Source organism: Mya arenaria, chromosome 11 (genome assembly GCF_026914265.1).
Source record: "Mya arenaria isolate MELC-2E11 chromosome 11, ASM2691426v1".
Taxonomy (NCBI): domain Eukaryota; kingdom Metazoa; phylum Mollusca; class Bivalvia; order Myida; family Myidae; genus Mya; species Mya arenaria.
Window position 1 is genome coordinate 6092916 of NC_069132.1, and position 144179 is coordinate 6237094.

The window sequence follows — 144179 nt, forward strand, 5'->3', positions numbered from 1 at the left end:
TCTGTTTGAATACCTGTCAAGTGCTAAGATTCATTTTTATGTCACCTGCATATCATGGCAGCCATATAGGGATCTTGTTGCCTGCTGTCACTGTCATCTTCAACGTCGTCTGCGCCATCATTCTTTCATGTTCACTCTCAAACTTAAGCGCATTTGTTATCCAATCTTTAACAAACATGGTATCAATGTTAAATGGATTAACATCTTGACTGAATTTGATCTATAGTAAGATCATACTATTCGTTTCAGAGTTATGGCCCTTGAATTCTCACAATTTGACCAAATTAAATTTGTATGCTCTCTTAACTTAAGCACTTCTTATCCCATTCTCAGCACCCCAACGTATCATAACCTATATGATACTTTGGGCAAATTGGCTAGGGAAACTTCATAAATCTTATTAAATATTCATAAGCAGTTTCCTACCAATGAAATAGCCGATAACAAAAAGAAAAGAATCTCCTTTGTGATGAGCTATCGGCATATTTAACAATATCCTGCCTAAAACGATTAAGCTGTGATCTCATTGGATTATTTCAAACCGAGATTACATCCGTCATTTCTCAGCCATTTCCACACCGCATGAGGTGTGTCTCATGCGACCAATCAAGCGGCTGGATTTCACCTTATTAATTATTCACGAGTACGAGATTTTTACAGCTGATTGGCCCAGGGTATCATATAGGTTATGATATGCTGTGGTGCCGAGGATAATCTTATCCAATCTTTGCCAAACTTGTTAACAATGTTTATGGGCAGAAATCTCAACTAATTTCAGTCAAGACAGATCGCCTTATTAACTCGAAAAGTTATTTCAAAATTTGTACAATTGCACTTTGTTCTCTCTCTATCTCTCTTTTTCTCATCCTATCCAATCATGCCTTTAAAGATTCTTCAAAATTGGTAGGATGGTTGACCAAGACCAGCAGACGAAACCCTTGAACACAAATAGCTTATCTGATTGACAACTAGAGTATGTTTGGGCCTACCATCCTCAAATTTGTAGGTTGTCCTCTTGACCTGCAGATGACCCCTAATGATTTTGAGGTCATCAGGTTTCAGTTGTGGTGACCATGATATAAAAAGCTTGTCCAATTGATGAGAAGAAAAGACCTAACCTATAGTTCTCGAAGTTAGTGGGAAGGTTAGTCAGGACCTTTAGATCCCTATTATAGACCTTATTGATGTCTAGTTCAAAGTCACCAGAAAGACTACAGTAAAACATTTTTCAAAACAGTTGTATTGAAAATATGGAATGTCACATTGATGAATGCCGCATAAGTGCCATCGTGTTCAACTGAATATGCAGTTACTGAATACCTCTACAGTTATGTTGTTGGTATTGCATGCGACACATTGCCTTTACGTAAAACACAATCTTGGGTCAATTTTTCTTTAATCTCTGGGTGTCAAATTTAAAGCCCGGTCACAACCAACTAATCTCTATCTGCATATATGCAGCATTCCATTATGGTTAACCCAAGTGACCTTGACCTTTGATGCAGGGAAGTGGGTCTTGCATGCAAATATTAGTCCTTATGTATCGAGCGCATGAGTCAAGTCCCTCACTGCATGGCAAAGTTACAGCCTAGACACAGAAAATCAGACAGACAGTAACAGGGGTATACGATTACAATTATCAATACTGTAATGGTTTTGTACCATTGTGTTACTATTATAAACATGTTGATTACCACTTTCATTAACCATTAAGTAGCTATCTGTAGAACTTGAATTGCCCATCCTCTTAATTTATTCATCCATTTAACTTATTCAATACTGTCAAAACACATACATGTTTAACTCATGAAGATTCTAGAAGAGCATTTAGAACTGGTCAATTACCATAACTACTATCCTCTAACTTGGAAGGGATGTTGGTCATAACCTTAAATTACACTACGGACATTTAATTCAAAATGACTAATTAGCAGCCACAAGGGGCCATATACGTTTTACAAACATCTCTTGTTAACTCTGAATTTAATGTATATTGTGTGCATGTATGGCATTGGACTTTTAAATAAGTGTGACCATATGATAACAACATTGCAACAGGCAATACATAAAATAGCTAAACCGTAATGATAACACACAATGCACAATTATACACTTTATTCAAGTTATATGAATATTTGTAATGATAGCAGTACTTAGTTCATTAATGTTCATGCTATAATTCTCTTAACAAGTATCGGTCAAACACAAAAATAATCTACATTTAAAGGCCTCATTGTTTTATAAACACAAGTTCATATTGTGCAATAGTTCATGCTCCATGCTAAAATAATTATTTTTTGGAAAAAGAACCCAGAAAAATTGTTGACAGAAACTTTTTTTAAGTAATACATGTCAAATCTTCTACTTTAAAACATCTTTCAGAATGTAGCTAAAAAATACACAAGATTCTAGGCAATTGAGCACTTATTTACCATTCAAATTCAACAAATGTAGACCAGTCATGAATAATTAAACAGAGATTATACAATCCTTTTTGATAACTACATTTATTTCGAAAACATTTTTCTTGTAGACTTATGTATAAACATAATCTTCAAATTATCATTACATGAACAGTCTGCTCAAGACACCATGTAACGCAGGAATAATTGGACTGCTTGGAAAAAAGGTGATAAATTGTTAGTATGCAGTACTTTTGTAGTGCTGTCATCTTTACTTAGACTTATCTTATTGTAAACACCTGTTGATGTTGCATGTATTTGGAATGTTTAAAACAATAAAAAGGATTATTAGATGGTCCATAGAAGTTTATTTTTGTGCAATAATTTGAAAAAAAGCACTTGAATAGAGCAATATTTTTTCATCTTTGAAATTTGATTATACATGTATTGATATATATATACATGATGGACATCACAATCTGTCTTCAAAATTCAAACGTTCTGTTTACATCATGAACAATATTACAATAACAATGGCAAATATTTACACTACATATATCAATACAAATGATACTAGATTTGACAATTGGTGTATTTAAATCAACAGGCCCCAATATCTGAAGAGTTTTCTCCCTTAGCACAGTTTTAAGCTCAGCACAACATTAAGTTAGGTTCAGTTTTTTAGATTAATAAAGACAGGAAAGAACACTTTTAATGTTCGTTATAAATGATGCTCACATACAAAAGAAAAATATCAATATCTTTAAATTAAAAAATAAATTGATCAAAATAGGTTGATTTAGTGTTAAAATGTGTTGTTTTTATGAAAGTTTGGCAAAGCCTATATTGATCTATCTTAATTTTCAAACATGTATAAAGCTATGGAGAAATCATAAACCGCATCAGATTCATTGCCTGCTTAGTGTTTATGTTTAAAATAAATTAAAGTTTTGTATGGAAAACTTAAATATACTTATAATGAAGCTCAGACTATGGATGACATTATCATTGGAAGTTGAGGCAACGGTGTTTAACACTGGCTGCACAGTAGTCTGTTGAGCAACCTACTCGCAAATGTTTGGAGTCCAAGTCAAAAACAAGGAATTCAGCCTTTTTATATGAAATTCAATGTTAAAGAAGAACTGAAGTATTACTTTTTAAAGCTACAGGTATATTGTTTCAAATCAAAATTATTGAGTTTAGATTTGAATGAAGATTCCAGAAACTGGCAAGAATAATAATATATTTGAAATAGCATTTGTAATTACTGTTTTTCTTTGGTTACACTAGTTTGATGGGCTGCCAACCTAAACAAAAGAAGGAGTCCTGTTCTAAATTAAGGATTCAGACTATCTTTAGTGTCAAACCCTTAATTGTCATGTCCGTTTGTAATAGATTAATTGAGATTTTGTGAACATCAAAATCTGCCGCTGCATGTTTGCAATTATTTCTATACTGTTTATGTAAAATTGTATTTTTTTCCTTTTTTAATAAGCATTGTTTAAAATGTTAGACCTTCAAAGTATGATAAATATTATTGAACATAATTGGGCCATTAAGTATGTTTTCCTGTCTTTAAAGGAAACTTTTCAAAAAATCATGATTAAACTATTTTGTGTTATGTAAAAACAGTTTAAAGCAAATATTTAAGCAAATATAAAATGAAACAAGTTTAATCAACAAGCTTTTTTTGTTTTGAGAAACTGGGTCCAGAAATTAGATCAGATCTAAGAAATAATGTCCAAGATAAAAGTAGCTCATTGCATACTTGAATTACAAAAGTAATGTTTGCAGGCCAGCTGCTGGTTTGCAAAAAATCTAACTGCAAATAAATGCAACATTTAACGGAAATTATCAATAAATTCATATATGAGGTGTACATCAAAAATGTGTAGCTAACACAAATCAAACAAATCAATCTAAAAAAAATCAACAAGACTTAACAAATTAGATCTGCACCATAGGTTAACAATCACATGTGTATGCAATCTACTTTTTTTACTTCTGACATATTTAGAATAGAAAACAATATGATTTACAAAGTAACCTCCTGATTGTCATTTAAGTATGTTCTTAATTTTACAGCTCTAAACAATGCAAAGTAAATGCCTATCCAGGCAAGACAAATTTACTGCCAACATCAAGCACTATTTCAATTATCATATACATTTCATTCACAAATATAAACAAGTCATGTGAAATTGTCAAAGGAATCCAATGGATGTGTAAAATAATGCCTCTTATTGACAAAACTAAATTTACAAATGTCAATCAACTGTACAAATCAAAACAATGCAACATGCTTGCATGTTATATAATCAAGTCAGCAAGTTTCACTCATAAACATGTGCTGGTTCACAAATATTCTAGATGGCACTGGCTCTGAGCCTGTGAAAGTGTTTATCTGAGCAGCCCCATCCATTCCCTCAACTGGTTCCCGTTTAACCTGCTGGGCCCTACTGATGTCTCCAGGCTCCTCACAGTTCTGGGATAGAGCCTCCAGGATTGTGCTCAATTCCGGATCTGAGTCATTCTCTGCTCCAACCTCTTTTTTGATGTCTGCTTTCAGTTCTTCCAAAATCATCATTCTGTCATCAGCACTGTTATCAACTTTTTTTGACTTTGCCTTTTTCACACTTTCTTTCTGAACACTTTTTTTCTTATTTTCAACTGGTAACGATGGTTCTTTAATAACATGTTCATGTATTTCCTCAGTAGTCTGTCCTTGCTCATCTGGTTGTCGAACATTATATTTCTTAGTCCTAACCTTTTCAAACTCCTCTAAAGACAAGCTGTATATCCCGGTTGCTGTCAGCACTTTGCCATGACGAGTCCTCAGATGCCGCTTGTATGTGTTTCTGGTCTTGAACTTCTGCCAGCAGTCAGTACATGAAAATGGTGTCTCGCCTGTATGTCTTCGAAGGTGCTCCTACAAAGAAGAAAGAAACAGTGTATTTTATTATACATATACACATAAAGCAAGATATTTTATTCAGACTTTATCACATACAATTGTATTTCACACTCAAAAAGTTCTAAACCATTTTCATCTACAACCAAACATACATCTTTCATGTAGGTTTTTTAAGTTACAGAATAGCATAAACTAAACAATAGAGCTCAGAACGATATTCTATTGCACATGCTATAGAGCATACTGAATCAGAAAAGTGCTACTACAGGAGACTGACACATAGGAAAAGCTTTCCTGGAATAACTTATACAATGATCTTCAGATCTTATCAGATTCAATTCATACAACTTTCTTTTAAAGCAGATAACGTCTTAAAAAACCTAAAGTGTTTATTATATTATGAACATCTGTTGTTACCTTGAAGTGGCTTGGATGCCTGAACTTCCTGCCACAGTCCTTGCAAGTGAAGCGACTCTGGTTGTTGTGTATAAGCATGTGGTAGTTGAGACTGTGTTGCCGGGTGAATGTTGTGTTACAGATCAGGCACACAAATGGCTTGAAACCTAGAACATAGCATACAACTGAAGAGTAAACAGATCTCTCAAGTTTGGTAAACTAATGTGCACTAGTCTAAAGGCTTTAAACACTACCCGGTTATCAAATGATTTACATTTTGTTCAAATTTTCTTTTGTTTACTGAAGACAAAAGTGTTAGCAAATCCCACTAAAACTGTCTGAAGTTTACCAATGATATAACATCTTAATATACCAATTAAAGGCAAAGCCCTTACATTGATTTTTATATCATTCTGTATTAAAATCACTATTTCAGTCTGCAGCATTCATGAGAAGGTTTTCTTATTCTGACCTTACAGAAATCCGTAACCTCTTTCGCAAAGGAATACTAGTTCTTTTTCTACTAGTAGACATACTGGCATGACCAGCAAAGGAATATTGGTATCTTTTTCTACTAGTTAACATACCAGCATGACTACGGTAATGATACAGGAGTGTAGCAGCTGCTGTGAACGTCTTATCCATGCAGATCTTACAGCGTAAAGCTATGTTCTCGCCCTTCTTTCGCCCACGTAGCTCTCTAATGTACTTCATCGCTAAAGCCTATGGAAAATACATTTGTTAATAAACATGTACTTACAAGTAACAAGTTATTACATTATCAGTCATTAAAATTAGACTTTTGACCAAATTTGGTGATGATTGGACAAAAGGCCTCTTACATTAATAATCAGACAAGACTGGTTTTAGGTAATACCTATCATTAAAAGGCGGTCATTCTATAGCAACTCGAGCATATATGGCATGTTAACAAACTTGCCTCAGATATTATGCCCATACACATTCTGACTAAATTTGTTGATGATTGGACAGCTGCTTAAGATATTGATCAGGAGAGACCTATTTGAGGTAATTTCTATAATAAAGGGTGATAACTCTATATGGACTTACAGTTACATAATTAAATTATATAAATAACCGTCTGAAAAGTTCTGTACTGGTTGAATATAAACACATCAATTTGTTTAGTTGGACTCAAGATGTATTAAAATACTTAAGAAACTAAATACCATAACATAACTATCAAGTTGCCTTTTTAATTTTGATGAATGATAGATCTCAAATTAGTAAATATTCACCTGTTTGTTCTTACTTTTCTTTTAAATATACATCACATTTAACCCTTTACTTCATGTAAACCTAAGCCATTTCAGGCTGCCAGTGTATGGCTTATCAGTTCATATCAGTACCCCTACTTCATAGGAGATTATTGATATTATTGGAATTTTAACCCTCATGTATTACAAACCTATTTTCTTAGTATTTCTTTTGGTTTAATCAATAAGTCATCAATGTAAAGTTTATAGAGAATTAAATTTCCAATCCAGTCATATAAATTTTATTTTGTTATCTAAATTATTTACGCATGATATTCATAAATAAACAGAAAAATATGTCAAATTTGATGAAAATTAATTTTTATTACACTTTTATTTATCAAACATAACACAAAATATTATATAAACAACATATTTTTATAATTCATTTAATGCAACCTGAATTGAAACAAAGATGGACAGAATTAAAAAATAATTCACAACAAAGAAGCACGGTATATTTATATATATGAAACAGAAGAAAAAAAAAAGTTGATCAAAAGTCACAGTACGTATAACTTTCGGTTATTAAACAATACAATGAACAGATAAAGTTATTATTCAACTACTAAATGAGGCCTGCATGTTGTTGTTTTCTAAATTTATATCGTTTATTGCATGTCCAGGTATTGTCATTTGGGTTTGATTTTAAAAATCCTCATTTCTCGTATCCTTGTGTGCGTGACGCCGAGGTCCGAATTCGCCATCTCGACGTCGTACTCAAACTAATTTTAATCGAAGCCAGAATGTTCCGATTCGTCAGACAAACACTGAAATATAAATGACATTATTCAGGAATGTTGTTTTAAACTGAAGTTAACAAGGGCAGAAATTAGCTCTACATTGCATTCTTGTGTATTCGAAAACACGTGTTTCAACAGCTGATCGATGTTAAATTGGGTCATGTCAAAGTTTAACAATAGGGATAGTCATTGTTTTAGAACACATTTGTACTTACTTTCAATTTGTAGAAGCAGATGCGCATTTTTATGACCGGATTAGCGAAACAGAAGTGACACATATGTCCCATATAATGATTTATGGCCTTTGTTTATACAAGCCAGATGATTTTTTGTTTATCCAACATGGCCGACATTTTGACACGTTTTCGAACCATGACCTGTGACGTAAGGCGCGTGATCAATAAAATATAGTTGTATTATTGGTAGTTAATTATAACTTGCAGTATTCTGTAAATTTCCACGAGGAAAACGAGAAAGGAATGCCCACAAACCTGCGCAGTCAACGTTTTACGCATCTTTGATACCATTGACCTTATTTCGCGATTTTCCGAAATTCTTTAAATAGTAACATAGTGTTTTTTTTAGTGCATTATATTTATCGATGTTTATACTTCATGAATATGAATTTATAGCGAATAAACAAGCATCAGGTATGAAAATAAATGCCCCTACATTGCGAATACGTAGGATTACGTATCTATGAAGCTATGGATAAAACGTTAAGATCCGTATCTATGAAGCTATGGATAGATAAGTAAAATTGCGTATCTATGAAGTAAAGGGTTAACTTGAAACATTAAAATAAACATTACAAATAAACTCATTCAACAACTGGTTATGGTATGCTCTGCCAAAAAAAAGGAACAAGAAAATACATAACAACTAAATGAACTTCAGTCCTAAAACATATAACCATACTTATATCCCAATTCATCCTGCCCTGTAAGACATATATTGGAATATTAATCTACAATTATATTCGAAGTCTAAATGTTTGTCCAAATTAAGAACTTTAAATCAAACAAGGTACAGTGCTACAGATGTGTAGTAGCATATATATATCTGTTTCAAACTGAGTAGAACTGGAAATTTAATAGAATATACGCAAACATTGTTAGTTTAATAAAACAAGCGATGCACTTTGAACTATTAACCACTCATTATTTAACATCATTAAACATCAATGCAGATTCCCCAATAGTCAAATGATTCTGAAATGCATGAATTTCAGTTATTTAGTATACTTCGGTACATACCGGTTCCCATCCGAGATTACCCTCCCTGCCCTCTCGTGAAAGAGGGTTAAACTTTGGCCCCTTAAGCACATCATCACTCATGTCCTCCATGTCGACAATATCAAAGCCCAGGCGACCCTTCTTAGCAAGCCCACTCTTAGGCATTGGTGGGTAAGGCTCTGTATGTAAAGAAAAAATACAGGCAATGTACAATTACAATCTTAATGAACAATAATAGATCATGTAAACCAAATGTATTGACCTACAATACAACTACTTTTGCAAACAGCATTATAGTAAAATTCAAAACTTTCAACAAGTTGATATCTAGAACACGAGTGCTGCTGAGCAAACCCAAATGCTTTTTCTATGCTTCTTATATTAAAACAAGGGGCAGAACTCAAACATTTCATTTAAATAACAACAGATTTAGAGTATGGCAAAGGTTAAGGTTATTGCACACCAACAACAACAATCACCAACGATGACACAAAAGCCTCACTATTTTTCTTAAAAAAACAAGGCCCTGTATCGCTTACCTGATCCAGATTTGAACTTGGCCTAGAGCTAATCAATATAAACATTCTGACTAAGTTTTATGAACATACAGTCATAAATGTGACCTCTAGAGTGCTAACAAGCTTTTCCTATGATTTGACCTAATGACCTAGTTTTTGACCACACATGACCCAGATTTAAACTTCGACTAAGAGATTATCAACATCAGTCTGTACGAAAGTCATGATCACATTGCAGGACACGAGGTCCTGCAATACAGTCTAGATTGCAGGACCGGACCAGTTTTTGCAGGACCAAACATTTTATGTACATTTTTGAGAAAGTCAGGGCTTTCAACAGTGTCTAAACCCAATGGTCAATGACTCTTAAAATCTGATTTTCAAGAGTCAAAATCAGATCTTCAAGTGTCATTGTCCGTGTTTTTCTAAATACATGGTCTTCTTAATTATAGTTTTCATCTGTCGTATGATGGCATTGCAAGGTACATGATTATCTATAAAAAACTAATACATATATACATTTTTTAAACTGATATAGACATGGTTTAAAAAACTAATACAAAATATATTTAAGCATTGTTGTTTTTTAAACCATCGTACTAAGTGAAAAAGCAGAAGGTATCCGTTAATTTGCATAATGGGCGGAGTTATCACATCATTGAGTTTGGGTGCTGCTAATTAACATGGAAACCGATTAGATTCCAGATGGATAATCAGTTTTCATCGTGGATGTTAATTGCTCTTGACTTAAATTGATAAAAAGACATTTAAATCATGTCTTGCAAATGATTAATAATACAAATTTATGATGCTTCATTTACGATTTTGAATGTGTCAAAACCCGGGGAGCTCAGGTCGATAAACGCCCTGATTAAGTTGGTTTGATAAAGTAAACATAGGTTAGTTAATAAAATTAACAAGATACACATATTTATTAAATCATTTTGCCCCAAAAATTATTGAAGGACAAGGGGGCCTACAATATAGCTGTGATTGTACAGACTGCAATATAAACATTCTGACCAACTTTCATGAAGAAACATTTATAAATGGGACCTCTAGATTGTTAACAAGCTTTTCCTTAAATTTGACCTGGTGAATTAGTTTTTGACCCCACATGACCAAGATTCAAATTTGACTTCGAGATTATTAATATAAAAATTCTGACCAACTTTCATGAAGACACAGTCTTAAATGTGACCTCTAGAGTGTAAACAAGCTTTTCCTTAAATTTGACCTAGTGACCTAGTTTTTGACCGCACATGACCCAGATTCGAACTTGGCCTAGAGCTAATCAATATAAACATTCTGACTAACTTTCATGAACATACAGTCATAAATGTGACCTCTAGAGTGTTAACAAGCTTTTCCTATGATTTGACCGAATGACCTAGTTTTTGACCGCACATTACCCAAATTTAAACTTGACCTAGAGATTATTAATATAAACATTCCGACCAACTTTCATGAAGAAACATTTATAAATGTAACCTTTAGATTGTTAACAAGCTTTTCCTTAAATTTGACCTAGTAACCTAGTTTTTAACCGCACATGACCAAGATTCGAACTTGGCCTAAAGCTAATCAATATATACATTCTGACTAAGTTTCAAGAAAATACAGTCATAAATGTGACCTCTCGAGTGCTAACAAGCTTTTCCTACGATTTGACCTGGTGACCTAGTTTTTGACCGCACATGACCCAGATTCGAACTTGACCTAGAGATTATTAATATTAACATTCTGACCAAGTTTCCTGAAGATACAGTCATAAATGTGACCTCTAGAGTGCTAACAAGCTTTTCCTATAATTTGACCTGGTGACCTAGTTTTTAACCCCAGATGACCCAATATCCAACTCGTCCAAGATTTGATTGAGGGTAACATTCTGACCAAGTTCCATTAATTGTTGACGACGGACGACGGACACAGGGCGATCACAATTGCTAAAAAAGACAAGCTGAAATAAAGATATCTTTATTCGTACCTGCATGAACGAAATAAACTTACTTTCCCCGTGGCTGAGATTGACATCTTGTGTGAAGTAAGTTTTATTAAATGTAATTGGAACCCCGGACTGAATGACAATCTTTTCGGATTTTTCATCGTCAGACTCAATATCAATAATTTCCTCCCTGCTCACCATAGGGACATTCTCATCAGGGGACCGGTGTCGCAGGAAGAGTATTGGAGTCGGCTTCTTGCCTTTATTAACAGCATCTGGCAACAGTGTGATTGACTTTGAAACAAATGGATAATCATAAATAGACCAAGCTTTTTCCCTTCTTTCATCATCTATATCTGCATATTCAAGAACTTTCAACTTGTTAATGACTTCCAGACTGTTAATTCGCTTCCCTAACACTGTTGTATAGCAATGGTCTTTCAGCTCTGGATGATTCAGATAGTCCACATCCATCACATCTATGTCCTCTTCCGGAATATTTTCTTCTTCCTCCTTCCCCTGTTCTGGACTTGGCACTTTAGCATTCACCATTCCTAAGTTCTTCAAAATATCTTTTGAAACAAAATGGTCTTTTAACTTTTTTTTCATAGGAATAAAACCAATGGATGAAACAGCTGTTTCATCTTTTTCAAGATTATTCACATAATTTTCTTTGAGTTTTTTTAACTTTTCAGAACGTGGAACTGTGATCATGAAGCTTTCTGGTGCCTGTTTACCACTTTTCTTTTGCGTAGTCTTTTTTGTAACCTCTTCTGAAACAAGTTAAAGGGCAAGGTCAGGTGATTATACAATGCTAGGTTTTAAGTACATATTTTTGTAATAATTGCCAGAAAGCTAGTTTATTGATAAAATGAGAATATTTTAACATAAGGTATATTGTCATAGTGTTTTAGCTAATGTGGAATGGAAGGGTTGTCCGCCCTGCCCTTTTTTACCCCGCCCCATTGCCCCTTTTTTCATTGGTCATTGTCGTTGTCTTTTTATCCGTCACAGATCAGCGCATGCTAAAGCACATGACCGTAATCACTGCAGGTTTGATTAACAATAATTCAAGCTTACCAGGGTGCTAAATGCTGTTCACTGTGACAATTATTCCTGGGCCCCCTTGCGTGAGACATGAAAGTTGAACCCCTAAATGTCGACCTTTGATACCATTACAAACTATATAATTGACACACATTTCATAAATTGGTTCGTAGGTCTTTTCTATGAAGCGGAAAAAAATAACATAGCAATGCTGACAGTTTTTAGCAGACTGTTAATCTGTAAATCAGACAGTATTTGGAAACTGTTCCAGAAATCAAAACATCGCAATTAGCCATTTATAATCGGTAATCTCCTTATCCTATAATTGGGTCATCTATCATCCAATAATCGAAACATCGCCAGAAGGCAGATGTGAACTGATCAGAATGTACATAAAGAAGACACTGGTCAAACAATAAAAGTTGTTAAAATGTGATAGAAAAAGCAAACAAATAATAAACAAGAGATGTTTGTCAAACATTATGCCCCCCCCCCCCCCCCTGAGCGCCATGTTGTCAGGGTTATATGGACAATTGAATGAAATATGCATGGACCGAAATGACAGCTGATTTGTCACTGACATTGGATGCCGTTGAGGCAGATTTAAGATTATGACCATTCAAAGTGTGAGGATAGAGTGTGTTATGACCATGACCTTTGACTCTATGACCTCAAAATCCATAGGAGTCATCAGCTGGTCACCAAAAATCTAAATGTCAAGTTTGAGGGCCAAAGGTGCAGGCATTGACAAGTTATCACACAGACAAGCTTTTTTTGTTCAAGATCACCTTGACCTTTGACCCAATGACCCCTAAAATCATAAGGGGTCATCTACAGGTCAGACACAACTCCAAGTCAGGTTTGAGTGCCATGGGTGCAGGCATTGTCGAGTTATCACTCATTTTCGCATTCAAGGTCACTGTGAACTTGACCTTTGACCCAATGACTCCTAAAATCAATAAGGGTCATCTCCTGGTCAGGCCCAACTTCCATGTCAAGATTGATGATCATAAGTTCAGGCATTGTTGAGATATCACTGGGAGAAGATATGTTATCTTTTTTGCGTTAAAGGTTACAGTGACCTTGACCTTGGCCCGATGACCCTCAAAGTCAAGAGGGTTCATCTACTGGTCAGGCCCAACCTTCATGTCAAGTTTAATGACCATAGGACCAGGAATTGTTTGCTTTCAAAATCACTGTGATCTTGACCTTTGACCCCTAAAAGCAAAGGGGGTCATCTACTGGTCAGACCCAACCTCCAAGTCAAGATTGAGGGCCATGGGTGCAGGCATTGTCGAGTTATCACTCGGACATCCTTTTACCATTTAAGGTCACTGTGACCTTGACCTTTGGACCGATGACACCCAAAAACAATAGGGGTCATCTACTGGTTGGGTCAGTGGGTCAGGCCCAACCTCCAAGTCAAGTTTGAGGGCCATGGGTGCAGACATTGTCGGGTTATCACTCCGACAAACTTTTACCATTCAAGATCACTGTGACCTTGACCTTTGGCCCGATGACCCCAACCTCCAAGTCAAGTATGAGGGCCATGGGTGCAGGCATTGTCGAGTTATCACTCGGACAACCTTTTACCATTCAAGGTCACTGTGACCTTGACCTTTGGCTCAATGATCCCCAAAAACAAAAGGGGTCATCTACTGGTCAGGCCCAACTTCCATATCAAGTTTGATGACCATAGGTCTAGGCATTGTTGAGTTATCACTCGGACAAGCTTTAAAATTATTTTACCATTAAAGGTCACTGTGACCTTGACCTTTGACCTGATGAGCCCTAAAATCAATAAGGGTCATCTACTTGTTAGGCCCAACCTTCATGTCAAGTTTAATGACCATACGTCCAGGAATTGTTGAGTTATCACTCAGACAAGGTTTGGTCTACCAACAGACCAACCGACCGACCGAGCTTCCGACCGACATGTGCAAAGCAATATACCCCTCTTCTTTGAAGGGGGGAGATTTAGAATGTCATTTTGTTTTATAATGTCAGCATATTAAAAATGATTAAAACCAAGGCAAGTAAATAACAGCAAAGCTGAATGTGACATTCGTACCCAATCCTGATTGCACCAAAGTTAGCTTCGCCCCATGCACTTAAATGTTTTTAACAGCTGATATATAAGGCCATTCGGATTGTTTCAAAATATTCAAATGTCTTTGTTAAAAAAGTATTTTCATTTTAAATGCTTTTTATGGATATACTATGTAACATTGCAAATAGGAGACTCTAGACAAGTACACTTTTGCTAGGCCAAATAAACACCATTTTTTATGAACATCCATCTAGTAAAAGCAATCAAAGTAAATGCGAATTTTAAGTTTTGTGGTATGGCACAGTATTTGAATTAAGTTTTACGATAAGTAACACTTCTTAAAGTCTCCCCACTTCTTCCTAATTTGACTGGAGGGAGAAGTGACTTCTCCCCCAAAAAATCAGCCTCGTGAGAGCCATGGTGACAACAACCTGCGATGGTTAAAAACTGCCTCAAGTGAAAATGAACAAGGATTTAGTAAGAAGAATTAAGAGTATTCTGAAGGGATATTACTACAATGTGTGCATGAACATGCCATAAAGTGAACTGATAAGGTACCAGTCATTGAAATCAGACTTGTGGATGAACAAGCACACTGCCCCTTTTATGGCCAACCTGCCGTTTTTAATTTCTGGCTAAAACACTGTCAATTTAAATATAACAGGAACCACTGTAACTTATGGTGTACACTTTTACCAAGTTCTTCTTTGTCTTAAATCATGAATGGTTCTGTCAATTATGGTGTACACTTTGCCAAGTTCTCTTAGTCTTCAATCATTAATGCTCTTGCCAAGAGCTATAAACCAAAACACAAGTTAATAATTCAAGCATTACATAACCTGGTATAATACATATATACAGTCATCGGAATTAAGACTTCTTAACAAAATAAAAGCCTCTGAAGGCATTTTACAAGTGCTTGTGCTAATTCAACCACCCCATATATGTTTTCAAGTTGGTCGATTTAAAAAATATTTTTAGATAATTATTAAAGAATCCCTAACTGAAACTAAATATCTGATTAACAAACCTTTGCATAGTCTTTTGTGTCTTGCTTGAACCGGCTCAGCATAAAACTTTGGTTGACCCAGCATCTCTGGAAATTAACAATTCCAGTAATGACGTCATTTAGCCAACTTCCTTTTATTTAAAGTTACATGTAACTTGGTATTCAATATGTCTACAGCTGCACTTACATGTCTCACTATTGAGATACCTTTAAAAGTAAAACTGAAGAGTGGGACAATACCCAGTTGCACATACCAATCCCATTTCCATTGGGCAAGCCTAACCAGCTATTCAGTATGTATATTTATTACCATCCATTAATTGTGCTAGCTTTCATAGCAATGCTACAGTGTCCACCTGCAGTGGGGTTGATTCTCACCAAATGCACATATATATCAATTTTTGCAGTTCGTAATGTACATGTACCTTCTACAATTTTATGAGTATCAATATTGATTTTTTTATAAGCCATCTTTGAAAATTTATCCTTACTGACTAAATTCTAATGTCCCATTATTTTAGACAATTTTGGCACCATTTCACTTTTTATTTACTTCTCAACAAGATCAATTAACTATTTAAGAAATATAACACACCACTAAGGGTCATTTGACATTATATGGATCGGCCAGTCAGCCACCGAAGGTGTATATGGACCGAGGCGATAGCCGAGGTCCATTCACCTTCGGGGGCTGACTGACCAGTCCTTATAATGCCATATGGTCCAAAGTGGTGTGTTATATTTCTTATATTATACTGAACACTTTTCAATACAATTCAATATTTTTAAAGCGATTTAAATGTGATTTATTGAACAAAGCTAATAATGTTTACTTGCGCCAAGATTTCGCCGTAGTGAAAATCGCAAGCCGTACTTACCAATTGTATGACGTCAGCACCATATTGTATTTTTGGCGAGGTCTGGACCGGCCAAAAATTTAATATGAACCGCTGACGTCATAAAAATAGATTTTCATCAAAATACAGTGACATACGGACCGATCAAGTTAAAATATACAAAGAAGGGAAAAATTTATGTGAAGTATAATATTTTAAATTCTTCAATTTGTTATTAATTCCAAAGAATTAAAACAAAACAGGCAAGGCAGAAAATGCACAAGAAATTTTTAGTTGTAAAAATGCAAAATCTGACATGGAATATTATATATATGTATATATATATATATTTTGTCCTTTTGTCTTATCATGTACAAATAGCAGTTCTACAATCAGTTTACCTTCTCTTTCAAGCTCACTCAGGTGTTGATACAAATGCTTCTTCACCTCATTTTTGGCTTTCATGTCACTGCCATAGCTGGTAAATTCTTTGATGCATTGCTTTGGCATAAGCATGCATCTAAAGGTGAATGTTCGAGAATACTCATTTTCTGATGTGTCAGTAAACAAATTCACAATAGTCTTCTCTGTCAAGCCCTGGATCTGTCCCAAAGACAATAAGGGCACTCGTTTCGAATTTTTCTTATAAGCAGGAACATTTGCCTGAAAAAAAATCACAACATCTGAAAAAGAGAAAAGGGGGTGGGGGGGGGGGGGGGGGGGGGGTTATACTCTTAAATGTTTGACCGAACACCACAGACTGAGGTGACATAAGTGCTGCATGAAGCTTTTTTCAGCCCTGATGTCAAAAGGCCTCAAAACCAATTTCAGGCCTAACATAATGTTACAAGACAAAAATCTTCACTAGAATGATGTCGGCAAACAAGGGGCTAAAAGAAATATGAATTTACTAAAAGCAGTAGGGCTGTAACGATTCATCGATGCATCGTGAAATCGCGACTCGGTACCCGACGATATACTGTATCGTATCGCATTGTAAAAAATCGTGTGTGTCGCGTATCGTTTGATTCGTTATTTCGCATTAAGATTTGTATGCTTAAAACACTTTCCAAACATATTTGCATGATCCGGTCAATTTGTTAACTTTCATTTTTTACTGTCAACACAGCGAAAGCCACTTCAGCCGCATTTTCGCAAACAGCAGGTAGAGCTAGCAAAATACGTTACAACTTATCTACACCATGTTTATTTTTCAAACTAAAATGAAAAATGAAAATAAAATTATTAAAAAATGTGCAATTTAATTTTCTTTTTTAAATTTGAATGACAAAGATATGAAACAAAAAAGGAATCTGCAAACTAGCTGAAGTGGCTTTCGCTGTTTTGACAGTTTTCAGTTGTCTAAAAAGTCAAGATTGGCGGAAGGAAATACTATCAGTAGTAAAGAGAATCCCTATAGAAATGCGCCGGCAAAATACAAGTCCAAAGCTTGGGAGAACTTTTTGGTTTTGCAAAGTCAGACAATAAACTAGTTATTTGTAAATTGTGTCTGGCCGAATTAAGATATAATGGAAACACTACAAACATGACCACGCATCTTCGCCGATGCAAAATAATTAAAAACATTAAAAATATAGTTTTGGTAAGGATATGCCCAACAATTTACAAAATAGGCAAATATTTAAGTCCTACATAAAAAATTTTTTATATAAACTATATATATATCGTGATGTATCGTGAATCGCGTACTCCGTATCGTGATACGCATCGCATCGTGAGTTGAGAGACGATACACAGCCCTAAAAAGCAGTAGAATCTTAATTTCCTGTTACAAATAAAAATCTTGCAAAAAAAACAAAACTTTATTTAACTTAAATCATTCACCTGTAATACTGATGGCGAAACTGTCTCTGATGATCTAGGCTCCTGTTTGAGTGTTTCAGTTGCAACATGAGCGAGAACATCTAATGATATAATAGGTGGTATAGGTGGATTTTCTTCATATTCATTAAGACGTCTTTTGGACCTGAGGCGCTCACTCCTCTTTGGACTTGAACCTGAAACATCCATCAAAATAATCATGTGGCAAAATATTGCTTCATGTACATGAGAGGCCAGAAAAATTAATGCCAGCAGTTTTTAAAAATGTATTTTGGTCCAATTAGGTCTTGCACAGTTTCAGCCGACACAGATACTGGTGTAGATCTTAAGATCTGTGAGCCAGGTATTTAGTTAGTATTCGACAAACAAGTTACAAAATTGAATATGAATTGGTTTTTGATCACATTTTCAATATGCGAAAAATTCCTCACTTACTCTTGTAACTAAACAGAAAAGGGCATATTTCAAGTTTGTCACATCACATTTTATGTTTATGGATATGCATTGAGATGTGTTAATGTGTTAAAAAAGGGGGGAAATTGGACTGGATTGACTATTTCGTTTCATGAATAAGGCGTAAAAAAAAAAATTGTGTTTCCGGTTACCCGGCCGTGTCTGTTCCGCGCCCGCCGACCGTAATTTTTTATCCTACCCAAATATTCCTCAATGTCGTCAGACACTTTAAACGTGTATTTTATTCATCCTGGAAAAATCGATAGAGCGTCTGAGCGCACTGAGTAGGAGTAAGCAGGCGACAGATAATGGCGTCTGCTATTCTGTCACTCAACAAAAAGAAATGTCCCCATTACGAGGGCATTCGATGCTTAAGAAGTGTAAACCAAAGCCACCAAATAGGGCAGATTTGGCGAGAGTACCACCCCATTGGAAAGATCGTCAAAGCACTCGGCATGACGAAAAGGTAAAATAAAAACTGTACTGGTCGGCGTTCCAGTGGCGGCTGTTGGCATTCTATATGTAAACGAATTATTTTTTCATGATATTTTATGCGGCAATTCTGAACTTCTGTACGTTTTTCTGCAAAACAAAAACAAAAACCTAACAAAAACCGAGTTGTTATTGACAAGAAAAATGCCAACGGCCGCAACTGGTACGCGGATCTCACTGGTCGCCGACCAGTAGACATCATTTGAAATTCAGTTGACAGCTGGATTTTTTTTTATGACATGCACCAGAAAGAAAAACTTAATAGATGTGTGACACAGAGGTGAGTGTTTTTATGTATCATCTATCGAATAGAGAGGGGGAGGGGTTTTCATTAGGATAAATGAACCACCTATCCCCACCCCCTCACAAAACTTCTGCCTTATCCCCAACTTTCAATTGGTCTGTTTAAAAAAAAAAGAGAAAAACACTTAAATATAGGGAGACCCATGCCCAATTTTTTTTTAGGTGAGAACTTGTGTTTTTTTCTGCTGTAATTTTCAGAGAAGTAGAATCTATATACATACTTTAACATATTGGTTTCCTAAATCCATGCTGTTATTTCTTTAATGCTTAATGCATGGCAAACAGTGTAGACCCATTTTTAACGTCTATTCTGTTTTTAGCTAGGCAGAATTTTATTTTCTACCCCTGGAAATTAGAAGGACCTGATCAAATGTAATTGAGAGATATTCATTGGTTTAGATTTTCAATGCAATAAGTGTTTTCTCATGACACAGCTTTATATATAAATATATTCTGCTCAGGAACTTATGAGTATCAATGTGCATTGTATTTTTAAGAGACTTGAAAAATACCACAGTTATTTTCATGGAAAAATGTATGTTCCACAAATATTTTAAAAGTCCACAATTGGTTCAATATATGGATGTCAATGTTATGATCGTTTTTCAGGGCGAGGCTGAAATGGAGCTAGAAGAATCTTTATTGTTTTTTAAATGTATGAAAGCAACACATACCCTTTTTGTTTGAATTAATAACATATACTTGTGTTGGAATTGTGAAGTGTGAAATACTGTGCACAGCCTTATCAAGTAACTGGAGTTAGGGCTATATATCTTTGACAAAGCTGCATGAAAGCTAAATGTATATTTTACTGACTCTACATTTAATCCTTTAATAATAATATTTAACATTAAAAACACAATACAAAACATTCATAATTGGCATTTTATTTTTTCCCATAAAATTCCAATTAATTATTATGAATGTTTTGTATTTAATAATATGGGAAATGGAGCATTTGCTCCTCAGGAGCAAATGCTCAGTTTTCGATAATATTTGCAAGAGTGATCAAAATTAGAATACAATGCATTTTTTTTTAAATGTAGCATACATGGAGTCAAGGGTTGATGGATAAAATAAGCCTTTCTGATTTCACAGTGTTGGTTTATTGATAGTAATAAAGAAACAAAGAAATAAAAATACAAGTTGTTTGTTTTTAATATTGATCTTTTAGCAAGCAAAATGACAGGATAATAGTACTAATTTGGTGTTTCCACAGACGTCCTAACAGAAACTGACAAACATAAACATGTGCAGCATCTTGTTTCCTTTGGTTTGCTGTAATTGGTTGTATGGGTCTTCATTTAAATATTGTACATGTATGGTCCTGAAAGTGCACCAATTAAATTATTATAATGTTATAAAATATTCAAAACATCGAAAAATGGCATCTTTAATGGCATCATATAGTAGTTGTCAAAGATACCAAATATGTGACGGTATAATAAAAAAAAAAAAAAAAAAAAAAAAAAAAGCCTGCCTACCGTCCCTATTTTTTTTTATCATGTAACCTGAAACACACATTTTTTTTTTGGCCTAAAGCTCCTCTCATCAAGCCAATGTGGGTCCATTAGGTGGTGTAATTGTAAACAGTCGAAAAGAGTTGTGGAAGTCATTTCTGTGATATTTTTCGCAACCATTCGGTAAACATTTATTCTGAAATTGATGGATTATATAAACGGAAGTAAATAAAATAATTTATAGTTGTGCTACATGTATGTTGTAGAACAAATTATTTCTGGATTAGTAGATAAAGGTATGTTTTTTCAATATTAGTTTGATTAGTCCAAATTTTTACGATTTTTGATATGGCAAATCCTTCACGTACAAATTGTTTTCTACCAAAAGCAGGGGTGTAGAAATGTTTTGAAGTAGCAGGGAAGATCCCAAAAGTAGGCGGGGGGGGGGGGGGGGGGGGGTTAGTCTGGGTGTCCTTCCCCAGTTAGGGTCAAGGGGCCAATGCCCCTTGTGGGATTGAATTTAAGCCCTTTTTAACCAAAATTTCTAGTGTTGAACTGTACTGATGCATGTTTATTTTGTAACAAGGAAACAGGGAAACTTCTGTACTTGAATATGATACTGAATCTGAGAACTACCCCACTGATCTGAGTTTTACCCCACCCCCATCCCCGACCCCACCTCCGACCAGTGAGGGCCAACTAATAAACCAAATAACTGTCAAATTCAGATTCAGGATACTATTATAACATTCCAGACCCCATGCCTTGCCATTTGCTAGCAATTCCCTCCTAATTGTATGTGTACCTTCTTCTCTACCACTTATATACTTTCAGCCACTGAATCTCTGTGATCCTCTGAAAATTAAACATCTAACTTCATTTTCTGTGGTTCTAGATATCTCACCTACAGCTAGCTAATTCCGTTTTAATAACAACCAAAAGAAATATCTGGACACTTTGTGACGTTTATTAAAAGCGTACGAAATTTCGCCAAAGGTACATGTAAAATTCATCAAAATAATGGATTATTTTTAGCAGTGACATCACCGCAAGCTTGTTTCATTTTGTTACAACATCCGGATAACACGCGTATACAAAAAGGAATGTTGCGTAAATGGTAATAGGACTAACAGAAGGACAGACACGCTCATGTTGCAAACTTACTACGCTTTTTGGTGTCTGGAAAAAAAATATTCTTTTTTTCACCCTCCATTGCTTCGCTAATCATAAACTTCAAAACATCCCCATGGAGGATGCGACTAATGAGGTCATGTATCGAGCCAATGTTATTGTATTCGAAACGCTGGGAAACCCAAACCTAGAACTTGAAAACATCCCAGAGGGGGATGCGACTAATGATGTCACGAATCGAGCTAATGGTGCATTGTAGTCCGAACGCGCGGAAACCAAAATAAACAATACCATCAATCAGGGTTTTAAACTTATGTAAACATAAAAACATGACAAAAAATAACAGATTTTATTTTTGATGATGCGGGGATAAATAGCCAGGTGAAGATGCTTAAGTAACCGGGTTATTTTACCGGCTTCCGGCCCATATCTAGACCCCTGAAAAGTGGGTAGTTATTCCGATCGGGAATTCGGGTTAAAGCATATTGCGTCCATAAAATATCATAAAAACAAAAAAATATGACTAGATAATGCTATCTTATATTAGTTCCGTACACATAAAATAAATATCAGACGAAAATTTACGAGTTTGATGTATTTTTCTTCATTTCATTCTGTCAGAACATAACGATATATACATGAAGGGCACATGCAAGGCTGCAGTTCACAGTTATAGCAGAGTTATTACCAGGGCTCGACATTAACCACTGCCCGATTGCCCGGGGCAAGTTAATTTTGCAGACGGGCAGTAGTTTTTAGAATCTACCTGCCCGATCGGGCAGTAACAAAAAAACTTGTCATAGTGGCGACATTTCGGGTAAAAAATAGTAGTCCGTACTCTCCTTCTTGGAGAGTATTTATCAAACCGAAACTAATGCACTCATTGGTTGTTGACTCGAAAAATCGGGTCAAACGGAGCTCCTCTGACATTTTCATTCGAAACTACGATGGCGAAGACTGCCGAATATTTTCCGATAGAGCTCGAGTAATTCCGTCTAGATCCGTTGGCCAATCGCATGAGCTGCACCAAATCCATATAGCTAGCATTCCAGTTAATGCCCTCAAAATGTACACAAATGGTGTTTTGACAGTCGACACTGTCAAGTTTTTTTAATGTTTCAAACGAAAAAAGGCCAAGTCATCCGAAAAAAAGACCAGCTATGAAAATAAACCAAAACGACGCTGGGTCGAGTCTTGGGGGAACAATTTTCCTGGACTCAGACACAGCGATTTTTGGCTATTTTTCAGACTGCTCCAATTTTCGGATGCTCGGTTTTTGGAACTTTACGATTTCACTTTACATTGCGATAAATTGTAATTTACTTCTAAATAAATGTAAGATTACAAGGCTAAGATAATAAGAGGTTGACTGTTCGTTCTTATAATTCAATTTTATTTCATCCTTAATAATTTGAATGTATGTGCTATTAGCTACAAATTTCATGACAACTGATTTATTTCAAATACAGCAAGCCCTGATGTGCTTGCCTGAATGGATTTTTTACTCGCCCAATTTTTTTGGGCTCATTTTGTTGTTATATGGAAATGGGTTTTGATGTGAAGTATAACAACAAAATTAGCCCAAAAAAATTGGGCAAGTAAAAAATCCATTCGGGCAAGTGAAAATGGCTAGGTGGTTGCCGGAACGGCAACCAAGTATTAGAATAAGCGTCAAGCCCTGATTACGATTGTATTTAAAAAGGTCTATTACGATTGAGTTGAGTTGTTTCACTTAGCATTATTGTTGTCTGTGTCATTCAAGTTTCATTTTATTGGAAAGGTAAATCATGGGTTTTAATGAATTTAATGCTTGTTTTGTGCAAAATAGCTTTGCACAAACATGTTTAGACGTTAGGGATTGGAAGAATCCCGTATAACATGTCTATATTTTAGACTATAGTTTGGTTTGCCGAATTCTGTGTTAAAACAAAATGCTTTCTACCGTATACGTCTTGGAATGGCTGGTTTCTTTACTTCTGTATTTCATATACCACTATCAGGTTCACATTTATATTTTGCATTATTAATTATTTGTTGTGTAAGAGACCATGAACAATGACTTGAGCATTGTCACAACACATTTTTTGTCAACAATACGTAATATTTCCAACTTTGTTCAATTTTAAGTTAACTATATAAATTAACACAATAAGATTCTACTAAGTTGACTTTTGATTCACAACAAAAATGAAACTACATAAACTGAGCGTCTGCAATGTGTAGCAGATGACACCCGCCATATTGAAAATTCGTCTGTCGTTTATAGCTTGTAAACATCGAAGATTTTTTAAAAAATATAACAACTTACAATTGATTTTTTTTTGTTAAACATGTGAAATAGTTCACAAAGATTTGAAAGAAATGCATTTATGTTCTTACAATAAATTTAAAGTGCAATGATTCTACTTTATTTAGCTTCGACATTCAAAAACATGAAAAATGCAGCCGATGCCACACAAAGTTTTCGAGGACTGCTTTTGACACCTAAGCGTTGTCAGTGAGCTTATCAAATGCAACCTAAGAAAGAAAATGGTTCGGACATTTGACAAATATGAAATTAGTGCAATGTTAGAGGTTACAACCTTCTATTTCTTGTTTTGAAGACATGTTTTCATTGTCAACTCGTCTGCTATGGCGCAGATAAAGCCTCGTTATAAACCGAACTGCTTTTCTGCGCATGCGCCGTACATTACAGTACCCAAATGTTCTTGGTTATATACCACTATTTCTTTTCACAATACATTAGTGGTGTGTCAGCTCTGTGATTTTTACATTCATTCTTAAAGGAACAATCCAACCCCTGGTTATAACACACACATAGCGAGACATACATTAATGTGTAGGTCCGTTTCATATGGTGGGGGTCCACGGGAATTGAGATGTTAAGATGAGTTTTTATACATGTTATAAACGACGAGCGAAGCAAGAGAGTGAGATATCTTAGTTAACGCCCCAATATATTATGTACAGTGATTTGCATTTTGAAGATATTTCACATCGGGCTAAACACTTTCGTAGACAACATTAAGGCGATCCGGGTTTCGATTACCGGTCTGGGCACATGTGAGTTTGGTTTGTTGTCACCAAGCCAGACAACGGTGGGTTTCAACAGAATGCCAAACTCTCGCGTAACATCGTGCCAACTAGTGTGATTGATATAATGTTGTAATAACTTTTTTTAACAATCGTTGTTAAACAAATTAAGTTAAACTAAAATTCTTTTAAGGCCACGTAAATTCCGACGCGTTTCTTTTCTTTTTGTTGTGTTTACACTGAAATCATAAACCAATTTGCTATATTAGCGGCATACCTTACCTCGGCATCCAGACTAAATTCCAAAATCCGGCTTCTCATAAGGGGAGTTACACCCCAATATTCTGTCATTATTATTTTTCTATGATTTAAAAATAAAATATATATATATATATAGAATATCTATAGAGTTGACGTTCATTAAACATGTTGGAACATCACCAGAAACCATATCTGCTTGATGCACGGCGCACACCTCTGGCACCGACAGTGCTACCGTTTCATTTCTATGATTAAGGCATCTGTATGCATGTGTTTAAACACTTAGGTGTTGTCAGGTTTTTTTTTATAAATTTAAATCTAACAACTTTATTTTGGTGTTATTAAACGCTAGCAAAACGCTCAATGTCAACACACTGCTGAAGTCGTGCTTTTTTATTGTCATTTTAAAGACAGGGACTCTTACATTGCCAGTTTCAGCAGATTTTGAAGCTTTGACACGGAGGTACGGCAGATTAATTCAGGGCTACGAGTTTATGTGATATCGTTATATAATAATATGTGATGATATTACATTGATTCATGAAAGTATTTTTAACTGTAAGCATATTTTAGAATTCTTTATTTTCAACGTGCGCCTTGAAACGCAACATGAGTGTCATAGTAATAAATCTTCGTTACTATGCATGAATCGTTTTAAAGACCAGTAATTTAAGTCATTTATCTACGGCACGATATACTTGATAATTGTCAGTTACTATTAGTAGAGACGCATGCTGCCTGAGCGCATTATGAACAACCCTCGTAATTACAGTGAACACTTGATTTTTTGCGATGTCAATAAGTTTCGGGAATGGAAAGCAATAAATCAATTATTACCTATGAGGACTAGTGTATTTAGAAGAAAATATTAAACCATTGAAGCTGAGTAAGTTAGTTCAAAACATATAATGTATATATGTAATATGATATGGAGTTTCATTTTCAAACTTTGGAGGGTGGGAATGGTCTAGTGGTATCGTTGTTAGCCTCTCACCCAAGACGTTATGGGTTCGATCCTCACAAACAGTTCTTTCTCACAGCCTCTCAAAATGGACGCCAGTACTGGTTTCTACCCAGGAAACGGACTCGAGAGTGATTCTATTTAAGCTATTAGCGTTCGTCCAAAAAGGAATGTTGCAATCAGACAGGATATCAACTTACCAAGATTGTAGAACATAGCGTACACGTTTGGTAAGTTTTGGATAAAACATAATTGAGTAAGGCAGCATACACAGTTAATTTGGTTAAACTTTGAGGGCAGAGTTTTGGAACACCTGGATGTAATGTAATGTGGTTGTTCATAAGCAGTTGGGATATTATTAGATGCGATATGCTGAAGTAAAAGATCAGACAAAGTGATTTTGGAAAAAATGACATTTCAAACCAGGTATGGAGCGAAATAAATTCAGATAGTATGCCAATAAACATTGTGACCACATTACGGTAAGTAAAAGTTGGATACAAAATTGATACAGTTCGGGAGCTGTGATGCATCGGACAATGATTTGGCCGCAGCCGCTGGACAGCATGTTTCCTTAATGTCCGCACTGCTACGCACGTGAAGATCAATAAAAGCGACGCTGATAAAGAAAACGAAATATTGCAAGATGGTAAACATCTTGTGTTGGAATTAACTGAACAACAAATGGTAGAAGTGTGTTTTGAAACTGTTTAATAATTAAAACAAAATTCTCTGAGTAGCAGAACACAATCAAACTATATTGCAAATATACCAGTAACATCAAGAACCATGTCATGTTAAGACTATTTATGTAATTATCAACAATGACAAGTGTTTAATAAATAATTAATAAGATTAATAAAAATAAGATAATGAAAAAATATATATGTTTTCAAAAGTTGATCATGAAATGCATATTGATTACTTTGATACAGGGTAAAAAGCAATGCAGGAATGTTTTTTTTGTATAGCAAATTAATATCTGCATGTTTTAATGAATGAGACGAGTTATATGTTATGCTGAAACTTGAAATATGTTAAGCCAAATTTATAGTACATAGGAACCTTATAATGCTCTGAAATATTATGCAAGACTTATAATTATAATTATGATCACAGAATATCACATGCATGATAAATTGCATGTGCAACGCGGGATTATTTTGATTAAACCATGAATACAAATGGTATTGCCCACAAATTACTCCAGAAATTGCCAATTGGCATACATTTTTCATACACTATAATACTTTCAATGAGATTGTGCCAACTTCTTGGAATGTTATCTACTGTAAAATTAGTTGTAAATAATGGTGTAAAGTAAATTCTTAAATTATACCGTAAACGTCCAGAAACAAGCAAAATATAACCAAATAAAACAGTGTATATAACTAAAGTTTATGCAATAGGCCCAAATATCTTCCATGTCAAATGTCAATAACAATCTCAACTCATTTTAAAACATTACAACAAAGATTAAATAATGAAAATTGTATTTTTTTTACCCCTTTGAAAGCATTTTTCTCAAAGAATATGTTATTAAAAAAAGCTTAGGCAAGATTTCAAAGAAACCCGCTTTAAAAGCACATTTTCTCATAGAATATGTTATTCAAAACTTGGTGAGATTTCAAAGTTATTAAATATAACTAGTTGTTATAAAACAATGACTCAAGTACTTTTTTTACTCTAGAATTAGTTTTCTTAAAAATATAGATTTTAATCGACACATTCAATGAAAAAAAATGGTAAAAGCATAAAAGTATTTTAGATTAAACCATTCTCTTATGATCATGAGGTAAATAACAGTTGCGAATGAGCTTAATATATGACTCGAGTGTTTGTATGTGACTGTAGATAAGTAAATAGGTAAGCCAAAAATCTGCTAAATTTAACAAATGATGAGTACAGATGGACTCGGCTACTCTTATGCACTATGATTTTATATGCTCAAGCTCCGTCAGCAAAAATTCAACTATGTCAAGAAATTAAATAGAAATCAGGAAACAGTTCTGTGAAAATACCCGTATAAACAGCTTTGTTTAGGCTGCATGCAAGCTACTCCTGGTGAACACTTGTGCCAAGATATTTCAAAAGTACCCTACGCATGCCTGGACAAGCCAACATACAAGGTATTTTGACTGATGACCCTAAGGTGTGACTTTAACTTTAATGTACAAACATCTGGATTTCATACCAAAATCTTATAACCTTTGTTTCCAAAGGAAAAACCTGTTTAATTATCCCACTTTGATTGAATGCAAGGGGCATTCAGTGTTGAATGAAGTGAAGATATTCTTGCTGATAAGAAAAGTTTAAAAAATGTTAGACATTCCATTATAGCTGCGTATTGGTGACACATTGGTCAACAATTTTAAGAATTTTGCAAGATGTACAGAACTGACAGGTTTACAGACAGGTATACTAGTTCCCTTAGGGTAAGACCACTCAAGATTGTGTATTTTGTAGTCAAATAAAAGCTTATTTCAAATGTACTTTTTTCACTTTACTAAATGGTTATTAGAAACCTTCACTAGAAATGTTTTCATCGGATTTAGTATGTTAACTTAGAAACTTGTCGTTGTATTTTTCAGTGGTTTATTCTAATAGTCTGTAATGTGGACCAGGTTTTGACATTATGAAAATCGGTGCTTAATTTCCAGTGCTTGTTAACACAGCAAAAAGTCCATGACTGTAAAAAGGAATGTGATTGTGATTTATTGTTAAATTAAAAATTATTTTTATAAAAGTTTTCTCATGAAGTTTTTTTGTTTTGTTTATGTTTGAATCTTACGCTTTTCAAAGTTTACAAAAGTTGTTTGAATTTCACTGGTAAAATGGCCTAATTTTTCAGAGAACAAAGTCCAAAACTGCAACATGAAGAGCTTTTTTTTAATTACATTTGACTGTTTGAACATAAAATTCAATTAATTTACGACCATTAAAATATACCCTGGTATGTTACTAAAATGTTGCAGTGGCTTTAACTTAAACTTAATTTTTTCATGACGTTGTATATATACGAGTATATAATAGAAATATGAATCTTTAACATATACAATTTTGGAGTCACTACCTCAGTAATCCTTAATGAACTTCAGTTGTATTACATAATGTCTGTCGTTATGTTATAAAAATCATTGCCCTGTACATAATAATGTGTAGATATATGAAATGTTGGAACTAACACGGAAATACAAACAAATGCACTAAACACTTTGAACAAATCTTAGCACCATACAGAGTCAATAACAAAACAACAGTCAAATAATGTACTTGATAAAAGATACAACAAAAATCAACAATGCAACATTTGCTGACCTACCGGTATTAAAATAACATAAGATAATAATATATAATAAAATAATAATAAGAAAAGGCCATTTTTAGCAGTCAGACTAGCTCAATGTGTGTTACTTAAAGCACCATTTTGAACACAAAAATCATGGCAAGTTAATGGTAAACAAAAACTCTTTTGGAGGTTTATGCAAATTCTGCAGAGAAGTGTACAATCCTATATGTCGAACAAGGTTTGGTTCTAGAAGGTAGCCTGGAATTTGCTGTTTCTCAATAAAATCATAGATGGCTAGGTCTTTGTTCATTTGTGAGATGTCAATGAGATGGCTTATAAGCCCAGGTATGATATGTGACGAGTACAGCATAGCAGGCGTGCAGCAGGCCGGAGACGGACTCATTCGGAACAACTGCGGGGAAATGCGTCGGAATTCCATCACCTGCTGTCTGTCCAGCAAAATCACAGTATAAATGGTCAAGGCACAACCAATAGTGTAGTATAACATTTTTGTTTTGTAAGTAAAGTTGAACTTGTGTGAAAAAATTGCACTGAATATCCCTAACACAATGGCACCACCAACAAGTCCATAACAAACTAGCTCTAATATTCTGTCAACCTCATTTGCAAAGCCTTGCCACCGTTCTGGATAGTAAAGCTTCAAATAGGAAAATTCCCTCTTCATCAAAGGATTGCTTTCTGAATGACTGCTGTGTAAAAAGTGATGTTTTCGTAAAACATAGTGTAAAACTTCCAGTATGTTTGTATATGGTATCACATCATCTTCTAATATAAAAACAAACTCTGAATTAAACTGTTTTGAAACATTTAAACAAAATAAATAATCCTTTGTTTCCTGTCCTCTTTTATAGTCATTGTTTTCAGATATATAAGTATAAGGCTGGAATGATTGATTAAAGCTGTTGTTCCCCATCATTTGAACATATGGAATGTACTCTTGTAAAAGTACTGCATCTTCATGATTCTGAGGACTTTGGTCCACATTACAAATAAAAAGGAATGTATTTGCAAATAAAGTGTCTGATTTTAATATATGGTCCATCACTGCAACTGTTTGAACAAGGTAGTGAGTAGACATTTTCTTTCTTTGTGTAGTTATAATAGCTATAACAATGTCAGGATGGGCTTTTTCTTTCCCTTCATAGAAAAGCCTGGATGATCTGCTGTCTAGACCACTGAAGTATCTAAATGCCTTCTGGTATCTTTGTTCATTCAACACTTGAGCTTGGTCCATGGCAGAATCATCGGAGTGGAATTTGCCATAGAGTCGTGATAATGGAATATCCCATGATATTGTTGGCACAGTGACCAGAATAAAGATTGTCAGAAATAATAGCAACAGGCATTGACCCTTCTGACAACCCTTCAAACTACACATACATGTTCTATATACAACAGAGAATTTGATCTTGCAGATTCCACTTGACATTTTTGTTTGTTCTAAATCATGAATACAATAAAGATATTAAAAACTGGCAAAAAACAATGTCATAACAAAATTATGAATTAAACATACGGAAACAATGTATTTTTATGTGTTAACATTATAAAAAATAATTTTAATTCTGGGTAAAACACAAATTTTAACCTTTATAAATGGTAGTAATTTTAAAATGCTGTGGGTAAAATTTCTTTTACAATGACCAGTATTCTTTATAATGGGTACACATGTTATCAATTCAACATGTACCATTACTAACAATATGATTGAATAATTTCATGCAAAGCTACGATGTATGTCAAGAGATTTTTTTTTGAGCACTTGCTACTAAGACACATTATTAATCATTGATTGAACGATTTAAATCACAAAAAGTGCACAATCTGTGTTATTATACTATGACAGCATTGATATTGATAATTCTGAACAATATTTACTAATAACAAATATCTATCAACAACAAATTATTAAAAATGTAATTCCTTCAGATGAGTGTAAAATCGTAGTCCACAATCCTTAAAAATTCTTCAGATTTGTGGATAAGCAGTCCATCTTCTACCTATGTAGGGAATCCAAGTCTTCTCCTGCATTATGCAGATTTTTTCCAAAGCAGCATTCCAAAGTTCATCTACTCCCTATGCCGGAATTCGAAGTCATCTTCTGCATTTTACAGACTCATTGCTAAGCAGTCTGAACAGTTCATCTTCTCCCCATGTAGGGAGTCAAAGTTGTCTCCTGTAGTGCCTAGGTACACTTCATGTATTGCTATGCTTCAACCGTTACTGCTCAGGTTCACTTCATGTATTGCTATTCTCCAGCCGTTACTGCTCAGGTACACTTACTCTTTTCAGAATAAGTAAATTATTTCTTACCAAAATTCCATCAGGTATAGCTGTAAAAGTTTGTGTGTTTAGCAAGCGTCTGAACTCCACACAAATTGCATTTAAATATCTCCCTTCCACAGAAAAAAACAGCTTATTCATTCACACTTTCATCTGCAGTGTTTCGAAAAAACATTATTTTATAATTTTACATTAATTTCTGAAGAACAGCATGATTGACTGTTGTTCCATTGCCATACTGAACACAGACCTGCAATAAAAATAATATATAATGTACAAGTACCAGTTTTAGAAATCAGCAAATATGTAATGAAACACAATCATAATCTTTTTTAACTATTTCAGTCAAGGAAAATGAAATCTTTTTAAAAATTAGAAGATAAGAGAATTATTCTATCTATTTGCATATTGCTTACTATTATAATAGATAGATTTGTTATGTAATGCTCCACATTTTATACAGCACAAGGTATTTGACATCAATTTAAAAAAAAAAAATGTTACAGTATCAGTCTTTAATTGCAAATAATTATGTTGAAAGATCTTAATGATACCCCATGTGTAATCATAAATCGGCCACAAAATCAGCACACACTCCGTGAATTAAGATACTGCAGTAGGATGCAAACATAATGAAATAGGTTTTCAACCAATCTCACCAAGAAGCATGACCATAATCCACCAGTAAATACATGCTAAATGAACTGAACTTAAACAAATAAGACCATTCAGTCATGAATGTTTTCATTCAAGTCAGAATTATGTATTTTTCCTAAATGCAGACAGCATGAATCATCAGATATGTATGTGCTTGATAGACTAGTTTTCAAAAAAGTGCAATATTGAATCAATGATTATGTCATTGACTGAGTCAGTGAATGGTATGGTCAGTGAGCATGAGATCAGTTACCTATAATTTGGATATTTGACCCGACCTGTGAAGCTATCCCAGTTGAGAGATTGGGTCCTAAGTGGATCCCGTGGCCTGAGAAGTTAAACCAGCGGAATTTAATAAACAGTGGTTTTACACTTGTGATGCAAAAAAAATAAACCAGTTTAATAATAATTTTACTATTTGTACTTTAATGTTCTGAATGACTGTCATTGACCCAAATCTTACATATCTCAACAACTTTTCAGCAAAAAAATATATATATTTTTACAGGTGAAGTATACTGTACTGTAGTGTATACAGTATTTTAATAATTATATACATGTATTTTAATATAAAAAGTTGTTGAAAGACAAATATGTCAGGTTTGCCATTTGGTTCATTGACAGTCATTCAGAAATATTTGACTAGGGAGTAGGGAATTGGGAGTTTCATGAATACTACGTATGCATCACAGTGATCTATTGGGTCTGTTTATAAATACTCAACCCAAGAGATCAAGCCAGTCTCTCGACCGGCCGGAACCAGGTGAGGAACATCATATTATAAGAAACAAAAATAATTCAAACGTAAGTATAACAAATCACAATGTTAGCCAAAAACGCTGCGTTAAAATGAATCAAAATGACAAATAAATCTACCTGTACTTGTCTGCGGCTGTGTTGACATCTGACTCATTTGATTGACGGATACCTTGTAACCGATTTTGAAGCTGGAACGGATCAAGTCAAAACGGACCAAGACTGATACGGTCTAGCAATAGCAACATCACACTTATGAATTTAATCATCATCATCATCATCATCATCATCATCATCATCATCATCATCATCATCATCATCATCATCATCATCATCATAGCATCATCATAATAGCATCATCATCATCATCATCATCATCATCGTCATCGTCGTCGTCGTCGTCGTCATCATCATCATCATCATCATCATCATCATCATCATCATCATCATCATCATCATCATCATCATCATCATCATCAACAACACCACAACCACCATCACAATCATCATTTAATCATCATCATCATCATCAGCAGCAGCAGCAGCAGCAGCATCAGCATCAGCATCATCATCATTTTTTTACCTTAATCTTATTTATTATTCACAACTAGACTCAACTAGAGCTGTCACAGGAGTGAGGAATACCCCCACATGATGCCTGCACACAGGAATGGTTCATTATTTCTTAGAAATGTGGCGCTAGCTCCTACAAACATTGGTGGATCGTAACCAAAGTCAAATTTGACCCCAATTTATAGAGTATTATTATAATATAGTGTTGTATGTTTGTATTTCTTTAGACCTTGCGGTCAAGGATAACCCGTGAAAGTGCAAGCACTTATTTCCAATGGGGTCCTTTGTTTTTGCTGAAGGATAGCCCGCTGAAGAGACAGTGGTGGATACAAGGAAGTCCGGGTGCGAGACCCTAGCTCTTTTTCGAAGAAACCCCTTGGTTCTTTTACGTGCTCGGTGTAAAGCACCGATACACGGGGTACAACTTTCCTGGGTTAAACCAGTACTGAGTACACCACTTTTCCAAGCACTACCCTTTAAATGCCGAGCGCAAGGCAAGGGAGCTACTTGTACAGACTTTTAACGTCTTTTGATATGACGCGGCCAGGGATCAAACCCACGACCTCCCGCTCCGTAGGCGGACGCTTATCCACTAGGCCACGGAGATGGTTCAAACAAGTGTACCAAAAACTATTTAAATCCATTGTAATTCACCAGAGTTATCTTGAGCTGCCACTTATTGGTCTTAAACATGTTTCAATCTGTCAACCCTTTCATGAATTAATGTCTGTGACAAAAAAAAATTATTAATAGTTCAACTAACCGACTGGCAAGCTCACTCCTAAATACCCTCACCCCACCCCGCTTTCATCCCGAAAAGCTAAACATGTATGTTTTCTGTAGGAAATAATAAGTAATGCTTTTTACCCTCTTAAAATAAAGAAGTTACATTACAAGTAAAACTGAAAATTATTTTTATTAACATTTAATTATAAATTACATCTAAATGAATTCTGCGCACAAATATCACAATAATGCATAAATTGTAATGAAAATGTTAGCTAGATGTACATATACATTCGCGTAAGTATCACAGTCTTATGAAGTTATCACATAAATAACAATTATGTGTCATCAGGATATGAGCACTCATAAATTCCATTAAATATGAAAGCAAAGAATACATGTTCACAAAAAATGTAATGTCAACAAATATGCTAAAATGAAATCTCAATATTGAACAATTTACTATAAATAATCTTAAAATTCTACATTTTGTGCACACCTCAGTTCACTTGTTAAAATAATTTATCTGAAAAAAAAAATATTTCAACATATACAATTAATATAATAAACTCTTAACAACCTTGCTTTCAAAATTAGATTAGCTGGATGATGAACAAATTCTTGTTGGTAATAATTTACTTTTAAAATTGCATAAAATCAGGTCTTTTGAATTTTTAAGAAAAAAAAATAACCATTAACATTTATTTTTTTATATATCTAAAAAAAAAATTTAAAGTAATATCAGTATATTTCTTAAACCAGCTTGCTTACAATAGCTAAACTAAGCCTCTTTTATCTCTCAACAAAAATACTTTTCTAGCCAAGTTCACATCTATGACATATAAAAAACACATTGTCATCCAAAACAATACAACTGATTAAGTTGGTGCTCAAATAGTCAAGTTTTTAAACTTTGACGCTAAAAATTATCCACACAATTTTAAAATTTCAATTCAAAATGTTTTATTCATCGTTTAATTACCTCTAACATAAAAAATCAACATAACAATTTTAAAATCTGTATTCAATGTAACTCAAGATAAGTGTTAATCTTCATAATAATTTTAACATTTGTATTCAATGTAACTGAAGACAAATGTCTATTTCTAAACAATGACTGAAAGGGATTGTCCAGAAGACGAAAACAAATACCGTCCTATATATTATCATCACCGTATATACAAGTTGATTGAAGCACTTATTTACCGTAAAAAATATAATCATGCATTGAACAAGCTTTCTGATAATGGCAAAAACCAAAACAAGATGAAATATTAAACATGAAAGGCAGCAACACAATAATACACAAAATACTTAAAGCAATAAAAAATGCACATTCTAATGTTTTCCGAGCATTGATTTTTGCTGTAAAAATGATGCAAAATTCAAATATCATCCAGTCTATACAAAGGTATTCACTTTTTCCCACATTATGCATGAAATAAAAGTTGTTCAAATCTAAATCAATATTCACATAAAAGATCAGGAGAGGTAAGAGTCGGCAGCCGTTCCATGACCATTCGGCACACTCCCGGAGGTACCGGATGCTAGATGTTGTCGTACCTCGCTCGATATCTGTTGTTTAGCCTCCTTCTCTTCCTTAACTAGATCATCATACACGTGTGGCTCTACAAATACGAGCCCTGTCCTTGGTCGTATGCTGCCGTCGTACTTTCGACTCCAATTCGCTGAAGAAGAAACGAGACGTGGTCATGATATAAGCAGGGAAACAATCTAAAGAAATCATAACTGAACATAATGAATTGAATTTTACTATAAATAAAACAATATTACATTACATTGTTTTCAACAAATCTCACAGTTATAATTAAACTTTGAAATGGATAAACATTACCATTATAATAGAATATTAGTCACACTGCAGTCACAATGTTAGCTTTTCATGCATTAGCAATAATGGAATGTACAGTTGTTAATGTGAAAAACATATACTAGTGAAATACATGTATCTGTCTTTAAATTCTCCTGAAATATTTTTTCAAAGCTTTTGAACGATATAAATGACATTAAGCTGAAACACTCTCATATAAATAATCATAACTGTTCATGCAGCGATTGACAAGTCACAAGGTAATCTTAGACAAACAAATGCATGTGGACTTGGATTCAATATATTCCTTAGTTAAACAAAGAAACCAATTATGGATCCAATTTAGTTTCATGTCAATTCTTGAGTGGATTTTCATGTATTTTTGATAGCTTATCTACTCAAAATCTGCATTTGTCATTTTTTTATGAAATTAAATGATGAATAATGAGAATCTGAAGACAGCGTGTGATGCTATTTAAACATAACTCAGTCACTTATTATAATACATATTTTTATTTGCCAATATATGTAACAAAGGTGACAGTGAAATGGCATCATTCCAGGGATCAGACATACGACTACTGTCTTTGCCATTGAAAATACTGGACCTCCCAAACATTTCGCTCATTGTCTGAAATATTAAATTGCTTCAGATGAAATGATTGTGTTTTTTTTCTTATTCTTCTTTCATTCTATTATAAAAGAATAAATGCCACAATGTGATGAAACCATGCAGGTTTTAATTGCATAAAAAATTATGCCAGTAGATAATTTGGAAAAATAAATGTCTTTGGTGCTTAAATGCAAACAAAGTTCATGATAAATAAAATAAATTCAATTGGCACTGAAACCAACAATTCAAAGTACAAATATTTTTTTACGTAACTGTGAAGTTATAAATATCAACCAATGAAATTATAAGTCAATTATATAAACTTGGAAAACCACTTTAACATAATCACCTTGTTCATGTCTTCACATAAGTTACCTACACACCATGTTGCATCACAATCAATCAATGCTCACTTGAATTATAGAGTGGAGAGCATTTTCCTATTTTTAATAACTTTGACCTTGACCTTTACCCAACTTGCCCCACAGGGGATCCCAAGCTAATTCTTCACATCTGTTATCTGTACAACAAGCTTCATTACTATCCATCTATGCTAAATATAGTTATTAAGTGGAAACCATTTTACTATTTTTAATAACAGTGACCTTGACCCCATAAACTCAAAAAGCAATCCTGAAAAACGTCTTTACATAAGCTACCTTCACTACAAGTTTCTTCTATATCAATCAATGCTAACCAACTGTTTGATGAAATTCCGCCCACCCACCAGCAACAACCAATCTAATAACCAGGATTTTCTTCAAAAAACCTGATTCCCAAACAGTCTTTTCAAAACAATACATCTCTATCCTGTGCACATAAAATTATATAATGATGTTTAAAATATAAATACTGAATCTATGGAAGCATGATAATTATTAGATTTTAGTTCAGCATACATGTCCGCGTGCTAGTATTGTGGGTTAATTAATTTCGATAAAACTGCATGCACATGTTACAAAAGAAATGAAGCAAGCAAACAGCAGTCAAGTTTTTCCTAATTATTAGGGACATTGCAAAACACAATGTGTATTTGAACATGGACGTGTAGCTACAATGATCTGTAGGATCGCTGACACTCACATAAATCATTTTCCATGTGCTTTGGAAATTGACATTTTAAACCCGTACAATGTTAAAATACCTTGATGACATTGTGCAGAAAGAGAACTGGTAGTTAACACATACATATACTCGTACAAGTAGTGTTTCCAAACCTCTGTGTTATCATATAATTAAAAAAATAAAAATGAAGATGGAGACCTAGGATTCTTGAAGTTTGTATGAAACCTCTGATACACTTACGACAGTTGGTTTGAAATAAAGTAGATTATGGCAACAATTGAATGAATAACGAGGCTGATGATGCCAGCAAAGATGTATTAATTAGAAACTGGTCATCCACAAGATTAAGACGAGATGAAAAAAGTTGCATTACAACAGGACATTCTTTAGTACCCTGTCACTTCCACAAAACTTTCAGACTCATTTGGCATAACTGTGCTTAATGCAATGCATTCTAAATCCAAAAGGTAATGCATGAGTACTATAATTATGTAACTGTCTAACTGTGTTTATAATCTAAGGAAAGAGAGCATGAAGGGATTTGTCATATGATACTGCTTGTTTCCTGTGTAATACAACCACTAAATATTTTCTTATATAAAACTAGTGTAAAATATTAACTTGACATTGATGACTTTTCCCCCATACTAATTTTAATAGCATAGACAGTTTTACAGAAAAATGAAAAAAACCTTATGGTGACAAAATTGCCTTGTGATAAAAGAATCTTCACCAGTACATTTAATGTACACTGTTATGAGTCATTACAGATAATCTATAAATTAAAGCTAAGTGCCAAAAGTTCACTTTGATCCTATATAAGAATTAAAGTTCTAGAAATGGTTCATGCAAGAAATGTGAATACGTAGCAGATAAAAGTATATTTCAAAGCTTTGTATATAATCACTCTTAAATATTTTTGTATTTAATCATGTTATACCGTATTGTATATAATATTTTCTCTGCATTATAATGCTCTTGGCAGAACTTAGACATTTCCAAGTCTGGATGAACAATGAAAACTCGGGCCCTTCGATCTGCGAATGGATGGAAATGAATGTTTTCAAATGACTTGCATTAGAACATTAGCTAGGCTCACAACATGCAGTAAAAGCCCCCTTTTTTCACATATTTTTATTTATAAAACAATCAATCTATCAAGACTATGTTTTCAATACAGTATTAGAAATCTAAAATAACCTGAATTGTCTAATGCAAAAAGGGAGCTTTATTGTAAAGAGGGGAAAAATGTTGTTTGATAAATGATTTACCATCATCAGTTGCGGATGAATATTCAGAAGCTAAACAAACAGTTTCAAATAAGTTAATACTTGCAAATAAAGAACACAACAATGATACATGTGAGCTTCTTCATAACAAAAACCTCAGTGGCAACATGTACATGTATTATAAACAAACTTAAGCATGTAAGTTTACATAAAATGTTACATAACAACTTGACAAAGGCTTTAGGAAACAATTCTTACACAAGGTTCCACAACCACAGTAAGTTAAGTTATTTTTTACAGCTGACAAACGCCGAGATGAGCTGTACTCAAGCAGAACAAAACATCTGGAAAAAACTCAGCTTACAAGCACTGACATTTATATACCTGACAGATCAGCTGACCGTGTGCATCGGTCAGCGTTAAAGAAAATTGCATCTGCTAATTCACATTCTACTTCATCTGACAGAAATAAACAAAACAACACGTAACCATGTTATAAAAACTATCACATGATGAATGTCAATCTACAGATTGACCTCAACAAATGATGATACATAATTATTCTTGTTCAAAGCCATGGAACCTGATAATTCATTTAAAATAAAAGATTGGGAGAGACGGTAAACTAAGAAACTTTAAATGGTGAACATGGGAGAGAAATTTAAAGATTGAAATATGATCAAAGTATAATGTACATGATTAAAAAAAGAAGACAATACAATATTAAACATTTGCTGTAGTTCAATTACTATGACCAATTTATTGATGCTTTATTTTGCCTTATTCAACCAAATTAATAGCAAGTCCTGAAACAATTTTACATCATTTGTAAAACAGAATAGAAATGTTATATACAATCTGCTGTTACAATAGGTCTTACCCCAAAATATGGGGAATGTCAGGTTAGAGTGATTTAACTACAGCAATTATAGCAGAATTTGTGCATATATAGGGAGTCATATTGAAATTGCTTCTATTGAGAAATTGTTGTACTGAAGAATAGTGGGTGTTGATTGTTATAAGGGTGCAGGTGTAAAGATCTTTTGATGACAAAGACTAGAAAAGATTATACATAAAAATCTCCATTTCTATACTACTGGTACTTTATACAAGTATTCTTGTAAATTGACCATACCATATGTAGGTCTGTCATTATTTCGAACTCTCCGCAGTCCATACGGAGTCATCTGCACCTGGCGTTTTTCATCTTTCACTCTGTATTGGGCCACAGAGTAGTTGCTGTTGTGGTCTGACTTGCTGGCGTGTGAAGCGGGGCGCGGTGTGGTAGTTTTTCCACGTCTAGGGCGGGGTGAGGGTGTGGGGTCAACACGCAATCTACCTGCTGACTTTATTCTACCTCCTGATACGCACACTACAAAAATAAATGAAATGTAGATTTTCCACATCTATAATGAAAGAAACACATTTCACTATTCTTGAAATGTAAGCCAAGTAGACACTATACAGGTGAAGGCCAAGCACATAACAAGACTCTATTTTAGGCCATAATTAAGGCATTTTGTAATATAATTTGGAAGTCTAAGATACATGTACTTGGTATTTAATTTTGATTCTACATGCTTGCATGGTATTTATTGAGTATTACAGACATCTTAAGTTAAAATTGTATTTTTTCCTTAAATTCCACAATTTCCTTAACTGTTTTATTTCACTGTTAGAAAGTGTTATGTTTAGTGTATATTCAACGATTGAAATATTGAAACTTAAGTTGATTTTTTTCATGAAATATAACAATTCTAAATTTGTAAAAATAATCCTCCGATGCTTCTGTAAATACGAACCATTCCCCATCTAGACATAATGACATTAAAGTTCTTAAACTTTTTTTGTACTCATTGTAATACATGTATTAAGATTTTAATGTTAAAATGCATGAATTTTAATGACGCAAACCAAACCATACTGGATATTATGCTTACACACATGCATTTAAACATTATGTACCTGACTTCTTGCTAAACACATCGTTGGGAAAGTACGGCTTGTAAGCTTGCAAGAGGCGACGTCTCATATCCTCGTCTTTACGTCGGTGCCAGTTCTTCAGGCGCTCCTTCCTCTCAGCATCCAACTCGGCCTGCTCCTCAATTAGCTGTTCCTCCCTGAATGTAGATAACGAATTTAGTGGGAAGAAACCCACGGTACAAAATCCTTGTCTGACGTATCATCAACCTTTTTCAGTGACAGTTCTTCACACATGATATTCAAGACTAGTGCTCCTTTCTCTCAGCATCTGACCTAGCCTGCTCCTATGCTAGCAGATAAAATATTAAAACAATTCTCTTTCTCTTGCTATAAGATATTAATTTGGAAATAATTGAGCAAGAAAACTCTTGTCAATCAATAATGTGCCGGCACCCTCACTCCCAGCAAAACTTTGATAAATACTTTATTATGTCCCACTTTAAATATATTCATGGAAAAACAGACAAGCCAAAAAAGGAAAGAAAGAAAAGGCCACTCTTAACACTCTGATTGGTCAATGTCCTTTATACTTATTTCAGTGACTCACAACTGATGTCGTTCCAGTAGATCCCGCTCCTGTGGGTCTGTGGTTTGCACCAAGCGTTCCTCGCGAGACTTCACCATATCATCCCTCAGCTTGGTGTTACGGAACTTGGCACTCTGTACGCTGTTCTTAGCCACATGTGAGACACCATCAAACATTTCCGCAGTGCGTGCGGCCAGGTTGTCTATCTCCTTGTCAATATCCTGGTTCCGCTTCCTTTGGAACTCCTGCAAGAGGAATATATGTTATGTTCCTTCACTTCAAATTCACAGTGTGTCCACTAAAACAATTTAAGCATTTATTTATCTGTACATTGGGTTATTAACAAAACTCATTACAAAATATATTTCTAAATTTTGAATTATCTTGCACATTAAATACATTGACATGGAAATGACATAAACAATTGAAGAATATGATAATAAAGTTTTACTTTATATATAGCATTTAATACAACATTTATTACATTTAATTGCCTGAAACAGTTCCTTTTGGGCTACAACTTTAAACTAGGATTTTTTCTCTGACACATAAGTAAACATACCATCTTTAAGAACTAAATGTAAGCCATGTCCAAGCTCACACAAAAGACGACAGAAACCTTCATCACGGAATACACATTCAGTTCCATAAATATACAACATTGTTATGCTATGTTATGTCCATAGTTCAAGCAAGATGTTGCGAAAGGATTACAATGAGACATTTTTGATGATAAAACCTATACAAACCAATAGAAACCAATAATTATAGCCATTCATGGAAACAACAATATCTTCAGATCAAGATTATAATATTTGTAATTATGTTAAAAGTAATTGCTAATATCGCCTACCAAAACTCTCCATGTCTTTCTGTTGTTTTTCTCTGTTAAATGCCTTAAAAAAGATAATTCCGCCATTTCCAACTAGCATTTAACTATTTCAACCCTATCCACTCAATAGGACACACTATAAAGGCATAATTTAAGGAGACTTAATCATTGTCTTTAGAATCAGGATTTTTGTTTCTTATCAAGGCTTAATTGTGTTAAGATCATGTTCTTTATTAATAATTGGCACACAGTTCAATTATCTGCAATTATTCAAATGATCATGAGTCTACGGTCTAACAACTGATTTACATCGTCTATATTACAAAATCATTTAAACTAACCTTTGAACCCCTTTGTATATTTCTGTATTTCCTTTTTGTATTTAAACTCATAATTGGTAATAAACAAATCAAATTTAGAGCAAAAACACAGGATCATTGATTTTCAGTTTAATCTTTAAAATCAATCAATCATTTATTATCATATAATGAATACATTTTATATGGGCAATTTCACTGTCATTTCTTTCAGTGATAAAAGGCTCATGGGATTGAATTTGATACTGAAAGATTATGCCTTCATTTAAACCATATTGAATTCTGTTGCTGTTATAAAGCCAATTTGACAGCAAAAAAGGTCAAGAAAACAATAGGTGAAGGAAGATTTAACTTTAAAGTAGGAATTTCACCTGAAGTTCAACCGCGGATCCACTGACTTAAAGTTAAAACTTACATAGTTAAATAAATTACATAATAATTATATTAGGCTAATGGAAACAAAATATTTATATTTATGTTTCATCATATTAGCCATGTGCAGGTGTCTATGGAAATCTTGAAAGGGCACCCCCTTCTTCATATTATAACCTGCATTGTGTTGTGAAACATTATGAACTGAAATACAGGAGGAGTTTGTGCTGATTTGCAGTGTCATAGTTGCCTCCCTTACCTTGTGCAAAGGTTGAAATGTGTTCCCAATTGTCTATCAAAACTGTTGTTACATATCAACTCTTACTATTAAATTATCCAGCTATAAGATCTGAACGTTAGTACACATTTTCCTCCCCCTGTTTCTGTTGTTTCATTTAGAATTGCAAACTGGACACATAATTTAAATAAGCCAACACCTTCAGCTTCAAGGTATATACTTTTAAGTCTTGTCATACAAAGCAAGGCCATGCAAACCTCCTGTTGTTCCATATCTTCACAGTGTTTGACCGTCTCCTGCTTGAGGGTTTTTGCCTCCATTTCCAGGATTGTGTGCTGCTCCTAGACCACGTGCAAAAACACCAAGTAGAGCACACGTCAGGTTACCACTACTAGAGTTCTACATCACACTTAATTAGCAGTTCAAAACATGCAATTAACTTATTATTGAGTACACTACATTTTTTCTGACAACCAACATAATTCCATATGTATTTTATTCAGTGTAAAATTATTTCTCTTCCATTATTACAAATATGTTCATCAATACAATGATTTCAAACTACTGTGATATTTGAAGCCAGGTCTTATATAAGTATTCATTTTCCCAATTCAAACTTGATAAATTGATGTAACTGAACCAATTATAATTAGTATCAAATTAAAGATCAATAATCAAGCCCACAAAATATATTCATCATAAAGTACATTTAAATTCATATCGATTGTCAGACATTTAGAAACAGTTTTTAATAAATTCTATTTTCAGCACTCACATTCTGAATGAAAATGCCTTAGTTCTGTAATGTATGGATTTTAAATATTTGATATCATATCACAGTTAGATTTAAAAGCCAATTTCCAAAATGTTTTCTAAAAGTAAAAGCATTTTCATTCCATATAATTAGTTATTCTATATAAATTCTTAAAGACACATCATGACTTTTGCGACTTGGAAATAATAATGGCTGATAATAGAAGAAAGAACATGAGCATGACTGTGCATTGAAAAATGACCTGACAACAATCTGCCAGTGTAATGTCAGCCTGACACAAGATGTTTCAAACAAATTTTAAAGTCAAGGGCCATAACTTTTTTCCAGATCATTTTTTACCATGTCAAGGGCCAAAACTCTTGTTATACAAAGTGAAATGTCACACAAATCACAGATGCATGATATCCCATGCTGACCAACATTTCAAATATAATTTCCTGAGTGTAGGTGTTATACTTTTGGAGCTACATGTGGCACAATATTTTACAGACCAGAGTTGGCTAAGTCAAGGGCCATAACTATTGTAATACGAAGTGAAATGTCACACAAACTAATGACCAACATTCCTTTGAGATTCATGCGGACACTAGATTTTGTGACGTTATGTGATGTGATGTGACATACACAACACCTATATATCTATCTCGGGGTATTATTATCTATCATATTATATGGTGACAGTCAAGAAACTGCATACCTGAAGGCTTTAACATCACCTCAAACCTGTTTCTTTCAAACATTTGTTTTCAACTGAGAACCATGAATTTTATTACTTAATGTCATTCAGTAATAATATATTAGGTTAATAATTATAGGATTATCATAGAGTATGAACAAGAGCTGTCACAGAGACAGCTAGCTCAACTATTACACCGCTGTAAAATTAGATTACATGCAAAATCATAACCAGAATCTATAGCAAAGGGGCAAAATTTGCAAGATGGAGTCATCATACTTGATTGCATATAGTTTCAATCCAATGCATGAAGTAGTTAATGAGTTATTGAATTATATTTGCTTACATGCAAAACCTTTACCAGATTTTTTCAAGTTGAATAATAAAGGGGCAAAATATGCAAGATAGAGTTATCTTACTTGATTAATTCAGACGTTTTGATGGTTGGGGACCCTTGTATAAGATTTCAATGCAAAACATGATGTATTAGCTATGATATTGACTATCTACCTTGGTTAATGAAGTAGGCTGGATGGTTGAGTACAGTTGTATGGAGTCTTCATACAATACATCATGTACCTAGTTGCTGAGAAATAAACTATATGTGCTTACATGCAAAACCTTAACCAGAATTTGCAAGTCGAATAATAAAGGGCCATTATTTGCATTTTATGCATTGTAGAGTAATCTAACTTGGTTATTTCTGTATGTTGGATGATTGAGTACAGTTGTATGGAGTCTTAATACAATACATCATGTAGTTGCTGAGAAATTAACCTATATGTGCTTACATGAAAAACCTAAACCAGAATTTGCAAGTCGAATAATAAAATGTCATTTAATGCATTGTAGAGTTATCTTACTTGTTTTTTAATAAGGTTTAATGGTTGAGTACTGTTGTATGAAGTCTGAGTGCTATACATCAAGTAGTTGCTGAGAAATTAACCAAAAGTCACATAATAAATTCCAATGATTACATTTCATTCTAAAAAGTGTCATCTAACACCATTTATTGAGTAGATTGGATAGGTGATAACATATACCTAAAGTTTCAATGCAATAAATGATGAATTTGCTGAGATAATGACTTAATGGTGCTAACATGCAAAATCTTAACCAAGGTGTGACGCTGGCTGATGCCTACCCTAGGGTGAGTAGTATAGCTCTCTTTAAATATTCTTCAAATAGTCGAACAAACAATGATAAGCCATGTATATGGTGAATTGGATATGTTGCACTACACTCCTGTATGTATTCTGTATATATAAATATATATATATATTAGATCAGTTTAGAGGAGCCTGACTTTAATGTTTAAGAAAAAGCCTGTGAAAAGGTGTACAAATGCTGTGCAAATCCCTTCAAATGCAAGATACAACACTACCCGACCACCAGTTGCATATATAGGAGACTATGTGTCATGTGATCGTACCTTAGACCTCGCATTGGGTACAATACGCGGGAGCAGAGCCTTGCTGGATGATGTTTCTTTAAGTACAAGACAAAAACATGAACATGCTGTTTTACTGATAAGTGTTTATGTTAATGACAAAGATGACAAACACACTGTAATGGCAGTCTTCTCCTCTTATCTGTCCATTAAGTTATTCTATACATTTATAAAACCAAACAGCACTAAGGCATCAAAGCACTGTTAACACTGTAGAATTTGACATCCACATGGGCTAAGTAATTGAATCAACAATTTTGTCTATATTCGATTCAGAAGTGATAATGGACAATTAAGGGGAAGTAACTGCCAGTACAGTTGCTGGTTGTAGCCAGGCCAGAGTTGTCTACCTTAGCTGCTTCTTTAACTTCTCTGGGTGACTTGCTTTCATCACCATAGAGATGAGAAACAAACCGTAGTTGTTCTGAAATACACATTTTATTATTGCTTTCAATGATGTATTACTGAAAATTCCTAGTTTATTGCTCCACTTTTAACAATACATGTAGTTAAACCTCTAATTGCAAGCCCCCCTACTCAAAGACAGACATAAATTATATTTGAGTAACCCACCATTATTATCAATACGTAAAACTCACAACTTATTAAATATAATTACTGGTAAGCTATAAATATTGTAAAAAAAGGGAAATGAATTGCAGTATTCATATACCAATAGTGTACTACTTTAGTTTAATACAAAACAATCATCTGATCAAAATGTACACAAAACTGCACAGTCATCTATGATATTCATACATATATTCCATGCATTTCTATTTGATAAAAAATGTAAATGATAAAATAAGATTTCAACTAAATATTTGGGATTATTAATTGTGAAACAGCAGACTCCAACATTCTGTGCATCTATACAAGTATGAGCATTATATTATACAACATCAATATATAGTGGTTAATTGATTCTGCACACCTTTTTTGGACGGTGCCCCTCAGGGCCCGTCCTAAGTAGGCACATCAGCCGATTAAACTACAAGCCAAAGCACGCCAGTGCGCTCAGTAAATAGTTCGCATCATTGTTTTGAATACACAGCTGATTTAATTGTCTTATGCTAGTACATTAAAATATCTGGCATATCTAAAAGGAACCAGAAAGAAAGACATATTTAAATGATTTCCATACCATATTGGAACCATTGCTCAACAGTAACAGGGAATTTAGTTTCTTAAATGTGTCACCACTAAACAAAGTTAATTAAAATATTGCAATATTCCTCGAAATTTATTTCCCTTACAGGATTTTATGCATTTATAATGTCCTTAAAAATAGAAAGCTTCATTCAACCTCATTCCCATTTTAATCCCATGATTTTACTCGATCTAACTAGATGTGCAAAAACAATGTAAATTATATTCTGGAAGTTATCTGGAATGAAAAAAATCAAAATGTCATAAATAATGTGTCTTAGAAGTATTGGGAGCATTGCCTTATTTGTCATCAAAATCATCATTCATATAAATCAGGATCATTAAATTATTGGACTATGAGAAATAATATTCACATATTTTGTTTTAAATAAATAAGGAATTTATTAGGAAAGGACAACTGGTTAAATATAATTAATTAATTTTAAAAAAAACACAAAATAATTATAATTATGACACATTCTATTGATCGTATTTTGTTCATAAACATAAAAAATCTAAGACACAATAATATGATATAGTGAGTATATTAGACAACATTAATACAACAACCCAATCAGCAAATCCTGACAAATTGTTCAAATTTGTATCACATTCACTAATCCCTCCTATCTGTAATGTTAATGCATCCCTCTCATCTTGAATGAGAATGCATCCCTCCTATCTGTAATGAGAATGCATCCCTCCTATCTGTAATGATAATGCATCCCTCCTATCTGTTAATGCATCCCTCCTATCTGTTAATGCATCTCTCCCAACTGTAATGATAATGCATCCCTCCATTCTGTAATGATAATGCATCCCTCCTATCTGTTAATGCATCCCTCCCATCTGTAATGATTATGCATCCCTCCCAACTGTAATGATAATGCATCCCTCCTATCTGTTATGTTAATGCATCCCTCCTATCTGTAATGAGAATGCATCCCTCCATTCTGTAATGATAATACATCCCTCCTATCTGTTAATGCATCCCTCCTATTTGTAATGATAATGCATCCCTCCCGTCTGTAATGATAATGCATCCCTCCTATCTGTAATGTTAATGCATCCCTCCCATCTGTAATGATAATGCATCCCTCCCATCTGTAATGATAATGCATCCCTCCCATCTGTAATGATAATGCATCCCTCCTATCTGCAATGGTAATGCATCCCTCCCATCTGTAATGATAATGCATCCCTCCCATCTGCAATAATAATGCATCCCTCCCATCTGTAATGATAATGCATCCCTCCTATCTGTAATGATAATGCATCCCTCCTATCTGTAATGATAATGCATCCCTCCCATCTGTAATGATAATGCATCCCTCCTATCTGTTTTAAAAAAATGACATCAAACAACTTTTTTTAAAAACAATACATTGAACAAAGTGTCGGACGCGCTGCATGGTACATGTATCATCAGGGAAAGGGAACATATAGAACTGTAAATGGTAAATGCCTAGCTGGTAGTTGAACATTTCTTTCCGTCTGCCGGGGGTGGACATTGGCCTGGGCTTCATATGCCGACAGTGAGCACATACTGCATGCAAAACCAAACAATGGTAAACATTAACCGTAACATTACAAGTAGTCCTGATTACTAGTCTGTACTTTTTGTAATTAAAGTTTACAACAGAGAAATTATATACAGTCATAGGAAACAAGAGTGCTGCAAAACAAGGGCATTGCGAAACGAACGCTGTTTTTTTTATTTTGTCAAAAGGGGCAGAACTCAAGATGGCTTTGCTATACATGTGCACATTGTCTCTTGCAACATGTGCTTCAGGTTTCATGGGAATATGCTGAGTTTTGGCCTAGCTTAACTAGTTTGCACAATGAAGCAGACGGCTATGACAGCACCTTAACTTTTTTCCTTGAAAAACAGACAAAACTAGAGCTGTCACAGAAGTGACGAATACCCCCAAATGCCGCATGGACACAGGAATGGCAAACCATTCCTTTGAAAAGAGGCCATAATTCCAAGGTTACTGCACACTGTATCTTCTTTTATCATGCATGTATTGTTTTATTTAAATCTGTTGAGTAATTTAGAAGTTACACTGCTGACAAGAAAAACTAGCCTTTCATGAGTTATCGTCCGGAAACCGTTTTTCTATTTTTAGTAACAGTGACCTTGACCTTGGCCCCACCAGCCCCAATATCGAAGATGACCTGTATCTTCTGATGTTACACCTGTGTACCAAAAATTGTTCAAATCTGTCAAGCCTTTCATGATTTATCGTCCGGAAACCGTTTTTCTATTTTTAGTAACAGTGACCTTGACTTTGGCCCCACCAGCCCCAATATCGAACTTGACCTGTATCTTCTGATGTTACACCTGTGTACCAAAAAAATTTCAAATCTGTCTAGCCTTTTATGAGTTATCGTCCGGAAACCGTTTTCTATTTTTAGTAACAGTGACCTTGACCTTGGCCCCACCAGCCCCAATATCGAACTTGACCTATATCTTCTGATGTTACACCTGTGTACCAAACTGTATCTTCTGATGTTACACCTGTGTACCAAAAATTGTTCAAATCTGTCTAGCCTTTCATGAGTTATCGTCCGGAAACCGTTTTTCTATTTTTAGTAACAGTGACCTTGACCTTGGCCCCACCAGCCCCAATATCGAACTTGACCTGTATCTTCTGATGTTACACCTGTGTACCAAAAATTGTTCAAATCTGTCTAGCCTTTCATGAGTTATCTTATGGAAACCGTTTTTCTATTTTTAGTAACAGTGACCTTGATTGGCCCCACCAGCCCCAATATTGAACTTGACCTGTATCTTCTGATGTTACACCTGTGTACCAAAAATTGTTCAAATTTGTCAAGCCTTTCATGAGTTATCTTCCGGAAACCGTTTTTCTATTTTTAGTGACAGTGACCTTGACCTTGGCCCCACCAGCCCCAATATCGAACTTGACCTGTATCTTCTGATGTTACACCTGTGTACCAAATATTTTTCAAATCTGTCTAGCCTTTCATGAGTTATCGTCCGGTAACTTTGAAAACCGACAGACCGACCGACCAACCGACAGACAGACCGACCGACCGACAAGCTCACTCCTATATACCCCCTCAAACTTCGTTTGTGGGGGTATAATAAATATACTACGTAACAGGCTCTCAAATATTCCATACTCCCATGGAAACGTAGAATGGGAGCTCCTATGACAGAATAGTAGGAAAAGGTAGGAGTTTTTGCAACAAAATCAAACATGTAATGAGAATGATCCCTGAACGACAGTTTCTAGTTTATAGCCATGAGGCCATAGATCTCAGATAGGCAAAGTTTCAATAAACTAATATGTCTGCTGCTTCAGACACACAAAGAAATTTGTGGACAAAATTACAAATACTGATAAAAACTGATCTTAAATTAGCATTTTTCACAATAAAGTAGGAATATAGGTTGAAACCAGAAGAAAAAAGTTGGCCTTTTCAAATCATAGGAAAAAAGCAGGAAAAGTAGTAAAAGTAGGAGTGCTGCAGTGAGACTGAGGTTACCCAATTCTATCATGATTTGTACAAAACGAAATATATCTAATATGAAACAGAGAAATATATTTTTCAAAACCATACTTGTTATCATACTCCTAAGACTGAAATCTGAACTATATGATTATGTTGTTGGCAAGAAGTTTTTAGTATATCATAACAGACCATCAGTGGGGACGTATACAGCTTCTCAATATTCAATAATCACACACACAAAATGAAAAGCCATGAATAAATTTCTTTTAAGACTCTCACAAACAATTACCATAAGCACAAACAACTATCAACCAAAGGAATATTAAATAAGTTGTACTTTTTTAACTAACCTCTTAAAATCATGGCATTTCTGTTTATTCATTTATGTCTTAGCAATATTTGCAGTAATGCAACTACGGATAAAGTCATTGATTAGATACGAATACTGAAAAAGAAGCATTTATTTGAATGAAAATTCTTGTTCCCATAAGTTACGTCCAATTAAAAAGCTTGGACATATAAAAACATCACATCAAATCAATTGTGATATATGAAGGTACCAATTTATACAAACAAGTCAAATTATGTAGCTCATACAAATCTTCAGCTTGATTGACAAGACATCTTTAATTTGATATAATATTAATAATTTCTTAGTAGATACCCGTGCCTGTGTCCATCATCAGAGGCTCCGCCTTGAACCTCAGACCCCTTTCGATGGTAGATGTACAATTATTCCAGCAGACCATCTTGCCCTTATTTATTTATAATATATTTAAAACTTTAAACCTTTACAAACTCACATTTTCAAAATTATTTTTTTCTTTACGACCAAACAGAAATAAAGGCTTAAGTTAAAACCAACACCCCATCCTTACCATTGAGGTATCCGTCCCAGTTGGCATAGTTCCGCAGATCCATCTCCTCCTCCTCCCCCATGAGGCCCTTGCGGTAATTATCCATCATTTTGCTGAACATCACAATATCATGCATTGGTCCAGTGTGAATCTGGGCTCTCTTTAATTGCTGCATGCCGCGTGAGGTGCTGCGTTTAGTCTGATAACTCATCACACTTCTTCTGACTGAGTCAATGTATGGCTTACCACTAGATTTTATTGAATGTATTGTATGTCGCGACTTTGACCTTGAATGATCAGTCTCATTACCACTATCTTCATACTCCTTATGACTAAATCCAACCTTACTCCTCCTACCATCCCGTTGTCCCTCCCGTGTGGATGTTCTTGGCAGTGTTTCACTTCCAGTTGGAATGATCTCCTCTGATTTCGGATCTATTCTGTCCAAGGAGATGTATTTCCCCTCATCTGACTTCCTCTGTTTGGAAGCCGAACCCCCCATTCTAATAGGAGAAGTCACAGAATCCCACTCCTCTGTGTCCGCATCTCTGATTGGTGAATCCTCAGACCTTAATGACACACGGGATGTCCTTATGCCATCTTCCCTGTCCAACACGGAGTCAGCATTTGGTTTTTTAGGAAGCACTCTAGCTTTAGTCCTTTCATCATCCCTGTTTATATCAGCTGGTGACTTGGCAGGACTCCTTCCCCTAGACCCACTTCTACTTCTGTCCCTCCTAACTGAGGCACTTCTCTTTCTGTCTGGTGATGCACTTTTCTCTCTTTTTCTCTCAGGAGATGCACTTTTTTTTCTAGGTTTCTCTTCTACTTTGTCACCTCCCTCGTTTTGATCTACTACAACAAGTTCTGTTATTTCTTTACCAATATTTTCCTTATCTTCCTCTCTACTTACAACAACATCAGAATCTTTCTTTTCATCACTTTTTTCCTTCTTACTTTTGTTATCTCCTTTAACCTTTTTCTTTTCCTTCTTTGCTGGTGTTTTTTTTACTGGAGTTTTACTTGGACTCTTCTTGTTGTTTTTCTCCTCTACCTTTTCTTCCTCAATCACAGGCTCAACTTTCGACTGTTTGCGGGACCGTGCAGACTTTGACTGTCGTTTTTCCACATTTGAGAGATCGGCATACGGAAGAGCGCCCTTTGATCGCAGGTACTCAGCAGCCTCTTTGTATTCTTTGATCACAGCAATGTCATAAGGTGTGAACTCCTTGCCCTGGAAAATATAAACAAGGTACTTTAGAAAGCGATCCTTCAGCTCTTATATCAGATATTCAGGATCCACAGAAGTGATATTGTCAAGAGAAGAAGATTTTTCTCACAGATATATGTTCCTTAAGAGTTCAAATCATACATTTTTGTTTGCATACAAAAATTAGAATTGCAAATTTCTGTTTTACTCAAACAAAGTGACTTAAAGAGAATCTTGTTTTTCTTTTTGCGATAAAGAAATCACTGAAAAATGAGTTGTGTATTAAGTCCCTATCAAGATCACTTTACAAAAGTTGTTCATATCAATCAATAGTTATCATTAATATTTCACAAGGGCTTGTTCTAATTTTGAAAATATAATGTTACTAAGACTCAGATAGATCTGAGAGATGATTATGATGAAAATTCTAAGAAAAAAAGAGCAGCAATCTCTAAATACAATTTTTTATTATCAAAAGGAGCGATACAAATAAAAAACCTCAACAACTTGCAATATTAATTATTAATACAAAATGCCCTGCTTCAATAGCTGAAAAGTTACAGACGTTTTCTAAACAGTGAAAGTCTTACTATTTTGTAGCATTCAATCTTAAAGCAAGGAATTCCCATCCTGGTTTTATTGCATAATAATAAGTACAATTATGTTTCATGTATAAGTTTACTATACATTGTTTACGTTCACATTTTTCAATTAAAATACTGGAGCGATAAATTTGAATTCAAAACATGAAGCCTATAGAATATATATTTCATTAATAACAAATGTATCTTTTTGTCAATAAACAAAAATAAAGGACTCATCAATGTTTAAAATATTTGATTAAGTTTTTGTTTAAAAAAAGTTATCACCTTTGAAATCAATCCACAAATATATATAGGAAACCAAACACTTATTCAAGATTTAAAGTTCATGTATACAGTACCGGTACTCGCATCTTAAAACTATAACATAACCAATAGACAATGTAAAGAACTTGAGGAGATTAAAGCAACTTGAACATAGACTTACAGAATATGGAACAATCTTTGTATTTTTAATATCTTAAAATTTTGTTTAAAAGGATAACAATTTAATCCTATTTCAAAACATCTCATTCTACAGCTTACTTTTATTCAATACATGAACATTCATTAGCACTCTTGCTAGACTTTTTAATATACTTATAAGAACTGCTATTTGTAATATTTCTGCCTCTTCTGTAATTAACTTTTAAACTGTTTTGGATGAACAAATGGTACGAGTATTATAACCCATATCTATCTTATTCTTCAATCTGATTTTTATTGCTCATACTGCTTTAAGGCACCATAATGCCATGATACTAGTTTACAATAAAGTATCAAATTACAATACTACAAATACTCCAGCGTTGGCAGGAGGAAGGAAATATTTAAACAATAAGACCCACTATGTGTCCAAGTGACGACAAAGACTGATCATGTCCTTAAAACCTTCTGATTAAACACTGTATGAATAGAAGAAACCACAAGTACAAATTCAAAGCCATTAGCACTAGTCTATTAGAAGCAAATCTCTGAGTAAATATTGCTACCACATTTGTATTATGAAGTTATGGCGACATGTATTTGATTAAAAAATGTGTTCCTTTAAGAGTTCAAAAACAAAAATCACATTCAACACATGTCAAATGTACTTATCAAATGTACTGAAAAAACTTTCCTAGCAGTTTTATAAACTGACATTCAAATGAGCTTACCTACTAGAATGAAGTCCATACAAAGGCAGAAAGCAATGCAATATAACAACCACTTTAATAAGACTTCACCATAGTCTATATTTAAATGCTAAAAAGTAAGATCTTCTCAAAGAATTTTCAAAGTTGATAGTATCGATATAGAGACGTAAGTAGGGCTCATGGTTAATTCTCTCCCTCGGTTTTGAAAGGGTGTCTAAAATTTAATAGGAGCAGACAAAGAAATAAACTCTCTTTAAAGGACAATATTTTGGTAAGTTATTTGGCTTGATATAATAGCATTTGAAAGTGGTACAATAAGTTAAAGTACATTTTGTATTTGTATGTCCAAAGAAATGAAAAGAGCGCTCATAATATTAATTTGTATCCACTTGACAGCGAAAGCCTGAATGATAAGAACACATGGATGCTGGTCATTTGATTGTAAAATGCATATATATGTTAAGCTGTTAGAAATAAACAACATGATTATAATGTCTATGAAGTTAGAAGCCAGCGTCAACACTTACTCCTGATCCTTTCACCTAAATGAATTTTTATACGGTTGAAAAATAGTTAAACAAGAGTCAAGAAAAACAACAATTACTGCTAAAAACATAGATTGAACCAGTAAAACTGAAACAATTCACTTCTAATGGTCTTAAAATAAGTAATTTTGCCAATCTTGGAAAATAATGACAATAACATTCTATGCAAGGTGTAGAAATGATGTCATGCAAATCTTACAAACAAAGAGTCTTGGGAAAAGTCTGGGTCCAATCTTCATTTACATTTTGAATCTGAATTTTAAACTCAGAATTGCAAACCTTAGTTATAATGGTAAAGCTATTGATTTAAACATATATATATATTAACAGTCGAAGTACACATTAAATACAATTTAAATAGTGTACAGCATTGGTGATGAAACTGCTGCTTTAACTACAGTTATTATTACTGACAAGTTATATACACCTTGTACAGCATAATTATGTAACACAGATTTATAAGTAAACATGCTAAGTTTTCAATCATATAAAAAATGCTTTTTTATGTCTGATTCTAACATTTGGATTCAAGATGTAAAAGAATCTAAGCAGGCCCTATGTTAACAGAAGTCAGGAACTTACAGCGTGCTTCATGAGTGCGTTCTTGTCACAGTCCTGGTTAATGAGAAGCTTGCAGAGCGGGAGATTGTTGGTGGCGGCAGCGATGTGTAACAACGTTTTGCCTAGATTGTTTGTAACATTCACTGCATCTTTATCATTCTTCTGTCGCAACAAGAACTTGACCACCTCTGAAATGAATAAATATCACATTTCATACTATATAATTGGCAAATTACTTGTATTTAAAAGAAGTGGTCGTATTTTCTTCAGCTATGAAAACAACAACTTCTACAGTACTTTTTTGCAATTGTAATTAACTAATAATCTATAGTAAAAGGGATGATTTTGGTCTATATTTAAGCAGTATATTGTATATTACTAGTATTTTGTACCAAATTGGAAGGACATGCATGATACTGTTTAAAAACAATCATGAAATCTTATATGAACTTTTCAACAAAAGGTCTTATTGCGGATTAATTTGTCAAGAATAAATTCCTGCCTTATATACTATTGACAATTTTAATACCTCAGAGCTACAAAGACTATATCTTTAACTCCTCACTGTAGTTATATAACTGATAAGAATTGTCTCTGGTTGGTTGCAAGACCTGTACTATTCATGTCTGCCAAGTGTCTTAGTTGGAAGTCAAAAACGTTTTCAGTGGTTTTGATACAAAGGGGAGCAACTACTCCTGTGAACAAGAGCTGCAACTATAAGTGATGAATGCCCCAGAAGTGGAACTCAAGTGTGATTCAAAGGTCTTTAATAAAGGGATAAATATCAAATGTGTGGATAAAGAAAGGAATGTTTATGAACAAGGGGAAAAATACAAAAACTCTTAATTACTTTGCATTGATGTTTTAAAACACCACATGATACCCATGCATGGTCACTGTAATATGACCTTGATCTTAAGAGTTAGGGACACTGGTCATGCATGCTATACATCATCTTGATATGTCAAATACATGTGGCAAGTTATTTTAAATTCTGTCCATAAAAGAGAAAGTAACAGCCCTGACATAACCACCTATACTCTTTGTCCTTATCTGCAGCATTCCATAATAAACAAACACTAAGTGTGACCTTGAACTTAGAGGTAGGAACACATCATCTTTGTATGTTAAACACATGTGGCAATTTATTTTAAAATATGTCCATACAAGAGAAATTTACAGCCCGGGCATGACCTCCTATACTCTGTCCTTATAATTTATGCAACATGCCTTGGTAAAGAATCTCTAATTGTGACCTTGACCTTAGAGGTAGGGACACAGGTGGTGCACACAACTCGTTGTCTTGGTATGTTGAGCACACGTGGTTAGTGTTTTTTTTTTAAATCTGTCCAAAAGTTACAGTCCGAACACAAATTGAGCAGGAAGCACTGCAGAAAGGACAGTGTGATTTTGATATGCCCACTTTAAGGACACTGCATCATAATGGAAACAGACATCAATATCATCACCAAACATATGCAAAACCCTTACCAATGTGTCCTTTGAGAGCAGCCTCATGTACAGGGTAGTCTCCCTTCTTGTTCTGGTGCCAGAGGTCAGACTTCTCCTTCTCCAGTAGTTTCACTGTGTCTGCACAACCCTTGATGGCAGCACAGTGGACAGGGCTGAAACATAATGTGGAAAACATTCAAATTGGATAACATTACACAACAGAATGACTTGACCCCTCTTTCGTGGTTGGCTTGTTCTTTTTCTGGTAGTTTCACTGTGTCTGTACACACATGACTGCACAATACGTGCTGCAGTATTAGTAACTAAGATTACAATGCACAGAATGTCTTTTGGTGCCATGTAAGCTTATACTCTCCACAGAAGTTCCCCCATGTTGACTGTGCATCAAAAGTGGCTGGAAAATAGTGATCCAAATTCTGTTGTGGTAAAAGTTACCATTCTTTGACATTGTTCTTCTGTATCACTTCCTTGATGTCCACATAAGAAGATTAATAAATTTAAAATATATATATTAAAATATGAAGTGAAAATTAACTTAAATGGAAACTAGAGCTGTCACAGGAATACTAGTAATAGTAATATTAATGTGTCCTGAATGGACACAAGAATGAATTTCCATCACATTTTCATTTTGTAAAAAAGTTTGAAAGGGGCCATAACTCCATCAAACATTGGTGGATTGTAACCAAAGTCAAACCTGTATTTTATAGTGTTTAACCCACCAACCAAAACTTTTTTTTAAATCCATTGTACCTGTCATAGTTACTGTGGTCTTGCAAACACCTTTTGCTAATGATAACAATATACGTTAATGATAATCATGTTCCACTGTATGTCATCTTTTTCTACCGTGATTCCTTTTAAAACAAAGAATTATTCTAATAAAAAGGAAATTAAATTGCCAACAAATCGCTAATTGCTAATTGCTTTAACCTGATGTAATCATCCCTTATATTACTATCATGACCATAGCAACAACACTGTAACTAATTCATCAAAAATATACTTCCTGTAAATCCAATAACAAGAATCTGAAACGATTTTTTCTTAACTTATGATGAAAAAACCTAATCTTACCTCAAACCTTTAGCCACTCTTGTCTCATTTAAAAACTGGATACAATATGAAAGATCAACAAACCTTATGCCTAATTTGTAAACAGAATAACAATAAAATGGAAGACTGAGTGTTGACAATAATATTGTTGAACTACAGCAATTGTATTTTTATTGCCAATTCAACAATGGGTCAACATAAACTGACCATAACACTTGTCAAATTGATCTGTTGATTTTGAGACATATCAATTGCTAAATGTGTTTTCAAATCACTGATTACACAAGCTTTATTCTGGGTTAATAAGTAGAAAAGGATTATATGGCTTTTGCATAAGAATATCAAAACTATTTCATTTTTCATTAGAAGGTATCAAAACATTTTACATGAAAACTAAAATACTTTTAACATAATCCAAGTGTATTTGTATGCCGATGTGACGACTCCATATTTAGGGTTCAACAACATACATGTACCATTATTATGATTATTACAAATAATATCACTATATAAATCATCTTAATTAGCCCATCTGTATTGTTTCTTTGCTGTGGCCAACCCATATTAACACAAAATGCCATGACTCACATCTTTCCACCTTGAATAGGCAAACAGATTTTATAGCATTTACTAAAGCTCTTCATTATTGTCTAAGTATTGAAGCACTGCAGAAATTCAGTGTCAGGCCAATGCTTTCTTAAATGAGGGCTTATTCAAAACGAGTAAAATGGTAAAAATGTCTTGATTTTGAATGCACTCACTTCCTGCCTCTCTCATCAATGTGGTTGACATCCGCCTTGGCTGCGATGAGGGCCTTGGTACACTGCAGGTTGCCGAGAGTGATGGCATAGAACAGGGGCGTGCACTTGTTGCTATCCTCCAGATTAACATCCGCACCTGCCTTACGCAGGACCTCAATACACTGGTGGTGTCCACGGCTGGCTGCACAGTGAAGGGCTGGGGAAACATGAACATAGCACATTTATATTTCCACGCCCTAACAGGAATCTTGGCTTGATACATTGGTGGTTCCCTCTATCAGCTCAGTGCAGGGTTGAGTAAGGGAGTAGGATATGGATCATTTATGTGCGTATATTCAATTTCATCAGTGAGATGTACTAACAAAGACTACTTAGAATATCTAAATTATTAAACACATTTTGATGAAGTCCTAAAACGAGTCTAAAAGAGTTATGTTTGTTACTTTGATGCCTTATTTAGAACTTTCTATAACTCTACATAGTACATTAACAATTCAAATATGGATCATCCCATGCTGTATCACTTGCTTTACAAGGGAAGAAACTACATTTAGAATACTGCCCCTGAATCAAACTAGAAGTGTGCTTAATGCTTCAGCAGCTTTGTGTTGACTATTGATACTTGAAATTGATACTAAAGAAGTAACTAATACTATACAATTACCTAGGAATTCGTTCTTCCCAATATTTTGGCTTGCAACGGCAAAGGGGTCGCAAGCATATTTGCTTCCTTCCCCCCCTCCCCCCCCCTTTTTTTTTGTGGCCTAAAAATCATTTTAACTTTCCTACACACCTGCAATATTTTATTTATTCTGATGTCAGCTTGTTAATTCTGATGTCAGCTTGTTAATTATGATTGCAAGTTTTAAAGTTTAAAACAGGGTATACCTGTAAGTTGGTCTCTGTCCCGGGAGTTTATATCAGCACCAGCCTTCAGAAGAAGCTTGCAAGACTCAGCATTTCCTGACAATAAAATACATGAACTACTGTCATTTACATTCATGGATCATACAATGAGCCTGTGATGTGAGGATGAAATATGCCTGGTTTCCATCATAATAATTTTCCTTGAAATGGCATATTTCTGTACATTAAAATAATGATAACCCTAAGCTTTCATAACTTATGAATGTGCGTTCAATTGATTAAACTGTCACTCTTATCTTATCTTGTTTTATTAAACTTCGTGCTAACTTTACAAAAACCTACCTGAGCAGGCAGCCCATAGCAAGGGTTGCCTTTCCGCATCATCCACGACATCCAGAGCCACCTTACAGGCAATCAGCTTCTTGAGTACTTTCTCTGATATCCGAGAATCAGAGTTTCCCGAGTTGCTGGGGTTCATCTGTGCCGCATAGTGAATTGGGTAGGCATGATGGTGATCCGCAGAGGATAGATCCGCGCCATGCTGCACTAGGATGTCCAGAACCTTCAACTGACCACAGACTGGGAACAGAGGTTGAAACTTGTGTATGAAATTGAATCTTAGCACTTTAAAGTTTCAGTAAGATACTAATTTTGTTACTTATAGCATTGAATAATACTCATTGTGCTTTTTTCTAGATTCTTTTCTTACACTAGGTTTCTTTCATGCCTTTTTGGTTCAGGCCAGTTTCAAGCGGTTTTAAAGTTGTGACACCATTAATAAAATATTTAAAACAATCTTAAAATATTAAAAACAATCTAGATGGAATAATTCACCAGGTTTTTAATTTGATTCCTAGATAATCTACAGTGTGTACAGTTATGACAAAAGAAAAAAGAGGTAATACTGTGGTGGATTAGCCACAAAGCTCAGTTTAGAGAACAAGAGCGGGCTATCCAATGCTAATGCTTGTACTATACGTCAGACCTGATTTCTGAAAGCATAAATATATGTCTTTAAAATAGGGATGCAAACGAATGGCAAAATTGATATTCGAATATTCGGTAATTCTTTCGATAAAAATTACAATAGTCGGGGCAATTTGACCCTATATGTCGTAGCGGCGGACTCCGATTTTCCCCAAATAAGCCTTTGAAATTCGCAATTTCAGGAAGAAAAACAACAATACATTAGAAACAGACAAACAACAAAATCGAATAATTTGTTACAATGTAAAATTAGATGGATTCCTAATCAAATAGCGTTTTGCGCCAACGGATGGTCTTTCGGTAGGACAAGCAGCCTCGTTCTGAGATTGACCTCTAAATTGACTAAATATAACTATCGAAAACCCAAACCAACTCGGGAACTAGTAAAATAATAAAACGAAAACATATCTGGATTTGACTCATCCAGTGTTCAACAATAAAGGAAATATTTCCTAAAACGCTATACATTTCAACATTGTATTGAAACATGGAAAACAATTTAAAGCACATATATGATAAACAACATTAATGTAGCACATGGCATTCATATCATCACGGCGATTTTAGCTATGTTGCAAAGTTTAATTTGCAGCCAAGACAGAAAATTGGTGTTAAAGCCGATTCCTAGTCAGTTATTGTAAAAGTAGGGGGACTTTTTACAGTACCCGACGATATGTCCCTAAATGACATATGACACATGTTTAGTGTATTGTCATCACATTCGCACCTCTGGCATTAGGGGCCATCATTGTAAAAACAAAACAAACGAACTTTATGAACAACAACAGTGTTGTAGGCAAAAGGTTTGTTATTCTCTTTATTGAGAATTAGTATCATTACTCTATTTTTCCGAATATTTGAATACCGATTTTGACATTCAAATACCAAACGTTTGATCGAATATTCGAATATTCGTTTGCATACCTACTTTAAAAAGACATAGTTCCCTACCTGCTGCCCAGTGAGTAAGCAGGTGCCCCTCGTTGTCTGTCACTTGAAGATTAGCCTTTCTGTCCAGCAGCAGTGTCATCAGCTTATCATTCCCTACGAGCACTGCAAGGGTGAGCACAGTGTACCCCTGTTCATCCTTTTCCTCAAGCACGGAGGGGTCCTTATCTAGAAGCATCTCGGCACACTGCGTCTCCAGGTTGTCTGCACAGTGGTGCAGGGCAGTCTTCCCGGAGTGGTCCTTTGTGCACACCGATGTCTGTATATAGGTTTGAAATCACACATTGCACTGTACCATACCACTGTTAGAAAATGGTCAAATTGGGATTCAAGTCAAGTTAGTGTTAGAGTATTTTTGTTCGTAATTAACCTGACATTTTTTCACGCTAACAACAACAAAGATCCTATCTAGATAACATTTCCGACAGCAATTCTTCAGTCTCTTGTATTTATTTTTTTAAATGACTATCTGAGTTGTTACAATGTGTGAACTATCCCTTTTATCGACAAAATGTTACATGGATGTGGTGTATTGTTCGCTTAACAACATATATTGAAATACGAGGTGGGACTTTTATATATATTATTCAGACTGCTTCTTATGATGCCTACCCCTTCCTCCAGCAGATGTTTGACCTGCTCAGCATTCCCGTTCTTACACGCCACTATCAGTGGTGTCTGACCATCATCGTCCGTCTTCTCCATAATCTCTGGTGGAAAGTGTGGGCACTGGCTTATCACCTTGTGAAAGTAGCGCACGTCCGACGTCTCACACAGGAGGTAGAGTATAGATCGACCCTCACAATCAAGAGTTGTTAAGTTAGGCTTGTATCTGTATAACAAAAACAAAAATGTGGGCACAGGCTGGTCAACTTGTGAAAGCAGTGCGTCCCTGATGTTCCACCTACAAGGTAAGGTATACATCAACCATCGCAAATTACTGCTGTCAGGCACTGTAAAATGTCACAAGGAGGGTGCAATTGGAAAGTTAAAGGACTGATCGATCTTCTTTTGAAGGAAGCAAGTGCAAGACTGACATCTAGCAGAGTAGGTTGTGAATAAATAAATCAGCCCTTGTATTAAACAAGGTATTTTGGGTCATGTATCTCAAAATCTAGACATCATCATCTATGGACCAATTGTTTTTGATAATTAACTAAAACAAGAGTTGTCCCTGTTATATGTGCCTGTTGAAAACAATCAAGAAAATAAAAGTTAAAAAAGTCAAGTGCATTAATTTGTTTTAGGTTCATATGGAAACTTACATCACATAATTGTGTGATGGCCTTGACCAACAGTTACGGTGTGAAGTCTATTGAATGATCATTACCGGTATTTGAGATCTGGGTTAAGACACTAAGTTGCCCTTAAAACTTCAACCAAACTTTCTTAGTTGATTAAAGGTAATAAATTGTGTTTAGGATAATATGGAGTTATGTAACCTTCTTGTGTTATGGCCATGAACAATTATGCACTGAATTGAATGAAGGGTTTAGAAGTTATAAGTAAAAATCACAACTTGCCCTTAAACTTACTCCAACTCTCTCAGTTGATCAAGGGCTATAATTTGTATTAAGGATAATATGGAGTTATATTACCTTATTGTGTGCTGGCCTTGGACAACAATGTCAAGTATGAATTCCATTGAATTAATGGTACTGGAGTTATAAGTGAAATGCCAAGTTACCCTCAAACTTTAACCAAAGTTGATCAACTAATAATTTGAATTAAGCATAGCATGGAGTTATGTTACTTAATTGAATGATGGCCATCAACAATTGCGTGAAGAATAAGGTAAATTGAATGAAGGGTATAGAAGTTAGTAGTATAATTTCAAACATGCCCTAAAACCCTGAGCAGCTGTGTGAAGTATGAAGTGAAATGAATGTACAGCAATGGAGTTATAAGTGAAAATGCATACTTGCCCTAAAACTTTAAACAACGCAGATGCTGACTCTGGGGCAAGTACTAAAGCATCCTTATTCTTAAAAAAAAAGAAGAAAAAATCTGATGTTTTTACCATGAAATTATTATATAGTTATACAAATAGATCCTTAAGCTCTTAGTAATTAAATTTTAAGTTGTAGAATATATAGATTCATATTTATTGAATTCTGAATAAATTGCTTTATTGATCAAACTCAATATGACAGAGAATGTATTATTCAAAGGACATTTGAGAAATTATTTATGAAAGCTTCATAAAAAGTTCACATCATTGTGTTAACAGTTAATGAACTGATTGTCTTGTTTACAATTTCAATGAATAAAAGACATATCAAATTACAACATCAATAAAATATCTGCATTAAATTTCACTTAAAATACTTCACTCAATTTAACCCTTTACAAATTAAACAAATATTTTCGCTCAACAATAAGCTTTTTTGTTTCATTCTTACTTCAGGTTATGTACAAAAGTTGTCATAACAAAAAAAACTACCATTATTGGGACTAGGGCATAAATAATAGATAAGATAATATTAAATTATTCATTAAAAAGCATGTCCAAAACTATGATAAAAGTACATGTATGCGTTTTAAAGTAATTCCTAATGCCACACCATTTTTTGTTCAACGGATTTTGGCAGCAAAAAACTGGAGCAAGTGCTTGCAATGATATAAAAGAACATGTTTTTCATTTCATTCTAAAAGAGGAACAGGCAAAGGGGAAATCATTTAAGTCTAACATAATTAAAATTTATATTGATAATACTAGTTGATTAAAACATGATTCATTGTGTAAGTTCTAGAAAATCCCTGACTTATAAAATTTATATAACCGTTTCACTATTTCAAAGTTGTTAGACATAGTGTAACACCTTAATGCAATTCCTTTTCAGAGACAGCTTCACAAGAAAGTGTTGTCTGGCATGTTTTTATTTTTTGGGGTGAATAATAGGAGCAGTCGCAAAAAAAATAATAATAAAAAGTGAAATAATAAGTATGGTAAAGCACATAGCACATTTCCTCTGGTCTGATTTGTCCATACATACAAAATACACTGAAAACATACAAAAGATACTAAATATAATCTATTAAATGCTTATTTAATTTCAGTTGACAAATAACAGTACAGAAAAGAAAGGCATGCCATAGTTTTGACTTCATAAAAATTAAAACTGTCACACCGTTCAATTAACATGACTTTTTCTGAATTTTGCTAGAAAATGAATCCATTTAACTAAACATCAAAATCAGTTGAACATTTAACAAAATGTATGGTTTCAACTGGAAATACATGAATGTTTTTGGACATATTAGAATTAAATGAGCTTTAAACTAAATACGGTATCTCTAGAAAGACTTAAGTACAAATGTATTTAGAAATTCCTTAATTAAAGAATAACACATTCCCATATTGCTATATGCAAAACATGTTTTAAATATGATTGTAAAATAGTTACTAATAACACTATTAATCAAATGACATATACAGTCCAATACTCCAACAACTTCCTTAGCTTTACTGGAACAGAGCACTCATTTTTACTCACCAAATCCAAAAAAACAGTTTCACAAGTAACTTAGATTATGGTTTTGTTATTAATTAGATTATTTTTGTCACATTAAAACAATGGAATAAACACTGTTATCTATATATCAAGTCTACTTACAGTAAAACTTGTAGGTATAAACAATCAGTCCTTTTATAATAATATAGATTTTTGAAATATTATACTCTATATTTTCACTTGGAAAGGATATCACATGTTAGAAAATGTAACTTTACCCTCCACAGAAATATCAAACCTTGGTAACTATTTGAAATTCATAAAAAACAAGCACATGAACTAATTAACTATTCCAACTCTTTACAATGGAAGTAGAAATTTAATCCAACTAATCAAGTGAAACTTAATTATGTGCATTTTGAATTGAATGACCTCTAGTGAAAGGCAACTCTTTTAATTTGAATTCTAACGTCTAGCATAGTTTTAAATCAATCTAAATGTAAGACCGCTTTAACTTGGATTATATTTTCGTTTTAATAGTTTAATCTAAAATTTTCCTCTTCTTCAAATGGTTCATAAAATTAATGCAATAAAAGTCAAAATATGTTCAGAATATATTTTTATAATTAATTGGGACTCATGATTTGCAACCAAAATGATGGACAGGCTGGGCTGATAATGCTTCAAGTCCTTGCTTAGAAAAAATCAACGTTTAGCTCAATCACTGAAGAAATAAGTTTATTATTATTTAAGTTAAGGAAAAACAATATTAAAGGGAACCTTTTGACCCAGACACCTGTGCCAGCTCCCTAAAATATGGCAGAGCAATCATATAATTTTGTATACGTTTCACCAAGGCCAAATACTTGGCAGGACTAAAAACTTACCTTTCATTTTTAAAATCCTGGTATTCTTCACTGTGTTCATTTTATTTAAGTTTCTTCTATCTATGTTTCATTTGAATGCACATCTTTATATTTTAATGAAAAATAATGTCCAGTTTTCCTTGCCTTTAAGCATAATTCATTTAATGAAAAAATTCAAATTTGAACAACACTAATATGAATGCCACATCAGGAATGCTCTATGTCTGATTTAAAAATCATGTTCAATGAAAAAAACATTCATTTTCAAAAGTTATTGATAGTGAAATTTTATATGCTCTTTTATATGGTCTTAAATATCAACCACAAAAGACATTGTGTTTTGTATAACTAGCATAGGCACACAACTGTAAATCTTTGAATTCTATACCTATTAATCCCGAAACATGAAGACCGACTTTTCCTATTTCAAGAATCAATACAATTCTTTGCTCAACCTATGTCATGAAGAAAATTTTATTTCATAAATGAAAATACATGTTAAATATGCTACAAGTATACATGTGTTTTTTACTAAAACAATGATCTGTAGATTTAAAGAATGCCACTTTTAAAAACTAGTCATAGGAGTTATAAATAATTTTACACCATACCGGTACTTTCTTCGATTTCAAATACAATAACCATTATTTCACTACAGCAATTCCTTACTTGAGTAGAATATCAAGGACATCAAGTCGCTTGTTGCGTATGGCATGGTAAACTGGTGTTCGCTTGTTCTTGTCCTCCGCGGCATTCACATCTGCCCCGTACTGCAGCAGTAGTCGACACATTTCTTGATGCCCCTGCTTTACAGCAATGACTAGAGGGGGCACACCTTGACCGTTCTTCACATCGGCAATCTGCAAACAGAAACATATAGGTTAATCAGTTCACCACCAGAAGACTTTGTGTCCACTGCTCTTGTAACTGGTATTAATCTGATGATCGAAAATTGTTCTTGGTGTTCGCACATACTTGTGGACCAATGACAATCGAGGATTAGTCCTATTTACTGCAGCTTCATATCATGTAGAGCAGATCTGAAAGTGAATCTATACATTTATTTTTGTATAGAGTATTTTGTCAATCTACATGATTTAGTAAAGTCGTCTATTTTCCATAGATTGCTCTATCTTTTGCGCTTGCGCAAAGTAACTTTGATTGACAGTTAAGGGTGCCGTTCTCTGGAGGAAGTTCAATGAAGCTTACGTCATGAACCCAAATTTGAAAATAGATGTGTCAGCAGCTATCAACTCTATTGACAATTGAAATAATTATTTATAAGACAATATTCAAATACAAATCTCATTTACGTTTCTTCCTTTAGAATGCTCTCTATAATATACAAGCAAACAAATAATTTCAGTACCAAAGTGTGCAATCTTTAGTTGATCATTACGAATAAAATATATAACGAGGTCATCCCAGTAAAGTTATGTACTATGCAAACATACTAAGTTCATCAACGCGACTATCAATAGTAATTATATCATACACCCTTTGGACTGTGTTCATGATCTTAGACCATTAAGGCCGCATTTCTTTTCCTTTTTCAAAACAGAATCTTCTCTTCAAAATTAATCCTCCATTTAAATTCTTAATTTCAATTTGTCATCAATTTAATTAATCAAAATCAAATGAAAATGACAAAACAGGCAAGTAAGAAAATGCATTATATTAAGTGATTTGTAGTTGTAAAATAATGATCTGAAGTGTTTCTAAAAGCATGAAAAAATCTTTATTTTTTTATTTTTTTCAATCTCTGATAATCAAAGGTAAAATCCCATGTCCCAATGCAAGTTTAAACAAGAACAATTTTAGGCAATTTCTATGAATAAAGGGCAATAACTCTCGAGTAACTCAAGCAGCATGGCTGGTAATCAAACCGGTCTGAGATATTATGCCCATACATTCTGACCAAATTTGGTAATGATTGGGCAAAGGTTTCTTAGGTTATTGATTGGATATGACAGATTTTAGGTAATACTATAATCAAAGTTTGATAACTCTCAAGTGACTGGAGCGATATGGCTAGTTACCAAACTTATCTGAGATATTATGCTATGGTAACATACATTCTGACCAAATTCGGTGATGATTGGACAAAGACTTCTAAAGTTAATGATCTGACAACATACTGAGCACCATACACCCAGCACAGGTGAAACTATATTATGTCACAACAGTCCCATTCTAGAAAAACAAAAATGAAATGAATTTAAGTAGTTTAACATCAACAGTATTTCTGCAATTAAATGCCAGTGCTAATTCATTTTCATCAGTTGATTAATTGAAGACATGTAAATTTTAGCAATTATAAAAGCTGGCATTTTGGGTCTTGTAAAAACATGGCTGTAAAAAAAGGGGTAGCCGGAAGAGTGGAAAAGAGTGATTTTGATTGTAAAATAGTTTGAAACCAAAAGGCTAAAAGTGAAATATTGGATACTTTTGAAAGCATTAAATCCAGGCTGAAAGAAAAATATAAGATGTAAATCTAGCAGCCTTACTCGCATTACAGTCATTTACCTTTTCACATTGCTTACGTTTAGTACTTTCTTGTAAAACAACTGAAATTACTACAAATATGATATATGGTTTATTTGAGCAGTTTGCATTTGAAAAAATATGCTCATGTCTTAATTATATACATATTGTTGTACATATTGCGGTATATTGCTAACAAATTTTTGTATTGCAATATACTGCATAATGCTATTGGTGTATGTTGACGCCCCTAGCTTTACATATATATATATGCATAATTGTCACTAGTAACATGTGTACTATAGTAAGGGCCCTCACTCCCCTTTGGGGGAAGGGACCACACTTCAAAGCTCTCTCATGGAAAATTTTCAAACAAATTAGGTAATTTTAAGAAATAATTTTTATTTTCAATTTAAATGTCATAGCTGTTTGGCGAAATCAAACTTTATAGAAGAGCTTGATGGGGACATTTTGGTCCTCATGGGCGAATAGAAGATACTTCTGCAGCCTTTATTTGGCAATGTTTGATATGGAAACACCTCATAAGGAATATTAGAACCATAAAAATTAGTGTGCATGCTCATGCAACATTCAATGGGATCACTGATAAGATTCGCATTTAATCATTAAAACAGTCTACCACAAAAACTATGGGCAAATTTCCATTTAAACATTGAACTGATTTCATTAAGTAAGCTATTTAAAAGCTAGCTCATCATCCCGGCACTGGATAGTATAGAGACATTTGTGATTCATTTCACACTGAACACTCAGAAAGCCAGCATTAATCTAGTATGGTCTGCTATACAATTAAGTCAACGCCAAGCTGCACTCCCGCCTCCTACGCCCCACCAATGGAATGCTAATCATTGGAACAATTTCAATTTCAAACTTAACCCAAGATTTCATTGAGGCAAATTTTGAATAAGTTTCATAAAGATACAAGCAGATATATTGCCTCTGTTCAGAAGTTTTCTTTTAGGTTCTGGACATAATGTTTGAAAGATTTGACCTAGTGACCTAGTTTCTGACCTCATGTGACCCAGTTTCAAACTAGTCATTGATTTCATCAAGGAAGATATATTGCCTCTAGAATTCCCAAGATTTGACCTAATTACATAGTTTTTGATCCATGTGATCCACTTTTAAAATACTGTGAGATTTCATCAAGGGAAGCATTCCGTACAAGTTTGAACATAATCTTAGCAATAAATACCATGATATGGTTCCAGACAAAAACATCTAAAACTTGATCAAGTGACATTATTTTTTATCACATGTGAACCAGTTTTAAATTGATCCAAGAGTTTATCAAGGAGGCCAATTCTAATGCCTCTAGTGTTATTCATAATCATATGACCCAATTTTACAAGCAGTTGGATCTTGATCATGGGGAACATTCTGACCAAGCTTAAACAAAATCAAAGCAATTCCTATCAAGATATCGTTCAAATGATATGGTACTAGACCAAAGAAAGGTTTGACACAGTGACCTATTATTTGACACCCCATGACCTAGTTTCAAATTAAGCTAAGAATTCATCAAGGAAAATATTCTGATAGTGTTTCATGAATATTGTACCAAATAATTTTATTATATCTCTAGTGTGTTCCAAAGATTTTTCTTAGATTTGACCTGGTGTCCAAGGTTTTGACCCCATGTGACCCTCATTTACAAGCAGTGGAGAGAGGGGGACATTCTGACCAAATTTGGACAGCATCTGACCAATCTGTAGCACGACAGATGGACAGACGCACCGAATGACGGATGGACAAACAATGCAAAACAATACACCCCTGCGATAAACCTTTGATTCGATGGGGTATACAAAAACGACTATCAATTCTTAATAGATGTAATTTTTTGTCACTGGGTTGAAATGTTATCAGCTTGTTTGCGGTAATGCCCTGGAAATCATTTTTATTGGTGGTGTTTATACACATAAGCATTTTTGCCTGAAAATCCTACGATAGAAATGTATGTTTTGAAAATAAGTGCCGTAACTGTGTGTTGTTTAAATTAGGTTACGCACAACTGATATTAACTGAGATTTGTTTATCATTATTTTTGCTTAGTAGTAGTAGTGGTAGTTTTATTCGTGCATTATGTCAATAACAGTACATTTTACATCAATATAAGATATATCACATATTGTATTTGCATGATATTTAGAGTCCTAATAAGCTATATCACAGAAAGTTTAACATGAAATACATAATACTAGATCTACTAAAACAAGTATTACTTAGTTCTGGTGTTAATGATAAAGCTATCTAATTTATTACCAAATAAAGTTTTACCAAATAAAGTTTAACATAATAAATGACATTGCACATTGCATCCCGTAAAGATTTGCACAAGTACAAAGGCTTATTTCCAACGGGGTCCATGTCTAAGGTATTAAAGTTGGCATTTATGATTTAGTGAACAGTATTATATGTTATTATATCATATACTCAGATGAATTAAATTAATATATGATTTTCATCACAAATAAACTACTATCCGTATCACATAATTATATAATATACCACACAATTATACAAATAGTTAGGAATATTTAAAAATTACCAAAGCAACTATATAAAAATTGTGCGTATTCTTAGAAAGCGCACTTATATTTATTTAATACATAAAAATTATGAATACAAAAAGACAGACTTTTCAAATTTCTCCATCTCATTTAAGAGGTGAGTTTTGACTAATTTCTTAAAAACATACTTCTTTGATGTTATTTGGAAGCATGTTCCAATCCCGTATACCATTAAAATAAAAAGAAGCTGCTGTAAAACCACCATTATGTGGGACATAAAATTTTAAGTTTGATCTACTGCCATATGAGTGAACTTCGTTACATTTGGCAAAATTATCCTTCATATAACTTGGACACTTGTCATAAAATATTTTGTGTACATGATTTAGCCTAAGTTGTATACATCTTTGTTCGCTTAACGCTTAACTTGCTTCCAAATTATTTTTTTAATTATTAAACTAAAAGACGCATAGATCGACTGGTATTTTCTATGCATATTTACCATGTCCTCTTTAAATGTTCATTTTTTGAAACTTTCAGAATGTGTATTTGACTCGGGTACTGCTCGGATAAATTAAGTGTGTTGGAAACATATGCAGATCAATATACATTTAGACCGGCTTGAAGCCGTCCAGCTTCGCGCAGGTCGACTACAGAATCCTTTCCACAACAGCGAGATGATCAGTGAACTAGGCTTCAGATCGCTTCTGGAGCGCTGATCAAAAACCAATCAGGGAACTGATCGATCTTTCCCCATCATCTATCTCCATTCTCACACCCTTCTTCCGTAGTGAAAAAGAGCAAGGCAGACAGATACCTCGCCCACTCTACAGAACAATCACGTACCGACATTCGTTATTTCACTATGGTCAGCCAATTAAGGAATGAATTGCGGGGTTGATGTCATTATCGGGGATATGAACGCAATTAGGCTGATCAAAGAACCCGTGGAGTCCTTCGGACACACTTTGACCAGGCCAATTGCTTTCATATCCCGACAATGACATCAACTCCGCAATTCATTCCTTATATTTACACCAATAATTCATTATTTCATTCAAAAAATGTTTAAAAAAAAATACTTCATTTCATTTATGAAAAAATCTTTCAGCATTCCTTTTTTTACCCCTCCTATAAATAGAACGATCCGACTGCAACCGGAAACATTTTTTCTAATGACGTCACAATAACGCGGAAAAAAGCAACCACTTGAAATCACTTTTAAACGTAAATTTGAAACACTTATGACAGCAATACATTTAAAATATAATAAATTATCACTTTCTTAAATGTTGATTTATATCTAACGGGATCTGCTGACACAATACAAACAATAACAAGATCAATAGTTTTCATGTATATCGTTATGCAATGAATTGCGATCCGAACATATCCGAAGATGTTGCGTTCATCGATTGATAAACGCAATTGCCGAAAGGCAGTTCATTTAAGGAATGGAATTTGAGGTGTAAATATACAGTAGTGACGTCTAAGTGACGTTAATGACGTCAACATAATTTTTTCTTGTTAAGTGCAGTATTTAGTATTATGAATGCAACCCTGGAGACCATTTTATATACTTTCATATTTTGGTCCGCACGTCAATGAGTAGAAAAAAATCAACTACAATTGTACATGTATATCAATTTTAAGCCGCAATACATAGCATAAAGGTAAAGACTATTGCAACGTTAGCAAAATTTTATATGCATGGGAGCAGTGCACAACTAATACTTTTGTAATAATTCAATATAGTCCATAAAGTAAAATGTGTTCACTGGCAAAATAAAATCATAGACAATGCTTATTTATATTATGGAAAGCTTATATTAAAATGACTTACTTGGCATATATACATAATACTTGTATGGCTTCATTCACTTAAATCTAAGGTCAGGTTATTAAATATTTGCTGTAATTTTGATGTAAATATTTACTATGATTTTGAACAGAAAAAAACGCTGAGGGAGAGATTGATTCCTTGTATAAATATGTAGCAATTCTACAGCGAATAGTTGAAACTAGATTATAGTTTTTCTCTCTAAAATGAAAGAAATAGTCTTAACACAGAGTGGCAGATGTCTTGAGAGCGGCTATTAAATTACCATTTTGTGAACGTTGCTCGTTGAAATACCAGAATTTAATACTTTTGGTCAATTTAAGGACATAGAAAACTAGCAAATACCTTTCTTGAATTGCCCCTATTGAGATAAAAAAAAATCTGTGCAAACTCACTTCAAAAAATTAATTCCATTCTTATGTTTTATGGGCGTTATATTATTTTGTGTCATAAAATCAACGCCTTATATGTTTTTGTTTTGGATTTGATAAAAATCACGGTTTTCGTGTACATGAACATATTAAAGGATTATAACTAAAAGTAAATCTATAAGCAAAACTTATTCTTTTAATCATATTTCGTTAACATATCTTTCAAAAATAGTCCAGATATTGTTCCCGAAAGTCGAACCACGGGCACTAACGGCAGCATTTCAAAACTTTCTTGCTCAACGTCCAAGATAGTGTGTGTCTTTTTAAAATAGTCAACAAAGATGTTCATTTCAATCTGGGACCAAAGATATATATTTTTGTTTATGCAATATTGCTTGTGTATGATAATAGTTTGAGCTCAGAAGTAGAATGTGTGTGTGTGTGTGCGTGCGTGCGTGCGTGCGTGCGTGCGTGCGTGCGTGCGTGAGAGAGAGAGAGAGAGAAGAGAGGGGAGGGGGTGCTTATGCCTAGCACTCACTTGTGTGTTGCCAGGCACCAAACATGACTAAATACCACTGTGCCTCCTAGCCCAAAACTGTTTATATAAAAACAAAAATGCACGCTCAATAATTGTCAATTCATCGTCTTAAACCGCTTACTCTAGTTATTATTCCGATTACTAGAGATACACTATACCGCAGTGCATGCACGGGTACCGCGGATCATTATAATGTGGACGTATCACAGTAGCTTGCTGGCTTGGTGTCATACTACCGTTTGAGAATTTCTGACATAGTAATTTTTAATTTAAAATAAATAAATAAATGAGTCTTGGTTTATTAACCAAGGCAGTCACAGATTATATTTGATATAAAATGATCTTCTTAACTTAAACTCCAGTTATGAAAGGTTGTAAAATATCCAACATATCTTTTTTAACGCAACGGTCTGTAAAAGAACCGTGGACCAATTAATAATGGCATCTATATATTTAGAAAACCTCAAAATATTATTTAAATGCGCTTAAAGATGCATTTATTCATATTCTAATGATGCAACACAAACGGTTTCCTACCGATTACCTCCACAATAAAAAGGCTTACAGAAGGAAATGAACCATGCCAAGCGTTCACTGACTTATTATGTTTGATGTTATTAAAGGCATCATACGGCTTTAAGACTCTTGGGTAATAAAATTATAATATATCAACCATGTATTCGAAAAAATCAAACCTTAAGGTTCGTTTGTTTGAATACCTTTTTGAAGTATATACAACAAAGAGTTAACACTGAAAAGGACATGAAAAATCAATTAAATACCATTTAGACCAGCAGTCCTATTAATCGTTCGATCTTTGTAAGCTTCTATTATGTTCAATACGGTGAGGATTAATCTTTTTATCGATGTGCGAATACAGTGTCATGAGCTTCAATGTAAGATCACTCCCCCAACTAATCTGTGCCTCTTTCTTGCTTCAACATCGGTCTGCCTGTCATAACGACAACTTCAACTTAAAGTTCACCGAGAACATCTACATTTGTTCAACATATAACGATATTAATTAACTACACCATTGAATTTAAATCCGGCAGTCTAACTTCTCAAAATAATATTCGAATGTTTAACGTGTGCATTCAACTTTGTCCACTAAGACCGACAGAACATCGTGGTTAGTGACATGATTGAAAGACTAGAAAAGATGCAAGCCTTAAAAGCGACCTGTTAGTAATGTAATAAAGACGAAAATACCTCTGGATCTTTATCTAGCATGGCACTGGCGATTTCTTTGAGACCTTTATGGACGGCAATGTGAAAGGGCGACAGGCCGTCCTGGTCCACAAGGGCTATGTCCGCCCCCAACTTCAGCAGCCGCCCCACGTAGTTCGTGTACTTGAGCGTTACCGCCCATGACAGAGCCGTCTTGCCGCCCTTATCCTTGAAGTCAATGTCAACCCCGTGTTCCACGAGCGTGGATATACACTGGCCATAGTCCTTCCCCCCGAACACAGACCCCTTGTCCCGGCCCTCCCGGACACAGTAGATGAGCACGTTACCTCCATCCTCGTCGTAATCGTCCTCCGTAACGTTGATGATTTCTGGTAAGCGAGGGTGGCCCTTTTGTTCCTGGAAGAATTTGAGCAGTTCACGGGGCCTCCCCGTAACAACCGCTCGCCAGAGGGCGTTCTGCAGCTGCGGCCCCGACAGCTCCGTACGCTTCTGGGGCTCGGATACATCCAGCTTGTTCGGGGAGGCTGTGTCACCGACGTCAGTCATCTGGCCGCACGGGCCAGCACATCAACACATCTTCATTATTCACAAAGATCATAAACACAAGATCAATGAATCTACTGTTATTTAGTCCGTAATCATAACACAGAGGTATACTTCTTTGCCCTTAATTAGCTCCAAGATCACGAAAGGTATTGCACTAATACCGGACGTACGAATGTACGGTATTTCAAATATCCTGTATCATCTTTATTGTATGGAATATCAGGCTGAAAGCGTTGCTATCTGTATAGTTTAGTCACAAAATTAATTTTGAACTACTTGTATTTGTAAGTCATTAAAACACTACAAACAATTGATCTCCTTTTCTGAGCATACATTTAATAGGTATTGGAAGTTTATGTGCAAATGTAAACAATAAAACACAATTTAAACCATACGAGTAACTTAATCACACGAAATGAACGGTTCATACAGTAGTCATTATAAATAACAAGGAGCTAAATTGCCAATATTAAATGTAGTTGGAAATGTACCCGGTTGAGTTATAATGATTATCAATAATTCCTGAAATGAAGCTAGCAACGGTGTGTATGTTGACAGATCATAGAAACTTCGATCCATTTCACGGTGAGCTGTCAAGTGACAGACAAATACCTGGCTACTTATTGTAATGCTGAAATATCCATCCCAGGTCAGGCTCTAGTCCGAGAATCGAAAAAACAACAACAGTAAACACCACTTTCAGAGTCAAACGTGCATGCAGTTATCTAGGATCTGAAATCTACCATCAAAGAGTTTAAAGAATCAGTTCCAACACCAGAACGAATATTGTGGTATCGGTCTTTCTGTTGTTCATTGCGAAATTTATAGAACATAAAATGATTAATGTTTAGATTTTCTATTCTGTACAAATATTTAACAGTAAAAGAGACCAGCTATAAAATGAAAATAATGGTGTTAAAATTTGTAATAATATCCGCGATGAATTCGACAAAGTTCAATGGTTAACATAACACGTTTCTATACTAGTAGTACGCCTCAAGTGGATGGGTAATTAACGCCAGGGGCAATGTATTGTAGGGACTGAATTGTGTACAAAGGTAAAGTAGTAATTAACATAACATTAGTTTCAACCGCTGAGAGAACAATATGTGTAAGCTCCTAGAGTCAGGATCATCAAACAAGGACTGAGAGGTCAGCGAAGAAAGCAAACATTGTTCAAGCTAAATTCATGGCCTTGTCTTATTGATTTGCATTCAACAACCATTACAACAACGTACATTATAAAGCTACTAACATCAACATACACGTTAAATGTACTTTACTTGGATTTAATGACCTCTAATGAAATCCAATTTCAATTCATATCGCTATGCTATCATATATACATATACATTCGCTGTTTAATAAATATTTATGACATATTCAAGTCATCAAGAATCATAGTCAGGAAAAATTCAAAATGCTGTTTAATAAATCCTCATCTGTATACTTAAGTCCGTCATCTAAGTTGTGCCCCTGTCATAGTACGCGCTAGCCATCAGGTACCACGTGACATGCATAAGCTAGGTACCTTTTGCAGTATAATTTATGGTATTGTTTAGTTACGTCATTGACGATAAAGGCTGTCAAGTATTTCCATCTTGTACCAGGTGATTTGTACTCTGTATATTTGCATGTGAAGTAACAAATTCAATATTTATTGTAGTCATTGCTGGTCATAAAGTGTAATTACAAGCATGCTTTACCATTAATTATGCATGGATACAATGTTAGCTTTTGCTTTGGAAAAGTAATCAAAGGAAAACAAACCATCCAACTTGTTGAAAATCGTACCTTTGCTCATTTGTGATCAATAGTGAAAACAGAATGGATGAGGGTAGATCGGACTCTTTGCTCAAAGAAATTCTTGTACAAAATTGCATTTTTCATAAGACAGAAAACAGTTTTACAAATAGTATAGTATGATTTATAAGAAGTATGTGAATGAAAAAGAATTACAGAAACTTAAGCTTTTTTTACTTGTGCAAATGTAAAATGTAACCAGAAAACGTTAAATATGCGGGAAAATGATGTTTCCTTTTCATCTATTTAATATCTCCAGATGTATCAAATTTAATAAAACAACAAAACACAAATCACAGTCTTTTTAGGCTATTACTATTCAAATTTGGAATCAAGAGCTGTCACAGTCATGTGACAAATGCCCCCGATTGAGCCATGTCAGACGAATATCAATTATTACAGCACAAAAGATGTTTGTAAGACATGTATGCTCCAATAATGGCAGCCAATTAGTCCTTTTGCATGAAATGTCTGTGGGGTAATTTAAGGTTAAGATCAACATTCCTATAGGTTATACATGCTGGTATAGGAGTTGATGCATTATAGTTTACATTGAAACATGTATGCCTAATTCCAGCAGCCATAAATAAGTTCAATGGGTGATTTAAAGTTTATAGGCAATGGATTTTATACAGATTTACAGGTAGCTGCTTCTAGGTCAATGAAGTGGTAACCAATATGTTTACAAGTTTGAGGAATGTAGGTCCAAGGGATATCTTGATCAGACAAGGTTTTTGTGTTCAAGGTGCTGCTAACCTAAAAATCAATAGAGTCAACTTCCCTACCAAATTTGAAGACAATAAGCCCAAACATATTCCAATTTTCATTCAACTTTTTATGTTCAAGGTCACCAAAAATGTGACATTTGACCTACTGGCCTCAAAATTAATTATAGCCATATGCTTGTCATGACCAACTATCTAAGCTGGTTTGAAGTCTACTCAATTAAAACAGGCAAGGTTTGGTCTGCCAACGGACAGATGGACCAACAAGTGCAAAGCAACAAACAGCTGATTCTTCGAAGGAAGGCCCATAAAGCCATTGACTAGTTGTTGTTTTCTGTTTGATTCTCTAGCTTTTCTGTCTCAAGTTCATGTACATTCAAGTCAAACAAAACCAGCATATGAAGATCCCAAAGGTCATTTGTTTTCACCAGATGTTTAAGGTATATGGAAGGGACATATCTCAACAAATCATAAGCATCATGATTTTTACTGACCTATGCCACCTATAATTCCCATTTTCTGTTAGTTTGCTCTAAAGCCGGGTTTTAAAGCCGTTTCAAATTATTGACCTTGAACAAAATACATATGTACTTTAATCAACAGAAAATGTTTTTTCTAAGTGTTTTTTTTCACTATGCCACTTTTAATTTCAACATCAAGCTTTGGCCAATACAATAATTATAATGTAGTTTGCAAAATTATAACATAAAATGGACTTGACTTACATTGAAGGTAGAGAGATATTGTATTATTTAAAACACTATAAAAAAAAAGAGGCCCAAAAGGGCCTATGTTCTACTGGCATAGCTTTTGTGGTCATATCAATCCAGAGCATGTATGTATGGGTAAAAGGCAACAGACATATACTTTATGTTTTGTGTTTGGGTTACCTGAAAACGTAGCACGTTCAACATCTGAGCCCAGAAAGTATTGTAAGCAGATTAGTTGCATGAACTATTTTAATATGTGCCAAGTAAAAGTCATCTGACAAAAAAAATGCTTTCAAAACTGTACTCATAGTAAAAATTTCTGTAGTTTTAAAAGTTAAAAAAAGTTGGTCAAAAGGTCAAAGTCAAGGGCATCCTAGGACAACATTGACCAATTTGAACAAACATTCACAATCAATTGTGCTGAGATGGATGCACAAACACACAAAATGATTTTCAAACCTTTCCAGATTTATGTTTAACAAACCTGTGAACCCTGGGTGTGGCCAGTAATGACACCAGGTGCATAACTTAAACATTCACAACCAATTTTGTTAAGATGAATGTGCAAACTACAGAACTTAAAGCTAAAAAATGGCCTTTGGGCTTTCAACAAAAACAAGGCATAGTATTTCACAAAATCAACTGCAGAAGCAAAAAGCAAATTGTCTCTCAAAATCCTAGACTTGCAAATTGTCTCCCTTAACTCTAGACTTGAATTTACATGTACATGTAAACTTAGCTAAAAATAGAATTCGCTCATGCAGACCTGGCTAAAAATAGAAAGCATTTCTTTAAAACTTTCATGGCCCATAATCTAGGCATTTATGGACAGATCTGGCTGGTTTTCGAAAGGAACCGAGCACTAATGGATATCTATATACTGTACAAGTTTCTTCGAGATAGAATCAAAACTGAAGACTGTATCGTGTTCACAAGCAATTGTTTACAGACGCACGAACGCACGGATGCACATACTACGTACACATTACCATCGCATAAGCTCTTCTGGCCTTTGGCCAGTAGAGCTAAAAAATTATACTACTTTACGAGTTTCTGGTATCCATGACAACACTCACTTGTACTCTTGATGCAGGGCAAAAATAGCTCAACATTTGCTAAAAAAAGATGCAATTTCTACAGAATGACAGAACCATAATCTGGTAGGTTGATTTGGTGCAAATATGTAAAGTATGTGTCACATTTTGACATCATTTTTTAAAAGATTGCAGACATAATCTTAAGCAACAACTAGTAACCATCAGTTGTCTTAGATACTACAAATCCAGATGTACTGTTTGTGAAATACATAGTTCTAATCTATTATCAATGTGGATTTCACTGAACTTCATTTGTACTGATTTTCAAAAACTATAAATAAATGTGATCATTTTTTTGTGAAAATTCCCGAATAATCATTATACTTTTTGCTTTGAAACACAAACCAGTGAAACAAATGCTTTTATCATAGTTACACACCTTAAAGAGTTCCAACCATTTATGCATGAATTTACTTATATACTTAACAAAATAAACAACAGTTTATAGTGTGTACAAAAATGTACATTAGTTGATTGCTAGTCTTTTGGAAGGAAGAATAGACTGTTTAAAGGTTCAAAAACAACATGCTCGCTCTGTTGTATCATGTATGTAAATGGCTTCAAAACAGCATCTACTTTTGACAGTAAAAAGGATACCTTAATTCAACGTGATATTGACACCATTAAACAGTTTACATTATGGCAGATACATGTACACTATTGTTAGCACATATGAAGTGTTGTGTTCATTATGTTCATAAGAAAATAGTATTACGGTAATTGCAGAAATGCAAACAGTTTAAAGATTTTGAAAAATAATTATACATCACCAATAAATCATCAAGCTTAGCAATTTTTTTTTCAAAAGAAATAAGACATAACAAAACTGCAAATATTCTTGTGTATCATAAAGCTTTGAGACTCTGTAAAGCATCTGCAGATGTCTTCAACAGCTGACACAGGTGGATGGAATACTCAACACTTTTGGATTCCCTCAGTTCATCGGTGGCCCATTTTATCTTGTCACACAGAACATTGACAGATGGACTAAAGTTCAAGCCCAATGCCTGGGTGTGTGATTGGCTAGTGCCTGCTGTAGAAGATGCCGTTGCTATGGTGACTGGACTGGTTTGTTGTGCGGGCAGGACAGGTGGATGACTGGTTGTGTGTTGCTGTGTGGATAATGGAACCATTCTGGCCATGAAAGAGAGGTCATCCCTATCTTCATCGTCAGCAACAGAACCTTCCAGTATCTGTGAGCGAGCTGCAGCTTGGCACAGAACTGAAAAATAAAACAGAAGATAATCTTATCTTAGGGTATTCTAGGATTTACATATCACAGCATTTTTTTTACATATCACAGCATTTTTTTCTGGGAAACTAACATTTGTGCAGTAATGCTTTGCAATTGCATGATACTATTTCTCTGTGTTATTTGGTTTGTCAAGCCAAGGGGCATAACTCCACAGTTATTTAAACCAGCCAAACTAAGAGTTAATACTGCTATTATGAGTTTTGTCATATGAATGTATATATGTGTCAACATATCCTAAATCTTCCAAGGTTTCTGAGTTTAAATGGTCAAAAGCTGCACTGCTGCTGTTTCCAACTCAACTTTCGAGACAATACCTCCACTTATTTTCCCTCAAATAACACACTTGCTCATAAAAGCTTGACAGTCAGGAAAAATACAAATAAAGCCTGAACAAGGACAATAATGTTATCTTATATCATAATGAGAGACAGGATACCTGGATCGTCCTTGTCAATGTCGGTGTCCAGTTCTTGACAGGCCACGCAGTAGTTCACGCCCTGCTTGTCCTGAAGCAGGATTGTCTGAAATAGTGAGAACCAATACAGGATACAGTTCCATTATAGGGTAATACTTTTTTTTTTTTACTGGTTTTGAAATTGGCTTGATGATCACTAACGCATTGTTTTTCTGGATAGACTAACAGTTCTGCTTTATATCACAAATTTAAAACATTAACACATGAATATTCAATCAGAATTCAATTCAAGTTTCCCATGTAAATAACAATTAATATTAACTTTAGTTACATGTCCAATGTGGTGTAAACACATATAGATGGATTTGTCTACAAAATCAGTTAGAATTCTAATGATTAAGCAGAAAACTCCTTGTTTCATCGAATTATGGCCTCATAGACAGCATATCCCTTGGGAGTAATAAATGTAACTTTTTGTAATAGTTAATGTTAGTTTTGGTATCTTCACAATAAAGTCTAGGTGACCTGACGCCAACTAATTGTTTGGAAAAACAAAAATAAATCTGAAATGCTAACTTTCTTAATGTTCTGCCAGAAATGCCCTTTGAATATGCGAGCTTCTAGATAAGTCACTAATAAAACCAATAAGGGACTAAATGGGAAATTGGCGGCCATTTCTAAATGGAATTTTCGCAGTTGTAATCTGCTTAACAGATTTTTGGTTGTCAGAGCCCTTTAATTGCATAAAGGAGGAAGGTTGCCTATACTGGTCTCAATGGTGCTACTAAAAGGACTGGGTTCAGCACTCTTAACTCTGAAGCTAAAACCCTAATTATACCGAGCAAGCTTGACAGCAAATGCCGAGCATCTTGTATCCCTTGAGCATGTAGTCTCCCAACAATTTGCTGATACGATCTGATCTCTCCCGTCGTGCCTGGATTATCTTCAACTCTGCCTCAGAGGGAGGCTGCCATTCATAGTCATCATCTGTAATACAGCATATGTATTGCAAGTAAAGCTTTAATTGTTTCTCATTTTATTTATTTTTGGTATTTACCAAAGTATTGCATCAATATAATGGACTCATAGGGTTTGATTATATTGACAATCTTAGCGTCACAGCAAAATGTGTAAAACATGGTGTCTTCATGCTGTAACACAAAAAGGCCTGGAGCACTTAATTTATGATATCAAGGTTGTTACCAGTAAGGGGGTGATTAAAATCATCAAAACTCCTGACCTTTACCATGCAAGGGTGGATGTATTTAATACTACCAGAGCTCATCATTTTAAGGGAATGCAAAATAATGTGGCATTTCAGATTTATTTACTCAAAATAAAAAGTAGAAGAATGATAAGTATTATCTTTTCTTCACACTTGCTTCTCCATCACAATTTTTTACAAGAGATGTTTGTCAAACATTATGCAGCCCCTGAGCGCCATGTTGTCAGGATTATATGGAAAATTGAATGAGATATGCATGTTCCGAAAACACAGCTGATTTGTCACTGACATTGGATGCCGTTGAGACAATTTTAAGATTATGACCATTCAAAGTGTGAGGATAGAGTGTGCCATGACCTTTGACTCTATGACCTCAAAATCCATAGGAGTCATCAGCTGGTGACCAAAAACCTATATGTCAAGTTTAAGGGCCATGGGTGCAGGCATTGACAAATTATCACACAGAAAAGCTTTTTTCGTTCAATGTCACTGTGACCTTGACCTTTTACCCGATGACCCCTAAAATCATGAGGGGTCATCTACAGGTCAGATGCAACTCCAAGTCAAGTTTAAGGGCCATGGGTGCAGGCATTGGCGAGTGATCACTTGAAACATTTTCCCATTCAAGGTCACTGTGAACTTGACCTTTGACCCGATGACTCCTAAAATCAATAAGGTTCATCTTCTGGTCAGGCCCAACTTCCATGTCAAGTTTGATGATCATAGGTTCAAGCATTGTTCAGATATCACTGGGAGAAGATATGTTAACTTTTTTGTGTTAAAGGTTACTGTGACCTTGACCTTGGCCCGATGACCCCGAAAGACAAGGAGTCATCTACTGGTCAGGCCCAACCTTCTTGTCAAGTTTGATGACCATAGGTCCAGGAATTGTCAAGTTTGCTTTCAAGGTCACTGTGACCTTGACCTATGACCCCTAAAATAAAAAGGGGTCATCTAGTGGTCAGGCCCAACCTCCAAGTCATGTTTGAGGGCCATGGGTGCAAGCATTGTTGAGTTATCACTCGGACAACCTTTTATCATTAAAGGTCACTGTGACCTTGTCCTTTGGCCCAATGACCCCTAAAATCAATAGGGGCCATCTACTGGTCAGGCCCAACCTCCAAGTCAAGTTTGAGGGCCATGGGAGCAGGCATTGTCGAGTTATCACTTGGACAACCTTTTACCATTCAAGATCACTGTGACCTTGACCTTTGGCCCGATGACCCACAAACAATAGGGGTCATCTAATGGTCAGGCCCGACCTCCAAGTCAAGTATAAGGGCCATGGGTGCAGGCATTGTCAAGTTATCACTCAGACAAGCTTTAAAATTATTTTACCATTAAAGGTCACTGTGACCTTGACCTTTGCCCCCTCAAATCAATAGGGGTCATCTACTGGTCAGGCCCAACCTTCATGTCAAGTTTGATCGACCGACAGACAGACCAACATGTGCAAAGCAATATACCCCTCTTCTTCGAAGGAGGGCATAATAATAGGTAAACAAGGACAATTAGAAACAGACTCTGGATCAATAAAAAAAAAATATGACACACAATTTATGCTACCCAAATCAAACACTTATTGTTTGCTTCGTAATCATTACATATGTGATTATAAGGATAAAGGTCCCAGTTACAACAGAGGTGTTTTCCACTCCCTCTTGTCTTGTGATAAAGTAGAGGAGGAGTTGGGGTAAAGAGCATTGCTAATATTCTGGCAGTCGTTGATCCTAATTGGCTGATAAAAATATCGTTACAATCCCGACACGCCTTCTGATGTCTGACAACTGTTGCAATGGCAGCAAAACAACGTCCACACAATGAACACATGTCAATGATTAACCTTGCCACCGGATGGCACGTCAGGCCCGACAAGCCTTAATTGCCTTGCGAAACCCTCCGATGTTAAGCGAAGATGAGGTGGTACAAATAAGATGGGTACGAATCAGCGAATTTAATACACGCTAATTCTAGCTATAAATTTATTTTCAATATTCACATTTCTAAAAACAAAGTAAAAAGTAAATCAGTTTTGAATAAAAACATATTAATTCCTATATGAATTACCCATTTTTGATGTGGAAGTGTTTGCTGAAGTCGCACTGAAATGCTGGTGCAGTCAATACTATTAGAATTTTACAGCACAGTGAACTCCCCTTTTGCTGCATTTCCAATATTTAAAAATAAATTTATCAAATAATATATAAACCTGGTTTATATCAGAAGCATTGTGTAAAAGTATTATTTTAAATTGTGAAGAAAAACGTTTCGGGGTTTTTACAGAAATATAGTTGCATCATTTGATTTTGCCCTTGACCGCTAAGGCTTATTTATATAAATAAAGTATTGACTGCTCCCACACAATGTAAAAATAAAAAAAATGTTTCGAAAAATCAAGATTTGCAGAGAGGCGTTGCACAGGTGAAGTAGACATGTTTTCAATGATTTACACTGATGATGACCTCTGTATTTTTAATCTGGTTAACCCCATGTGAAGATGTTCATTGTCAAACATTAATGCCTCGAATTTGTTTATATTTCGGACAAGAACTTTCGGATATGATTGTTTCTTTCCTTAGCGCGAGAATGTAAAGAATATAGCATTGGAAATTATCAATTAAAAGAAGTTATGCTCACATTTTTTTTATAGTTAAGACTTAAATTGACTTAAGTGATTCCTAGATTGGGTTAGTAGTTGAAAACTTTTGTATTATGTAAATGACAGAAATTAACATTGTGTTTGCTAAAAAGAAATCCGGATTATGTTTGAAAAGATCCAGATAAGGATAATTGGTTGATAATCAAATTTAATGTATATGTTGAAAAAATCAGGTAGAAATATGGTATAGTCAATACACATCAAGTTTGCAAGTCCAAAGGTTACGCTTCAATTTGTTCAAAGTTCTGCCCCAACTAACATCGAGATCCGCCCCTAGAATATGTTGTCTAATTCACACCACTTGTTAATTCTTTTCCATAAAGTAATCGAAAAAAAAAATTAAATTATAGTAATGCATTAAAAGAATCACCTTTCTTGAAATTGGAACTATGATGCCCTTACACCTAGAGATAATTTCTTCTGTCATGTATACATATAATTAAAATTTTAACTAGATAAGGAGACATAAGCTTCTTGGAGACAAAGAAAATATCTGCAATATTACATTGCATATCAATAGTAACCAGGGCTTCTAAAAACCGAAAAATTTGCCGGTCTGGACTGATGCAAGATCAATATCAGTAGTAAAAAATGATTAAAAGATCGGTCTGAAATATGTTGATGCGTGCACAGACTGTATAGTCCCCTGTACAATTGTTGGCATAAAGTATACCCTAACCTACTGCAGTGTTTATTTTTAAATTTTCTTAGACTAAGTTATGATTTGCATTGAGCCAGAGAGCAAATCCATATTTATCTTCATTGTGTTTCATGCCATAAGTGCTTACAACTGATCATGTCAGTTTTTTTTATACTATTTCTTTGTATATCAGTGCACATGTTACACATTTTACATCACTGCCGTATCTGTCGATGCATAACACTGCTATGTCTGTCCCTGCCCCCTTCCAAGTATTTCATATCACTGCCATGTCTTAGCCATCAATTCTTCTGTCATCAGAACTTTCTATACCACAAATGACCATGTATATTTCTTGCTTTCACAGGCAAGTGACATGGACAGTATGGAGACAGCTTTGTTTGACATCAAGGTTGCCGTGTGAGACCAAGCCTGCGAAAGCCCCCGAGGGAGACTTGAATCTCTCAGACAGCTGTGTACAGGTGAGCTGAAGAAACCTCGGGGCAACTCTGATGTTAATCCATATAGAAAAAGTTATGTCTGCCTGCCGCTGATCTTAGTACATGAAATTGAGATACATCTGAACTTTGAGGATGTCTTCAGAAGAAATGTCAGTATGTCTTTAAATAAAAAGTAACTGATTTAGCTTGTCAATTTTCTAAGGTAGTTTTGATATCATATTTTAAGCCTTTTAACTAAAATATTACATATATATATATATATATATATATATATATATATATATATATATATATATATATATATATATATATATATATATATATATATATATATATATTAATTTCGTCAAATGCAGTCAAAAGGAGGCAACTATGATTGGCATTTTATAAAGATATAGTTAATTAAATATTGTTTCATTCATTTGAAGCTTTGCTTAATACTGTTCATACACCAAATGTTTCCCAAACATGGATTATGTTTGAATATTGGCAGAATTCAATAGGTTATCATCTATAATCAATATTATGTTGTGCTTGAAATTCAAAATTTCTAACAGCATAATTCTTATACACTTAGTTTGTTAGAGAGATGATGAAGCTGGTTGTATATACTGGTACATGTACTAATGAATAGATGGAAATGTGCCTGGAGGGAATATTTCAATGATGTGATGTACATGTACATGTATAACAAACAAATAAGATAGAGGGGAGCAGTTCAAATGTCAAAGATGTAATAATATGCATTTTTTTAAAGAATGAAAGTTGTCTGTTGGTAATATGTCAGCCTAACTGTTCATAGCTTTTGAATAAGTCTGGGCTTAAATCTTGCTTGTGCTTATTTTGATTGCTGAGGTAACGTATTTAGAGAAAAGTGATTTAATAGCCAGAGGTTGTCATGGTCGCACATGCTATGTTTTTAGAGGCTGAACAAGATAAGTGGGGAGGGGTCGTACCTTCGGATCCAGGTGGATGGAGGAGGCTGTTCCGGTTTCCAGTACAACTTTGAGCTGGCTGACAGCATTGCTGAAGACGACCTGTAAGTACTTACGTTCATGGAACCCATGTTTTGTGGGAAAAGATGTTAATAATTGTTGTTTTTAAATTGATGTAAGTAGAAGCTAGATAAAAAAATCTTCAATTGTTTCCCTTTTTTTGTTCAGTTTTTGGTTGCGGGGTTCAACAGAAAATGATTTTTTTATATAATATAATTATAATTCTTGTGAGTGCAATGCTTTTGTCCATTATATACTATGTAATATATATGTATATATATATATATATATATATACTTTATAATATTAAAAACTAATAACATTATTTGGAAAAAAATGTGAGTCAGTTCATGTTTATGTTTTGGCAATGTTTCTTGAGGAAGCCTTTTACAATTAAACCACATCTGTTTGGAGAATTAACTGTCCTAAATAAAGAAATTGATTTCAATACAAATAATGTTCGACATTGTTGTTTCACCACAAACTGGTACCAATGTGGAAAAGGAAATACAGAATTAAAAACATGAGTTTTTTATCCATGTCATCTGAAACCTACAAACCCCTGTTACAGGGGTTCGACTGATGTGTTCAGGAATAAGTTTTGGGGTAGGAGACATTTTTATGATGTGCTCTGTTGTACTCTACATGATGAGTAGATGAGCTTTATATAAAAAAAAAATCAAATTCCATTAAAGATAGCTGACTGCTATCAATATTGGGTGTTGTAATACTTTAACGGAGAGGAATCCTTCTACCTCCTGTGCTGCAAGCTGACTGATATCAATGTTGGGTGTTGTAATACTTTAACGGAGAGGAATCCTTCTACCACCTGTGCTGCAAGCTGACTGATATCAATGTTGGGTGTTGTAATACTTTAACGGAGAGGAATCCTTCTACCACCTGTGATGCAAGATGACTGATATCAATGTTGGGTGTTGTAATACTTTAACGGAGAGGAATCCTTCTACCTCCTGTGCTGCAAGATGACTGATATCAATGTTGGGTGTTGTAATACTTTAACGGAGAGGAATCCTTCTACCACCTGTGCTGCAAGCTGACTGATATCAATGTCGGGTGTTGTAATACTTTAACGGAGAGGAATCCTTCTACCACCTGTGCTGCAAGCTGACTGATATCAATGTTGGGTGTTGTAATACTTTAACGGAGAGGAAGCCTTCTACCATCTGTGCTGCATCTTCTTTATACTTCATAGAAATAATCACCATGAGCAGGTGCAGTCATTGACACTAAATGGTCAACATGACTGGTACGAAGCTGGACCTCTGAGAAAACAGGCTAGTCAAACTAGCTTGGGTAGTTCAGATAGATTGTTGTGATTGTTTTTTAGATGCCCAAAACTTATCAACTTTATATTATAGAAATTACTTAAAGGAGATCTTATCCAATAATTAACTTTAGAATCCTTTGTTCAATCATCACCAAATTGTATGTGAATGCGCATACTATCTCGTACAAATTTGATGACCAGTCATATTGCTTGAGTCATTCGAGAGTTATCGCCCTTTAATAATTGAAATTACCTAAAATTGGTCTTGTCTGTTCAAAACTTTAGAAGCCTTTGTCCAATCTTCGCCAAATATGGTCAAAATATGTATAGGAGTAATATCTAGGACAAGTTTGTTAACCATTCATATCGCTTGAGTCACTCAAGAGTAATCGCCCTTTAATTATATAAAATTCCTTAAATCGGTCTTGTCTGATCAATTACTTTAGAAGCCTTTTGCCAATCATCACCAAATTTGGTTTGAATGTGTATGTTCATAATGTCTTAAGTCAAGTTTGATAACCAGCCATTATGCCTCAGACACTCCAGAGTTTATAAACCTTGAATCCGCAAAAACTGCCTTGACAGTGTCAGCTCACTAAATCTGGCTATTCATACACTTATAACCTAACTGGCCTTAAATTAGGACGGCATATTTTGTGACATTTGGCACTCTTTTTGAGTTGATGGTGTCAAGGTCAATGTAACAGTTAATAAAAAGCTTAAACAGTTTGTGCTCAATATTTTAAGTTAGAATTGGTGTATAGTGATGAGACTTCTTGTTTCGGAAGCTTACATATCTTGTGATTGTCTTTTTGAGATACCAAAAACTTTAATGTGCCAAATTGCACAAATTGCAAACCTTGTTTTGTTGCTTTGCGGCGTTTCTAGTGTGTATATAACAAAGTTTTTCCTGTTCATTTCAGTGTATTTGAGAGGGATGGTGCAAAAGTTATTGTGGACCGAGAATCTCTTGAGTTCATTCGAGGGTCGACCATAGACTACCATGAGGAACTGATCAGAGCGGCATTCCGTGTTGTAGATAATCCGCTGGCAGAACAAGGATGCTCATGTGGGGCATCTTTTGCTCTGAAACTGTAGTGAACCTATCTCTTGTGTTAAACAGTTTCTGTTTTTCTTGTTGACTCTCCAGATATTGTCAATTGATATTAAGAATGGCTTATCAGCAGATAAAACAAGATTTTGGAAAGTTGAGTAGCTGTTTCTGCAATCATTATTTCAAGATAACTAATTAACAGTGTGGTTCATGGATTGTAAGTTAATCTTTGTTCTGTATTGGACTGGTATGTTTCTACTTTCCAGTGATATATTGAGCATTATGTTATGGTTAATAGAACCACAACCCGTGTTTTTGAAATCATATACAAGCTTTTTCAATCAGAAGGGTTGTGGGTGACGTACCGGTAGCTGTTTTTACCATGTTGCCTATGACAATGTTCATCATAAGTATGCGGTGTAAGTGAATATTACTTAATTTATCAGCATGATAGTTATTGAACAGTTAAGTTCTGCCTACTTGTCCAGATATGGGAGTTGATGTATAGACAATAAACTTAAGAAAAAATTCTAAAACAGTACATTGTCTGTTGGTTAGCAGTCATGTTGATTTTGTTATCTAAGTCAAATTAAATCTGGATAAATCTGGCTCATTTGTTGTTAGCCTCTTGAAACTTTATCGGTGATGCACTCATGATATTATTTTGTAGAAAAAAATAACCCCAAAATATGTTTGCCTGCGTAACCTTACTGAAAAATAAATTTCTGAATAATGAAATACCACACTGTGATTATTTGTATAATATATTATGTATATGAAGTGTAATAGCACAATGCACTGTTTTTTTCCATCAAATGCAAGTGTATGCATAAATTGATTTGTAAGTTTTTCCCTAATGGAGACGATAGAAAATAAATTATTTTAAACAATTTTAAAGGTAAAGATTTTCATTTAAAAACAACAACATCTTAAATAAATTGTATAGCACGTTTCTCCAAATGTACATATATTCCTGGTGAAATGTTATCCTTTTTTAATTTGAATACGTGTCAGTCAATTGTTTTAATTTATATATGCTAGCATCATTTTTACACACCGTCTGTGTGTAGATTTTGTGTGCATATGATATATTTGAGTGACTGGTATTGATATTTGGTTACTTGTTGTTATTTATAATACAATGGTTGAAACTGGATAAATTTGTTGCTGAAAATGTATGCTCCATGTCCTGTTTAGTGTAAAAAATACCCTGTTAAAAATGTACCCCAGGGTAATTTTTCAACAGATGACTACAATATTTTAGGTTGAAAACTGATCATGACAGTTATTGACCGACCCTTCCTCGCCTAAAAGTCTAAAGAAAGTAAAGCATTAAAATATGATATTTTTTTTAGCAAACATAAGTTGCTAAAATATAAAAAAAAATGATTTTCACACTTGTATAAATAACTTGTTTGGCAATCCACGTGACGTAAGTTTAAAATGGATTCAAGATAAGACTCGATTCACTGCCTTGAATCTTGAAACACACACTAGAACTACTGTTGTATCAAATGAAAGCTTTGAACAGCTATAGGTAAGACAAACGTGATTTTTGTTTACAATTCTGTTAATAGGCCAAAAAATATGTTGAGTGTCCTCAAACGCAAACTGTAACCTACAATTGCCTATCATTACCTTATAAAAAGTAATGTAAATGTTTGAAACATTTAGTTAGTTTCATAACGGAAACTGATAAACCTGTGTTGACTAGTATATATAAACATTTATTGCTGTTGTAAAGCTAATTAAGTGATAGAATATTGGCCGAGGACGTTTTAATTATTTGCTGTAAGGTAGGGCACGGTCTTTTAGTCAACACATTTCCATTTTCTGCGCAATTATCTATACTAATCTGTTCCCCACGATTATTCACCAAGATTCTTCGGCTTGCTTTCAAATTCATATAAGCGTTGCAATCTTATGAACGCATTTAAATAAAGCGGTCTTTTAATCCACACTATTTTATTAAACCGCATAACACCATACGTCCCATTTTGTAACACCAGCGTATTAATTCTTTTAACATGTCATGTCATAAAGAAGATCTCGCGATACCAATTTTGAATTGCGGTAGTAAGGTAGGCCTGACGTTTTCCATATAATGATTTTTTAGGTCAAACTCTTAGAATTGTGTTGAAATGTAATATATTAACTTTTTAAACAATTTCAAAGAACTGAAGGGCAATATTTTGGTGTCAAAGCTATGTGACAATCACCTGAGCGTTTTCTGAAGGAAACTTAAGTTAGGTCGATCTTTACTATTATCTGATAGATGTACCTGAGTTCAGTTTTACTCAATACAACTCCGTCATTTAAGTGAATGATTCTGTTATTGTTTATTTATTTACTTATGAATGTGAAACACTGACACGTTTAGATAAAAATGTTTTTAGAAAAGAAAACGTGTTTGTGTGATTTATATATATATATATTTCATAATTCTATAACAGTGCTGTAAGAAGTACGCGGGTTAGGCCTAAAAAAATAAATTGTGTGGTTCGGGGCACCCGACCCTACCTGGAAAATATCGCCGACCCTACTGTTTTTTGGAGCGACTAGCGAAAAAAACACTCCAGAACGTCGGGAGTTAAAGCTCATAACACCCAAGATGAGTTTCGAAGATGCAGAGATAATGTTTTTGTTCGAGCCGGGATCTGTATCCGAGATTGACATGTCAACATCCGACAAGGGGCCATGGACCCGTTTGTATGAAGAACAGCTGTACGATATTCCTGTCGAACAATTTATCAGAAATTCTCCGACTTTTCGCTCTTTAGAGAAATTAAGGTATATACAATGGAACAAAATGTCTCTTGGATAATAGTATAAGTTTTCCCACACATAAGATTGAATGCCGGTCTAATTTTAATATACCCCACCCACCACAGCAGGACAAGGCATGACCCTTTTCACTTGTCATGTTGTCAGATGCAATCATACAAAATAGTTTAAATAAAATAGCAGCAGGGCAAACATACTACTAGTATAGAAAGGAAATATTAAATACTGGGAGTTCTGACATAGGGCGATGCCCGACAAAATGTGTCTTTCTTTTAAACTGGGACTGAAACCTGGGTATGTTGCCATTTGTACAGTTTATAATTTATTCCTAACTTATTTATTGGAGAATGGCAGAGAAATGTTTTTGAGATTCTGAAGCAGGTCAGTATTGTCACATTTAATCATCAATAATAAGACGATATGTTTTGCTTTCGGAAGGTGTGTGACGAATGGCAACAAAACTAGCAATGGCACACCACCTAACTGCAGCGATGCTCAGCAATGTATCAGTATTAACTTTGTCATTCACGGAGGGATTTGAAAACTGCTTGGTACAATTGTACGACGTCTCGCATGCAAGACTATTAAACGTCCCTACCACTAACTGCATCCCCCCACACTTGACGTCAACCATAATGGGGGCTGGCACATGCTTATAGTTTATGCTAGATCTTCCTGAGTGTAGGCATATCAGTTATTGTATAATCCTTTGAACAAGACGGCACATATGGGGCATTCATCACATTATGTGATAGCTCTTTTTTTATTAAAAATACAATTATTTAGGAACGATTTTATTTCGTATTTATACACACCTCTTTAAACAATATTGTGCTATACTATACGACATATTTCTTTCTTTTTACCTTTCGTTTTACAAGATATGTCCGGTACATTCTTCACGGATTCAACACTTGCAACGCTATACAATGGTTGTAGCTCAATTAAAAAGAAGAAGAAAACACTGCCTTTATCATGCACACCATTTTAAACAATATAACGGCATATTTATTTCTTTTTACATGTTGTCCGGAACACATGTTCGTTAAAAACGCTTTACAATGTTTGAAACTCAATTCAAAGCCATAAAATAAAAAAGAACTGCCTTAATTCATGTACGAATTATGAATAATGAATTTCAAAATGTGCACTATGAATGGTAAGTTTCTTTTATATGAGAAATATAATATTAGCAATGCAAAACACAGGAATGCTTCATTTTACAAAAGAAAAAAGTAATAAAACATAAGCATTTTATTTATATCAATATTTACATCGAAGGATCATCTATATAAGAACTATTTACACGTATGCATAGCATGTCATTTTTCTTTATTCAGACCAAAGAATCGTTTATATACCGCCAGCAGCTCTTTTGACGGATTCAACAATCCCTTTGCTTTCTCCGATATTACGTCGTCCACATTCGTGGTCTGAAAGACTGGCCAATCAGGTGCCCGGTCCCAGAATTTGGAGAGAAAGAATGGTGTAAATGGAAGCAGGTGCTTATTGTCGGAGTCAATTCTTTTCAGTTCTTCTCGCCATTTTTCTAGAGGCAATGCGTTGAGTCCCATCCCCTTAAACAGTTCATTGAACGGGATCGTGTCTTGGTTGAACAGGTGATAAACACGAGGTGGCGGATAAGTTTCTTCAGACTGGCATGTCTGAAGTGTGATCTCAACCATTGACTTAGCGCAGTAGTCCACTGGAGTAAGGTCGAACGGGAAATCCATATCGGGATAAGAGCCCATCTTTTTCATGCCGATCATCATACTTGCAAACAGATCGTTCGTTGGACCCGTACCGTCCGTGCTCCTTCCAGAAACTCGTGCAGGCCGAAATATAGCACCGCCTGGAAGGAAATATAGCGCTTGCATAACCAGCCTCTCACTTGCCCATTTGCTTTGGCCGTAGCCACCTTCGATGCACAATGGATCTTCGAAGAATTCAGATTCGCTCAACAATTGCCTCGAACAGTTGTTTGTGGTTTTCTCAGGTGGAAACAAGAACACACTGAGCGACGATGTGGTGAAAAGGTACTTGTGTACCCCCGTTGATGCAAAGCGGATGAACTCTTTCGTGCCAAGAACATTTGCAACTCTGTGCTCTTCGTAAGGTGTGTTGAAGTTCATTACAGCGGCATTCATGAAAACAACATCTATTAGTTTGCATAACGAGCGGTAAACGGCGGATGCGATTCCCAGGTGTTCCTGAGAAATATCGGAAAGAACCACTACAATTCGGGAAGCATATTCGAATTTCCACAGTCCATACTTTCGCATGTTGTCTATGATTCTGCCAATGCCTCTTGATTCTGTGGACTCTCTTACCATACAGTAGATATGTGAGTTAGATTGTTCCAATATTTCAGATAGCAGAAACGCCCCTAAAAATCCAGTGACACCAGAGAGCAGTATGTTTTTTGGCTGTCTTCCAAAAGTCTGCCTGTGAAGAGGAGCTGTGTCAGGTTTCAACTGCACGGACCGTCGCCTTTCTGGATGTGGAAAGAAGCTACTGTCAAGTTCTGAATCATGTATAATTAATTCGCGAAGATCTGACTTTGATTTCAACACGCCATGTTCGTTCGTTGATTGATTATATCGCTTCCTTCTGATAACTTCTGCAAATTCTTCGATGGTTTCTGCAGTTCCAAGGTCTGTAAATGAAAGTCGCACATCTAGCTCGTCTTCTAGAGCACGCATGAGCAGAACAAGTTGCAGGGAATTGCCCCCAAGTTCACTGAAGGAACTTTGTCTGTGAAAGGAGTACAACGCCGACTCTTCAAAGCTGAAAACGTTACACCAGTGTTTTGCCACTGTCAGCTGGAGTTTACTTAAATGGCTGTTTCCGCTGGTAACAGTTTGCGCGTGGACGCTTTCGTCAAGCTCTAATTTCTTTCTGTCGATTTTTCCATTCACAGTCTTGGGAAGGTCAACAACTTCGAGCTCCTTTATATATGTTGGTATCATGTACTTTGGTAGTACCTTCACTAGATATTCACGCAGCTCCGATATATAAATAGACGATGGAGCGACGTAGGCCGCTACGGCTAAATATTTTGTAGTTTCACATTTATGGACAACTACAACAGCCAATTCTATATTTGGATGTTGTATAAGAACTTGCTCTATTTCACTTAGGTCAATTCTGTTTCCACGAATTTTGACCTGATCGTCTGTCCGTCCGACGTATGTGAGGTTACCAGTTTTGTCTTGAAAAGCATAATCTCCTGTTTTGTAGAGAAGGCACTTGCCGTCTGTCAAGGGGTTCTGTACAAATTTCTCTTTTGTGAATTGAGAGGCATGTCCAATATATCCATGCGCAAGTCCTTTTCCTCCGATGTATATCTCTCCAACAACATCAGGCGGTATAGGATGCATGAAATCATCAAAAACGTAGACCTGTGCCCCATCAATTGCTTTCCCGATCGGAAGTTCGCGGTTGACGTCCTCGTAAACCGTTCCAGGGAGATGCTCAAAGCAGGTAGCGCAGACAGTTGCCTCCGTCGGTCCATATGCATTGAAGAAACGTACTTTAGGATCAGCTGTCCATTTTAAGGCAACGTTAAGTGTGCATGCTTCTCCCGCTGTAATAACCTTATATAAGAAAGGTAGATCGTCCGGTGAATATATGTTCAACGCTGAAGGCGGCAATGTTATAACGGACACCTTCATTTTTGTCATTGCTGACAGAAACTCGCTTCCAAGGCGTTCCGTCTTGCCCAAAACAGCCAGCGAAGCACCAGACAAAAATGCAGTGAACACTTCTGAAACAGAAGCATCAAACCCAATCGATGCAAACTGTCCGATGATTTCGCCTGGCACAAGATCCCAGCAGTGAATCTGAGCGCGCGCAAGATTGATAGTGCTAGATTCCTTAACTTTAACGCCTTTTGGACGTCCCGTTGAACCTGATGTGTACATGAGATATAGGAAGTCATCTTTTACTGTTTGACTGTTAGAAAGCCCAGTGGGGATTTCGGTTGTCCAATGTTCATTTGGACTGATTTTGGAGTTGTTGATATCGTCATTTCTGTTCTTACCTAGTCCAAACTCTACCATAACGACAGTTTCTTCTAGTGTCCTGTGCTCAAACAGGAGTTGCATGCTTGATGTCATTCCATTTAAATAGCATTTTTGATACCAATCTCTTGTCATCATCATCTGGCGAACGCCTGCGTCTTTCATGGTGAAGACTATTCTTTCCGCAGGAAGATCAACAGGAATCGGTAAAAACGCGAGACGAGTTTTTGTCACGGCTAAGAGAGATACCACATACGCTATTGAATTCGGCATATGTAGGGCAATGACCGGTTTTGTCGCTTGTCTGGACTTGTACACGGTATTGATAAGTTTTCGTTCCAGTAATTGAATTTCACTGGCAAGTTTGCTGTAGGTCATCATATTTTCAGTGGACTTGATTGCAATACTAACAGGCGTTAGTTTACATTGCCGTTCAATCAGTTCTGCAATACTTCCTGTCGTTGGATTTTCTAATTCTCTATCCGCCGGCAAAGAATAGAACTTATTTAAGTCATTCTTTGTGACCAGAGATACGTTCTTCAAAGGGTCTTCGGTAGAAGTTTCCAAGGCGCTCAGAAATGTTGAAAAATGTTGCAGAACACCTGTCACATGGCTGAAGTCTTGGGCTAGTCTGTCGTTGTAGAGTACTTCTAGTTGCGCCCCACAATCGTCCCCGAAGAAAAGCAACACGTTGCATTCACGGAGAATCCTATGAAGTTCGTCCTGCGAAATGTTATTTCGTCTTGTGTTTGCAAGTACGATGTTGTGGTGTTGTGAGCGTTTCGTACCTCTCAGCTCAGGGTATCTGTACAGCATATCCGCGAGATATGTCCCTGCATCTTTACAGTGTTTGATTTCTTTCATGCAATCCTCAACAACGTCAACTGCATGTGCATTGTGATCTATATCAAACACACAGGGTGTTATGTCACTATATATTCCGCAACAATTATTGGGAATATCTTTTTTGTCTGCAAGCATACCAATATGAACTATCGGTGTACAATTCACGCGTGCAAAGAAGGCAACGAAACATGCCTGTGTGTAAAGTATATCGTTTGTTGCATTGATCACACTTGATCCGAACTTCGGGAGGCCAATAGTTACTGTCTTTATATTCACGTCATTGGAAACGTCAATAATGCTAGCAACAACATTCATTTTCTGTCTGTAAAACATTGTTGGTTCATATTTACACAATTTCTTTCTCCAGAATGTTTCTCTCTTTCGTAAAGCTACCAGTCTGTCAACATTAATGTCCAGCTCATCACCAATTGTATTTCCAACGATAAGTCCATAATCAACGAACAGGTTAGGTGGAATCGTGCAACCGTGCAACTCTGCAATAGACACTTGTATTGGGTCGTTTTTTGTTGCAACCACAATTGTATCACTCGTAATCTGAAGTATTTCGCCTGGTTTAGCGCTGGGATATTTTGAAGAATACTTTAATTTTGTCACGTTAGTAACCAAACAGAACTGACTTGATGGAGCCTTTATTTTCGGACTTCCTAAGGCATTTTCATGGTGCCCAAACTCGAGAGATCTTGCTGCATTGTAGATTGCGTCCACATCATTGTTGAAGTTTAAAACTCCAACATTCGGGGGAATCGCATATAATCCGAAATATGAACGGCCATTTTCAGGTTGCTTAACACGTTTTATATTGTTGCATTCAATGCGGTCTGCTAAACGTGAAAACGATCGCTTTGCTGCTTCTACACACTTCAAATTCAGAGTCAATGCACTGTCGTCGTCAAGTATTTCAACAGTTTCACTCTCAAGAATGTCACCCGTATCGATTCCAGTTTCCACGACGTGCCAGCTTATTCCATGCGTACGCTCACCTTGCATAATTGCCCAGGACGTTGCATGTACCCCGGCATAAGCTGGTAGCGGACTGTCATGGTAATTTATTGTCAATAACCTTGGTATTTGAAGGACATCCTCCTTTAAAATTCGGGGATTGGAAATGCTGAACAAAAAGTGAGTTGTGAATTGTTTCAGAACTTCAACAAGATGTGACCCACGCGCATAGCACGGTATGTCATTCGTTTCGCAAAATGTTCTCGCACACTCGCTGTTTGTGAAGACAACGTTAATCCGGAAATTGCGATGTTGCAGCTCTTGCAGACAAGTCAACAGCAGATTCCCCTCACCAATAGCTGCACATGAGATTTTCTCTCTCATATTGCTTGTATCAGCTTACATTACTGGAACCTATAAATATAAGAACACTATTATAGCTAACACTATATATGAATAATCATATTTATACAATAGTTCTACAAATCACTTCCTTAAAAGCATTCTCTTACCATTGGTCAATTTCCAAAGAGTTGTATCGCTGAACTTACTGCATGATATATTAAGGAGGGAAAACATGCAATTCATTGTATATATAGGTATAGAAAAGCTTTTGCCTAAAATTATAGCTCTTCATTAATGAAGGCTTTCATTAATAGTTTAATGTTGCTGAATGACAGTTATCGTGACAAGGGACACACAAATGGCCAAACTCAAGTCCATAACAATCAAATTGTACTGACTATGTAGGCGGCTAGTTAAGGAGGCGTTCATTATATGAGGGAGGTGTCATTTATATGGGGCAATATACTTTACGAGTTCCGTAACCGAACGTTTAGTTCGAAGCTAAATCCATTCGTTGGAAATACATGTACGCAAACACTTCGAAGAAAACATTTTCTTATCAATCGACTGATGTTATCCAAGAGATTTGCGTTAATGAAGCTCACGCTTCTACGTTATTGTCTACATAACGGTAATACAAAAAAATGTACGTTAAGTCTGAATTGTCTCGAGTATAAAAAGGCGAGCTGACCGACTGACCACACAGAGGACACATTCAGGTCAGGGACTCGAGGACATATATACAATTACGGACGTAGGCAGAAATGTCTGGGAAACTTTTACTTTAATTATCTGTTAAGGTGGAAAACATGATACATACAGGTTTCTTGGGTCCGGTTTAAATTATACTTGTAAGTTATTAAAAAATGATTAAGCAATAACTTTCGGCCGTCTGATTCCAAATTGGATTACAGGATGTTAGGCAGGGGAAATAGTTTTTCGTGATACTGCTTCATACAAATACGTCCGTTGTTATGTTCATATTAAACCCGAAGTATCTTTAAAAAAGAGACTCGGCCGTGGTAAACCAACGGGATGACTAGTGTCCAAATGTTTTGAATGTTCAACATATAATAGAGATTGTTTTTGGTTTAATTGTCGTTGGGTAATTCCTGATTCACTGCAGTTTTTTAATGGAATATCATCACCATGTACAGTATTACAGAGTTTTGCAATATTTGACTAAACACGTGTTACACATGTATTTCAATACAGAAATGCTTCACCCCTTAAAGGGACTGTACACCAGATTGGGACCAAAAAGTGTTATTCTGTAACGAATCTCAGGACAATTATCTTATAGAATGTGTTACGCTTTGATTTCATAATTGTAAAAAAAGAACCAAAATGTAAAAAAAAAATTGTGTCGGAGACCGGGTTCGCTAAAATTGCAGTTCAGCGTCGATCCACTGAGCTACGACGGCTTACTCTAATTCGGTGACATAATTAAGCTAAACACCTACCTCGGTAATATCACGTGATAACACCGACTAGCCAATCACGCATAAGGAATGAATTCTACCTGGTAGACATACCCAGTAATCTTTTTTAATGGAAACATACGAAATAACTGCTAAACTTAAATAAATTGTTAACTATGTGGTACTTCAATTAGTAAGTTTCAATGCATTGTACACATCGATGCCAAGTTTATGTCAGTTCTTGACAATTTTCTTTTTTTCTCTCTCTATTTTATCATACGGAGTACAGCGCCTTTTAAAGGTAACGTGAAGGTAGCAAGTCAGTTTGCTTGATAGTAAACGCTCTTATAAATTGTCAATTTTAATAAGATACATTATAGAATTAATATTTAATGGGTTGTGTTTACTTTTTAAAGATGATCTGCCTTACTTTCCTGGAAATCTCTTTCGCGGGGAAGTCAATTATTTTAAACTTTTAAATCAGAGCTCGTTTCTGATACTCCTTTATTTCATTTGACTAATTTTTCAATCACCAATGGGATTTCTAGTTGTTTATAATGACCAATGTTAATTTTATTCAGTTCATTTCAGATAACAATATAACATAGATAAAGAGTATAATATATACTATGTTATATTGTTATCGGCAAAAGAACATGTTTTTCGGATGGTGACAAATTCTAATGATGCTTAGAATTTAATAATATTAAATACACCGGTCTCTAAGAATTTTCATGATTGATGATACACACAACTTTAATATAAAAACATATACTTACAAGCGCATTAAGAGATGCACTTATAAATTAAACCTTTGTTATGTAAATAAAAGCTATATACAACAACATTTTCGAGACGTAATCATGATTCGGCAATTTTACACAAGCGCCATGTATGTCCCAAATCTTTAGCCGGCCGGTCATTAACTCGTTATTATTCTATTTTATCTGTCTTTATGTCAATAGTTACGGTCAATGGTCAATAAAATATGTGATTAATTTTACACTTGCAATTTCTCTATCAGTTATTCAATACGTCATTAACGTACATGCTTGTCACAGTGCTGGGCCGGTATTGAAAAAAACATCTTCAAGTCATTTCCTAAATAAGGTCATTTTTCATTTAAGTATTTCTCTTATTTGCATTGATTTGATTCGATTTGATTTGATACTTTTACGATACTCATAAACTACCTTGGTTCATTTCCTAACTTAGGTCGATTTTCCCGAAAATCATCATCAAATATAAAGAAAAGTATAGATGTTTTAAAATAAACAGCATATCAACAATTAAGTAAAGTATGACAGAAAATATTTAAGTTTTTATATTATATGAAAAATGAGATTTTTGTATTAGGAAAGTGAGTTTACCATAATGCTACATACCAATAACCTGCCATTTTGAAGAGATATTATATAAACATTTAAAAATAATTGAAATGAAAGTAAGATATATTTCTAAGTAACAAAGGAAAGTAGAAAAAAAGAGAACTAAAACAAAACTTTAGACAGGAAGATTCGATCCCGAGACCTCCAAATTGCACCTTAAAATATGGCTGCCACTTTATAGTTGGCAGCCAGTTTACAGTTGGCAGCCACATTATATTCAGCAAAAGCAGCCACTTTATATCAGGCTGCAACTTTATAGTTGTTGGCTGCCACTTTATAGTTGGCAGCCACTTAACAGTTGGCAGCCACTTTACAGTTGGCAGCCAGTGTTTACAGTTGGCAGCCAGTTTACAGTTGGCAGCCAGTTTATGTTCAACAGCAGCATCAATCCAATGCACTATATAAGTACCCAAGTTATTCAATTTTATCTCAGTATCTGATTTTTTTAAGCCATACTATGATGCGGTTCTTAGAAAATTGCGCCCAAACGCCGCAATGCAACGAATTAGGGCAATCGCATTTTTTGGAGAAAAAAAATGTTTTGGGTATCTAAGTGCCAGCAGCGATCTGACCTCTACCAGGTTGTTGTCTGCCCAAAATGGAACCTCTAGATTTGTCTTCACGTATTATCATCATATTAAAGTCTCCATATGAGCTGCATAAGGTATTACAAAAAATTATTTTGAAACCTTTTCTACTATTTAATTACAGCGACCGTCTTCAATGAACCAATTCTCAGATCGTATGTTCACGACTTTACTAAGTTTCAAGTTTCATCACTATACATATTATACATGCATGCTACAAGCATAGGATACAGTGTCTGTAAGATATTGTTAATATATATTAGGTTCACCCCTTGGCCAACAAACCCGATATGTTCGGTTGTGTGAACTTGGTGCGTAGATATACATTCAGAACTGCATGATTCGAGTTAAAGGTTGTAGATCGGCCATCTAAGTATATTTTAGAGTTCAATGGCGATCAACAGTAAATAGAGCGGCCGGACCTCGTACTGCATTATTGTGTGGGTCAATGAAAATCGAAGATTTTTCATATTTTCTGTTTATTATTTTAACGTAAATCAAATGTGATGAGTGCACCAAAAATGTTTTATAGAGTATGTTTCATACAGTCGAACCCCCACCAAAGCTTGCTTACTGGTTAAACTTGTGTCAGTTATAAAAGCTAGAATATACACTGCTTGACAAGATTTTAGTGCTTTTCGAGCATGCATTCATGTTTTTTTCGACCAAAACATGCGTACCTACGGATGTAAATATTAATTTAGCCTCGTTGTTTGAATATATGTATCATGTCTGATAAGTAACTATATTGATTAACATTGTCATATGCGATAAAACATAATATTCAATTTACAAAAAAATATATTTAAAATCATCTGTTGTTACAAATATGTTTTGAATCTTACACATTGTTGAACAAACCTGAAACGTTTTTGTATGCGATATATTTTTTAGTATGCTGTTCATGTTCATACGCATATTGTTCATTGTATTTTTGTTGTGAAAACGTTATGGTTTAAACGCTTAAAAATAATACATACTTTAAATGTATAATATTTAATATTTATATATTAAATTAACATAATTATGAAGAATCATAATGGGAACCCATTCCACCACACTTCCTTTCTACATAAGTATATATCATACTTTTACTTACGCAGAATTTTAATCAGCACATTATGTTTTGTCGTGTTAAGTGGATTTCATTCATTGGCAAACTGCGTATAAACGAGCATGTTGTGCACTCGAATTTCTACAAAGTGTTGTGTACTTAACTGTCAGTGATAACAACCATGCCAGTAGATGTATGCATGTACTTTTAATGTAGTTTATTAAATTTTCAACGATTGTAAAACAAGCTATTGCAACTTACATTAATCACTGTCGTTGGCACGATGTTGCACGAGAGTATGGTCTTGTGATGTGGGGGAAACCGGAGTACCCGGAAGAAACCCACTTGTCCGACTTGGTGACCACTAACCAAACTCACATGCGCCTTGGCCGGGAATCGAACCCGGGTCGCCTAGGTGAGAGCGCACAAACCACGTCGCTAACCGGACAACCTCATAGATTCTCGATCAAAGCGCGAAGAGGTTCTTTGCTGGTTAAAAAACAAAACAAACTTTTCAATATGAAAACTACAAGAAATACATTGTTCTCATACAGTGAATAACGTTAATGACTGGAAGAAACCTTCGGTGGACCAGTGCTCTTAGTGGAGACAGCAAAACTAGTAAAGACGTGGGAATCTTCCTAAATACAGATACCATAACATAGTTGAAAAACATAAAGAAATAATACCATGTCGATTGCAGTTTCTAAATATCAATATAAATGATTTAAGTTTGAGTTATCAAAATTCAGATGATTTAGAATTCATACAATCATTATGATTAATATTGATTATTATATGAAAAGAAACGTGCATAGCATAAAACAAACATACAATTAAATATGGAACTGATACTCGTAAACATAGAATGTAAGCGTTATGTTAAGTCGTATTATGAATCTTTATACAAGTAAGACGAAGATATACAGAAGAATCCACAAATTCACGATTTTTGACAAGCATTACAAACACTATTACTGCAGAAAACATGCATCCCGAACACTTAAAGGAAACTCAATGCTATAATGCTCTTACAGATATAAACATGATAAAAGGGGGGGGGGATCCTCGTATTTTACAAGAAGCTATTAATTTTGTAAATGAAAACAATACTATGTTAAATTTATGTTTGAATGTTTTCGACAATTTTATTTCATTGAACAAATAATTAAATGGGTTCGATTATTTTATAAAAATGCAAAGGCTTGTGTTACAAACAACAGCTACCTGTCTGCCTTTTTCAACATTTAAAAGGTGAACGCCAAGGATGTCCCCTATCTCCATATCTATTTCTTATTTGTATAGAAGTGCTTGCTGTCGAAATCGATACAAACAAAGATATTAAAGATGTAAATGTTTATAACACAGAACTGAACCAAACCTTATTTGCGGATGATGCTAGTTTCCTTATGGACGGAACACAAACATCTTTCGAGAAACTTATAAGTAGTCTAAATGATTTTGGTAATGTTTCAGGGTTAACACTAACTGACGCTAAATGTGGAGTTGTACGATAAGGTCCACTTAAATACACTGACACACCGTTTTGAAAATATAATTGGCAAATCACCTAAACCTAGGCATAACATTTACCAACGGCAAAGTTGAGATGGAAAAAGTAAATTTTACTGATTATATGTTAGTATTTGAGGCAGGACTTGAAAAATGAAAAAAAATAGAATCTTCCTTTACTTGGCAAAATCACTGTAATAAAAACTTTTGCGATCCCGAAACTTCTATTCCCACTTACTGTATTGGATACAACACCTGAGCCATGTTTAAAAATACAAAACAAAATGTACAATCTTTATGGAATGAAAAACCCGATAAAATATTAAGAAATCAAATAATTCAAGAAAATGAAAATGGTGGTTTAATTTTTAAAAGTTATTTGGAATCGAAATCTCTTTCTTTGCGAAGTTAAACAATCATGGGCATCGTTAACATATAGTAAGAAGGATGCTGCGATAGAAGCAAAAGAAATAATGGACATCAGCAAAATAACACTTCCTAATAAATAAACTTTTTATTTATAAAGAATGGCATGATATGAAAGGGGTGTACAATTAAATATATCGAACATTTTTATTAATACAGAAAACAACAACTTTTAATGACTTTAACGACTTATTGAGGCTATACGACCTTGGTACACAAGCTTTTTAAAAAAAACAACAACATGTTTTAATCCGCAGTATACATGATGACTGGAAAACCCGGTTAAAAATGAAGGCATATCATATAACACACCAACTTACTTCGTAGATAAATTAGAGGAAAATACAAAAATAAGTAAAACAGTCTACAACCATTTTATTTCACAACTTAAGCTGAAAATGGAAATCGAGAAGAAAATTGGGAATCTCAATTTGAACTAAACTCTTTGCAATGGAAAATGTGTACACACAGTCGCTAAAACTATCAATAGATACGAAACTTCGGAAATGCCAATACAAATACATTATACATATCCTTCCAAATAATGACAAGCTACACACATACAATATTGTTGCATCCAGGTTATGGTATTTTTGTTTAATGAATATCGACTCAAATATTCATATGTTTAGGGAATGTCATATTTATCAGACGTTTTTGAGTGGCTTCAGAATATTCATGACAAATTTGTTCAATGAAGTATCATACAAAACTATAACCTTTTGTGACTTAAGGCCTAGTTTAAGGAATGTTTGGCAAGCAAAGAAAAAAATGGTTATCAAATAAAGTTAATGATACTTCTAGCAAAAGAGTTCATCTTTATATAAAAATGTGAAGGAATAAACCAAGTTGTGCCATGTTTGCCCAATATCCTAGTAAACGACTAAAAATAGAGAAAACAATAGCAACAATGATGAAAAAATCAACACCTACATTAGACGATGGCCACAACTAGAAAACGCACGCACGCACGCACGCACGCGCGCGCGCGCGCACGCACACACACGCACACACACACGAGTTTTCTTTTATGCCGAATAACAGGAAACATACGATTGAAGTATAAAAAACCTGGTTGTAGTGGTGGGGGACGACAGTTAGGAAAAATAAGAAAACCGATGCCATATACACTCGCCCACAATAACTAGAACATAAGCTGACGGCTATTTTAACCTTTATCGAATACATTGTTAGCATCACGCAATAATGTCATTCAACCAATCACGCTTCAGCCTTTTGCTGAAACGCGTTACTAATGCTTTTCAAAATCGTGGACTTCGGAGACAATATCTGAGCATACATCAATTTTTGTTGAATTGTTCAAGCCGTCAGCATCTTAGTTTCAACACTCCTAATGATTTGCCACGCTTTATTTTGTAATAGTTTCTTTCATAAAAAGTTTACAAACTATGAAATAGGTCCTTTTACGCAAAGACCAGCAGATACAGATATCCCTTCCAACCGGAACAACACTGTCAACCCCTCAAACATACTAAGATAGATATGCGACATAGCTCGCATGTGTTAATATAGTTTAACGGAACAAACAATGAGGTTAAAAAAATAATGATACACAAAACTAAACAAAAAAATAAACTCACAAGTAAATACATATGATGTCGAATGTTCTTCAAGCTGCCCTGGCTAAATATTAAAACAAAATGAGTCCGAACACTTATTGCTTTTTGTTTGTTTTTTAGAGTTGTTGATGGTCTATCCGCCTCCATTGGTTGCATAAAGCATTAACCCGATTTTTAACGCCAAAAGTGGCATGATGTAAAAGTGACCCATATCTTATATAGGGTAATATGACGAAAGTTTGTCATGAAATACAATGCTTCTACAAATTCTAATTTTAAAATCTTTATCTACAAAATCCAAATGAATCACACAAACTACAATACCACAAATTGAACTGAGCAAATAACTTATTATAACAAATAAATGAAAATAAACAACAACAAATTATCAATCATAATGGCCAATAAACAATCCAATCGGAAAAGAGATGAGGAAGGCCGTGTTTCACAACATTTTTTCATGTTGCACAATGCGAGGGGTGAAAGCGAAAAGGTTTCATCTTCTTCTTTATTTAATGTCACTTTTTCGCATCCACCCATTGATTTTTATATGTGGTAAAATTTAAGTATACCTTCAGTCATGCTTAGATATCTATAAGACTTTATAACGAGTCTTTATTACAACAAACAAACACATTAAATTCAATATTTAAATTCCAAATCATTGTGTATGCCTCATATAACTCATGCCCTAATTTAGCTAAAAGCTAAATCACACGACATTCGACATTAGCCATTCAAAACGTGAATGTCGACATTGGACATTGAACATTCAAAATATGAATTATTTAAAAAATGAATGTCGTCACCTGGCACCACATTGGACATGTTGGGACGACGTTCGACTGTGGACGTTCAAAACATTAATGTCGTTCTGGCACAACAGTTGACATTAAAAAAATGAATGTCATGTTTGCGTGAACTTATTTTTCTGACGTACAATGTATTTGGATGGCATTTTCTATTCGAAATGAATTCTTTATACACCTTGAATTGTTTAGACAAGGGTGGTCAAATGTCCAATGTCGTGCCAGTACGGGATCTTTTGAATGATCAATGGTGTGCCTAAATGACATGGATCTTTTGAATGATCTTTGGTGTGCCTAAATGACATGGATCTTTTGAATGATCTTTGGTGTGCCTAAATGACATGGATCTTTTGAATGATCAATGGTGTGCCTAAATGACATGGATCTTTTGAATGATCAATGGTGTGCCTAAATGACATGGATCTTTTGAATGATCAATGGTGTGCCTAAATGACATGGATCTTTTGAATGATCTTTGGTGTGCCTAAATGACATGGATCTTTTGAATGATCAATGGTGTGCCTAAATGACATGGATCTTTTGATTGATCAATGGTGTGCCTAAATGACATGGATCTTTTGAATGATCTTTGGTGTGCCTAAATGACATGGATCTTTTGAATGATCAATGGTGTGCCTAAATGACATGGATCTTTTGAATGATCAATGTTGTGCCTAAATGACATGGATCTTTTGAATGATCTTTGGTGTGCCTAAATGACATGGATCTTTTGAATGATCAATGGTGTGCCTAAATGACATGGATCTTTTGAATGATCAATGGTGTGCCTAAATGACATGGATCTTTTGAATGATCTTTGGTGTGCCTAAATGACATGGATCTTTTGAATGATCAATGGTGTGCCTAAATGACATGGATCTTTTGAATGATCAATGGTGTGCCTAAATGACATGGATCTTTTGAATGATCAATGGTGTGCCTAAATGACATGGATCTTTTGAATGATCAATGGTGTGCCTAAATGACATGGATCTTTTGAATGATCAATGGTGTGCCTAAATGACATGGATCTTTTGAATGATCAATGTTGTGCCTAAATGACATGGATCTTTTGAATGATCAATGGTGTGCCTAAATGACATGGATCTTTTGAATGATCAATGGTGTGCCTAAATGACATGGATCTTTTGAATGATCAATGTTGTATACTTTACCAACTTTTATGCACTCGAGTTATCAAGCACTTTACACACATCAGAGCATGCCCAGTTAATATGGTTGTCAAAATTAGCTTTGTTAAAAAAAATATCTGTCATTTACTGCTATGAATGAATGGCCTTTCTCGCAAATGTGCGCAGTTCTTTTAGTATACACATTTAACATGTTCATACGAATCGATTTGTATAAGATAAGGGCTGTTGTCCCTACCAACGCTTCATACACGCCCTAGTGCATGCCACTTGTTGCTGTTATAATCTATTTTGATTTGGGACTCCATAATAATTGTACTAAATGTTAATAAACGCCTGGTACGCATTTATCCGGGAACTATAACTATATAATGATATCTGACACCACATTCATTGTTGAACTTCGGTGCATTTCGGATTCCAATGGAATCATTTTTCAAATTGCATTCCTGACAGCACGTTTGATGTTGGTCTTATTTGGGACATGATTCCCCGCGTGTATGTGTGAAGAATACCCACGTCTTTGTCACATGTTTCAGCAAGCGTACAGAATGATCGTACTTCTGAAATATGTCCAATATTAAAAATAACATCATTGCTATGTATATAAAATAAAAACAACTATATTGCATGTCGAGAAAGAAAGCTTTGAAATGTTGACGTCTGTTCTTTTGGGCGATATTTTTTCAATGCATACTTTTAAAGATATGTCAAACTTCTTTGATGAAAAAGTACGTGTTTCTCATAGATTAAGCCGAGAACATTCAGAGCAATTCAAAACATATATCGATCATTTTTAGAATTAAATAGGTTAATGATGTCTCTCCTCCCCGCCGCTGGACTGTCCAAATGATGTGCCAACTCCCTGTCTACCGTGATATCTTCTCTGTCAACGTGTGACACTTGTCTTATATCTAACAGTGTCAGCATTTGAAACAACCGCACTAGTACTCTAGCTCCATTGTAATGTTTCTATATACAAAATACAAGAATCTATATTTAAAGTCCCGTATATGAAAACAAGAAATATTAGCTCAATAAGCTATTTCCGACATGAATAACATAAACATATTATCTCAATGAAGTGGTGGCCTGGAAATAAAAGCATATAGTTTAAAATAGGTTACATTTTGGAAGGTGCACTTACAGAAACCGTTTCTAATTACATGTATATTCATGCTGACAAATACAAAAAAGTAAGATGGATTAGCTATTACACTCTCCGAACATTCCCTCTACATCACCAATGCTGCATATTCCATGTCTTGATCGCGATAATTGCCTTCTGTGTCAAATATTGAACATATTGTGTAGAAAATTCTTAGGCTTACTTTGACATTAGCAACATCTGGAGTTTGCCATGGCAGGGCAAAGGCTTTCTTTGCAACAGCCAAATCAAATGAAACAACAACAAACTGAGGTTAATCCTCATGGCTGGTCTATGGCTTCTAGTATATGTTGTGCTGTCGTTGTGTCATTGATTGTGATCACTAGTGGCATTTGGGTGGAAAACATGTTTATTAATTTTCCAAAGAGCTTATGTTATTTGTGGTTAAAAATATGTTACCTTATTGTTTCAATTTATTTTCTGCATTATGTAAACTATGATTAACATGTCATATAACATGACCCATGACTGGAAATAAAATTTATCTTATCTTTGGAGCACAGATACTTGTTTCATACAGTTATCCTGAGCAAGATTGGACTAATTTATGAATAAAATAGCTTCCTAGTTGTTGACAACATTCGGGTTGATTGCAAAAGGCTGATTAGGTTAAGGTCCAAATCGGAATTTGTGCCGTACCTTTGAGGCTGGATCCATTCGTTTGAAGGTGATGTGTCTGTAATGGGATTTTCAGGACTGGTCTTGAAGGAAGTGAGTTGTTTAGATTATAGAATTATATAATTTGTTACATTGTCCTACGATTAGGTTTATGTATAAATGTTCGGCTGTGTCGCTGACCGTTCCAAACCGGTGACGTCATCAGATCAGTGCCAGGCTTTCATAGTGTTTCTCCGTTTCTAAACATTGTAGTTGTTCCAACATAAATGCCGATTGGTATCAGTGAACATATTTGTTGTAAACACCTGTACCTGTGGTATTTATATACTGGTGTATGATTGGCATTTGCCGAATCTATTTTAACTTGTGATACATTCTGCATATCCTGTCGATCTTACCGACATTGGCAGAAGTGCTCAGTACTAATTAGCCATTCTTTATGTGTTTCTGCAAAGCATATATCCTCAGTATGTATTCTGCTTGCAATCACTTCTTCAAGGGTCTTGTAACATGACAGGAATCGTACGATGATCAAATCTTGCCAATACAATGCTTGAGAAGACTTGTTTCTGATGGAGGCAAACGCGCAAGTTTTGACAAGGGAGACAACTTGTCCCTACAACCGTCGTTATCGAGTACACAGTACCTCCCTTCTATGGTACAACAGTTGATGACACATGGCCTCCGTTTTATTTTATTTTTATTTATACCGATATCTACAATTTAAAAAAAGATGTATTAAGTCAGGCTTAATATCGTTTTCTTTTATAGAAAATTGTACTGAAGTCCAAAATGAGAGGCCATGGAAAAATTCATCAACTCTGGATAAAACATGCTTCGTTTGTAAGATGCGGGTACATGAGCAATAAAAAACTTGTCGTACTGGAAATCATTTATTTGCAATGTTGAAGCGTAGGAAAATTAGAAATAAACATTTTGTTTTTCATTGAAGTGAGATATAAATATTAACATTAATTATGCAATTAGTTATGAAAGGCATTCGTCATAATCATCATTTGAACACTTCATTCAAAATTGAAAGCGCACGCGAGCTCGTTCGAATAAGAACCGAATCCCTTCAAGTACTATCTTTCACGTTTGTCCTTTCATAATTAAACTAACACCAGCGGAATCCTTTTAACGAAAGTTTAAGCAAACAGACATACAGTGGAACTTTACATTCTGTAAAAATGTAATACATTTTTATGAAATCAGGGGGCTCGGAGACTTTGAGTTACGCATAACCCTAACCACCTGCGCCACACTTGAATATTTGAACATAATTTCTTTGATCTGTAGATTTTCTATAAGAATCACGTCTTGCGTTAAGAAAAATATCATCATCATTTCAGGCAATTAAGTGAAAGGGAACTCGCCCACTATCCCTCTAGTATGAATAAACAAACAAAAACTACTGTATACATTTATATCCAATGTAGTGTGTGTGTCGTCCACTTCCAACCCCAACTATATCGCGTACGAAGTTAGAGAGGGAGAGGATCTCTCGGATTGTGTCTAGAAATAAACAACAACAACAACAACAACAACAACAAAACAACAACAAATAGAACAACATCAATAACAACAGCAAAACAACAAAGACAACATCATCAACAACACACACACACACACACACACACACACACACACACACATATATATATATATATATATATATATATATATATATATATATATATGGCGTATTACTGTAATAGATTATAACCGTAACAAGTATGTTTAATGATTAGTATACAATATTGCATCATAACATGAATATCTGAATCATTTGATTTACCCTAGTTGTAGCATACTGGTGTTGATTTAGTCAGCACATGAGTACACTCCAGAAGGCCATTCACCAGTACTCGAACCAACTGAAGATTTCAGTGTTGAAGTTTTACTTTTGCCTCCTCTAGCTACTCCAATAGGTGGTTGAGAGGTCGGTAAGAATTCTTCAGCGTGGATAACACACTCTTACTTCTCTTCCGCTGACTGAAGGGTTGTCGTCTGCGCGGGCTTCTTGTCATCTGCCTGGTGATGCTCGTCCGCTAAAATGCCTTAACGTTCGGGAAATTGAGAGGATTCTAAGCAAACCAACAATTTAAAAAATATTTATGTGTGAATGCGTTATGGTAGTGTAGCAAACTAAGCGCTAAATGATCTAAAGTACAAATGACCTAAATTGAAATAATGGTGATGATATTTCCGGGAATGGACAAATTATAGACTTCATTATGCCGGGATTAATTGCAGTTAACTTCTACTATTCTGAAAGGTCGACGTCGATGTCTTATAGCATTCAGTTTTTACAATTTATCAATTACTGAAAAATCTTGGCAATAAACGAGCACCCTGATTGAATCCGAGGCTTCTATGATTGAGTTCCGCCGAAGATTGGAGTTGAAGACTCTTCAGGTTTCATTTCAGCCAATCAGATTCCGGTAAGAATTTTCGAGTGGACGCGACAATTGAGGCCCGTGATAATGAAAATCTAAATTACATTGTGGTCTCTGTACGGTGGCGTCTTTTATAAGCGCGCTGGACAATAGCAGACGACATGTCAGGGCTACTTGATTCTGTGCGCGAGGCTGCACGATAATTCGTGCAAACCTTATTATATTGAAATGTTCTTAGAACTAAATAAAGGAATTCTAACATAATCGACGCTCTCCTTAAAAATACAAAGGGTTTTCGTCGCAGACGTATTCATATGATTTTTAAAACGTTTGACGAATATTTCAAAATAAATTATTGGTAGAAAAAGACCGGTTATATTGAAAAAAAATCTAGCGATGCATCAAATAAGTCTTCTTTTTATTATTTATATTATTGCTTTTATCGGGCGTTTTAATCAATAAAGATGAAGTTGTGATGATAGTCCGTTTAAGACATTTTTTTTATTCATGTGAAAAATACCCGAGTTTGTTTTTACATTCTGTAGTTTGTAACAATGTAGGCGCCCGTGGAAGCCCGGTTTCTTTGTTTCACACAAACTACATTCGTATACTTGTATATTAAGACATTCCTAATATGGGACTGCGCATTCAATTTTAACCTTTTCCGTTAATGGACGCAAGTCTTTGTAATAGAATGTAACTCTCGCGTTGACTGAATTGAATAATTGAATATCATACAAGTTGATAAAATGTCAAAACATTTGTTAAAATGAGGAACACACACGAATATGATTTGTATTTTTAATTAACAAATGAGTACAAGATGTAATTAACTCTTTGTAGCTTATTTAAATGCATTCTGTGCTGTATGAAAGGCCCGATAATTGTGATATTGGATCGGGTGGGGGCGGTGACGCCCACTTTTTACCAGTCAATTCTCCTGCCTGTCTCCATCAACTATTACTAAAGAGGGAGGGAGGGATATTGAGTACATGTTTTCTTAGATATTTCCGGAAATAGTAAATGCGGTTGAATTAATCATGAAAATCACCTCTGGGCAAAGGGAGTAATTAAAAAATGATCTTAACATAGATGCATACAGTACCGAGATCATCTCGTATTTAACCAAAATGACATTATGAAAAAAACGATATATACTTTTATCATTTTAAATGTAAAACTTGGTTTGTGTCTGTCTATTGCACCAATGTATACACCACCTGTACCACAGTTATTTTTTTATCATTGGATTTCTTAACAATATCGCATGGAACAACTGACTTATGACATTGTAAGAAATTTTTCAAATACATTGTACTTGAATAAAATATATTTTTATCTGTATGCGGACAACGCTTTCGCGCAATACTTTAAATTAGCAAGATGGCGTAACCTTGTGCATGAAAAAAAATGACTAAAGGCAAATTAAACCAACTATAAAGATGAGAAATGTGGTTCAAGTCTTCTCATTAGCAAAGTTTAGCGAGCCGGCCTTTCACAGGTGTAAACCGGCCGGCCCTCGACCTGCATGTCAGAGCGGCGGGCCTGCAGAGGGTGGCCTTTGTGGCAAGGATTCTCCCCGCGGGGCGGCGCTACGCTCCGGGCAAGTGTGAGCAGGTGCTCGAATTCGGAAATGCGGTAGAGCTGGGAAACTACTCCAAAACACGCTACCCTACTGTAACAATTACCGTTCAGTGGAACAGTTTTCCCGTAGTTCTTTACAATGTCGAATAATTGGTTGGAAAGCGAAAACTTGCAATTAACCAGTGAGATGATTTCCCGGTGATTTGTCACATTTGAACCTTCGTCAATAACGTAACTGTTGAATCTACGATTAGCAACACATCGGGGCTAACGAGCCTGTGGATTTTGTCGCGGCCGGGGCATGATCTGTCAAAACATCGACGGAGGTCCTGTAGCCCGGGTCCCTGTTAGGGCAAACTATGAGTAATGTTTCCTCAAATTGTACCTTTACATCTTGTCAACACTTGGTCAGATCTACTCTATTCAAAAGCGGACATAACGTGTGTCTTTGCGGTATGTCAACCAAATACCAACGAAATCTACATAATATATAATTCAGTGGGTTCCCACGAGAATATTTCTGTTTGACAAAGAAAGCACCATTTACTCAAAATAACGTTCGTTTTACACTGAGCTTGCGGTAAAAGTCTGCCCAGAGCACATTACTCTGGTATCTGTCGAAGCTCTGGTAAAGAATCTGGTGGAATTGAAACACAATATATATAGATCAATTTTGTAATATCTTGGTTTGGTAATGCAATGGCCATGGACTCACCAATGCAAGAGTGTTTAGTTTAGTATGTCTCATAAATGGTTTAGACAGCCTATCCTATGAAAAAATACCTTAGTGGTCGAAATTATGTTTTGTCCATTGGGATGGCTGTATATTTTTCTTTTCAAATCTGCAGTACATTTATTTTGGAGTATCAGCACTCAGCCGTCATATATACTGAATCAAGTAAATCTATAAATTTAAATAGAGGATGTGCTAGTAGACAAAATATAAGCTCGACCACTAAGGTGAATAAAGGTTTATTAGGATGTATTTACCAAAACTAATTGTTATGCGACATGAGTATACAAATTGCGACGGGCGTGTCTTTGTGTTGGTTGTCACTGAAGTGTTTAAGACTGTGCTGACTCTTCCAATCTGTTTATGTTTAAATATCTCAATGGCCAAAAAGTAAGAACAGTTTAATTTGTACCTGTTCTATTAGGCCTTCATCAATCATGTGTTTTTCGTAAACTGTACTCGCGAAGGTGACAAGTACAATCTCTAAATATGAGAAAATATTGAGAGAAGATTGGCTTATATTGACAGAGGAGTGAGTATTTATTTCAAATTGAGCCACATGGCGAAGGAGCGCCGACGGACAGGACAACTCGACATCCACACAACTATTTGACCATTAACTGTGTTCAATTTATCATCTTTGCTTCTAGATTTAGTTTTGTATTATTTCGAGATCGTATATATTTACATGTCGAGATATAGGAAGAAGTAAAAGCAATGATGCTTGTTCGTCAGATACTGAAAGGAAAGTATGGTTTGGTCCGCATGACGTTTACATGGTTTAAGAACTATATCTCAGGACGGTTATCAATGGGCATGGCTTGCTTTATTCGATGTATGTTCATCTAAAAAACGGGAATTATATGGATGCCCAGTTTCCAGGCCGACGGTGATTAATTGGGTTTTCTCGTTTTCTCGTTTGTGTTTTCAGGTCCGGGTTTATCTTTCGAGCGGAGTGATTTCCAAACTTACATGTCAGTTTGGCAAACAGCGGGCATTTATCAGGCCCGGGCGACAGACGATGCACAATTATGCCCATGTGTATGTCCTGGGTCCGGACTTTTGGCTCCGTCCTCACATTAGATGGAACACCGGCTCAGCGGGCTTACTTTGGGAAACAAAAATGGCATTTTACTTGGAGCCAGATGCTGTTAATGCTAGCGATAGAAGAATTTTCATTTCTATTTATTCTATTTAATTTTTTTGTATTAAGTAGTTCTGAACGCACGGCGCTGCTATAATCTTTACTGTTTTACGTTGTCCGTAGCCTGGCAACCTAGCAGCGTTACGAATCATGGGAGCAGTTTTATACCCAGGAGATAACTCCAACGGTGCAGTGCTTTGGTTAAGAACATCTCCATCTAGGTACAAAACCGCTTCTATGATTCCTGGTGAAACGGATACCAGTACCTTGCATTCAAATAGTTGGGAACCATCAAAAGTCAGTGTGCATCTTTTCGGGCATAAAAAGTCTTCACGTTTATTTAGACAAAATGCTTTGTAAACTTGAAGCAATTTTAAACGTTTGGGAACATTTAAAAAGATATCGCTCGATGAGAAGGTGGCCATATAAAACCTGTGAGCAAAACCGCCCTGTTCCGCTGACACTTGAGATGTTCTCACTTGAATTCGAAACTGCGGATGTTCCCTGTCAGAGCACATTCTATCAACACATCAATACAGAAGCCAACCTTGTTTTGTCATCCCATGTTCGTTCAATTTTACTGCATGTGGAGAATGTGTCGGTTGAATGAGGAAAATTTGTCGTCATTGACTGCACATACCCTTTTATCAGGAAGGTGTTTTATAAGTATGCACTTTATAGCCACAATATTTCTGTCAAAGCTGTAACAAACAATAATTCTGAGTGGTAAGCCATTGCAGATAGTAACCACATGGGCGATGTAGAGATACATCGTCTACGGTTTGTATCTACTATTCAGAAATCTGACATTTTTAAAAGTGCAACTTTATAAAATTTAACATTGATACAAATGTTCAATAAATAATGATTTTCTCTCAAATATGCGAGCCAACCACATGAAAGTATACGGGCCCTCCCAAGTTGTGTGGAACTCCGCACGGACAGATCAGAGGACGAGCGTCATCTCTAATTTTCGCCGCATCGTGCTGTGCCTGGTCCCATGTATACCCATTTCATCAATCGGACCTATCACTGTATATCATGTTTCAAACAACTTTTACCAAAAACCGGGCGGAGAAAAGGTCTTTTATTCATCTTGGACCCTGGTTCATGACGAACTACAAAAGCCCGAAAAGTTCCTTTGAAAGACCTGGTTTTGCACCGTACCGCTAATGAATGACGGAAGACAATACAGTTTCATCTACGGGGGAGATACAAGAAATTAGTATTTGCGCACCTGTGAAACTTAAAACTTTCTATGTTTGTTTAAACATAACTCCACAGGTAGTAAGTTTGCACCCTGAATTACTCCCAATTTTACGCTTTGAATGCTGATATATCACTGGTTATCGAGAAAAAAATGAAACCATTCCTTTCATTTGAATGCTATTTGAAGGTGGTGATAATGCAATTAAAAGTAAATATTTACCGAAAAATATCTTATTTTCGTTTAAATAGACGAGAACGTAAAATCAGGAGGGTGTAAGTTCAACCCAGTCAGTCTGACAGAGCCAACCTCCCTAGGAACATCGATATATTTGAACAAGATTGTTTTTGTTCAGGCGGTTTTGCTTACTTTTAAACTTTAAATATAGTTAATTATAATTGCCTCCGATTTTCCCACCAAACAATATTTTTCCTCTTTTTTGCAGAACATTTATTTTAGTTATACGTACGGCCTTCTCAGAGAGTATCTGGAAAAAAATCATCGCCAAGGAATCCTTTTAGAAGATACAATTAGAGCTTATAAAGGGTATCGTTTATCATGTTATTTTTTCTCTCTTTATTATTGCGGGGTTGAGGATGGTACAAACTGAATTTTACAAATATATCACTTATATATTGATAGTTTGGGTGCAATGATGCCATGTCGCGTCCAAAGTCAGAACAGCGCGTGTCCAAACTAAGAGTCTTTAAATAAAAGATGGGCTGCAGATCAATATGCCTGGATGTACCAAGTCATCATAAGAACCAGATGAAAATGATTTAAAGCCCTAATACAGCTACATTGCTGTGCAAAGTGAAATGGATTAAATAATATTTTAAATGATATCAAAGCGATGAATAAACCACTATCAGCTGTCAAAATGAGACCTTAAACAAACCCAAATTAGATCTCGTCCACAATGATATGTATATTCCCCGGTTGCCCGGTAGCGGCCCCAGGAAGCCATATCCGGGCCCCCGGTACCTTACACCCCTGCCGCGTAATGGCATCTAGATGGCGCAGATAGTGTGGGCAACCGCGCTGCTCCTCGGGAATGACGCAAAAGGTCGCTAGACCTTTCAGCTGATAGAGAGGTAAGGAAGTCTTTTGACTTCTGATTGTATTTTGTTTTCTCGATTTAATGACTTAAACAAGGCGAGTGCAAATGACTATGTTTTTGTCAAAATGTGTGCGGCATACGCCTAAATGCTTGTAAGAGAACCGTCTGTCAAAGGCTGTCAAGTATAGTTGGCTAGAGATCAGAGTTACACTACTTTTCTTTTATAGTTGAAATGCATTTAAATTGCATTTATATAAGCGGCTATTGTACGTTCGTAAGTACTTGTGTCTTATCACCAACAATAAACACATGAGATATATGCAATGGGAGAACATTAAGGGAAATCGTCCGAATGCTGCCATGCTTATTTCAGAATCTTGGGCTCTGTGTTTTTTTTAATTCTTTAAGTGTTACGTTTTACTTAGAATAAAACACTTGGGAGTTTTAGAACATAAAGCATAATACTTAATGGCAAAATAGTCATTACAATTATTACATCATCATATCTTCATGTTTCAAGCATTTTACTGTAGTTTCTGCCCGGGACACCTTATTGCACAATGATATAACACAAGGCAAAGGTACACTCATTATTTTGCAAGAAAGTATAATTACGACTATGGCTTGCAACCGATCTGCGAAATTTTGGCTAGCAAGAATTTCTTCAAATTATAAATTAAATGAAACATTACTGAAATTAAAATTGGAGGTGATGTGATTTCGTATAAACTGATTATGTGGTCATGTAGAATGGAGGTGATGTGATATCGTTTATACTGATGATGTGATCATGTAGAATAGAGGTGATGTGATATCGTATATACTGATGATGTGATCATGTAGTATGGAGGTGATGTGATATCGTATATATTGATGATGTGATAATGTAGTACGGAGGTGATGTGATATCGTATATACTGATGATGTGATCATGTAGAATGGAGGTGATGTGATATCGTATATACTGATGATGTGATCATGTAGTATGGAGGTGATGTGATATCGTATATATTGATGATGTGTTAATGCAGTATGGAGGTGATGTGATATCGTATATACTGATGATGTGATCATGTAGAATGGAGGTGATGTGATATCGTTTATACTGATGATGTGATCATGTAGCATGGAGGTGATGTGATATCGTATATACTGATGATGTGATCATGTAGAATGGAGGTGATGTGATATCGTTTATACTGATGATGTGATCATGTAGCATGGAGGTGATGTGATATCGTATATACTGATGATATGATCATGTAGTATGGAAGTGCAGTATGGAAACATTTAGTCCTTTCAATAAGTTGGAGTCAACATGATATAAGAAACATTTGTATTATAACTCTCAAGACAACTCAACGCATGTCGATCAGACTACATGATCACATCATCACTATATATGGTATACGCGTCCATGCCACATTTGATTTACTGCATCATCAATATATACGATAAACGCTTCCATATTCGTACAAATCTGATTAAGTGTTAGGGGGAATTGAGAATATAAGCAAAACAAAGCGTTGAGACCATAAATATAATTTATTTGATTGTCATAGACATGCAATTTTAATAACAAAAACTAATACATAAAACATGTACACGTTGAACAATACACTGAAATGTACGACTGAGACAGTGAATGTCATATGAATGTTTACTAATAGCGGCAATAACCGTATGCGTCAATTACAACAGTATTTACGAAACCAGCTCATAGGTGGTCATACCGATAATAAATGGTGAAAACATCATTTCATTCTATGTTTTAGTACGACCACCTATGCATCAGCTATGCTATTTTATTAAGGATTTTAACATTTGTGAACATTTTTTTTATAAACAATTGTTTCAGTTCATTTTACGCATCTTTTCTATATCAAATAATAATGTCAAAATACTCAAAAGTATGAGTGGCATCGCTTGTTTAGCTTTTAAAATAAGATACAACACACCAATTATATAAATTAATTAATGTCTGAAACATTTTACAAAAATATAACATTATTTAAAAGTCAAAATGTCTGCATTATAATTATCTCAGCTGTTTCTAATAAAAAAAGGAAACTATACATTCCAAACATTGTGATAATTACGTACGGTAATAGAGCCATCGAGGCTGAACACTGCTGCCAAAATATATAGACGGACATAAATGCAATAGAAGAACACCAATTTAACTTAAAAAGGCTAAACGTAGTTGTGTATAAAGTCCCCTGTTTCACTGGATTTATATTAACTTCCTATGACTCCCATTAAAGAGCTGGGAGTGTACACCTCATATCCCTGTGTTTTATTGAACCTTTCGTTTGCTTTCCGGGCAATAAACCTGCGTTTACGAGCCCCCGACTTGGGAAATACAAACACTGATCAAACAGCATTGCAAGCACGGAACCTACGAACATATTTTCCACGTCAATGTCGTCTGCGGTGAAATCTCGTCTGCAATGTACATGTATGGTCACCACGTTCTACCACTGAGTAAATATGGCGAGCCCCCGTTCATGCTAGGTGGGGTGGGGTAGTTTATACTGTTGTGAAGACCGGAAGAGGGTGATGAAAGCGAAGAGGTGGATGATGAGTAGCAGTGCGTAGTTGTTCCTGCTGTTGTCATGGGAACGCTGTGATGGGACTGTGACCCACTTTTAGCACTAGAACTGTGTACATGGCCTGGACTTGAACTATTATGACTACTGTTAGATGCGGAACTGACACGCGCTTGCGAAGTGTTCTGAGAACCCTGGGATTCATTGTTTCCAGTTCCTGTACATGGTTTACCGTCTTTCACTAGAACCGGCACCGCCACTTTCTTGGGTGAGTTCTGACTGGTGTGAGACTGCGGGGAGCTCTCACTTGCGTTCGAGCTGGCGCTTGAGTCTAGCTTGTCCTTGTCTTTCTGTTGTCGCTTGCACTTGTAGCGATGATTCTGGAACCATATCTTCACCTGAGTTGGTGTCAGGTTGATCATGCTGGCCAGGTGCTCGCGCTCCGGTGCCGACAAATACTTCTGCTGCTTGAACCGCCGCTCCAGCTCGTAGACCTGTGCTTGCGAGAACAGAATGCGACGCTTCCGGCGCTGGGTGAGCGGAAACTGTAGCCCCTTGTGCTGGTCGAGCCCCGGGATTCCCATGTTGCTCATATGGTTCATCCCGGATGACATGGGTGACATTGCGCACGAGCTCTGGCTGTTCATCAGACGGGAAACTGAAACAGGAAGACGACAAGGTTAAAAACAAACATTTAAATGATCGTTATAAAAAAAATAATGTTTGTGGTAAACATATAACGAAAGAAATGCAGCTTTTTATATAAATGAAAATATCCTAAAGCCCAAGTGTCATACTTGCAATGCTAGGCACTAATACAGATGAAACATTTTCAATAAAAAGCACATTGATTTGTCTGTCATTGTAACGAATGTCATTTTAAACATTTTTGTATATACGAGAATTTTAAATTCGTTTGTGAATTAACACATGTGGTCAAAACGCGAGACTTTGTTGACCCACCATCTTCTAAACCTTCAAAGGTATCAACATAAAATATTTGTCGCAAACATGGCAAAATATTGTTTTTAAGCAAAACATCTCCAAACTATACCTAAATGGACCGCGGATTTGTTTTGGCAAATTTCGCTTAACCGAATAAGGAGCTTGTTTGATTTTAATTTTTAAAGCTTGTGGTCACATATAACAATATTCTAACCAGGTGTTGCGGTCTTTTGGTCGGATATAATCCTCCGAAAATAAGCTTCACACTTTGCCTTATTTGTTCTAATAATATTGTTCTACAAGATTTTATAATTCTTTAATAATGCTAAATCTGTATTGATTCGCTGTGAAACAATTCTTTTGTTCTGGCGGAATATCGGCCAAACTAATTCCTTGTGACAGGTGCGTATCTTGGCCTTCTCGCGCTTGACCATCTTAAAGCCAGAACGATTTCAAAATGCACTCTTACTCCCAGATAAGATTTACCACAATTAAAAGTATTGTTTTAATATTCCAAAAAGGATGAATAAATGTCGAAAACAATGGTTCTTATGACGGATGTCGAGTTTTGTTTTTATCAGTAAAATATATTTACCATAAATGCATTATTTGGTAAGAAGTTCAAGGTTTATCACTCAAAAGTTATGTTTTTTATACGTGTGTATGTATAGATTTTGAATAAAAGTGGCACTTTAATGCATTGTATATGCCCAAGTCGATCATGTCTATTGCATTGATGGAATACTATAATATAAATGTACAATAACATTTGACGATATATGTATATAAAATTATGATTAATAAGAATAATGGATTTGCAATTGTACAGGTTGCATTAACAAAATATGATGAGATTTGGTTCAAACTAAATCTTTTTTTCCAGGATTTTATCGTGTAGCACAAAATGAAATGCTAATAATGAATTGTAAGAGTATTTCGATGGAATCAGCCCACTATTATACTCCGTAATCAATACACACCGACCCGACATGCAACACTATTGTGTAACATTCACGATTTACAAAAGAATAAAAATATTCATTAAATAAATAAATACGCGATATGTAATTATCACCGTAAGATCGAAAAGCATTCTGTCTCATATTCGAGTTTCACTTGATTGAGTCGTGAGTAAGGTTTTAAGTTCATTTATAATGTCTAATTGCATTAATTAAATACTAAAACGCCTGTTAGTCTTTGGGTGGTATACTCATTACAAAAACGCGATTTGGAGCAAAAACATATTATCAATTATATCAAATTATATCGTTTTGAATTGAATGACTCTATCAATGCAACAAAGAATTGTAAAATAATTTTATTATTGCTTAATTCTTGATACAAATGTGTCTGTCATTGAACAGTTTTGACTAAAAATAAATTATAGTAATGTCTTACAAACGATACGTGGAATTTTGCATTTAATTATATTTGCTTTCCATCTACTCTGTTCCATATTTTCTATACGTTTTATATATATATATATATATATATTGATATATTTTCTTTTCGGAAAGAATCTTCATTGCATATTGCTCTGTTTCAATCAAATAAAACACTTCGTATCTTATACAAGAAAGCAGTTTTACTTCTTAATTTTATCCCCGTATTTTTTCCAAAAACCGGCAAGTAGAATTAAAGTACTAGTTTTAATACTAAAAGCTGTTATTTAATAAAATATTTATATTGAAATAAAACCAATTTTAAACAATCGAAATACTGGCGCTTTGGAAAAAGTGTACAGGAACGATCATTTTCTTAATTTTGAAAGTATATGAACAGTGAATCAGTTTTACAATCATTACTTTTGAGTAGGGGTAGCATTTTTTTCTGAAATGATAAATGTCCGATAAAATGTGGTCCATGATATTTGCTCAAATCGTGCATATCAAATCGGCTTGTTTATCAAGCAAATGACTTTATCTGGCTAACATGTCTAAACTCTGGTAAACCGCGTTTTTAGATGACAAAGTTTAAAATTTTCAGCCCGGTTCGGCTCTCATCAGGATGCGACACTTGAGAAGTTGAGTTTTTATCTCTTCGTTTGCTCCTGGAACCGAGGCGCGTTAGCTTTATGTGAAATTCTGACGTGTCACAATAGAATGACATGTATACATATTTCTTAATAGTATAGTTGTTTTATTTTTATAAATATTTATGCTTTAAAAGGCTTGGGCTTAGGCTAGAACTATACAATTCGGTATTAATATTTATAAAAACATATAAAAAAGTTCCTTATAATGAAGAACGTCAGGCAAAGATGTCATGGAAACCAACAAAAAGGATTCTAGATAACTAGAAAAAAGATCCCCCTCGTAATAATTGTAGTTTTTGGAATATTTCCAATAAGACAAAACGTTCAGATTAAAAACAAAACATGAATAATTTTAATAACTTATTCACTAATTTCAATAGCATATTCATTGTCTCATTGAACCTTCATTAAACTGAGAATAGGTGAGGCTTATCATGCCTTCTCGGGTTTCTAAAACATGTGATTTACATCAGACATGTTATACCATTTTTACTAACTCTTTTAAATACCCCTTGTGGCAATAAGTCGGTAGGATGTCAGGAAAAAAAATGTTAGATAAAAGTCGGTATTGTCTTTTTCTAAATAATCAATTTAAATTGCACTTTTTTTTCTTTTCTTTTTTTCTTACTTCCAAGCAAATTACTACTCTTATAATGTATCCATGTTGAACAACATAAAACAGATCTATCAAATATATATGACTTTAATAGCGGTTTAATATTAATGCTGTTATTTGAATATATTTCAAACCTATAATACAATTTATCAAAATGTGCAATGACTATCGCTGGTAAATAGTATGTTGTGTATAATACATGTGCTAAAACAGTTCTCAAATCTTGTTAGAAATACTACAGTTTACAGATGTATCCATGAAACTTCAAGGGCAATAAATATTAGAAAGTTAAGAACGCTTTTAACTTTAACAAAGTTATGAACTGTCGGCCCAATAGTCATTGCATATGTTTAATTATGACAATCAATTCCTTCTTATAAAAAGAATGTATCAAAATTATTTCAATACAAGTATGTTAAAAATGTATGAACTATAACCATTTAAAAATAAAAACAAAAGTGATTTGCTCATAGGAAAAATATTTAAGTTCTAGGATAAAAAAGAGCCAAAAATGGGGCGGGGGGACTTTGAGGAGAAAAGGCTTATTGATGTTATATGGAAAGATATATTTAGCTTGCAAATTCATAGATGTATAATTAAAAAAATATAGAATTAAAAGAAGTTCTCTTCTTAGTTTTGGATTCTTATTTCTGCTTGTAAAAACATAAATTTTGCACTTATATGAACTGACATGTACTTAATTGCATTTCCCATATCATTAGATAAAAATATCCATTTAACTTTAACTCGAAAACTGCAAACGAACTCGAAAACTGCAAATGTTTTAAACAGAGTCATCTCTGCATGCAATGTGCACGTGGAAAGTTGGGGTCATAACTGTACCAAAATGATGTCTGTTTTTACTCCGTTATTATTTGACGCATTTTGTACCTACATGTTATTTGTCAAAAACATCTTAAAATATTTCAATTGAACTTGAACAACACACATGTATATTTGAATGAACTAAAACAGCCACCACAAACGCCGAAAAGGACATATTAAAACTTTATTTATTGACTTTGACAGGCCGAGTTTCGCATGACTCAAATAACCCCTTAAATGTCTTGTTTAATTTAAATGGGATGAAAAAGTAAAATCTCAAATACCAGACATCATGAAGTATGCAGGCCAAGTAATAAATCTTGTTCACAATAAATTTTCCAATTATTTAATATTAGTTGCAAACCATAAGAGTTCCTTTATTTGTCCACCCTACATGCATGGAATATATCATTATTTTCTTAGTTCAAACGGGCATTAATTTCTTCTAATGTCATTTGCGTGTGAAATAAAATTTAAAAGACAATACGAGGACTCTGATAATTCTAAAAATCATTGTTCAATACTCAGGAAGTTCATACAATATTATTGATGAATATGTGAATCTATGGTCATTACAATTTTACTTTTCATTTTATATTGTGTATTAAATTTGCCATTGCTTTCCTAGCAGAGTATGCCACTTTGGCCCTTTAAAATGATGTCGCATTTAAGAATAAATAGCAAAGACGCACACTAACTATTCAGTTACCACTTGTTTTGTTTATACAATCGAAAAATGGTTGCTTTTTCGCACATTCTAAGACATGTGTTTTCTTATAAATGTCCGGAAAAGTCCAAAATAGATATTGAATCCCAAATACAATTTTTATTATACAATGTGACTTACTGGTGAGCCTGTGGTCGGGGGATCCTGTATTGTACCAGTTGGAGGAGTTTCGCATCATCGAATCCCCGTAGTAGTCGCCGCCGTTACAGTACTGGGAGGGGAAGTTGGGCGTGTGGTGGCTCAGAGGCGGCACGTAGTTGTGGTACGGTGACGTCACGGGCACGCTCATCGCGGCCGCCGCGGCGCTCATGCCGTTCATAGTCCCTTGGGAACCGGAAGTCCTGTAACTGTACGCGCCGAACGAGGAGAAGCCGCTGTCGGCGAACGGCGCCTTGCGTAGTGGTAGGTTGAAGTTTGAGAAGTTCTGTAATTCCTCTATAGGGTTTAAAATATCAGTCACAGAAAACGGAGTGCTATGTTTCGGGCTCACGGACATTACGTCCATCGAACACTTGCTAAAATTGTCTTTTTCCACACTTTATCTCTCTTCCAATATAAGTACTCGCTACTTTAGAACCAATCTTTTAGTCTGAAGAACTCGTAAATGTCGTTCACTGTACAGTTCCTCCAAATTATCTATATAAGGCGGTACTACCCATTGTGCACATGCGCAGTAGCTTTAACGGGTAATTTATTCCAATGAAACACCGCCTTTTTCGCTAAGTAGGCGGGCTTATGCAAATCCGATAGTAGTTTTATTATCCACAGAAAGGCAAGAAATATGACAAGTTTAGAAGCTCCTGTTATTATATCCGTACCTTAGGGTATTCAATCCTTTGAATTTTGACACCGATTTGTTGGCAGTTATTTTTCTGTAAATTCTGAGACACGATTAGAGGCATTTTATTTTTAAAATTTCGTTTAAGTACGAAATACTTTCTATGGTAACATACTTTTATCTTGGACTTATTTATCCTACTCTCAGATTTATAAATGATTATCTGTCTCATTTATTCCATTTTACTTCAAATTGATATATCAAGTTTGCATGTAAACGAACAATTTCCTAAACAATAATGAATAAAAAAAAGAAACACCAGACTTTTCGCCTTAATTCTAAAACCAGTAAGTCCGTTCTCTGTTTTTTTATGTACAAAAAAACCTCGATCCTCTTTAATTCGCCACAAAAGAAAAAAGTAAATAATTCCTCTTAAAGTCTTTTCTCTGCAAATTTAATTTTTCGGCAAATCTGTTAAGACTTTCAAGTAAATAAGTCGGCTACCAAGATAATAAAGTTAGTAAGGATGTAAGTATCATTGAATTATTACAATAATAAGTATCAGTGTTCTGAAGGGGGGTAAAGACTCTCAAAACGGCTATAAGGCTCGCCATATCATTTTCAATATGCCTAGAATGACCCTTCAAAGTTTAAAATCACTGATGTCTGACTTAAAACACTTTCGGGTAATAGACTCTGGTCAAGACTGGATGAAGGACCATGAAGAGATCTTGTGGTGGGTATTAGAGTTTGGAGAGGTGTTCACTACACAATATCTTGTGTTGAGATTCTTACAGGACTCAAGTGCACTGGAAAGTCTGTAGCAGGCGGTGCAGTTTGTTTTCGTGTCGCTCGTTTGTAAATAAGGACATTGAACTTGTATAACAGAAATCCCGGTCCGTGCAGGTATGGAGAAAAAGGCAATAGCTGGTGTTTTCATGCAGCAATTCATGTTTTAAATGAGTTTCCATCTTTTTTTTATTGAAGAAGCCAAAACATAAACATATAAATATAATAAAATATTTAAAAAACAAACAATCAGGGAAATTCCATTAAATTCTAATTTGTGTGTTTTTTCTGCAAGCATGAGAGGTTCTGTGTTGTAAAGAAATAAAATCATCTTTAATAGTCTGAAAGACAATAAAAATAAATAAAATCATGAATGTAAAAAATAAATATTTTGATAAATAAATTGATTTTAAAACATGTAAATTAGTAAATGTATCAATTAGAAACAGAACAGAGCAGAATGTTTATTCAACTTAAGCATATGCAGCTCATGTTTTTAAACAAAATAACAAATATAAACATTAAATGCATGAAAGAAAAGGAAAAGAATCAAAATGACCAGATTTGCAATATATTTTATAAAATGTTGTTATACAATATCTTGAAAACTAACGATAGATTTTACAGTACTGTACGTGAGGATGTCTTTAAAGGTGATATTTATACATTCAAGTCTCTTATCTGAAAACCTTGATACACAAAATAGATAATCTTGTTAGCTAATTATTAATGACTGGAGTCATTTGCGGCATGTATGCTTTTACTTTTAAGTGTGATAAAATAAATTCAATCATAAATGAAGAAATACTCAAGTTCATTCTCGCTGAATAAACAAGGTAGGATATTTATTTTTCCTTCTTTTCATACTCTTTCACATTCGCATATGAAAGCTGAACAAAAATATAAGTATTTTATTTCTGATATAATAACTTTATTATGCTTATTTGAAAAAAAATAAGTAAAATAACTACTATACGTCTGCATGGCCCCTTTGTGAGTGGAATTACCGTAGTGGGCTCGTTAACTAATTTGTGTTTTTACAATAAAGTTTTTGGTTAATTTCAAGAGTTCTTGTAATGCAACTCGATTTCATGTCAATTTGAAATTTATATAAAGAGTGGTCTCAAGAAATTTTCAAGTAGAATTCCTTCAAATCTTATATTTTTACGTCGATTTATCCGTGATTCCTTTAAGTAGCTCTAAGAGCACTTATTAGTTATTATTATTACATGCTTGAAAGAAGATTTAAAAAATGATATAACGTGATAATTACAGGACAATACTATAAGAATACTTAATCAACAACTACAAATGTGACAAGTTTTGACTAATCATTGTCTTTTATTGCCGCTATATGCCTTCAGTGGTTCCGCTGTATGGAGCCTCCGAAACGCAACAAGAGGTAATAGCCCTACTGATAATTCAACAATATGTGATAATATTATTTTCAATAACTTTTTCACAAGCGAGAGAAGAGCGGATTTATTCTCATTTTCGCACCCGTTTTAATGTGTTTTGAGAAGAATTTATCCGGGAAGAATAGACATTACGCAGAGTTTATTCATGGATTTGTCCTATACGATTACAAAGTGTGGCTAATACCTTGGACAGGTGTTAGGGTTAAAGCGCCCATAATTCGATTTACACACCTGAGCACGCGCGACCGGCTCTTCCCGACACCTAGGTCAAGGGTCCTGGGGTCGGTTTGGTCGTGGTGTTGGAAAGAGGAGATGGGGATGGGGGTCGGGAGTATTTTCAGATTGACGTTCCCTAAAGCTGCAAAAGCTTTCCATTTAGTATTAGTTATTCGATATCTTTGCTTCTTGTATTCTTATGATTTACATGTTAAATTACTTAATACTTCGTCCATATGTGCCAATATTAGTCAGGTGAACAAAGGCTAATGATAATAGTGTGTACATGATTAAAACATGTTTTTGATACAGCCGCCTATGACCTTGTCCTCTGCACTTGGAGGACAATCCACTACATGTTTTACAACTGTTTCGTTTTCATGCTCATCAGGGCCAACAATTGCAATATTATTATACTAATAGTCTAAATACGAAACTGCAAGACAGGCGAATGATTGTAAATCAAAGAGGTGGAATAAGGAAATAAAATATAAAAAGCGTCTGCGACAAAAGTAACTATACTTCACACGTATGAGTAAACACTGTTGTGTAGAGGCATACGTCAAACTGATTCACCTATAACCCAATGCGTTACATGTCCCTGCGTTGAGGCATCAGCCGAAACAACGCTGACATCGAACGTATGGACAGTAGTGACAGTAGCGTAAATAGTGTATTATTGAAATTGTCCATATTCATTTTAATATTTTTTCTGGAGAAATAATTAATTCCTAAATTAAGCAAAGAGATGTCAAAAACGGACTGAATGAAAACGCAAATAAATCGTCTTGTATAGCAATCAAAAACTACAGCTAAACGTTTCCTTAATAAAATATACTTAGTTTATACATTTCCAAGATTAATATTGATAAATGGGGTTATGATTTTATCAAGAAATTGAGTAATGCAGACCAAATTTTTAACAAACACGCATTCATGAAGTTCGCGTAGAATAAACAGAGAAGTAATTCGGAAGTACATATCCGCGGATAATCCTAAGTATTATTGTGTTCACAAATGGCGTTCGAAAATCGCCAATAGGGGGCTGAATAGGCCATGTTTGAAGAAGTGTGGACCCCGGCTTATAGCTTGTTTAATTTTGTTATTTAGATATATTAAGTGGGAGGGACTAATAGTTTACTTTAATTCTGCTCAAATTTACTAAAATGTCGGTAAACATTAAAATAATAGCATGGGTTTATTTACCCAGAGAATATTCACACAATTAGTGATATACCCTGATATAGAATAACAGATTAGTTTCGTGAACAAATATGCCAAAACAGACTTTTGGGAAATCGTTATGGCAGAACGTCCGGTCAAGTCAGGTGGTAGTGTCGGCCAAATCTCTTTTGAAAATATCATTTTCAATCAAATAGGTGTCAAATTTAATATTGAGAAATATGAAAACATTTTACAGGCACTCAAAGACGCACTGAGAAGTTATTTTTTCATGGTTATATTCCAGATATGGATTTGGATCGTGATGTTTAATTTTAAAATTCTACAATGGAATATTATTTGTCCTAATTCCAATTATCTGAGAAAATTTATAACCTAGTCAATAAATATGATATATAAATTTTATAGCGGATATTTTGATGGTAACCGATGTTTGTTTCCCGGTCGTAAAAGTGGCATAAAATGGTTTACTGTTAAATACCACGTGATCATTCCCGCTGTTTAACGGCGGCCATATTTAAAATATGGCTGCAGACGACAGCACTCATGTTGCGATTGTTTATTGGCACCTTGCGCAATAAATGGCAGAAACGGAAGCTCAATATGTGGTACATGGGTAATCAACTGAACTGTATGAATATTCATTAACGGGATATAGATCTACTGATAGGGTGTATACAATATACATGCCTTGTGTATTTCATCTTGGCAGTATGTGACATATGATATCTCACAAATTCAGATAAGCATAATTTCCGATTGTCAAAATGCCATTTTGAACTTCCCAACCCCATTGACAGTATTCCTAACAATTGTTGAATTAAAGATAGTAATTATAAATCTCTCTCTATATATATTAAATTGTATTTGAAGTATATACCATGCTACCGTATCGCAGAACTATCATTGTAATCTAATAGATTGAGCCTGTTGAAGACATGTACTAGTGCGAGATATACAATCGTCAAAGAAGCAAATACGTTCTGATGAAAGTTCAAATTGATATAACACAAGGCAGTCCCGTTGCGGTGACCTGCTGACCCCGGGGACCCTAACCAGGACTTGACTCCTATATCCGGGCAAACAAACTGACAGTAATCCCCGACTGGACCCGCTCCCTATCTCACGAGGATGTTTACTTTTCAATGATTTCAAATCCTAAACAATTAAAAATCAATTGTTCCCTCTGATTTCGAAGAATTAAATTGATTTGTAAATAACAGGTTATAATTTTATAAAAGTTCACACCAAGGTGTTATTCAGACAATAACGTTTTTGGCCATCTTGTTGTCCTCGTTGTGGCCGTTGGTGGCGTATGAAAACTGTTGGCCAGAATTTGGACACTGTGAGAGATAATCGCCTTTAACTTTGTGAAGCCACAGCAAGTCCCTTAAATAATATTTTATTCCATGCAAAGGAATATTACAATGAGAATATTAATATACGTATTTAAAAACTACAACAACAAAAACAAGAACACATTCTAAAATCAAGCATGTAAGGGAATTGGGCCACGATTGTTCTAACATTAGTTACGGCCCTATCTCACAAGTCCCACCACTCGGGGTAAACTGTTGTTAAAGTAATGCCCCTTGGTTAACTTGAAAACAAAACTGGCGGAAAGGGAAGGGGTAGCTTTGATCAATATGGAAATGGTCGGCATTTGTTATGTGTTTGTTTCGTGTTTTTTTCAGACTTATATTCAAATTGACACGTTGTTTATTGGTTCTATATTTCTACATCCGTCATCCGAGAATAGATTTACAGCAGAATTTCTTTGTCAGAGTCAATACACAGTTGAACGGAAGACATGATAAATTCATTTTAGTTCCGTATGTTATTGACATGATATTCATAACTGGATTACAGCTATACTCTACGTATCATATCAAACCTATTAAAGGTTTAATGAATAATCTTGATGTTGTACAAGCGAAAGATAGCCGAACACTTGCGGTAAGCCTAAAAACAAACACGGCTCAACACCCGTCATTTATCAAGCCCGGTAGCTCCGAGAGCCCGAGCGCCCATGGTCTTGGTGTCTCCAAAAGTTCTGGGCTCGTGACCGGGGCTTATCGGCCCCGCTCTGCTGTGGTCCGGTTTCCAGGGACTTCTTGCGCGCCGGGTTGGGGCGAAAATGGATTCCTAAGCTTGTCTGAAAGTTATTGGGGACTCGAAACCAGCAGGGTCAAAGTGCAGTCTATTGAAGAGATTTACTTTAAAAAGTGGGTAGACAAAGTCACACACGATTTCACCCTTACTAATGCAATGTAATGTTATGAGCATATATTGACATAGAACTGTGGTCGTGATATGATTTTATTGTTTCCCTGGCTCTGCTAGCAATTTAGGAATGTTATTTGTAGAGACAGCACATCAGCGATACAAAGGGCAATCACAGAACAATTAGATCACTATTTCAAAATAAGAAACACTTAAAGATAGCCAACGTGAGCGTTTATTGTCACATTTACACGTGCAGAAGTGAATAATTCCAATATGCACGTGTTTGAAACAAAGGCAATACCCTACCAACATTTTAGAATACCTTTAAAGTTGTGCAGCATCTAGAATCAGCGGTTGCAACGGGAATTTAATGATAAGAGATTGACTCTTGTATCATTTTCAAGAACTCTTGGCGCTAAGTGGCATTTCAGAGCACCTCGGTGACACGGGCTTCGAGTGGCAAGGGATGCTGGCTCGGGATGGAGCCCTGACTGGTGTTTCCGGGAGCACGAGAACTGTGGGCCCTTGAGGAAGATTACCCCTACTACTCACTCGAAAATTGTGGATTTTCTGAGTTTTAAAGGCGAGTTTTGATTGAATTGAAGACTATAAACATTATATTTGATTGTGGACATGCAGAAAAACCAACATACTTCTAACAGTTACCATACATGTAGTACTCGACATTATTGTCTTTGAAAAACAATTCGTCCATGCGTCATACATGACGTCCATAACATTGCTAAGAAATGAATTATGGGACAAAAACTTTAATAAACGGACGTACTCGTGAAATGTGTATTTATATTTTTATTCTTAAAATAGTTGCACTTCAGTGCCAATAAAGCGATGATTTGGATTGCACTTAAATCATGACTGTTGGGCGAGGTTTGGCCATTATGTAATGCGGTGAGTAGGGGAGAGATTCCGAATTCAGAACCTATGATTCAAGATTTAAACATTTTAAATGACATTGATTAAGGAAAATCAGTGAAAATAGCCGTGTTTATAAAGTTGCGACTTATCCATGACGGTCTGTGGTGGCGGCGGGGATGTGCGGGGTACACAGCCATCAAAACAATCACTCAGGAAAAGAGAGGATTAGATGAGCTTATCTCCAGAAATCACACACTGATATTGATATCATTTAAATGCTGGCACAATCTGTGTCATTAGTTCTGTCTTCAATGCCCGGTGAATATTACTAAACATAAAACTCTAAAATCATAGGTCTTTGTAGCGTTTCTTGTTTAGTTTGACAGGGTGACCGGACAATTCCGACAGGACTTACGATTCTTTGATCACGATTCTGTGAACACAATTCATGGAATTTTGTCACGCGCTAAAATAGCAGAAATGTCAAACCCGCAGAACGGAACAAGACGAGCGTTAATATGACTACTTGGACATGGTTGCTTTGAATATCTTTTTTATATTACGTGTATATAATTTCAGAGCAGATCATGAACAATGTGAGTTCCAGAACAATGTCGGTCCATCTGGGACTTTGCACTTAACACGGTGCATGTATGTCATCCAGACATATTAGCAATAGGTGTACTCAGAACGCTGGTGTAACGGGTTTCGTATGTTTCAACAGCTTGTTCACTTCCAAACTCCAATAAAAGGCCAGTCCAACTCTGCCACTACTTGTATCAGAGTTCAATTGATATTTACCACACAACACTTTTTACATCAATTACAAACGTCGGTGCTGTGGAGTATGCTGTTTCACTAGTATTTGCTGTGAAAATCACTGTAAATGCTTCAACGTTCTCAAGATCCGCACTCAAGTACCTTGGAGATCTCTCCTCTCTCAATAAATTGATCTACCCACTGTCCAAAGTCTTTGTTTTCTCTGTTAACGCAACACGATTGTCCTCCAGTGTTTACAGACGCAAGAGGCGCTAAACGCCTTGTATTCATCTCAAGAAGTTTCATGTTTTGTAAGGTAAAGGAAATACGATAAATCTTTAAGCGCACTTAAATAATATTGTTAACGTACCATGTTTCATATTATGGCCATGTTTGCCCGTTTCCCAAAATCAATTTTGACAGCCGGTTACAGAGAATGGCAAGATATTAGTTTAAGATCCCCTGTTCAGGGTTCTCACAGCTTCTTTCTGTTACAGATGTTGGAAAACGGAGACTTCCGTACCGGCCTCGCAAGCTAGTGGGTCAAGCTAGCTAGTTCGATATTCTACCCAATGTTTTCTGTGATTTGCCAAGGAGCATGCATGTTCTTCAGAACGAAAATCGATCTTAGGTCCTTTAACCCTAACTAAACTAATGTCTTCAACAGCCAAAAGGTTGCAAACACGCAAACAACAGCCACATGTTAAACTATTCGTCGACACGACGACTGAAAACGAGACAAACATTGCAAAAACTGTATTTTTTATTGAAGGCGGGCAGTGTCAAATACCCGTGTATTAGTAGATGGTTCTCGTAAAGGGCTATGATATAATATACTAGTATGGGTAGAATTATGTGACGTGCAAATGAAAAAAAATGGAAAACCATTCGTGAGGGAAACGTGCGATTTCTTAATAACTCAAATTGGCTCAGAAAAGTGGTCTAGCATGGTGTGGACAGAAAGCCTTTGCATGAACAGTACAGAGGAGAAAAACAAACATGTTGTTCCAAACCATCTGAAGATCGGTCCGCAAAGGAGACCAATGGTGCCATGTACCTTAATTACAATCAAATACACCCGGCTTCCGACGTCGTCTTTTTCGCCAAATTCAATCGAATGAGACTGAAATGTATACAACTTCAAAGACCCATGGCGATCCCAATACGTTGATACCAATTAAATGCCGTAAAACAGAAATGTAATGATATTTTGTCCACTTTCTTTTGATGTTCTGTTCAATTAACATATTAACGATGACAATGTTCTTACTGTTTGATCCCGCGTATTTGAATATAATTAAAAGTGTGAAAAGTAAGAAAAAAGCTTTAAAACATGAACGCCTTGTTTTGATGCTGATCTAAAGGCCAAAGTATGGGAATAATAAAATCAGAACTGAAGAAGAAATGGTAAAGGTGAAAGGGAGTATTTCTATGACACTTAAGAGCTTTTAAAGACGGACAAGAGTTCTTGAGGTAAATGAGTGAATGACGGTATGAGGAAGCGCCGTTTACAGTATTTGCAGCAGTAATTGTTGGCTTATCAATATTATTGATTGTAATGAAGCTACACTGGAGATCATTAACGAAAACTGTAGGTGTCGTATCGATATTCCAAGACTTCTGGTGCAAGAAAACAAACATGTGAGCCAAGAAAGCCGAGCTGGGGAGGCATTGTGCTAGACAAACATAACCCAGGGGCAGGTTTATGAATTTATGACATTAGTTTATAGAGCAGTGTGAGAGAAACGTTACATCGATGAATAGGAAAGCGCTGATATAATGAGTTGCAACTTCGGCTTTTGTGTGTGTGTTAAAGCGATCATGGGTCCTCCCATGTGAACCGACGGTAGAAGTATTCCTTACCTTCTGGAGACTTACATAGTGCGGAAACATGATGTGACATTCCACTCCAAATCAGCACGGTGATGATCTTCCTACCACATAATGTTTACAGCTGACTATAGAAGATCATAATGTGCATGTAGCTTATTTTAATATATATCCAATCTACAGTTACCTTAGAACGGTCTAGCTATGTCTTATAAGTAGATTCATGTAGTATCACACCCTGATGTCGCTTCGTTTTATTGTGTGTCCATGGACCAGACAGACTTGCCAAATATCAGCTGAATTTTCTCATGTGTTCTTTTATCAGTTAGTTGTCCTGTACATGCACACGGGTACATCGTCGTCTTTTAAAAGACCTGTCTGCAGGAATCCGAATAACACCATTGTGGTGTTATGCTTCAAGAGAACTGTATCTTTATAATTAAACTGAGTATATGCATTTCAGGTCATTTCTCAACTGAATCTGCATAATTTCGGGATCGTACCAGAAAGTCGAATGCGACAAGAGAACTCATGTTTCTTGGTAGACCCGAAATAACGTCAGCATGCACGCATCCGTACAACATGTAAATACGTTTTTATGGGTTGAACATTTTTATCGGCTGATAATAAATTTTAATGCTTAGTAAACTGCGCTTATATGACATCGCAATTACGAACATCGTAAATATGAACCACTTCAGTATTTATATTGCCAAATTTTGCCGACGACAAACAAAAAAGGCAATAATTTCAAGTTGATAAAATGACTAAAATATGGCGAAGGTACAAGTTTGCGGGGCCACTTATAGATTATAAATACATCGTGATCGAGGTACGATACTGGTTGAGTACGGATGATAAAACATATTACATTGTTTATCAAGTGGGATGTCGATGATTAAAATTATATGCGTTTTGAAAATATTTGCCGTTAAATTTTATGGTATATGGCCAATATAAATTTAATAAAAATTGTAAGTTTAGAGGATACATATATGCATTTAGCATGGTTGGAGCATGATAGTCGTGACTTCTTTTTTCTTACTTTTTATGATATATAGAAAACAGCTTGAAACCAGCTCAGAAAATAGCAATGGTCAGCTTGAAACCAGCTCAGAAATTGGCAATGCTCAGCTTGAACCAGCTCAGAAAATAGCAATGCTCAGCTTGAAACCAGCTTAGAAATTGACAATGCTCAGCTTGAAACCAGCTCAGGAAATAGCAATGCTCAGCTTGAAACCAGCTTAGAAATTGACAAGCTCAGCTTGAAACCAGCTCAGAAAATAGCAACGTTTTCCTTGAAACCAATTAAAAAATAGCAAAGCTCAGCCTGAACCCAATTTGATAAATATATGTATTCAGCTCGAAATTACAGCTCAGTCACATTGTCTATTTGCTCAACAAAACAACTATGCCCAGTTTAATATTTCAGCTTAAAACTAGCTGCAAAATAGCTATCTTCGCTCAATATTTCAGGTTGAAACCAGCTCAATATAATAGCAATATTCAGCCCAAGATAGCAATGTGCAGCTTAACATTTAAGTCTGTTCAACAACATTCAATGTTCAGCATCAGCTTGCCAAACGGAAGGGTTCGGCTGAACCTTATGTTTTAAACCAGGTCTTAATTTATATGAAATCCTCCACGTTTCGGCTTGGCTGACCACTGTTAACTGACCAGTGTCCATTATTATAACAGAAACGATAATCTCTTGTCTACAGGTGGCTGTGTTTGCTAAGCCCAAACACCTGCGAGACTTAACGCGAAATTAAGCATGTTTGGAAACTTGGGAAATAATAATTCCCCTCCCAGTTAAATCCTATTGGTAAATGAAACCTTTGCTGTTCCATTCTTAACGCTTATGGCCCATTGAAACTGTATTATGATACGGTATTGTCCGCACTACTGACACTAAATCCACAAATAAACTTACCATGCTAAATTTGTCGTAAGTAGATTTACAATTTTGTGTTTATTGTCATTACCGTAGTTCTTGTTATGGTTTTGGTCAAAGTCACTACAGAATGGTCGTACAGAATGTAATTAAGCGTATGAACGTTTCTGTAAACCAGTAATAATTTTCATCAGTACGAACACTTAAAGTTACAGGCATCGTCTCAAGAAGGGCCGATTGCAGACAATTGAAGAGTATTTGAAAATGAAGAGGATATATTTTTCAAGATGACCCGAAGTGTCTCTGACAAGTTGATCAAATATTCCAACGTCCACTCAGAGTAGTCGAAGCGAGCTCGATATCAATGTCGAAGAGACACTTAAACATAAGACTTATTAAACTTAAGGTCAGGTAACGATCCTTCAACGCCACTTTTCCTGTATCATCGTATTTAAAAATTAAGCGTTACAAAAAAGCCAGCTACTTTTTGCTTTCTCTTAATTGGATCGAGATCTTGATCGAGATAGGTATTTTCAATTGTGGTTTTGTACACATAAATAGAAACATTTTTTTGGCATTGGTTAAGGTTTTTTAGTGCGGGGTGAAATGCGATTAATGGAAAGTGAGTTGTCATGAAAGGGTGTGTTAATCACAGTGTTACAGATCCATTCGCACACATGAACTCGTGTAAACATTAATTAAAATGTAATGATGATCTAGCAAATAAGCGTTGGCACTTTTAAGTTCATTGTGCCGTTGCAGTATTCGGCTAACTCGTCTTAAAGCCAGAGTGAAGGAAGCAGTTGTCGGTGTGCTCCAAAAACGATCCATACAACGCTTGAAGGGGGTGAAAACAACTATGTTTGGTCTCGTGTACTTTTTTACATTTTATATTTCGTTTTCACATAATGCATTCTTAAAGTATGAGTCCAAGTATGAATCTATGGGCGCTTTTGTTGATACTAAACTAGTTTCAGTTTTTGGCGATTTAGAAACATGTTACGAAAGTTTTGCTTGAAGTAACAAATGCATGGTTTTGTGTTTCTATGAGTTTCTGTATGTAGCCATTGAATCAAAAATTCGACACATTAATAAAGCAAATGGTCGTTTGCCTGTCTTAACTGAATAATGTTTCAACACACGCGTTGGATCACTGTCCGCTGTTGTTGTTTTCAAAGTGGGCTAGATTTAGGATCGAACGAACCAATGAAACCCGCCTCTGTAAGGGGTTTCGATAGTATCAAAAGAAACAGTTTCAGTTATCGTAAAACAAACGATAAAAATGTTTTTCATTTTATTTGAAACTGTCACCACACAAACACAGTTCGTAAAATCAATATAAAACCCAAACTTTAGTGTATTTTCAACTAAAACGCCCTACGTCTTGGTAATGTAACATCGTCTTCCACTTTGTAGTTCGCCCAAAACAACGACTAAACGACTTAATGAATTAACTTACACTAACTAATCCCACTGGTCCTGGAGATCCAGAAAGCGGCATCCTTCATGTGCCAATCACCGTTATTGTTTTGTGGTGGAACTGATTTAAATGCAAATCACGGATCACGATGATCTATTTTGATATACTCCACCAATAAAGTATATACCAAACAAACACTGTTGAAGCGGGTAAAAAACGCGCAATTTGAAGAGCACGGCCACTCGAGGCAGCAATTCGGGCACGTAAAGAGGGCTTTATATCTGCCAGCCCGTCCCGTCAACAGCTCCAGGAGCCCATCCAACCTTCAGACACACAAAAACGAGCACCCGACATGTCGGCGTCAAGTGTGAGCCATTCCGGACCCGTGAATTTATAGCACCGACGATAAGTGCACCATTTTCACCTGCGACCCATGTCACAGTGAAATACGGCTGGCAATAAAATACCAGTTTAAAATAAGTAGATGACAATCCTTACATATTTTGTTACATCATGAACAACTTTAAAAGACGTGACCGCAACCCCAGAAAGTTTACTGGTCAACAAACCCCCAGGAAGTATGGCTAATGCTAAACACAGCACAGTTCACAACATACATGATGAGCCGATTGTTCAGGACTTCGTTAATGACGTTGTTAATGTCAGCGTTAACTTACAAATCTTTACTGCCCTGGATGTTTTAGGGATGCACTCGTGATCTGTAGTGTTCCTAAAAAGATTTGAGGCAACTGTTTCGGCTGTACTTTTTTTTAATATACTTGCACATTATTTAATATTTCACGTTTAAAAGTAAACAACGGTGTCGTTAATTAATAACGCTGTTAATTTTAACAGAGATTTTAACAATCGGCCATTTTTTTATGAAATCAACTAACAAATTAATTAAGAATTATTTATCAAAATCCTTAGTAAGCGGACTGATACAATCTCTTGTGGTTATAGGCTAATGTATTGGCATTGTCTACTAATGCTAAAACGATGATATTTGTTAAAAGTCCATGGAAACTGCCTAAAATTATTTTTACAATGAAAAAGACTCATCCAAAACATGTCGAATAAGGATGCATAACTATACACACAAACACGAGCTGTAGGGTTGAAAACATAGCTTTGCCCAATTATAACAAAAACTTGCTGAATGGAAATGGGTATGGCTTAATTCAATAAAAGTTTAATTAGAGAAATGAAATCTCAAACTTGGGAAATACAAAACCATAGAGATGTCTCTTATTGAAATTAGATCGTTTGGGTTTTAAATAAACACAGAGCATTCAATTTTGCTTAACAGTATGTAAATACTGGATTGAAAATTAAAGGTATCATTTGATCTAATGAGCGTTGTCATTTGTGCCGAATTTGTTAAGTATGAAATTTATTATTAAGAGTTCAAAATGACGAGAATGGCTATATTATTGAATCAACTGATTTAATAATCAAAGTTACACATTCAAATCATTTGAATTCGTTTAATCAAGGACTCTTCAGATGGTATTTATTACAAGCCTTTGAACTGAAACTCAGATCGGCTTTTGTTCCTTTAAGGCTTCAGTTCAAGAATATAAAATGTCATGTTATACATTCTTTATCACTCAAGTTGGGAATAATTGCGACATAATCTGAACATATCCAAACTAAGGCTGGAAGATGCTGCTTCATAGATTGATTAAAGAGAGCTTTATTTATTTTATCTAGAAGTAAAAACCCAACAGAAACGTGGGGTGGGGTATGTCTGCAATTGGACCTAGTCATGATTTTGCATAAGAATTATACGAATTTGATTAAACGGATAGAGTGATTGAAATCCATTTAGCATTAGGTGACAATTGCTATGAAATTTCTATAAGATTGCATTGCCGTCTTTTGATGACCTTCACCTGAGCTGGCAGATCTGCCCTCCTGTCCAGGGGGCTCTACAAGTCTTTGAAGTTTGGTTGAGATACAATAAACAGTAACATTAATGATTTCTACACAAAGTCATGAAATAAAATCCTTATGAATGACTTTGTCATCAAAATGTGACCTTGACCTTTGAAACGATGATATAAATATCATATCATGTTTTTTCCTTTGCGAGTATCATAAAAAAAACTTCTATTATATTGCTTTGTAAATATAAGAATAAACTACCAAATAATACACCGTTTCCAAATGTCATGTTTTAATAAATATCACAGTCCCATCCATACACGAGTATTTAAGCTCAAGGTGGGGACATACCCCAGTCCCATCAATATACTAGTATTTCAGCTCAAGGTGGGGACATACCCTAGTCCCATCCATATACTAGTATTTCAGCTCAAGGTGGGGACATACCCTAGTCCCATCCATATACTAGTATTTCAGCTCAAGGTGGGGACATATCTCAGTCCCATCCATTCACTAGTATTTCAGCTCAAGGTGGGGACATACCCCAGTCCCATCCATATACTAGTATTTCAGCTCAAGGTGGGGGAATATTTCAGTCCCATCCATACACTAGTATTTCAGGTCAAGGTGGGGACATACCCCAGTCCCATCCATATACTAGTATTTCAGCTCAAGGTGGGGGAATATTTCAGTCCCATCCATACACTAGTATTTCAGCTCAAGGTGGGGACATACCCCAGTCCCATCCATACACTAGTATTTCAGCTCAAGGTGGGGACATACCCCAGTCCCATCCATATACTAGTATTTCAGCTCAAGGTGGGGGAATATCTCAGTCCCATCCATACACTAGTATTTCAGCTCAAGGTGGGGACATACCCCAGTCCCATCCATAAACTGTATTTCAGCTCAAGGTGGGGACATACCCCAGTCCCATCCATAAACTGTATTTCAGCTCAAGGTGGGGACATACCCCAGTCCCATCCTTATAATAGTAGTTAAGATCAAGGTGGGGGAATATCCCAGTCCCATCCTTATACTAGTATTTCAGCTCAAGGTGGGGGAATATCGCAGTCCCATCCTTATACTAGTATTTTAGCTCAAGGTGGGGGAATATCTCAGTCCCATCCTTATACTAGTATTTCAGCTCAAGGTGGGGGGAATATCGCAGTCCCATCCTTATACTAGTATTTCAGCTCAAGGTGGGGACATACCCCAGTCCCATCCATACACTAGTATTTCAGCTCAAGGTGGGGACATAACCCAGTCCCATCCTTATACTAGTATTTCAGATCAAGGTGGGGACATACCACAGTCCCATCCATATACTAGTATTTCAGCTCACGGTGGGAGATTACCCCAGTCCCATCCTTATACTAGTATTTCAGCTCAATGTGGGGACATACCCCAGTCCCATCCTTATACTAGTATTTCAGCTCAATGTGGGGACATACCCCAGTCCCATCCATACGCTAGTATTTCAGCTCAAGGTGGGGACATACCCCAGTCCCATCCATACACTAGTATTTCAGCTCAAGGTGGGGACATACCCCAGTCCCATCCATACACTAGTATTTCAGCTCAAGGTGGGGACATACCCCAGTCCCATCCATACACTAGTATTTCAGCTCAAGGTGGGGACATACCCCAGTCCCATCCATACACTAGTATTTCAGGTCAAGGTGGGGACATACCCCAGTCCCATCCATACGCTAGTATTTCAGCTCAAGGTGGGGACATACCCCAGTCCCATCCATACACTAGTATTTCAGCTCAAGGCGGGGACATACCCCAGTCACATCCTTACAGTAGTATTTCAGCTCAAGGTGGGGACATACCCCAGTCCCATCCATACACTAGTAGTTCAGCTCAAGGTGGGGACATACCCCAGTCCCATCCATATACTAGTATTTCAGCTCAAGGTGGGGGAATATCTCAGTCCCATCCATACACTAGTAGTTCAGCTCAAGGTGGGGACATACCCCAGTCCCATCCTTATACTAGTATTTCAGCTCAAGGTGGGGAAATATCGCGGTCCCACATTTATACTAGTATTTCAGCTCAAGGTGTGGACATACCCCAGTCCCATCCATACACTAGTATTTCACCTCAAGGTGGGAGAT

The 144179-nt window shown here is 35.3% G+C and overlaps 7 protein-coding genes across 18 annotated transcripts; 1 reads left to right on the forward strand and 6 right to left on the reverse strand.

The window, feature by feature from the left end:
* Positions 1-2101: 2101 nt before the first annotated feature.
* LOC128207929 (uncharacterized) lies at positions 2102-24698 on the reverse strand. 2 transcript variants are annotated; one of them, XM_052911138.1, is made up of 9 exons: positions 24636-24698; positions 18218-18390; positions 16774-17035; positions 15558-15623; positions 11496-12200; positions 8989-9146; positions 6300-6435; positions 5734-5879; positions 2102-5331 (listed from the first exon to the last, which is right to left on the reverse strand). In XM_052911138.1, the coding sequence occupies exons 1-9, from the start codon at positions 24658-24660 to the stop codon at positions 4726-4728; spliced, it is 2277 nt and encodes a 758-aa protein (XP_052767098.1). In that variant the 5' UTR covers positions 24661-24698; the 3' UTR covers positions 2102-4725. The 2 variants fall into 2 exon arrangements, with proteins under 2 accessions (XP_052767098.1, XP_052767097.1); XM_052911137.1 differs by having other exon boundaries at positions 11496-12203.
* Positions 24699-27002: 2304 nt separating this feature from the next.
* Positions 27003-33496, reverse strand: LOC128207932 (post-GPI attachment to proteins factor 4-like). Its single transcript, XM_052911140.1, has 2 exons — positions 33435-33496; positions 27003-32151 (listed from the first exon to the last, which is right to left on the reverse strand). Exon 2 carries the CDS (start codon positions 31045-31047, stop codon positions 29749-29751), a length of 1299 nt encoding a protein of 432 aa, XP_052767100.1. The 5' UTR covers positions 31048-32151; positions 33435-33496; the 3' UTR covers positions 27003-29748.
* A 1308-nt stretch (positions 33497-34804) lies between these two features.
* Positions 34805-77450, reverse strand: LOC128207925 (ankycorbin-like). 11 transcript variants are annotated; one of them, XM_052911121.1, is made up of 18 exons: positions 75435-77450; positions 67125-67315; positions 62747-62966; positions 62138-62393; positions 60542-60778; positions 60221-60295; positions 59333-59528; positions 57534-57667; positions 56064-56230; positions 55464-55478; positions 52031-53243; positions 46503-46558; positions 43877-43960; positions 41882-42105; positions 41317-41471; positions 40487-40723; positions 39736-39810; positions 34805-36301 (listed from the first exon to the last, which is right to left on the reverse strand). In XM_052911121.1, exons 1-18 carry the CDS (start codon positions 75957-75959, stop codon positions 36096-36098), a joined length of 4266 nt encoding a protein of 1421 aa, XP_052767081.1. In that variant the 5' UTR covers positions 75960-77450; the 3' UTR covers positions 34805-36095. The 11 variants fall into 11 exon arrangements, with proteins under 11 accessions (XP_052767081.1, XP_052767082.1, XP_052767079.1 ...); XM_052911122.1 differs by lacking the exons at positions 39736-39810; positions 46503-46558 and adding exons at positions 39394-39423; positions 46871-46944; XM_052911119.1 differs by lacking the exon at positions 46503-46558 and adding an exon at positions 46871-46944.
* Positions 77451-80676: 3226 nt separating this feature from the next.
* Positions 80677-85410, reverse strand: LOC128207934 (protein ZNRD2-like). Its single transcript, XM_052911143.1, has 4 exons — positions 85257-85410; positions 82803-82951; positions 81986-82070; positions 80677-81516 (listed from the first exon to the last, which is right to left on the reverse strand). The coding sequence occupies exons 1-4, from the start codon at positions 85258-85260 to the stop codon at positions 81140-81142; spliced, it is 615 nt and encodes a 204-aa protein (XP_052767103.1). The 5' UTR covers positions 85261-85410; the 3' UTR covers positions 80677-81139.
* A 119-nt stretch (positions 85411-85529) lies between these two features.
* Positions 85530-91476, forward strand: LOC128207935 (iron-sulfur cluster assembly 2 homolog, mitochondrial-like). The gene is made up of 4 exons (XM_052911144.1): positions 85530-85610; positions 86856-86970; positions 87873-87988; positions 90156-91476. The coding sequence occupies exons 1-4, from the start codon at positions 85570-85572 to the stop codon at positions 90328-90330; spliced, it is 447 nt and encodes a 148-aa protein (XP_052767104.1). The 5' UTR covers positions 85530-85569; the 3' UTR covers positions 90331-91476.
* A 2916-nt stretch (positions 91477-94392) lies between these two features.
* Positions 94393-99282, reverse strand: LOC128207853 (linear gramicidin synthase subunit D-like). The gene has a single exon (XM_052911020.1). The coding sequence runs from the start codon at positions 99280-99282 to the stop codon at positions 94393-94395; it is 4890 nt and encodes a 1629-aa protein (XP_052766980.1).
* A 21332-nt stretch (positions 99283-120614) lies between these two features.
* LOC128207933 (thyroid transcription factor 1-like) lies at positions 120615-127361 on the reverse strand. The gene is made up of 2 exons (XM_052911142.1): positions 126902-127361; positions 120615-122291 (listed from the first exon to the last, which is right to left on the reverse strand). Exons 1-2 carry the CDS (start codon positions 127284-127286, stop codon positions 121549-121551), a joined length of 1128 nt encoding a protein of 375 aa, XP_052767102.1. The 5' UTR covers positions 127287-127361; the 3' UTR covers positions 120615-121548.
* Positions 127362-144179: the final 16818 nt, after the last annotated feature.

Excerpts from the sequence above, each read along its gene's own strand:
- LOC128207935 (XM_052911144.1), top strand. The coding sequence starts at position 85,570 with ATGTTTCGAAAAATCAAGATTTGCAGAGAGGCGTTGCACAG. Across the intron at positions 85,611-86,855 it reads TGCAGAGAGGCGTTGCACAG|GCAAGTGACATGGACAGTAT; the intron begins GTGAAGTAGACA and ends TTGCTTTCACAG. Across the intron at positions 86,971-87,872 it reads TCTCAGACAGCTGTGTACAG|AGGCTGAACAAGATAAGTGG; the intron begins GTGAGCTGAAGA and ends CTATGTTTTTAG.
- LOC128207932 (XM_052911140.1), bottom strand. The coding sequence starts at position 31,047 with ATGTCAAGTGGAATCTGCAAGATCAAATTCTCTGTTGTATATAGAACA.
- LOC128207925 (XM_052911119.1), bottom strand. The coding sequence starts at position 75,959 with ATGACTGACGTCGGTGACACAGCCTCCCCGAACAAGCTGGATGTATCC. Across the intron at positions 40,724-41,316 it reads TGTGTTTAGCAAGAAGTCAG|TGTGCGTATCAGGAGGTAGA; the intron begins GTACATAATGTT and ends TTATTTTTGTAG. Across the intron at positions 39,811-40,486 it reads TAATGACAGACCTACATATG|ATGAAGTAGAATGTGAATTA; the intron begins GTATGGTCAATT and ends TATTTCTGTCAG.
- LOC128207929 (XM_052911137.1), bottom strand. The coding sequence starts at position 24,660 with ATGTCTTCAAAACAAGAAATAGAAG. Across the intron at positions 17,036-18,217 it reads TTTCGCCATCAGTATTACAG|GCAAATGTTCCTGCTTATAA; the intron begins GTGAATGATTTA and ends ATTTTTTTTCAG. Across the intron at positions 12,204-15,557 it reads ACACAAAAGACTATGCAAAG|AAGAGGTTACAAAAAAGACT; the intron begins GTTTGTTAATCA and ends AACTTGTTTCAG.
- LOC128207853 (XM_052911020.1), bottom strand. The coding sequence starts at position 99,282 with ATGAGAGAGAAAATCTCATGTGCAGCTATTGGTGAGGGGAATCTGCTG.
- LOC128207934 (XM_052911143.1), bottom strand. Across the intron at positions 82,071-82,802 it reads TTTGCTGTCAAGCTTGCTCG|ACAATCCTGCTTCAGGACAA; the intron begins GTATAATTAGGG and ends TCACTATTTCAG. Across the intron at positions 81,517-81,985 it reads CATTGACAAGGACGATCCAG|TTCTGTGCCAAGCTGCAGCT; the intron begins GTATCCTGTCTC and ends TTTATTTTTCAG.
- LOC128207933 (XM_052911142.1), bottom strand. The coding sequence starts at position 127,286 with ATGGACGTAATGTCCGTGAGCCCGAAACATAGCACTCCGTTTTCTGTG. Across the intron at positions 122,292-126,901 it reads CCCCGACCACAGGCTCACCA|TTTCCCGTCTGATGAACAGC; the intron begins GTAAGTCACATT and ends TTCCTGTTTCAG.